This window comes from Prinia subflava, chromosome 2 (assembly GCF_021018805.1).
Source record: "Prinia subflava isolate CZ2003 ecotype Zambia chromosome 2, Cam_Psub_1.2, whole genome shotgun sequence".
NCBI classification, from domain to species: Eukaryota; Metazoa; Chordata; class Aves; order Passeriformes; family Cisticolidae; genus Prinia; species Prinia subflava.
Window position 1 is genome coordinate 91,874,697 of NC_086248.1, and position 144,179 is coordinate 92,018,875.

The 144,179-nt window shown below is 41.3% G+C and overlaps 4 protein-coding genes across 6 annotated transcripts; 2 read left to right on the plus strand and 2 right to left on the minus strand.

Moving 5' to 3' along the window:
- Positions 1–802: 802 nt before the first annotated feature.
- Positions 803–58,707, minus strand: HEATR5B (HEAT repeat containing 5B). 2 transcript variants are annotated; one of them, XM_063391010.1, is made up of 36 exons: positions 58,568–58,707; positions 55,739–55,907; positions 55,100–55,311; positions 53,506–53,614; positions 52,408–52,557; positions 51,742–51,913; positions 51,209–51,366; positions 49,998–50,247; positions 48,291–48,446; positions 46,637–46,887; positions 46,072–46,183; positions 44,727–44,879; positions 44,337–44,436; positions 43,851–43,960; positions 42,799–42,962; positions 40,552–40,727; positions 39,183–39,288; positions 37,623–37,813; positions 35,912–36,071; positions 33,033–33,222; positions 31,556–31,725; positions 29,112–29,256; positions 28,045–28,284; positions 25,986–26,237; positions 23,834–24,015; positions 22,668–22,736; positions 20,346–20,525; positions 19,434–19,671; positions 18,551–18,811; positions 17,480–17,607; positions 17,151–17,295; positions 12,413–12,682; positions 10,340–10,564; positions 8,257–8,408; positions 5,114–5,327; positions 803–3,510 (listed from the first exon to the last, which is right to left on the minus strand). In XM_063391010.1, exons 2-36 carry the CDS (start codon positions 55,862–55,864, stop codon positions 3,206–3,208), a joined length of 6,222 nt encoding a protein of 2,073 aa, XP_063247080.1. In that variant the 5' UTR covers positions 55,865–55,907; positions 58,568–58,707; the 3' UTR covers positions 803–3,205. The 2 variants fall into 2 exon arrangements, with proteins under 2 accessions (XP_063247080.1, XP_063247079.1); XM_063391009.1 differs by lacking the exon at positions 58,568–58,707 and adding an exon at positions 58,129–58,250.
- A 380-nt stretch (positions 58,708–59,087) lies between these two features.
- Positions 59,088–64,953, plus strand: GPATCH11 (G-patch domain containing 11). 2 transcript variants are annotated; one of them, XM_063391017.1, is made up of 9 exons: positions 59,088–59,268; positions 59,369–59,595; positions 60,431–60,472; positions 60,552–60,672; positions 61,404–61,494; positions 62,649–62,753; positions 63,546–63,627; positions 64,185–64,270; positions 64,818–64,953. In XM_063391017.1, exons 1-8 carry the CDS (start codon positions 59,222–59,224, stop codon positions 64,238–64,240), a joined length of 771 nt encoding a protein of 256 aa, XP_063247087.1. In that variant the 5' UTR covers positions 59,088–59,221; the 3' UTR covers positions 64,241–64,270; positions 64,818–64,953. The 2 variants fall into 2 exon arrangements, with proteins under 2 accessions (XP_063247087.1, XP_063247086.1); XM_063391016.1 differs by lacking the exon at positions 64,818–64,953 and adding an exon at positions 64,592–64,688.
- A 3,172-nt stretch (positions 64,954–68,125) lies between these two features.
- Positions 68,126–92,168, minus strand: INTS7 (integrator complex subunit 7). Its single transcript, XM_063391011.1, has 20 exons — positions 92,026–92,168; positions 91,748–91,877; positions 90,802–90,948; positions 88,170–88,307; positions 87,670–87,716; positions 86,980–87,179; positions 85,793–85,915; positions 83,135–83,252; positions 82,084–82,218; positions 81,398–81,495; positions 80,512–80,751; positions 79,687–79,824; positions 78,769–78,975; positions 74,951–75,145; positions 74,098–74,201; positions 73,645–73,713; positions 72,425–72,557; positions 71,115–71,213; positions 70,125–70,310; positions 68,126–69,241 (listed from the first exon to the last, which is right to left on the minus strand). Exons 1-20 carry the CDS (start codon positions 92,114–92,116, stop codon positions 68,954–68,956), a joined length of 2,886 nt encoding a protein of 961 aa, XP_063247081.1. The 5' UTR covers positions 92,117–92,168; the 3' UTR covers positions 68,126–68,953.
- Positions 92,169–92,312: 144 nt separating this feature from the next.
- Positions 92,313–114,957, plus strand: DTL (denticleless E3 ubiquitin protein ligase homolog). The gene is made up of 15 exons (XM_063391909.1): positions 92,313–92,407; positions 92,567–92,692; positions 93,525–93,623; positions 93,927–93,988; positions 94,074–94,194; positions 94,671–94,736; positions 96,428–96,543; positions 97,176–97,249; positions 98,211–98,314; positions 99,255–99,359; positions 101,740–101,852; positions 105,364–105,453; positions 107,223–107,361; positions 111,076–111,944; positions 113,421–114,957. The coding sequence occupies exons 1-15, from the start codon at positions 92,362–92,364 to the stop codon at positions 113,487–113,489; spliced, it is 2,199 nt and encodes a 732-aa protein (XP_063247979.1). The 5' UTR covers positions 92,313–92,361; the 3' UTR covers positions 113,490–114,957.
- Positions 114,958–144,179: the final 29,222 nt, after the last annotated feature.

Here is a 144,179-nt window from a genome sequence, read left to right on the forward strand (position 1 = left end):
AGCGCTCGGCCTCACACTGCCAAAATCTGGAAACGCTGCCCAAGGCTGCAGGTGTTTCTTGAACAACGTTTGCAGCTTTGGGAAAGAGAGCGACACATTTTTCAGGAATTGCCACACTGCCTGTGTCTCGAGGAAAGGGAGAACAGGAGGTGTGGGACTGAGGGCGGATGACACCGGCAGCACTGCCCGCTCCCCGGGGCGCCGAGGGGCGAAGCTCCCTGTCCACGCCGTGTGCGCCGCAGCAGCAGAGCCTTGCCGAGGCAGGCCAACGCGCCGCTCCGTGGGGCCGTGCCGAGGGCCAGGTGCCCGCACGGTGTCAAAGATGCTGTGTGCCACCAAGGCGGTGCCCTGGGGCTCCCCGGGCGCTGGGGACACCGCCCGCTTGAGGCATTTGCGGCCTTCGCCGTGCCCCGGGCGCACCAGGAGCGCCCCGCTGCCCTCTCCAGCAGCGGTTCCTGTTTCTTTGTGGCTGCTCCAAACCACAGCGGCCTCTTGGTAACCCTGTCCGCGGAGTCTGAGCTGGGGCTGCTGGCCGGTCTCTGCGGGAAAGGCCACTAAGGAGCACCAGGAGAGCAGCGGGGAACGGGAGCGAAAACATGGGACAGGGAGCGGGATCTGGGGGACCTCGGCAAGGAACCTGTGCAGAACAAGGGTCACCCAGAAAGGAAGGAAACAGAAGAGAGAGAGATGAAAGATGTGAAGGGGAAGCGGAGCAAACAGCTTCATTAAAAAGCACATTTAAAAGGCCATTGACAAAGAAAAAGATGAAAAGGACAGTGACAAACAACAAGCACTACGGCCATTTCAAGTTACTTCAGTTTTTTTAATCAAATGGAATTTGATGCCAAAATATTGTGTAAAACCACATGATTATAACTTTAGTATCAGGAGCAAGCAGAGAAGCAAACGAGGACTAAACTGGGGAAGGATGTATACAAACGAGAGTTGTGCATGTTGTAGACAGCCACACAAAATACAAAGAAAAACCTCTCCCTTCTCTATCCCTCTACCTCTATCTAGTGCCATTTTCTCTTCAGCTAACTTTCTCCTATTGTTCTACTGACTTCTTACACTTCCCGCCCCCCTTCTGAGTTTTCAGACATCTTGTCACCTAGAGTCTAACCAAACCTTAAAAGTGCCAAGATAAAACTTAAGGTACACAAAACACAATTATAGACAAAATCTTTCCATGCAGTCATTAATTCCTAGACTACCTGGTGGAGGGGAAGGAATCTGAAACAGGTTATAAACTTGTTTTCTGTTTTACTTGCAAAATATTTGTGTTGAATTTTGAACTGGAAGAGTTTCCTTAATACTTTCAAATGTTCAACTGGTTCAGAACTTGTAAGCAAAATAGATTTGTAATGCTGGAAAGACTTATTAGAAAGGGATGTATTTAAATCAATTTAATTCCCACTACCCATGGTAAGATGAAAAAACTAGTGAAGTTACTTTCCTTCTCATGTACAGCACATTTTTTTTACTTCTGCATATATCTTTACTCCTGTAGAACAATGGAAGAAGATTTGATTAGCATCTTTATGAAAAAAAAAGAGAAAGATTACACACCACTTGCTGTGTCCTCACTTTAGTAACAAAACATTCACTGTGAAATAAAAGCATTTCTGATTTTATGTTAAGTATTTTGCACACAGCCAACTTACCATAGGGCGAAAGAGCATTGTTCTTGACCATTTTGCATAGCTACTCAAAGGGATATTAGATAAGGTCTTAGAGGAAAATAGAAAGCCTAGAGGCAAGTATCTATGCAAAAATAGTGATCTACAAATATTTTAAGCAGATATTAGTCATATTCAATTCTATTTACTATCCCTTTGTTATATTTGAAGTTTGCATCTGAAATATGCAGTTTTTACAGAGTATACAGACAGTATACAGTTTCAGAGATGAAACTCAGCAGGCCTAGTGGAGACCTCTAGTTATGTTACTTCTTTCTATAAAGCAAAATGCATAGAAAGATCCCTATAAAAGCCCACAAATTCAACAGCTGTGTCAAAAAATTCATGTAGGTCAGTCTTGTATACACAAGAAAATACATGGTTCCACACTTCTGCCAACAGGAAGGGTGAGGCCTGGCAGCAGACAGACACTGGGAGTCCCTGGCTGTGCACTGCAAGGTTAGCACAGCACTTGAGCCCTAAGCCCCAAAATCTGCACATCAGCTATGAGGGGAGCCACAGGCTTCTGAGAAAAGCCTGGTACGGGAAGAAAAACTGGGGGAGCCTGGCTCTCACTTGTGTTCTGCCCCCTGAGTCAGTACAGTGCAAAGGGCTCCAGTACCTCTGCCTGCAAACTCGATCAAGGACTACAGGTATGATGTACCCAGAAACCAGAATCTAGCAGCAAGGTTAAATACCTCTGAGTCTGGACAAAGGGCAGAGCGCTGACTCATCACATACTCAACCAGCTGCTGGCAGAACAGGGAGACTGCAAACACAGAGCACTTCACAAGGGCCAAGAGCTACACCTACAAAAATGCAGATAGAAGGCAGTTCTCTTTATAAACTCAGTTTCCAGTGCGTTCTTTAAAATTTATATTCGAAGAGATAGGGGATTAGATTCTTTGCATCCTTTATTCATTTTCAAGCATGGAAACGGATTTGAAAGAGACACACACCACATAAATAAGGACAACTCATTAAGACAGCATGCTTGATCATTCTCCTTAAGAAAGGCTGAAAATTTTCAATTCTTTTGTTGGGGTTTTTTTTTCATGCAACCTGAAACAGTCTACAAAGTCCCTTACCCTACTATTTTTTTAAAAGCAAAAAATTCATACTTCTACACTAGAAATTCCCCATGGTAAGTACTTCATAACAGTTTTTCCTCTTCTCTCCATCCCCACAGTGTTAGTGTGTTGGCACAATGGCAGGATAACAATCACCAGATTTCAAAAATTACTGCAGGGTTTGAGATAGCTTTTAAAAATAAATAAAAGTATTTAGATACAGAATAATTTTTTTGTGGATAATTTATAACAGAAATTCATAAATATGATCACAATTTCCTAAAAATCTATACAAATACAAGTAACACCACTTCCCTTGTAATGCATGGATTTCAAGTAATTACATGAAGCTCCATTAGACAGCCTTTCACATACAAATTACACAAAATTAGACATGTATGCAGGGATAATGTAATGCTTCTGACTAGTTAATGGTCCAAAAATAATAAAAGTAATTCAAAAAAAGCTAGTTTTCAGTTTAATTGTCGGGGTGGAATGTACTGTGGGTGGTGGTTGCCTAGCAGCTGCTTTTGCTTTGCTGGCCTGACTTGCTCGGACTGCAGTTTCTAGATGTGTTTTCAATTCAGGAGCAGCTCCCATTACTGTCTTGAAAGCATGTGGGTAAAGTGGACCAATGTGCATTAGATTCTGAAGTGCAAACTCGTGAAGATCCTTAGATGCTGTAGATGCAGAAGCAAAGGCATTTTCATTCAGTAAATAGGAGATCAGAGTGGGAACGAGAAGGGCAAGCAACTGTACTCCTAAAAACGAAAGAAAAAAAAATGTAATTGCCATATCAGAGAATGAAACAAACAAACAAAATTATCAGTTACTAGACAGATAAGGGCAATATTGTTTTCAGAATTGACATTAGAAACTGTAATCAAAAAACTATCAAATTAAAACAACTGAAATGTAGATGGCTTCTTGTGCTTTGATCACTCCAATCTGTTTTACCAGGACTGGGTTCAAGATTTCTATTATTGTTCGTTACAGTCACGTTGATCCTGATACTTATTTTGAGATGCTTTTGCACCATCCGATTGCAGATCATTGATGAAAGATTGTAAGATGCAGAGTGCCCACCATATTAAAGGATTTCATGACACTTTTCAGGCAGACAGAAATGTTATTCAGTTGAATCTGAGTATCTGCTTCCCCAGCAAGCATAACTGAACTGATATCAGTATGCAAGTGTTCACAAAGAAGTCAGGGACAGCTATTTGCTGTTATTTATGTTGTATTGGTCTGGGAGATCCTAATCCAAAAACTAGCAGGGCAGCTATACTTCAGCTAGCATGATCTAGTAAGGCCACAGCCCAAAATGGCAAAGGGATCAATAGGGTTGACCTTGAGAATAAAAAAGGCAGCTAAGCTTAAGCAAAGAGGCAAATTTTTGTACCTTGATAGAATGTAAGTACAATTTTGAAATATGTAACCTGGTAATTATACACTTTAAGCTCAAAGAAATTAAAAATTAATGGTAACTCAGTTATCTAAATTGTTTTAAATTACCAGAGTATTATTTTCCCTTAAAGGTTCTGACAAATTCATACTCCTGGGGTGATTTGTCTACAGCTAGCAACAAATCAGATGTTCTGTTTCCTCATTTATTTGTTACTCTCATTTTCATTTTACATGTGTTTTAAACAACTGTTCCAGAAGCAGAATGAGGCTCAAGAAATTTAGTATTTTATCAAAAAAGAGAAACTCCAACAAGGAGTGTGTTGGGGGAAAAAAACCCCACAAAAACCAACCAAAAACACTGCAAAAAAAACCCCTACACAAAACCAACAGTAGTATTTTTACAAAGAACTTTTTCAGCATTTGAAGTCAAATGTCAAAGACAGTAAGTCTCCAGAATGTACATCATTTCAGTTGAAGAATAACTAACTCAAAGATAAACTATAAGTAATGTATTCTATCTTGTGAATCTTGCTTCATCTACAGTCAAGATACTCTGACCAGTACAGTTCCATTTTTTGCTCTCTTTAGATAAAACTTGTTGAGCTGATAGAAATAACCTGATAAAAGTCTACTAAAATAATTGAAGTTAACAATGAAAAAAAGTAAATTTAAGCAGTGTGAAATACAAATTTCCAAACAGAATAAAATATCTCTCGTTACTGCAGTTCATATTTAGATCTTCTTCCTGCAATCACAGAAATGCAAAGGCTGCAGCATATCATGCTGTATACACTATGCAAGTTCTTGTATACAGAAGTTCTGGCACTGGAATTACAAAAGCATGTTGCACACACAGTCCATTTGTGACTATGCTATTAAATTCCTAACTGCAACATTTCTGAAGTTCAACATTCTGTTTCAGCATTACTCATTTCTCTAGAAAACCTGTATACTTACTATTCTGCTCCTCACCAAGGGCAACCAATGTTTCAAGGACTTTAATTCCTTCCTGGACTGCTAAAAGCTCCAGATTGTTGTTTGGGCGGCTCCTTTCCACAGCTTTCAACTTCTCAACCATGATAGGGGCCAATGAATGAATATATGGAGTCGACAGGGCACGATTGGTGTGTTGGAACACAGAAAGCAGAAGCTGGTAACACTTGGCTTGAACCTAATCAAATCAAGATAAATACATTGTCCTCAAAGTTATTTGTTAACTCAGGGAATCTAATAAACTCTGTTATCTCTGACTCAAAAAAAGAAAAAAGACTACTAAATGGGAAGGAAACATACTAAATAAGAGGAATGCAGCAACACAGCCCATCTAATAAAGCAGTACTAGCCCAGTGTTCAATAAAAGGAAGGCAAATTAAAAAGGCACTAAGCAGCAGTAACAATATAAACTCCGAGAAAATATAAGGCATAGTTAATGTCATACAAGTCAGTCACATCAGTTCACAGTGAACTACATCTTTAAGTCTCAGAACTACCAGCTCTAACAGTAGCTTAATCTTCAATATGCTATTCCTATTCCACAAGGGCGACACAGCCCGTAAGAATGACTCAGAACAAAGAGATCTTATTGTTCTAACACAAGGCAAGGCTGTATCCAAAAGTGTCACACCTGTCCATCCTTGCATCTCATTCTCCATTTTGTGCTGGTAGTAGCCTAGGACTATGTGTGTAGCCATACTATGAGCTAATCACAGAATGCTCTCCTTCTTGTCCTTCTATTTTATTTTTTATCCTCCTCGCTCTCTGTGGAAAGCTGAGATTATTAAAGCCATGGTTTGGGAAAATGACTCACCGATGATCTTGTTCAGATGAAATTATGAATGCGTTTTATGGGGCATACAAAGATCTTCCTCCAAAATCCCACACAAATAACCCAGAATTTTTGAAAAGGTGAAGACAAATATGAGGATAAAACATTGCACATGTTTTCTAACCGCACTCAAGTCCTAACAGGATGAGTTATCAAGCACATGCTAAACAGAAATGTTCTAGAGGAAGTACTACTGCACAAAATGATCTGCGAGGAGATCCAGGGATTACTGGAAACATAGATATATAAACAGAAAGTATTGAATAAAAATCACAGATCATAAAAACTACTGGTAAGAAAATACGAGTTATGCAGCTCATATTACTGTTAATTCAATGGTACACAGCTGCAGAATTTCTATACAATATTTAAGGTCAGAAATAAGAACACTTCTCATATCATTTATAAGCTTTATAACAGAGCTCCACAGGAGAGCATTTTTCCTTAATGCCTTATTCACAATCATCTTTGACCTTTTCAAAGAATTTTACCTCTATCTCTCCATACTGTTACAAATAATTCTCTTCCTTTTCTGTCTTTCTTTAAACTTATTCCTTATTAGCTGTTAAAGATGATTAGATTAGCCTTTGAAATAAAGAATAAAAGTATTTTCTTTAAATGCAGCCGTATTTCAAAAGAGTTTTATGACTGCATCTGACAGCAGAATTTCATCCAAGCTTTTTTCCTTTGATCTGTGTAATATAAAACTTTGGACTATTGTGCATTCATAGAAGTCTACAAAAACTTCTGAAAGGTAAATCAGAGCTTCTTCAAAGCATAAGAGTCACACACTCATGCAAAACTTGCCCAATAGCCTTGAAACACTTGGGTCTCTCAACTGAGTTATCTTGTTGGAATAAAAGGGAATTGAGCTCATCAGACTTCTGGTTATTACTATGCATGATATTTGACCTTTTCATGTGGTAATAGTTTCAAAAATACTCCTGTATTTCTTTTAAGGCATCAGTAGTTTCTTTGCAAGTCTTCTTAATCAGTTCAACGTACTTAGTACAATCATGATCATGCTTTTATTACAAGCAGGTGTCTCATTACTGACTGCAACAAGGTGTATTTTACATTTAAAAAGCCAGAATGAACACACAACAAGTATTACAGAGTATATGCTCTGCACATCCCTGAGAAGGAAGTGGACACCATCTGGCTGCTGTCCAAACTTGCTCTGTGTGTTACAAAAATAGTGGTAAGTTCCAGCTGATGGGCAGCTTTCCAGCAGGGTAGTGGGCAACCACGTACTTCTCTCTCACTGCTCATGTGTTTATACAGAGTTGAGAGAGAGCACGACATCAAAGTTTTACTTAATACAACTGACATTTCCATTCACACAATAAAATTCTAAGTAGCTTTCCATCCAGAGTCAGGCTTCAGAATCAACTGAATTTTATGTTCATGCTGGAAAACACCTGCCCTGCTAGGGAGAATTATCAGTCTAAACTGGATTTTAAATGCCTCACTGTGACCCTAAACACATCCACATTTTTTGTGTGTTTTTCTTCTCAGCAATCTCTGCAGTGTTTCCTTGTGGAAATCTTGTAGATTTTTCTCCTTCGCTCCCATCTGCAGATCTGTGTACCCCTTCAAACTGATAAACACATGGCTGGAAAAGTTAAGCTTCACTAATCATATAGTGCATTAGCCTGCTTGAACCAAGTCAGTCTACAACTTTTTAACTTTCCTCTTCAATGACAAAATAATTCACAAAGCATTTCACAAAGGCAAGCCAAAGGGCAGAAGTGAAACCATGAGACAAACGAATCATGATCTGTAGATGTTCTGATGGTGCCACAAAATTATATTTTTGCTCACAAACTGAGTTTTGTATGAACATGCAAAATAAGCACAGGCTTTGCACAAACAAATATAAAATTGATCAGAAATGTGGGCTGCAATTTTATCTATGGAAAAAGGGTTAACTCTGTATTATAGAAGATCAACACTAATGTAAAAATGTCACCCCTCTACCATAACTAATCTTTTCATCTGATAAAACTTCATATACCAAAGACTGGTTTTGCCTTTTAAAAAGCTGAAGCCAAAAACCTGGCACAAGGCCATGAACATGTTATTTAGAAGTGCTAAGTTTGGGTTATTTTTCTCATGAGTTTCAATAATGCATTGTTGAAAATTCTAGTTAGCTTGACAGCAGTATCTGTCCCTGAAGTAAAGGCATCACAAAACATTCAGGAAATGCGTTAAATATATCACAATTAGTTTTTGCTGGCTGCATATCATTCAAATTCCTATAATATGATCTTACCCAAGGATCAGAAGAATTCAATGCACTTCTAAATCTGTTCATACATCCATTTTGTAAAGACTGCACTCCAATTATTTCAGTGCTTGCTGACCAGAGGAAGAGAGCAATAGCTGTAAGTATGCTTACTTCATCAAGAATAGGTTTAGAGGCTTCTGAAACACAAAACCAAACATGCTGTTAGCTTATTCCAAAAAGGCTTTAGCATTTATGTAGTAAAAGCCAGTGAACACACATAAACTCACAAAGAAGATATATATGTACTTGAAATTATTTGCAACTGGACATGCATTTACTTATTACAGTATCATTATTGACTGTGACTGACAAAAATCTGAGCAACTCTGTTCTAACAGTTGTTTTAATAAAGTAAGTCAATCTTTCTAAAACTTAAGTGTCAAGGAAAACATCATCACCCACACTTTCTCGGACCAAGCCATGCTTTTTGTTTTCAGTGTGGAAACAAGAGGAAAAAAAATTTTAGATCCTTTCCCCACTGAAGATCTACTTGACTTACTTTAAAATTATCTTCAGCTATACAGCAGAGTAAGAAATAGATATCCAGCATGGCAACAACTTTTACTTAGCATGAGGTTTCACAGAACAGACTAGGTGATCTGACAGCCAACTGTCACCAATAGGAACAGTCCTACTTTAACCTTTCCTGCTTTTTAAATAACCTGTATTTGCCATTGTCACAATTTTCTTTTCCTTGCATAAGCTCTGTCTTCACAGATCTCATTAATGAATTCACAACAGGAACAAAAATATGTACATTTATATATAAACTATTATAATATATATCAAAAGCACTGTTATGTTGGTTTGGTTGGCCACATTGGTTCTGCTCTCCCCTGAGAGGCACAAAGAAACAGCATATATAAAGTCAGCAAAAAAGAAAAACAGCATGACTGCCCTTTACAGATGTCAGCTAGTCACTCAACTGGCTTAGCCATGTGAAACCTCACTTCAAAAACCTACTCCAAGCATTTTCAGGGACAATTTTTCTTATATTATTTAAATTATTTTAAATTTACATTGTTTAAATTTCCTTGAATGATGAGGTTTGAAATTGAATGCAGTGGACCTTTCTTAGATTTTTGTGTGTCTTATGTATCACACTTCACAGAAGACTGGAAAGGAAAACATTCCTCTTGCAAGGAACCAAGAAAATTTTCTGAAGCCTGCAAAAAGGCCTCCAGCCAGTGATGTTTCTGGAAAGCGGGCCTGTGAAATCTCTACAGTAACTAAAGGCTGGAAAACAAGAGCTGATGTGACAAATCAAATTAGAAGTTTGGCTTGGTTAACACAAACCTAGTGATCCTCCCCCTCTGGACATTTCAGAAGCATTTGCAATTACCTCCTCACTCCCCATCTCTCACATGAGTAACTCCATTCAAGCCTCTCTTCACTCTCTCCAAATGGCTCCTTGGCAATGTAATGCTCTTCTCGCTGACTACCACTATGCAAATGGCAAATCTTTGTGCCTCTCTTTTGCTAACTATGCAGCTAAGGCTGAACATCTTTTTCACTTTTTGAAGGGCAAGGCAAAGCACGTCTGTGAACCGTAAGAGGTGGTCTGCAGTTCTCTGAAGAGACAGTAACCATTGTGCTGGTGAGTAACAGGGATTTTTTTGCCAGGATTTCTTTCTCACCAAAGAAAGCTTTTAACAGTGCTGTGAGTATCCTACTCCAGTATGAACCTTGCCACAAATATCTGTGGCTGTCTTCCCACTCATTCCCTTTAACACTGGCTGTCACTAAGACTAAATGACTTGCGCCAGCATAAAACCTGAGAGGCAGGGGCTGCCAGATGCATTGCGAAAGGGAAAACTTCTAACTGGAGGTTATGATCAACACTGTCAAAGAAAACAGACCAAACAAGGACAAATCTGAGGTGGGAACTCCTGAGATGTAACTACTTTGTTAAAGCCAATGCTGTGCTTCAATAAAATCTATTAAGCAACTGAGGAGTTTAGCTCGTTCAGGTCTTACATTACGTTATAGGCAAATACCATACTTGTCCTTTCATTACAGAAAATCCATTTTTCTTGAATTTTAACTCCTGCACTGGGAAACCACTTACCAGGCTGAGAATCTTCCAAGATAGATGCCAGAGTGCTGCGGATAAGACCTGTCCATTGTTTCTGAGTTTCATCAGTCTTGACTGTTGGAAGAGTAACAATAGTTTTTATCCCTTGAAGAGCTGCAGTGACTGGAGGTGGGACCTGATTATCTGCTGACTTTACTGCTGTTTCTTTCAATACCCTTGTTATCAGAAATAGGATAGTGGGTAAGACTGTCATACACCCTAAAAAAGGAAAAAAAAAAGATAAAAGAATTTCTGAAGTGCTGTAGATAACCTCTTTGTCTTTCCCAATATGGATGTGTGTGGTTGGAGACAAAGGAGATGAGATAAACTGCAATTCAGGTGACAAGTGATACGTGTCCTTCAACATGTTATCACCAAATTCATTCATCAGGACTACTGAAGTGTATCATAACACAAGTCATACAAGCCAACAATTGAAATGCTGCTGTCAGTTCAGAAATGATGATGTAGCTGTTAAAGCTTTCTCCTACATGGCATGTGATACATGGTATGTCATCCAATTGCTAAGTACCTTCAAAATGGATCTACATGTCACTAGGATCCTATAAACAGCAAAAATAAGAGTCTGGAAACAAGTATCCCAACTAAGTTACAGCCCTTTCCAAGTAAGATGGAGTGTGGTACAAGCCCCAGAAGCGAAACAAGGAAGCTGTTTGGGTGTCTCAAATCCTGGACAAAGGCTGTAGGACTTTCTGTAACACATGTTCACTTTGAGCCCCTACTGAAAGGACTGAAAGAAGAATGCTGTTGGGTTTAGGCATGCAAAATCAATCTATAGATCACTTCAGACACTTAACCCTAACTCTTTCCATATCTCTTCTATGCTTCATTTTCCCACATCTGTGGAAACACAGATCCTGCCATTTTTCTCCTTCTGGGAATGCCGTGAGAATAAATACACGGAGTAGAATAGTTATGACAGGAAGGGGCCGCTCTTTAAATTAACAGTGGTTTCTGAGCTACTTGCAGTGGCCACTTGCCAAGTACTGAGAGTAACACCCTCACTCCAGACAACACAGAAGTAACAGTTAATCTTTTTGCCCACCCTTTCTCATCACCCTGACCATAAAACAAAAAACAAACAAAAAACCCCAACAAAACCAAAACAAAAAACAAACAAAAAACCCCAACAAAACCAAAACAAAAAACCACAAAAAACAAAAACCAAATCCCCACCAACACAAAAAACCCCAACAAACCAGGAATCAAATAAAAACAGGGCATGACTCCAACTCAAAATCTCATGTTCCTTAAAGAAGTGCAAGACACAAATTCACAAATTTCTGTTTGAAGACAGGCCATGTTGTCTTTTGAGCATAACTTTGTCCAAATACATTATTTGTAGTGCACCTCATTAGGGGACTAACTTCAAAATGTCTTTATCTATATGACAGGGTGAAACTTCCCAAAGATTCTTAAGACAACAGTTAAGCAATTTTCTCTCCAAAAAGCCAAAGTCAAAGAGCACAGCTTCCCATGTAATTGTGTCCTTTACCCATGAACTTCACTCAGTGCAATTATCCCAGCTCACACACATCCTTTGTGACAGTCTTCCTGGGCAGAAGAAAGCTCCATTTAGTTTGTAATCACATTGGGAATGACTGACAGCCAACGGCTGCAAGCCCGAGTGTACTACAGATGAATTGTGCTGGTTTTCCCTCAGTAGGATTGTCTTTTCATACAGCTGCTGCTTTTCATGAACTTTTCAGGAATTTAATTATCTCCAAAATGTCTGTGTTGTTTAACAATGACTAAAATTGCCCAAAAGGTTTCAAAAGCATGAAAAAAGGGGGAAAAAACCCCAATAAAATCAGACTGGTGCAGAGCTAATTTCCTCAGAAAACCTGCAGCACACATGCAAACTAAAAATCAAAATTCCTTTATGTTGCTCACTGGAAAAGCCTGGATTTTTATTCAGTTAATCACCTAAATATACTTATTAAGAGATGACCCTTAAAGCATTCACAGCAATATATTTACAGTTTGTTTTGAACATCATATCCTCACTGTGCTAGCACTCACACATACTCTGTTGCAAAGCCTTACCTGCTGGAGAGCACAGGGAAGGCAGGTCAGACAGAATGTTAACGGTGGCAGCCACAAGACGAGCACTTTCCTCAGAGAGGTGGGATTTGGCAGCAACGTGACTCGGAGAATCTGACACTTTGGAACTCAGATGGGGCATGTGTCGTACCAGGATAAACATGAGCAATTCCATAGCTGCAAAGACTAGAGATTTTCCAGGCACAAGACCACCGCTCTCACCTCCCTCTCCTAAAGCTAGAGGGTTTTCTTTTTCCTCATTATCGTCTTCATCTGAAAAAGGAAAGAAATGTCTGAGGAGACAGCTAAGTCTCAATCAATGTAATCAAACATTACATGACACACTCTTCACAAAGAAGTTAAAAATCAAGAAGAAAAAGTTGCTTTACAGTAACAGGACAAACATGGCTCCTCTGTCAGACTAAATGCTTTGTTTTAGTTAGAATGCCTTAAAGGAGTTTCAAATGCCTTAGAAGTACTGTGATTGCAATAATGCTTACTAAAAATCATTCTGGAACTAGAAAACAAATGCAGTCTTGCACAAAATGAAACTACAGTTAATTATTTTGCTTCTCTTAAAACTGATCATAAAATCAACAGCAATCAATGCCAAATAAAGAGCCAGGATGATTTTTTTAAAAATTTAATAGCTATTAATTAAATATTCCACCCTGACAAAATCTTATTCTAGCCTAAATTGATTATGAAATAAGAGAACAGAAAAGCACTGTAGGATTCTGTCTGAGTTCATGATTTGAGTGTATTCAGTTCGAAAAGTCTCTCTTTTGATGGCAGCTTGGCCAGCTGCAGTCTTTCCTTCTCCCATTAAACAGCAACAGAGATTCAGTAACTCAAAGCTGGCCTGAACTACCCTATAGAGCTCCTATGAATTTAAATGATTGCTACTGTTATCACATTCATCAATCTGAAAAAAGCAGCTTACTGGGCTGACAGTAAACAATTCCATTAATTCATATGAAGAAACAGTGCCTGCATTTTCAGTTGTGCTGGTTCCTCAAGTTCCAGCAAAATCTTTTCCCTCTTTTTATGTGGAAAATGGGCAAAAGCTATCAGTTGGGGCTTTTTTATCAACAGTACATTGTGCCAGATTAAAATGGTAATTTTCCTTAATAAGAGAATATTCTCTGGGGTTTACTTCACTTCTTTCAGGTACTAGAAAACCTGGCAGACCTACCCAACCTAACCAGGTATCAATGAACTATTTGCCAGGTTGCCTCTTGGAAACTAATTTACCTAGCCAAAGATGGAAACAGTACATCTATTATGAGATTTTTAAAGAAATGGTAAAGGTATGACTGAACAGGGAGACTGCCTCTTAAAATGAAGAGGTCACTAGAAGTACCTCAGAAAGTAGCTCTCAGACTGCTGGTCAAGTTCTGAGTATCTCCAAGCACAGAGAAACCACATCCCTGCATACCTGTTCTACTGCTTCACCACTCCCACGGTGACTAATTTTTTCCTTGTATCCCATCTGGATTTCCACTGCTGCAGTTTATACCCATTGCCTCTTGTCCTTCCACCACATGCCTTTCAGAAGACTCTGGATTGGCATTGTCTTTTAATTCCCTCTAAGAAGGGGGATTGCTATTCTATCCCATATTAACCCTCTGTTCTGTAGATTAAATAAGTTCAGCTCTCTCAGCCTCTCCTCACAGGTTACACACTTCACCTCCCTAAGCAGCTTAGTGGACTTCCACTGAACTTCCTTCATGTTTGTCAACATCTGTCTTACTCAGAATGAGGAAGAAGGAAAACTAGACACTGCTCCAGATGCATCTTCATACTCGTGTCCTTAATCCATTGGTCATGCTCTTCTAACACAGCCCAATAACAGAGTTGCACAGGTTTCACACCAGAGATTCACACACACAAGTCCTCATCTGGCAAATCTGCTAACCAGTCTGTCCACCCACCAGCCTATACCAATGCACATTCCATCCCAAATGCAGGATCTGGCATTTGTCTTTGCAGAACTGCAGCAGGTTCTCAGACCTGTAGTTCAAAACTCCCCTGAAAGGCAGCAGCATCCTCCAGCACACCCATCACTTGCCCAGTTTGGTACCATCTACAGATTTGCTGAGGGTACATTCTCTCCTATCTGTCCTATCTGCTTAACAGCAGCAGGCCCAATACCAATCTCTAAAGAATTGCCAGTCAGACTTGAATCACTAAACTCCATTCAAGCATAGCAGCCCAACAAATTATTCTCCTACTTTTCAGTCCACATCACTCCAGATTGACAATGACATTACAGAGTACTGGTTCAAAAGCCTTGCAGAAGTCTAAGTAAACAATATCCACCACTCCACCTCCAAAGCCAGTTACTTCATCACAGAGGGTGATGAGACATTAATTGCCCTCAGTAAGTCTCTATTTCAAATCACATTCTTCTACTTCATGTACTAAGAAGTATCAAAGGAAATTTACTCAAAAACCTTTCAACAAGCACAGCAGGCTTACTGGCAAGTTCACTCAAACCCCACCTCATGCCTTAGTCAAAGTTAGTCACAGCATTTTTGCCATCCATTGGAAAGCTTTCTTGAGCACCACAGCTTTTCAAAGATGATTGCAACAAACTTAGCACATCATCAGGCAGCTCCCTCAGATGCACCCCATCTGGTGCCAGGGTATGGCTGGCTTTTTTGTGAGCAGTCCCTAACTGGATGCTCACCTGCTGCACCCAGCATTGCTCTCCCCTAGGCTTGCTCACTACACACAGGCACAGGAGGAGTAAGCAAAGAAGGTAACAGTGCCTTAGTTTGCCTCTATCATGTTTTGTCATTAGATCATTCAATCCATTCAGCAGCAGGTCCAAATTTCCTCTGCTGACAATGCATCTATAAAAGTAGTTCTTGGCACACTGGACGTTCATTTTCAGTCTCAGCTCCACCTAAACTGTGCTTTTCCAGTTCCTCTCCTCCATACCCACAAAGTCTTCAGCAGTCTTCCTTGGCAGTTTGTCCCCATTTCCAACATCCATAAATTTCCGTGTCACATTTGAGCTCAGTCAAAAGAACCTGTTTGGCCAAGTCAGCCTCCTGCCATGATCACTGTGAATGAGCTTTATTTTGTCACCAAAGATGAGATGATCCCTCTTTCCTTTGCCCTCCAGGAAAGCTTACCACAAGATCTCATCTACAAGCTCCTTGCACAAGCCAAAGTCTGCCAAGTCAGGCCAAAGCTTTTGCTCTGCTGCTCATTTTCTTTCTTTCCCTTGAAATTATGACCTCACTATCACACAGCTGGTACAGCCAGAACTACCATAAACTTTCATAACCATTTATTCTAAGTGCAGAGCAAACCCACTGAGTCCCACCTTTATTTGGACTGTCCAGCATCTGGACTGAAAAACTCTGTGCTTTGTACACTTCTGAGTGTGAGCCTCCAGTGGTGTCACCCTTCCAGCACATGACTGGATGGTAAAAGCCTCTCATGGGGCTCCCATAGCTTGACTGGAATGCTTCTTTGGGTTGGTTTAACATGGCTTCCTTCACCTCCCCTTCTTGAATAGGCAGCCTGTGTCTCCTGACTGGTATCACCCTTCCGTTCCTTTCAGTGTTATCAGTTCCCATCTGTCAAAGCAGGACAGCTGGCTCCTCTCTTCTCTCTTCCCTTCTCTTGCCAGATCTCCACAGTGTTCTCCAACTGGGTATCTGGAGATAGAGCCTTTTGTTGCTGGAAGTCACAGTATTGCAGCCACCACCTTCATGCAAGTGTCACCCTCCAGGGCCACATTCCAGCATAGCCTATGGCTGTCTCTCCTTCTGAGAAACATGGGACTTCAGCTCCTGCATGTGCGGGACCTCTGTGAAGAACATTTCATTCCTCCATTTACCTTTCCTGACACCACAGAGTCTTCTCACCTTCACAAGCATTTCCTTCATGTCTCATAGACGAGACCAGTGTCACTTCCTGCCCTGGCTGCACAGACAAGCCTCTGGAGCACAGGCACATCAGCATTTTCATCTGAATTTCAAACCTGGCCATTAGACCTGTGATGTAGCAGAGGTGATTGTCCCTCAGTCAGCAGGCTGTGTTGTTGTCTGTCAGTACCAGCATTCTGCTGACTGCAGCAGTCCTGTAGAGTCTTGAGCAGCACTCCTGGGCAGCATGAGCATGCCTTTCCATGCCAGCTGCCTTGCTCCTGTTGCACACCCTGTTCCCAGAACTCCTGGCAGCTGACACACCCCGAGTGCCCTGAATGTCAGTGAAGTAAGAACCCAGGTGCAAGTCTGCTCCCCTTCCTGGCAAGGTCTCCTGGGCAGGCAACTTTTCATACTGGTTTCAGGAGCAGTTCACTCATCCCGTGAATGGCAGTTGTGCCAGGGACACACCACTGTACCATGTACTGGTGCCTAAACCATTGAACTTCAGAAAACAGGTAAATGAGGTGCTAAAGAGGCAGTCTGTAGAGAAACATTAAGAAAACTGAGCAAGGTATTAATAAGGGGTGTGCTGGATATAACTTGCACCACTCTTACTCCAGAAAAATGAATGAAAATCATGACATGAAATGAGAATGATCAGAGGAAGAAAAAATACACCTTACAAGAGTTAAGAAATCAGCAGGTGTTTATGAACACAATCAAAATTATCTGTGGAATACACAGCATTCTCCTCCTCACTGTAACCATACTCTAATGCAACTGAGTTCCTTTCCCAATATGAAAACCTGTTGCTTATTTACTCTGCAAAGCAAGCCACGTTTTCAGAATCTTACTTAGCGTGTTCCTTTTTTCCTGCAAATAATCTTGAGCTGCTCTTACTATCTGCTGGACAACTCCTGTAACCAGTAGCTGGACTGAAGGAGGATCCCAGGTCAGGAGGAGTCGGTGAAGCACACTCAAGAGTTCAACACCAAGGAGCTGCAGTGAAACAAAATACATAGAAAGACATTAATTAGGACTAAACAATTCCTAATTGTTATGTCACTTGCTTATGATGAACAAATACTTTTCTCACACAAAAATAATTACAGCTCTTGTAATCATCATAGATGAAAGACCAAGACATAAAAAAGCTGATTGTTACAACATGCTCATACATTACCTGATCCTCTGCAATATGGATCCTGGCACAAGGGGAATCCAACAAAGTATGAAGGGCTTGTAAGCAAGATGTAACATGCTCTACGGGTTCTTCAGGTCTTGGGGAACACAGAAACTGTATACTAACACCTGAAAAGAGCAATAATTCAAAAGAACGTTCACATCATCATAAAATCAAGTTTTCTTTTTAAATCTTTTGTAAGTATAGCAGGTCCTCAACAACTTCAGAAAGTTAGCTGTTTTTCTCAATTCTTCCTCCTTTCAATTAAAAGAGATTCTTTGCAGAAGAATTGTATTTGCTTCCTCTTCTGCATCATGTTGTCCCCAGAATTTGGCAGGATAAATAATACACAGCGACAACCAACAATTTAAGATTACTGAACAGAAATCCATACTTTGTTCTAAAGATCTCTAAGTCAGATCTATGAATCCTTCAGTTGTAAACTGAGTTTCATTTTCTTGAACTCCTTTAAATGTAAAGACAAATGAAATGAAGTTAAGCTCCAAAAATCACGCAATGTTCATCTTATACATATGGCACTTAATTCTGGATTTAAATGTCTATCTCAGCAAACTGCTGGCATTCCTCAGAATAAGAGATTGCATCCACCACTTAAAGCTGTTAGGTAACAACAAAGGGAAACAGTGAATGCTACTCACAGATGAAAAAGTGATGCAAAAGCTACTCCATGTGACTTGCCAAATATCAGTCTCTACTAAGTAGTGTTTTTATAGGCGTGTGCATTTTAATTAACCTCACAGCTTTTGCATCTTTGAAGCATAACGTTTTGTATCATCTGCATTATACTGCAGTGTAGAACAGTTCCTACTCATTTTATTCAATTACATAAATCACAATAATCACACTGACAAATATTCCATCAAAGCTACAAAGAACACTGAAGGCAGAGAGGTAAGAGGGAGGATGAGACAGAGATTTTCCAAACTTTACTGCCCAGACATGTAATGAATTTTCGGCCTCATGGATTTCAAGGAAAGTATCTTTTCTCATTTTCATAGCATTTCATACCATTAATGTGTTGCTACTGAATTCCAAACTTGTAACTCTTACCCAAAATTAAATGCATTCGATCTTTGTTTATCTCTGGCAAAGATTTAGTGGTAGGTGGAGTTCCAGGCGTCTGGTTTAACATAATGGATGTAGCACGTTTCTGAGAATTGGGCACTGCTGCAGCAGTCTCTTCTGTTGATTCTGACACATTAAATCCTGTACTGTTCAGCCAAAGTGCCACTGCATGTAGTATGGGAGCCCAGGAGTTTCGATAATGCAGTCTGGCTGTGTCAATTGTTTCTGGAGTGTAAAATGCTCCTCCTGTTAAATTCACAAAGCAAAGGTAAATTCTGAAGTTCTCTGCAAGTAACAGGTAAAAAGCATGCACTCTAAATTCATTACTGTATTTAGTGTGTTTGATCACAAACCTAATCAGGTGTAATACTTGTTAGTGGCAGTACATTCCAATTCTCCCTGTGTAGTAGCAATATCAGTACCTCTCATGAGAAAGTGCACTGGCCTCAATAAAGCAGTAAGCAGAGAGCAAGAAAGGCAGGCACAGCCATCAGGTCTTCCAACATTTTTCATTTTTCACTCTTAATCCAGTAAAATACTGTAAAACAGTGCCTGCTCTAATCTCAGGGGCTATGTTTTTCATACAACCAACATCTTTTTGCATTTGATACCAAAGTATTAGAGGTGAAGTACTCTTAATTCTACAAAGACAGTTTTAATGATCTCAGTGATTTGAATAATGAGTATATTCATTGCAAATTGAAGGAAAAAGATTCAAAGTTAGAAAATATTGCCATTACATGCTCAGACGAAATCAATCACTTGCACAAAAAACATGCATGCCAAATAATTTATAGGATCCTTCTGAATGTCCAGCTACAGTTTTCTTTCTGTTTTGCAGAACGCAAAAGGACATTTCAGTGCATACCATCTGGTGGAAGCTGGGTAGCAAATTCAGCTGGTAAAGTTAAAAGAGCATAATCTTTCAGCGCAGCCAACCAGAGACGGCTCAGTGCAGGCAGTTCAGGTTGTACAAGAGTTATCAAACTGTCTGGTGGCAACTCATCCACGGTACCAAAATCATCCTCATCCTCCTCTGTGCTCTTTAAAACACGCTTTGGTTTGGTTTCTGCTTCTTTCTTAATTTTCATGGCAACAACATACACCTAGAGGTAAAACATGTCAAAGTATGTGCTGTGAGATTCTAAAAAGAAAGAAAAGCAGCAGCCTTTCCCACATGAATGTAACAGATTCCACACAGATAAAATTCACCAGAAAATTACTGGAAGAAAGAGATTTTCAACATAACTCCATTTTATTTAAAGTCTTTCTTTTATTTCTACCAGTACATATATATAATGCTTAGGTTCATAAATGGGAGTTTCCTAAAACAATCCAGCCACACACTTTCTTCCTAAAAATATCAATTATAAACACGTGACAGTGTTAACTAACTAGTTAAGTTTACTGATTAACTAACTGCAATATTTTCCCAGAGTATATTTTAAGGTTGTCTGATTTTTAGTTTTTTTTTTTTTTTCTTGTTTGTGGGGGTTTTTTTCCCACATTTAAAAGCAGTAAGATAGAAAGAAATTCAAAACCTGATAGGGTATGAGTGCATATTTTTATACAGGAAAGTGCAGCAAAACAAAAAACGATCAAGCCTCCCTGTAAATATGGCTCAACAGAATGGCAGAGAAAGATACTGAGTTTAAAACATCCCAGGAGCAGAACTGCAAGAGGTCAGGAGGAAGGCATGAACAGCCAGTATGAGGTGTGAGGCTGCTACCACACTGTAAAATGTTTCCAAACTTTTACAGATTTCCTGGTCACTGCTTACCTCAGCCCACGCTTTCAGCACCGCCAGTTTTTCCATAGTGGTGGCGCTCTCTCGGTAAAGCTGGCTAGAAGATCCCTTTCCTGCTTGCACTTTATCCAGGGAAGAGACAAGAAGGTTGTGAACTCGGCGGAGATCATTCAGGTCACTTACAACCCCACTTCCTATCCAAGCGCTACATACCTAGACAACAAAGTTCAGAATCATTCTAAACTAGCAAAAAAATCCAACAACCTTATAAAGGAAAAAACAAAATTAAATTAGTAAGAAAACCAAACCCAAAACAACTGCCAGGAAAACTTAGCCACTATCTTCCTGCTTAAGACAAATGAATCATGTTTTCTTTTTTTTTTCCTGCCAACCCATGAGAACAGAATTGCTCAGCTGAGTGGTTATAAAGGCTATATTTACAATGCATATTATAAGGGAACTTAAGAGATACAGAAAACATTTTAAAAATTTTACAATCCTCCATAATTTTATGGAAGTTATAACAATTTTTTTATTCCATTCCTACATGTCTGGTCAAATCATTCAGGTAATGAGTCACTGAATTCTTTATGAAGAATATACTGGACAGCAATCAACAAAAGTATATCTTTAAAACCCCTCACATCTCAAATCAATAGATAAGGCTCCATACTAGTGGGAAGCTTTCAAATTATTAATGTCAAGAAAACACCTAGAAATTATTTGAAAGACTGAGCTATGATTTGGAACCCACAGTTCTACACCTAGAACAATCTATCCATAACAGTGGACAGACAGTTGGGTGTCTTTCAACTTTTCATTTGAATTAAATGGATCCAAACAGGTACTTAAAATAACAAACATCACGCAGATGGGCTGCTCCTGACTATTGCTCCACACTGGCACTCATCCTCTGAAACACATTCCTGCCAGATATAATGCAGGCAATAGAAGAATACTGGGGCAGCTGCTTTTCTACAAAGAGAAAAAGGGACAAATTCTTTCAGAAGAGCTGCTCTCATTCTGGAGATTATTCTACAAGGATGAGGATCAGAAGCAAAAAAACTCACAAAACTCAAGCAGTTCAGGTTTTACAAACTCTTTTTTCAAGGCATTTTTGACCTATTTCCAATTTATTTATTTTGCTTTAGAGAACCAGTTTCATGAAATCCTTTGGGGAAGCAACTCTCTCATGACCTGGAATGATGGACATATCTAAAATAACTTAAACACAAACACTAGAAGTGTCCCAAACAGGTACAGGACAAAGCTGTTGAAAACTTCTCACAAAACTGTTATTCATTCACAGCCGGAATAAGACCAGCTTCAATCCTGCTGCTGAGCCAAGTTAACATCTGTTTCACTAATGACATAATACTATAGCAACATCCACCTCCTTCAGGGAAGCTCATTTCTGTCCATGTAACTTCTAGAGAGAGTTAAATATCCAAATCTAATCTCCAACCATTTGATCCTGCAAGTGCACACATCTGCTTTGAAATTAGTTGAGTAGAGAAGATTTTGACAACTTATAAGGAATGCTAAATGTTTTCACACAAACTGCCTCTTCATTCAAATGTGCAGAAACATTCTGTAAATCAGGATGAACACGTAGATGCCAAGTTATGCCATATTTGAGATATCCTTGCAAGTTTTGCTGAAAATTAAGAGTGTAAAAAACAACACAAAATCACATTCCTGATGACCCAAATTTACTAAACTCAACTCAGAAACACAGTTATTGTTTTAAAACTTATGTTTGCATAGCTAACAAAACTGCTGCTTTAAACCACAGTAGTTTCTTCAGCTGTGAACTACTACTACAGCCATGTTGCTGATAGTTGATTTAAATTGCAGTACACAAGATCTCACACAAGAAAACAATGCCACACACATGCCAAAAAAAAATCTTTTAGCAAATTTTCACTAATAAATTGTTACTATGATTGTAATGAGAATGCTCAGATCTTCTAAATTCTAAAATAGAGCATTAAACTGAAGTTTAGTGTTTAAATTATCAGTAATCCAAATATTTGATCAGACTGAAAGACAATAAATAAACTTCTACTGATCTGATTAAGCAAAGGGTTGTTTTCTTGTTTTATTCTTCCTCTTTCCTGCAGGATTGACATGAAGACATAGTTCCAGATATATTTTTTGATGTAGCTCCCTAAAAGGACTTCCACACATCTGAGGAACAAAAATTACTAGGAAACTCAAAAGATGTTGCAAAAATATCACAGCTTAAGCTTACAACACCTTCCAGCCATTTGATGCTATTTCTCTTCTGCATCTTTCCTCCAAAGAGAAGGAAAATGAGTTTTGCCTTTAGTATGTGAATGTTTTCCACTGTACCTGACAGGCCTTTGCAGTTATATCAGATGGTGTATCTTGGGAAAACGCTGGCCTCAGAGCAGCTCCCACCTGTCGATCAGAAGAAAAGTTAAAAATCCAACCACAAGAATAGGGACGCGTTGCTGTTTATCTCACCTTGTTTAAAGCTCAAGGGCAAGTACAGAACAAGCAAGACAAGACTGCCAAATTTGGCATTGTACTTACATCCCAAAATTATCCTTGCTGTCAAGCAAACATTTGCAATAGCATTCTTTAAACATCAACAACATAGTCTTAAAATACTTTTTTTCCTGCTTGCCCATCACCTTTTTAAGTCTCAACTACCTTTGTGAAATACATGGTATTATCTTCTCTCTGTTAATGAGTATCCTTTTTATCATTACAATGTTACAGGTGCAACTTCTGCTAACGATCAATAAGCCAATGACAATCTGATGTCCAAAGGAACAGTGAAATTAAATGCTTATGGTTGGATTGGAATCAAGTCTGCCTAGTGGCCAATACTGACTGAAAAATGCCTCTTAGGCAATTGCTGTAAGGCACTATTTTTCTGAACCAAAAGGAACCAAGCCCAAGAAACAATGGTTACAGCACTACAGAAGGAAGAAGAAAAAGGCAGGGAGTGAAAAGGATGAAAGCCTGCCGTTAAAAAGTATTTGGAAAGATCCTGAAGACAGAGTGAAAATAAAAGCAGTGAAAGAGTGAAGCCATGCAACAAAAAAAGCACAATATTATCCCCAAACAAACCTTTAATTGCCCACTTCCCAGTGATACACTTCTGTAGTTTTCATTTAAACAGAAGTACATTCATTAATTCCCAAGAACACAGATTTATTAAATTAAATCTAGAACTGAGTGAATGATATTTTCCAATTCTTAGTTCTACAAACTAATAGTCACTTTTGCCAAAAACTATATGTTCCTTACAATATTTGGCTTTCAAGCTACTGAAGTTTAATTTTATCAGCTACTAAGTTACAATAAATAGAACAAGATACAAAAATAAAATTTGAAGAGGTAAGGAAGAGAGTCTCTGTAGCACATTTTCACACAGAGAAAAATCTCCTCACAGCTTTTTTTTTTTGAAATTACAAAATGTTCTCAAAGTTAATACCGGCATATTGGCATAAATGCACAATCTCCTGAACTTATGAAGGAGCTCTCACATTTGCCTGATACTGCTCCAGTATCACATGGCCTGGGAACTCAGGCTCGGGAACAGATGCAAATTTCTTGATGATGTCCTCGAGAGCCTGGAGCCCCGCCATGCGCAGCTGGTTGCTGTGGTCAGTGGCAGCCATGAACGCCATGCGGATAAGGTCAGAGAGATGCAGCACTAGGAAGTCATCTTAGAACAAAACAGAAAGAACTATTTAGTAACTTGAAAGATTGCTGACATGATGAATACTTGTAACATTTTCCTCACTGACACGCATGACTTTTACCTATTTGCTGTCAGAGGGCCACATTTAATGCATGGAAGAAGCAGGAAAGAATGTAACTTAGCTTGCTTTCTTGTTTTCCACTTCCCCTCCCCCCCTCCAAGTGATTCTGTGATTCTTATTCCTAAGACAACCTTTAAAACTAAGCAGAAAATGTGTAAAATGAAGTATGCAAATGTGGCTAAGTTGCTTAGAATATATTAAAACATTTAGTAAAGTTAATTTGAATGAACCCCTCAACGTACAGAAAATCCTCAAGGCAATTCCTGCTCCTCCTTGCTTCCTGTGCTTACAGTGACCCCTGCTGAAGTCAAGCTTAAACACCTAAAACTGAGTATGCCTCTGGCTCTCCTCCCAAAAACCACATGTAAGGCTGTAAGCACGCAGACGAGAAAAATTTGTAGCTTGAATTCATAGCATTTCTGAAAGGATTACTCTTCTCTATGCATTCTTTTTATTTCTTCTCTTACTCTCAATTTGAAATTACCACATGCTGTAAAACTAACATGAAAATAAATTACTTAACAACATTTGCTGTGACTAATGAAACCCACAAATTGCCTAAGCTATTTTCAAGTCTCAAGGTAAAAAAGGAAAACGTTTTTGTGGCTGAATTATTTCAGAAGCATATCAGCAAAGAAAGACTGAAAATCACTTACAAACTACAGTGATAAAGTCTTCACTCACTTTTTCAGACCATCAGAGACAACAGTAAAATTTCAGTATTTTAGAAGCTGCATTTGGAGGGGGCAGAAATTTGCTGAGTTTCCCCTTTTACAATAATAGCAAACACACCAAAGTTCACTCTAAATAAATAGAGATAAAATTTTCCAGATGATGATATGCAATTCTCTGCAGGACCCTATAAGCAGCAGTTATTTCATTATTTCCTTTGTAATACTATGCCATGACAAAATAAACTTCCCTGAAATTGTTCCTTCCTAGTCTTCAGTGGCCTTGGCCTCAAATCAAGCCAAAAACCAGATTTTCACAGAAGCAATGCCCAGTGTGGATCCAGGCTGCACTAAAGCAACACAGGCAAAGATCTGGCACCTCTCCATATGATAGCAGACACTCTCAACAACACAGACACCAAAACCCATTAATGTCACACATTCTAGGGTGCTCACAATATTCATCCTTACATACACAAAGTCCTCAAGAGCACTACACAGGTGAACCCAAACAACCACAAACATGGACAGCCCAAGGACAGACACATTATCTGAAAAACATTTCTTCCCAAAAGTACTGTGCCATTTAGGACCTCTCGATTTTGATCCTCTAACTCATAAAACTATCTTTGGAACGTGATCTTAAAAACTACAAGTTATCACTCTCATGGATACCAAAAGAACAAACTTTATAAAGTCCATGTATTTTTATAACTCCCTCCCACACCCCCCTCTCTCTGCAACCAATGCCATAGCAATAATTACCTAGCGTGATCCTCTCTTTTTTTCTTTTCTAGCATCTCTTCAGATTGGAGATGCTAAAATAATCTCAAGTTTAATTCATTGCAGTCATTACGTTAAACTCTGAAAACACTCCCAGCATGTCCTTAGCTAGAAGTTTATTGCTTCTGTTTCAGAATGTAGAAAAACTTTGCATCTCTAAGGTGTTTTTTTTCCCCTAAGCAGATCAGTCTTTCAGAACTGATATGTTCCAGAAAACCTCATTCTTTGTGATCATGGTACTGTAACTACTGTGGTTATAAAGACACAATTTTATTGACTTGTGCTGGGCATTTCCTTTGGTTTTAAACATTTGAATGAAAGAATAAGTGCTTTTTTTGCTTGGTTGTGTAATCTTCAGCTGTAAAGAGGTGTCAACATTAAAATAAAAAATTAAGAACAAAACCAAAGCATGCAATTACTTTTTGGGTTCTTAAGTCTGGCAGAACGAGCCAGTGCCAGGTCGAAGTGTGCCTTGTTGGCATTCTCACACAGCATGATAACTCGGCACAGACAGTCGGCCGCGAACACTCGAGTGGCCCAGCGAGGGGCTACAGAAGGCTTGGACTTGTCCTCTTCACCCAAGGTGGTAAACATTGTGTCATCATCCATCTCATCCTTCTTCTCCAGCTCCTCATCCTTCCCTCCTCCCAAGGGAGCAGCAGTGCTCATGTCTATGACATGGAACAATGAAAAGGAAGAAAAACATGCCACTGTTAAAATCCACAGAGGGCAGTTAAGGGCATGAGTTCAAGTCTTTCCTTATACTAAGACTCAGATCAGACTAGTTCTTCTGTAGAAACATTTGACAAACATCCAAAAGCAAGAGCATATCACTAAAATAAATGGTTTTCACCTCTATTCTTGGTTAGATTACACTTTATTTGTCTTACGTGATATCAGATAAATTCCTATCACGTTGCTTCTCCACAGTTACCAACTACAGCTGAATCCTGTATCTAAATTTCCCAGCTTTGTAAAATATCCCATTAAATTGCCAATAAACAGGGTAAGGCTCAGAATTAAAAGAATTATCAAGTTCAGAATAAAAGAACCAGCTTAGCTGTGAACTATTCAGGTCCCATTTCAAGTGGAAGATAAAAAGCAAGTTAAACTGAAACAAAATTCCAAAGCTCCATGCCACGGGACCCTCATGCAGCCAAGCAGGCCACTGACAGCACCCACAAATGTGATTAACATTCAAAAATTCCTTTCTCTAGGTGTAGGTTTGAGACTTCATTTCAGAAAATAAAAATTATTTCAGGGATCACATAAAAAACCAAAAGCCGAGCACGGACCAAAAAATCCCTCACCAAACATGCATATTCCCTGTTGCTATTCAGAAATGAAAACATAAATCCTCAGTGACAAGGTCTAAATTAGCAAAATGCCAAAATACTGACAAAAGCTACTCCAGCAATAATCAGAGGAGAATTGAAGGAAACTATTGCAATGCATGCTTATTAGAAACTAAGGCATGCTTCTTAGTCTAAATTTAAGCAACTGAAGAGCCAAGACATTCAATAAAGAAAAAGGCCATGGCAAATCAAACACGGATGATGCCAATTCATAACAACAGCGTTTTGAGAAGGCATCCAGGAGCTCACGGGGCTGATTTGTAAATCTCTGCTTAAAAGCAAACCACATTTTGGTCATATGCCAGTTAGTTGGATCAAAGGAACTCAAAGTGAAGTTGCTGGCTTACAGTACACCTGAGAGAAATTTATTCCAATACAGTTTTCTCCAGGACATGTCACCTACTAATAAATAAATAAGGAATTGGACAACCATGTTAAAAACTTTAGGACCCATCCCACATGAAATAACAAAAGGGCATGCCAATTTAAAACTCAGGAAATGAGGTCTTTCTCACTGGGCAGATCTGTGCTAACTACATTGCATAAAGAAATTATTGGTAGCATTACTCGTTAGTAAATGTAAAGCTGGCAGCATCTAGAAACAGCTTCAGTATGAACTCACACCTGCCAATAAACAAGTATAAATGCAGGGGAAATGAGTATATTCTGCGTCATAACCATCCTACAAGCTGAAAAACAGGAGTAAGGTCTCAGAGGACAAAATCTGTGCAAGCAAATCTGCAAAGCTGAACAACAAACAAAAAAAATCATCACCATGGTAACCCATCATCACATCAGTAATTCACAGAACCTCATAAAATAAAGCTCAGAGTGTGTACAGGAGATTTCTCTCTGTACAATCCTGATGTATATGGGCTAAAATTCTTCTCCATTGGAAATCCTACTTCAAGCAGCTAACTTTTTACCTTTACAAGCAATATTCTAAAACTTAACATTGATAATTCCTTCTTTCTATGGCAGTTTCATTGCACTATAAGGAAGCTCTGCACACAATATAACCTCCATCTTAACTAGGATAAAAGACAAGCTCCAAACCAACATTGCCAGAAGATGCTAAGGCTAAGGACACATTGTCATTCTGTGAACACGACACAACACTTACCACTGGAAGCTGCAAGGACATCCTTACAAAGCATGAGCCAGTGAGAAAGGTTTTCCACTGCCAGAGATGAAAGCATGTGTCCCAGAGTATCGTGGATATCTGAGCACAATTTCCGATCAGTCTCCCGATCCAGCATTCCAAACAGGACGCCCTCCAGGCCTGTCTCTGTTATATTGACTCCCTGGTGCCGGCAATGAGCGTCTCGCCGAGAGCCAGCTCCTGGGGCAAAAGGATTCACATCTGCAAAGTGAGAAGGAGAAAGCTTTTCCACAATCAGGAACTCGGTTTTAAAATTCAGAACAACAGACTTGAATTGGACACTGCGTTCCTGTGTGTGTACAGTTCAATCAAAGATCACCAAGATATTACTGATCATTTTCTGCTTCAATGCCAGAAAGATTCTAATACAGCAATTAATTTCATCTGCAAGGCAAATAACACCTCCAAATACTAGTTAGAAAAGTAAAAAAAAACCTCTCTTCAAGGCACATAGCCCATGAATTTGTAACAAACTTAATAGTAATTGGACTCTCAAGAGTCTTCCCAGAGACAGACTTAACTGGCATCATTTGAGTAAGCTCACAATTCTACATTTGTGTGAAGACTGTGCTGATCAACACTGTTGAGCCTCCTATTTTCAAAATAAAATGATATATGTACGAATTAGACCAGCCAGCAAAGTCCACCTTGCAGATGTGATGCGAACAGAATATCACACAACCAGACATCTCGATCAAACAGCACACCATTAAGTCAATTTTCAAAATAAGAAGAGCTATAATACCACAAAAACTGTAAAATGCTTCCACTGTTTATATACTGTGTTCCTTACTTGACTGACAGCATTAATGAGAGAGAGAGAGGTTTAAGTCTGAATTTCACAAATAGCTAAATTATAAACAAAATTCCAGAGGTAAGCAGGTGTGTGGCCAGAAGTTAAGAGACAGTTAAGGGTTTTTATCACACAGGGTACAAGGGGTTTTTCCCCTCTTTCTGAAGGCAAAGCACACGCATGCACACGTGTGCATTCAACTGCTACAAAAAGGCCACATGAAAGAAACACGTACTGATGCCACTGCTCTCCTTGTCTCCAGCGTTTTTTGCTAGGCTCATGGCATATTCACACACTTCTGATGCCTCCCTCTGAGCGAGCTGGCGCAAACACGCAACCGCAGCCCGGCGCAGCAGCAGGTGAGAGCTGCACAAATGAACCTGGGAGACAAAACCATTACAGATGAGTGAACTGCTGCACCCCAGCATCAATAAATCAGTGCTGCTAAGGACTAAAAGCATTCTATTTTTCAGTTGTAAGCCCACGTGTGAACTGCTGGGAATCAAGTTCTGAAAGTTCAGAAGCACTTTTCATAAAATACAAATATGAAAACAAACCTGACATACACAGAGCTGACAGCTGTCACCTGGTTAAATAGATAAAAGCTTAAATATTGGAACTACTGTGCCAGTGTGATTTAAATTAATTACAGTTTCCAATTTGTTACACTCCAGTACTACCCTGCCTCATATTCTCTATAGCTGTAAATCACATCCTTTTAAACAAAAAGCCATTATCAGGTGCACCGCACATGACAGCTATCATAAAACTTGCATTTCACATTAGTAACAGAATCCACAGCATTAAATTCTTAAAAGTGCCTCTCGGTAAGATAGCATCAGATTTCTTTGCTAACCAACACTGGCCTCTAATTCCTTTGAATCACCTCAAGCACAAGCAAATATTTTCCTTACAGAAGAATTGTGTATGGTCTCTATTTTTCTGAGAGGAAGTAGCTGGAAAGAAAAGTGCATGTTTTTCCACAGTGGAAGAGGTGAAGAGTTCCCCTGAAGAAACTCTTAATTCTTTATTTACTGCAGGGTAATTTGGTTTTAATAAACTAAATATCCATTTGCTTTCTTGGTATTAGGTTATTATGGGGATGGAAAATGCTTCCCTAAATGAAAGGGTTCTACAGTTTATAAAGCATTTTAACAGTACATCTTTATTCCACATATGAATATACAAGAATTTAGTCCTAAAAAAACAGGCAGTCTTGAAAGAACTTTTAAATATCGCACTGAGGTTGTTTTCATGAACTAAAACATACAACATTTGGGAGGTTTATTAATGTAAAGGGTATTCCCTGTTTCAAGTTACAAAACAAATAACTACAAGTTATGAAGCCAATGCAGGAAGATGAAATAAAAATGAGAGTGTGAAACTGCATGATTTAATTTTGATACCTGGCATTAATTCCATTTTGAAGAGTTGGCTAATGGTGCAGACCTTGCCTACATACTGCCTATGCATTTGCAGTATGAAGAAATGCCCAAGACAACTCAGCAGAAATCCTAACAAACTTAGTGTAACTCAGAAGTAAGGAATATGAGAAAGGAAAACCAAGAATAGCTTTCATTTAGCAGAAGACCATAAACTAACAGGAGAAAAACAGTAGAAAACCATGGCAAAAGGTTTAAAAACACAACTAGTTATTCATGCATGAACTTCATTTCTGTAACATCACCCACAGGTATTTACAGAGTAAATGGCTGTAGGGATTTTCTGCCACGTTGTACATGGTATTCATACTAAAGAGCTTACCTACTTCTGGGTGTGTTGCACCCCTTTCATGCAAAATTTTGTGAAGGGACAAGTGACAAGATTGTGTAAACACACTGCACTCCCAGGAGTGCTTGGGGCAGGGTGGGGCTTGGATGTGCACTTGGCTGAGGAGACCCACCTAATCATGAGAGGATGCCCTAGGGAAAATCTGGATGGCAGACTCAGAAAAGGGTCCAATGTTTACCTAAGTAGGATTGCATTCCTTCAGGTAACATTGACTCATCAGTGCCACAAAGAATGGCATATACAATTCTGCAAAACATCTAACAGACATTAGAGAGAAGCTTTTCAAATTTCTCAGTATTGGACTACTGAACCCTCTAAAAATAACTTTTACAATAGTAATTATTTAAAAAAATCCCACCAACCTACACCAAAACTACACCCACACCACCTTTCCTCTAATACTCATACTTGGTATGTTTTGGGTTCAAGCTTTTGCCTTCCAGGCTGAAGCCAGGACTTGCTGACAGAACACCAATGAAAGAAGAAGGCAGCAGCAGCACAAGAATTTGTATGTCAGCCCCTAATATGCTGATAGTGGTAACATAAATTCAAAATCTGCTACTGTTCTCCAACTTCCTCACTTCCCTCTTTGCATGCAATTAGTTGGAGCAAACAGAGCATTTCAGCATCTTTTTTACTCACTCTTATTATTCATAAATACTTGCTATCTTACACTGTCAAGGGTAAAAGAGAATCAGCCCCTATGACTTCAGTTTGGACAGCATTCCGAAAATATGTAAAATGGCTTGGGGACTCCAGTGCTTTTGCAAATACAACTTGCTTATTAAATATGGCTATCCTTGACATCTTGCTAAATATTTCCTGTCCTCTGCTAAGCACATGTATAAAGCTTTGAGGATCAAAAGGGATGCAGCATTTGATACTCACACAAAGACTGGGAACCAGACTGGACAGGTTGACGTGCCGTGGTGCAAACATATGAAGCTGCTGAAGGCAGGATATGGCAGCAGCCTGAACAAGCGAGTCTGAATGGTCTTGTGTGATTGCACATCCCACCAGACAGGAAGAACGGATTGTTGAAATCGTAGCTCCGTTACCTAATGATGTAAGAGGATATCCTTAACACAGCAAAACTTCTCTGTCACAGCTGCAGACTTTAAACCTTCGAGAAGCAAGAATTATTAAAGCTTCGATATCACAAAAAATGTTCTCAGAGTAACATGAAACTTTTCTGATTTGCCATGCAAATTAGAAACACTACAGAGTGTTTCAGTATCTCTTTTTTACTCAGTAAAACAACGTGCTGTCCAAATGAAATTCTGGATTGATGATCTCCAGTCAGAAATATTGTGACACTATCTTCCCAGGTCATGAAACCAGTTATTATCTGAAGTTAGATTTTAAAAGTCTCTTTCATTCTATATACGTATAGCACCATTTCACATTGAGCCATTTCCTAAAATAAAGGTAACTCTTAAGCTCGTATCTATGCATGCTGGCAATTTTAGTTAGCTCCAATAGATGAGTCACACTGCTCTACTTGAACAAGCATTTTAAAAGAACAGCAGTTAATTTGAAGAACAATCCCATTCTGTATTTCAAGAATTAACATACATCAGGTTTATAAAAATACTTTGAATTACAGAAACATAACCTGCAGAAGACAGCTTACTTGTTATTTTAAAAGTTAATCATATTTCAGGTCAAAAGGTTAACACACAATACAGAAGTTCAATTAAACCATTTAGAACTATTTCATAATTAAAACCTTAAGTCTAGCTATTTAGAGCTAAAATTCCACTAGTTGTGCTCTGGCACTGCACCAAAGACCATCCTATAAATACTCCTAAAAGTCTCAGTTAGACAAAGTTACAAATCCATAGTTTTAACACCTGAGGCACGGAATTTCAGACACAGTATTTGGCATAACAAAATTTAAGTTTCTACAATACGGTACAGAGATCTAATGATATCAAGAATGAATGGAAATGAGTTATAGTTCACAGTACCATCAACTGTGTCAAACTTGAGCTCTCACCATCACTTTAAATAAAATAAACACATGTTAAAAAATGGAGGAAAAACTTTGTCTCGTGCCCCACAAAAATATACACAGCAAAATATGCAGTAAGGGTTTCATGGCTTACTACCATGCAACTTTACCATTAGCCAAGCACCATACATCACTGCATCTTCTTTACACAGATATCAAACTGCAGTCAAAAAAGCCCCAAGCAGTCACAAGGAGGATCAAAGTGAGGTTGTTTGCAGGACTGTAACCCAAACAGTCAACACCACCTGCCCCACCTGCAACTAGCAAAAACTAATATTCTTCCATTTAAGGTTACAATATCATCCTTATCCAAGGTAGAGGGTTTTTTTTCTCTCTTCAAGTTTCACTAACCTTGCAGCTCAGGCCCCACAGTGGTTATTATAGCTCCCAGGCACCTGCCCAAGCACTGGTGCACCTCTGTGTGTGACGGTGGCACTGTCAGGAGCAGGGTGAGGACGAGAGAGAGCGTTGGCTCCACGTACCCGCGGTACATCGGCCCGCTGGAATCCACGATCAAGGCAAGAGAATGGAGAGACCAGGTCTGCCAAAAACACAAAGGAATGCTTTTCATTATGCATTTAGGAAATTAAGCTGGGTTTTATGCAGTTGGAGCCTAGCTCTGTATTTCCATTCTTAAGCACGTCTAAGTCACTACTCTGACTCCAGAAGTGTTTCAGGACCTCAAGCCATCATCTGAGAGTTTAAATGTATCTAACATATCCTTTGGTTATCAGCAATTTGGGGGATAATGGAAATAAGGTGACAAAGAATTTGCAAAAAAATACACTTAAGCACTTCAAAGAAGAAAATAAAAGCACAAACAACACATCTACTTAAAACAAAAAGGACAAAACAAAACTGACTCAAGACAGGAGAAAGAGAGAATCATTCCACTCTAAAACTGGAGGCAGAGTCTGAAATGGGCAGCTTACAAAGCCCTTAGCAGAGATGGTCTTTTTTATTCCAGTAGGAACTGATTTTTGTGACAAGCTGAAAGGCTCACATGCATTTTTCTTATTTGCGGGTACCAGAGAAACAAAGATGTGTTGTTCAGTCAGTGTACTGGCTGAACTGACTGTGCTCCATGAGAGGAAAAAATGGAGAAAGATGGACCTATTTCAGTTGATGTGAGTAAACAACAAAAAGGGCAAAGTCATTTATTGTAATTTTCAAAGCAAGAAGCAGGCAAGAGGATGGTCCTTTTGGATACCGACGTCTCATTGGAAACAAATTCTACTGACAGACCTGAGAGCATTAGCTATCTCTCCATAACATCCTACTAAATGATCTTATTTCAGAATTTTCTCACATTAAATACATGACTAAGATAAAAGAGTTTTACTATTACAAAGCTAGACTCATAAGAATAAGCTGGAAAACCTGCCTTTAAAACTGCTATTTTTTAATCCTCTCTGATGCAACCCAAAACCCATTAGCACTAGCAATCACCTAACCACCTCTACAGTCCTAATCCTGTGGTAGCACATTATGGCTTATTCTTTCATTCCTGTAAACCTCCTTTATTCATACTTCCATACAATTTCTCTCTAACCACACTGATCCAGTGAGGGATGAGGTTTAAAAGCTTAGCTTCTCACAGTGGCTGGGTGCTGTATTCTCAAAGAAAAGTAACGTAGATATGCAGGTTCCGCCTGGACTTCCCCTTTATACTTCTTTTTTTTCACAAAACATTAACCTTTCCAGGTGCACAATTATATACCTCAAGTTACCCACTCATACTTGAAGTTGGTTACACATGCAAATTGCACTTTGTCTTTCCTTAAATAAACTAAGAAAATTAAAAAGAGACTTAAAATTGTATTTATAGATTTTTTTAACATTATCTCAAAAAAACATCTAGGGTTGTTTTCCCAAGTGATAAGCCTTGTTACTTTGATCTACTTTTATTGCTCTGAGGAAAAGAAATAAGAAGGTACTCAAGTACATTTCTATCAAGTTTACAGTAAATCAAGGTGTGAGTATGATTCTTTATAGCTACTGGGGGTTTCAGCTTCTCAGGCTGTAGCTATCAAGTGCCCCTACTCACGGGTGGCACACAATTTCCTGCTGCTGAAGCACAATAGTCACCATTCCAGACACTCATTTCCTTTCAGTAATTTATGAAAAGCATGACAAGAAGTTATCTATTATATTATGCAATTACAGCACAATCTTTGAAGAACAATAGTTATAGACAGGATACTCGCTTTTACTCAAAATAAGTTGGTTTTCTTTTCCTTCTCAAGCAATTATTTTGGTGCTTTGATACATTTCATTGCTTAAGGAAAAAAAATCAGGACTTTTTCCTCTAACATTCAACTTCTTACTGTAAAGACACATGTACTGGCCCATCCAGCCCTCTCTTCATTTTACAACAGCCACAAACAGAGGTGTAAAGGAAAGTAAAGACAGACCAGGACACTGATGCCTCATATGGCACTTGAGAGAGTAAAGACATTTTCTTCCAATTTTCCAGTATTTTCAATTTAAGAAGCATTCTGAACTGCACAGTGTCTATCCCCGTTCAGCATCTCCAAAAGCACCACTCTTTTAACAGCATGTTTAATTCCCTTTCTACTATACCAGCAAATTTTGGCAGTCAAGTTGTCCTCTCGTGTGACTTCACATATTTTTAGTTCACAGTAGATAGAAACCCCTCCCTGTCTTAGACTTGGCTCCTCCTGATTCCCCTTCTGTCCCCTAACTGCAATTCAGCTTGCAACAGATTTCTGTGTTCATTACAAAACCCTGCAAAGATGATGTCCTGTACGTGTATCATACACACAGGAATTACTTGGCAAAAGAAACTACTGCTTATCACCTCAGACTCCAATAAGTGATTCCATGTCAGTCATCAGCTAGCCATTAAAAGCTTCCTTTTAGGCAGCTAAGGCAATGCTAACATAACTTGCTTTAAAGGCAGTTTGGAATATGCCTACAGTGCATCACTGGCACAACTGAAAAGCAGACACATGTCCTTCTGAATTAACCTGACCACTTCCAGCTGCCTCTCTAAACAGCTATGAAGTTACATTTTAATTACACTACACCTTTGGGATTCTGTGCTCTGGGAGTTTATAAGAAAAGATTCACTTTCTTCATGCTCCCTGGCACATGCTACAGGTGTTACATGTGACAATGTTTACTAAAGAATATCTGAACAGGCAGTTGAATTTTTAATCTTCATCTTGGACATTTTAAGTAATTTGTAGTGATTGCTTTTTTTTTACCTGGACTTCAGGAGAGGTTCCATCCTGTGCCAAAGCCAAGAGAATACTGACACTAGTTTTCAAATGCTGTCCAGAACCTATTCCACCAACATACCGATGGAGACAGCCCAGAGCCAAGGAGTGGCCTGTTCTTGATACAACATCTCGAGCAGATTTTAACCTAGCAATGTTTAAATGTAAAGAAATCATGTCATTCAGGAAGTTTGTTACACAGAATCTCTAAAGTACCCTAACAGTGCAAAAGACTAATAAAAATTAGCTGGCCACTTTACACAATCTTGAGAAGCCTAAACAACAGTAAAAAATGTATTACTCTATATTGCTATCAATCCAGGTTACATATAAGACAAGAGGAAAAAAAAGGTATTTAATAATTATCTTCTTCTTTTTCTGACCAGAACTTCTTCTTTAGATGAAGAAGAATTCAGAGGGACATAGAAAAAGAATCTAAATTTTACAAGTGTTTCACAGCAGGCTAACTTAATAATCATTCCAAAACCACTGCAGTTAAAAGGAATCAAGAATAAAGAAATGACACCACACACTGAGACACGACAAAGAAATCCACAGCTACACCTTGCACTGCAAATTCAGTTTTTCATACAGGTGTTTTCTTCCACAGCTGCTTTTTATGACTTTTCCAATAGAGCCTTTTTGTTTTTTAAATAGAAAGCCTTTTATAATGAAACTAAAACAGAATGAGTACCATTTGATATGATCTAGTTGTATAAAGTTGCATGCATTGACTTATTGAGTATTTTCCACAATACTGCCTCTGAATGCATGTCACATACATCACTTGGCAATTAGAAGCCTTTTTGATGGGTGAGGAAGAGAGATAAAAGGGATTTCCTAATAAGAACAAAGAAAGATTTTTTTTCTCTAGTTGACTATACCAGAGACATGCATGCTCTTGGCCATCAGTGAACAACAAAGTAAATGCACTTTCAAATATAAAAAAATTACTTGACTCTCAACAGAATGACAACCATTAACAACTTAGAAGTTTATCTAGATAAGAAACTAAGGAAAGTCCCAGTAGTAGAAATTTAAGGAAAGATAGCAAGGGTGATGCACTTTATTACAAGATGAAAGGGTGACAAATTTAATTCCTCAGAGGTAAGAGAGCTGGACTGAGGCTATGTGCATGCACCTGGCCCAGCCAAAAACGTGGGCTGCAGCCCTGAGGCAGTTGCACTCTGATTCACAAATATGCTGATGCCTTAAATTTAAGCAAGAAATCGGGAAGCATACTGTCTTTTTGCTTCTACCAGACATCTTTCTAAAGACCCAAGATAAACAGCAGAATATGAAAAAAAACACAGGCCAATAAATCAGTTAAATCAATGTGTAAAGAAGATGTTTTAGTGAAACAGAACCTATTACATAATTCATATTACACACATACTTAATGTATGCTGCGCTTATCTATCTGAAACAGTTTAGTCACCTTCAGGTAACTCATCAAAAGCTGTTCACCAGTATCATTTCACATCCCGAGTGTTTTACAACTCAGCTTTTATTCCTCACATGAAAAGAATCCAAAAGAGAAGAATCTGTTTGAAGGTTTGTTAGATCTGTATAACCATAGGGATCAAGCATGAAAGGATAACAAATATGGTATTTAAAAGAGGAGTCTTCCAAACTACATTAAATTACAAACTACATTAAATTGTAATTTTATTTCATTTTCTGAATAAAATCAACTTACTTATCAAAACTGTACTGAGCCATTCTAGCAATGAAAGAGGCTTCTCCAACCACTTGAGCCATTCTGCCAAGAGCTTCACCTGCAGCACATCTCAAAATAGGGTTAGGATTATCAAGGGCACCCATTACAAGCGTCAAAGCAGATTTGCGGACTTCTTCTGGTCCTAATGTGCTTTTATTCTCAGCTAAACCCTACAGAAAATAAATTAAAAAAAAAAAAATAAGAACAATCCCAACATCCCAATGTAGGGGAGAAAAAGGAAATATATTTGAGACCATCCTGTGAAAACAATGCTCTTTTGTTTTTGTTTAAATTTGTGGTAGTTTAACCTAAAACACATGGGTTGAAAACATTTAAAACTCAAAATCAACATCCCGGGTCTCATGATGTTGGCCAGTACTCTACCTATTTCACACACAGAAAGATCTGTTGCACCAGTCTTTTTTATCAAATGCACTACCTACATGCATCCTAGTCCTACTAAATGTGATCTAGCTTTACACAGGACACCTCAGAAAAAAAATAAAATAAGTTTAAAAATCTAACGGCAAATTTCTAACAGGAAAACCATAGACCACTTACGTTTCTACAAAAATCCCTTAAATTGAAGACATTATAGATACGTGAAAGTATTTTTTTCCTTATAATTACATCCTTCCAAACATTTATAGAGCCTTTTCTGTGAACACTCTACAAAACACTAACACTAAACAGTGCTTCTGCAGTTTCTTTTATTCTGGGAGAAATAATTAAACACATGTAAAGTAAAAACACTGCATGTACTACAGAGCAAGAAGTCAAAGGCTCTACATTAGTTTGTAATTTTCTGAAGTCCTCATTTCAGCTCAATTTTGACAATTTTTTGATTTGGCATGGATAGGAGCTTCCAGAAATCTGCCTCATAATCTACATTTCAACTTGTAGCAATGTAGATCACATTTTTAAGAACAATGCAAAGAACTGAGGTGCTATTTTGCCAATTAACCAAAGACAGGGAGCTCCAGTAAAAGCTTAAACTGGGCCACCATTATTTGAGACTTGCTGTCTGACTTTCTGACTTGATAGCATCAGGTTGCATTTCCAAGTCTAGACAGAGAGCACACAGCAGTAGCTGCAGTCAGCAGGACTGGGCATAAGCACCTAGAATTCTGTGCAATAAGGCAACCAAAATGTAAACCCAAAGTTATCTGTGTATTCAATTGCACAAGCCACATCTGTGCAACACTCTGTGACTTGAGGGGTGTGCTGAGTATAAATGACAAAGTACTTAAATCCATGAGTCCACTGCAAATAAAACCACAGGACTGAAGATGAAAAGACAGTCTGTATTTTGAATGCTACAGAAGACTGACAACTGCAGAATGCTGACTACATGAGCGTCCTCTGTTCTCTGTATTGACACACAAAGACAAAAGCTCAAGCTAGTATCCAGAAAAAATTCAATTCTGGAATCTTCAACTTTTTAATTCTTGAGTAACTTTAGTAACATTCTTTTAACTGTACTTTGTACTGAACCAAACTGATGAACCTGAGCTTTCATTACACGTTTACAAGTCCTACCTTCAAGGCACTAAGAACAGCAGTAAAGATATTAAGCTGCACAGCTTGCTGGCGAACACCTTTAGCCTGCTTGACACATTCAGCAAAGTGATCCAACATCTGTAACCTAAACCAAAGGAAAGAACATAATTGAAGTGATAACCTTTCAAAATACAAGCTAAAGCACAGCTGGCAAAAACCACACAACAAAAGGGCCTTTTAAGTTCAGTAACAGAACTTATGCTTCAGGGGCTGCAGAAGGTATTCAATACAGGTAATAACAGCAGAGTTACTCTGAACATTCCTTTGCTGGTTCTTCTAGTTCATCCACATGTATTTATTATTCCTTTGAAGAAAACGCCACCAAGAGGAATTGAATCTGCAGGTGCATTTGGCTGTGAAACTAGAAAGCTATGGGGACCAGAGTGGAAAAATGCTCCCTTTCCACCATCTTTTAAACTAGTGTTACCCTTTGTATTTGTTTTTCTGTTTCTATTGTTTTTCACATATAAACTCCATTCTTGCCCCTACTCCTCCCCAGAAAACATTACTGGAACGAGGAACATTCTCTAGAAGATACCAAAAACAGGAGTGTAATGAATAATCTGCATTCTTAATTACTCAGCAGTTCCCAAGCTACATCTTTTCACAGTTAACAACAGATATAGACCAAGATGCATTACTGCAAGCTGGGGTCAAGTCTATCCTGCACTTACTACAAAATGAGCTTGACTGCTACAAAAAAACTGCTCCCCTAAGATTTGCACTGGAAGATGATTTTACTTTGAAATGTTTCTTAGAACTGCTTTCGCTCTGTGCTCAGGCACAAATTGCCTAAACTGAGTGACAAAATTAGTCCTGACAACTCATAACTCCGCAGAGGTAATGTGGAAGACAAAGGAAAATACGTTGAATTCCATTTCCTCCTTTTCATTGAGCATACAATTCCTTGCTGACTATAAATCAAATGGTCTTACTTGTGGAAGCCAAATGAAATTCAGTGGAGGCCTCTGCTGTTTTCAGGGCTGATTTAAAGCTAATCGCAATGGGTACTTTTGCAGGAAATTTTGCTTGCAGAGATATTACTACTGATAAATGCAGTATGAAAAAGAGAAGAATCTAGTCTCCATCTCTGAAGACTAATCTCCAAAAGAGATAAAACTGAGGAAATCACTTTTTTTCTGAAGTGACTACACATATTCTGGAATCCTGAGACACAATAGACCTCAAATACTAAACTCTGAATTTCGAGACAGTTGATACCTTAGTCAATTCTTATTTCAGGAAAACAATCAACCAAACAAGCAAACAAACCAGACAACCCCCAACATAACAGTACCCAGAGAAACAAGGCATTAGGTTCTGAAGTTGACCACTGATGTAAACTGACCTATGTTTGTAAGAGACATGAGGAAAAACGACACCAAAGAGAGCCACAGATGCATCAATGACAGACACTCCTAAAGGCAGGGGCCCAGGCACAGCTTCACCAGCGGGGATGCGCAGATAAATAGAGGAGGGATCGTGTTCCAGAGCACCGCTTCCAGACGCACTGTTGGGCTGAAGCTGCAAAATGCCACACAACATGAACACCTCTGAATATACCTCTGCACAGAACATTTGGAACTAGAGACAACCAAAACACATAGTCACTAGTTAAAACAGAATAGCTTACAAACACCTGAATACAAGTGCAGTAAATACAAGTGCAGTATCCCCACGTATACACATTAGTATTTACAGGGGCAGCTGAATTCAAAACCATTAACAGCTAGATAAATACACAAACTCACACTTCCGGTATTAAGAGATGAAAATTAAGAGAAAAGCAGATTAATTCTGGTACTAATGGTAGCTTCTGAATCCTTGACTATGAAGTGCCATTTCAGAAAGAAGGCTATTCATTCACTCTCTGAGTAGAGTAACAATACAGAGCATTAAGTTATCCCTTTGGGCTATAATAATGCCCTACACAGAACGAATTATAAACAGTACTAAAATTATTAACTCTCCTATCATCAAGAAAGTACTTCCTAACCATCATTCTTCCATGAAACACTATTAAACAATCACCTATTTTCGCTGAAGAAAATTCTATACTCCTATCAATTATTTAATCCTGAAACAAAATTGGAATCTAATAGGTCTGTTTTCTTCTTGGAAGGCCAGAAAACACAGCAAAGTTTGTTGACACCTCTATATCATTAAAAAATACAACATGACTAAGCACAAGAGAATCACAGAATGATAGAAAGTTAGGGGTTGGAATGGATACTAAAGATCATCTAGTCCCAATGCTCCCCTGCCACAGGCAGGGACATTTTCCACTAGAACAGGTTTTCAAACAAAGGTTTTCATCCAACCTGGCTTTGAACACTTGAAAGGGTTGGGGCATCCAAAACCTCCCACAGCAATCATTCCAGTATCTCACCACTCTCACAGTGAAAAATTTCTTCCTGATATCTAACCTAAATTCCCCTTTTCAATTTGTGCCTGTTACTCCTTGTCCTATCACCACAATTCCAGATGAAGAGTCCCCCTCCAGCTATCCTGTAGACTCCCATCAGACACTGGAAGGTGGCTTTGAGGTCTCAGTGCAACCTTCTCTTCTCCAGGATGAACAGCCCCAACTCTCTCAGCCCATCTTCGCAGGGGAGGTGCTGCAGTCCTCTTGTCAGCTTTGTGGCCCTCGTTTGGACTTGCTCCCAACAGTTCCACGTCCTTCTTTCTGTTGGGGGCCCAAGAGCAGAGGGGCAGAACCACCTCCTTTATCAAAAGCTTTTGATTGATGCAGCCCAGGATTCCATTGCCTTTCTGGGGTGTGAGCACCCACTGCCAGAGCCCTGTGACAGACTACAGACCTCCACTTACCCAGAGCATCACTGTTTTACAGGCAGAACGTGAGGAAAAAAAGGGGGCAGAAGGGAGAGAAAAAGCTTTGTGGGGTGAAGACTGCACTGGAAGTCTACTATGTCCTCCACAACAAACAAAGGAAGTTTGTAAAACTTTTTTGCTTTGACGTGCTGATCTTGGCTCAGAAACAGCTTCCCACACCCTTGGTATCAGTCTTGGCTTGTGGATCTGCTCCATCAAACCTTCTGAGAAACTCTCCCATGACTAGATGGCTGTTGCAGAAGAGGCATTTTCAGCCAACAGCATTGTGTCAACACTTTCAAATGAAATGTAAGATTTCTTACTACACCTATAAAACCAGTTAAATCTTGTTCTGCTATAACAGCATTTGCAATATTGATATTTTGACAGCAGTTTCATTACAAAACATGTTAAGTGGAACCTACTTTTCTCCTAGTTCAAAAAAATCTGTATGAGAACTTCTAGGCTAGGAAGACTGGTGGATGGGAAGAGATATTGAGTTAGGATTTTTTTAAAAAGAAATGAGGCTAGTTCACTAAGCACAACCCTATGAGCAGCATTATACAATTTATATTTCAGATATAAGTGTTTTTTAATCAAAACAGTATCCTGTAGATGGAAGCCCTTACATCTAACAAATAGATGAAATAAGACAGTGAAATAAGACTAAAAACAAGGTATGACGCTCCAGTTTTAGAAGGCTTCCCCACACACACAGCACACAGACAGGACAGATAATTCATTCTTCTAGCTTTTCTGTTACCTGATCTTCAATTGACTTATGATCTGTTTCCTGCAGCCAAGAGCCAAGCAGAACACTATCATCGTAATGACAAAGAGACCTTAGGAGTGATGTGGTTGTATTAGCAGAGTTGTCTGTCAAAGTAAATTCTGCTACCAGCTCTCGAAGAAGCGCATTAAATGATCCTAAAAAGACAGACATTATAAAGAATCATTGCTGCTTCTTAGCCAAAACATTTCAGCTAGTGATCACAAGTTATAAATATACCATTACTTCTGTTTTAGAGGTAGCTAACAGAGAAGTAAATCTGACAATACTAGAGTTGAGAGCAAGGCTTCAAATGGAACTGAAGACTCTCAATTCCCAAATCATGGGTAAGGTTGGAAACCACTGGAGGTCATCTAGTCCCACCTTCTGCTCAAGCAGGGTCCACCAGAGCACATCACTCAGAATAGCGTCCTGTTCTAAACAACAGACTGGGCCATCCTTGCAGGATGACAATCCAGATGTAGAAAAAACCCTGCTCATCTGCATGATCATGTAAACATAATAACTTAGAAAAAAACCCAAAGAAACTCAAAAAGTTAATCTGTCAGACCATGGGACAGTGCTTGGCAATTTACTAATAGCAGATCTGTGTAATAGATCAAATCAGGCTTAAAAAAGAAAACAACCAAACCAACCAAACAAAAAAACCCAAATGTAACCAAAACGAAACTTTCATTGTCATATTTGTTTTTCAGTACACTAAGAAATAAAGCTGTCTATCCTTCAAGTAGAAATTACTTTAAAAAAACCCCTTTATTTGATCTCAGACCATGATCTCCATACCTCTCAATCCTATAAAGGGGACCATAACTGCCATACTCCAAGTGTTACTCTATGAATGCTTTGCCATATTCATAGTCTGTAATTATACTCTCAAGATGACATACAGAAGATGAGGAATACAGTACAAAATTCTTGGAGATTCCTAGAATTGTATTTTGACTCTTACAGCTGCTTCAAAGATAAGCATCACAAGTACTAAGTAGAATTTTTACTTTACCAAAAACTGTTAAAAATTTAGGTACCTTCATATGTCTTCGGAGGCAATAAAGCCAATATATCATAAAGTCTTAAACGAACCATAGCTGCACTGGCTTTGAGATGAGCTCCATGGGCTTTAATTACTGATGGAATGCTAAAGAATTAAAAATGAAAAGGAGAAACTAGAAATGTTGCAGTTACAGAAAAGAGTATTTTCAGATTTCTTTTCACAGGATACAACTCTAGGCAAGGCAAGAAAACAGAGTTCAGAGAACTACTCTGAACAACATTACTCAATTAACAATACATTTTCAGAAGCAATTGTACAGGGAAAACTTTTATTAAAAACCCAACAAACCCACTGCCATAGATCAGTGACATGCACCTCCTCAGAAGTCCTATTTTAATTACAGGTGGGGCAGGGGAAAGGAGCAGACACCAAACCACAAAACCCAGCTCCAAATTAGTTCTAGTATTTCAAGACCAGGAAAAGAAAATAAGTGAATAAAGAGCAGAAACTGCCTACTTACTGCGACATCATTGTCATGGCACATTCTATGGGTGTCATCAATTTCCTGATCACATCCTCAGTAAGGAGCTCAGGGCAGTGAGCAACAAAGCTTCTCATAGCTAATAACAAAACAGCTTGAATTAAACTTTCACTGAAACAAACAAATACAAGACATAACAAGATACAAATTCTGGGAATATCAAACGAGCGACAATTAAAAATGTTTATTCAGAGACTGTTTGAACTGCTTATAAAATGGTATGTCGAAACCAGGACATACTGATGAAAATCTGACACATTTCACTCATCTTCAGAGAAAGAGGGCAAGTTACAGGAGTTCTCTCTACAATACTTGGAATCACGTTTTGGTTTACTGTGCAGGTATAACCACAAAGTCTGGATTTCTTACCACACAGAGCTCCAGCACGGCCTTCCAGTGTTACTTGCCAGGTGAAAGAATCTCCTCTTGCCTTCTCAGCTTCCAGTTCCTTCAGAGAACGTGGAAACACGTTTCGCCACAGCAGCAACATCTTAGGCAGATGATATCGGACAACAGAAGGACCTACGTAAAAAAATAAAGGGACAGCACAATAAAAATGTGTATTTAAGTGTGAAAAATCTGCTGTGAAGGCTTTTGCTCTTCAAACTATTTTTGTCTTATTTCACTTCTCTTCCCTTTTGCCCTACAATGAAAAACAAATTAAATTCTTTCTCATTCCTAGGTTGAAAGTGTGGCATGTAATTACTATACATCACATTTGCTTGTGGGTATGTGTCCTAAAATAGGAAACAGACTACCCCACCTACTGTCATGTCATACAGAACCATGGTCAACTGTCTTTTTACTATCTTTTTATTCGGACTTCTAATCTTTTTATATTAATTTTGAAGGCAGGTTCTTTAGCCTTCTCTAGCCTGTTCATAAAATAAATAGAAAAATAATTGATAGTTATTGATTATGTAAACTAGTTTAACAGTCAAGGTTTTTTTGAAACTCCCGAAAAAGATCCAGTGCAAGAACATTAAAAACAACCACAATAGGAATTCACTGTTAGAAAAACATGACAATAAACTGATGAAAGACAAAATTTAGAGAAACGAGATGAAACACAAATGGTATTTGATGAGAGATCAAAATACTGCAAAATGCATCAAAATTTTATGATATATTCCAGTATAAAAGAAACTCAAAAGAACAAAAGAAACAGAGAAGAACACCACTGCTGCAAAATTCAAGGGTATACTTACAACCTCTCAAAATGCAGCTTGTTATACTTCTGTAATGGCAGATACAAACATGACGCTGGCTTTTTTAAAAGAAAATGAAGGGCTTTTAAACTGACAATTCTACTCAGTGGTGTTGCTTATCTGGAGACACATATGCAACTTGTTGGAATGCTAACTAGGTTTCATTTACTGTCTGTTTCTTCTGCACCACTGTATTAAGGAAGGAAGTGTATGGGCACTTTTGCCCCTTCAGAGAATGACTTAAAGGCTGGTTTTCTAAAAACAGAACAGAATTTTATTCTTCAGGTATGATGCCTTCTACCATACTTCAGCTTAGATAAGCACTAATATTTCACTTCTCTCCAGCACAAGTTGCTGAAGTGCACTAGCACTCTGCTTCCCTTGTATAAATAGTCTTGTGCTGGATAATGAGCCTATTATGTGTAAAGCCCATTTGCCAGAGTGGATGATCAGAAGAGTTGGACAAGCTTTAAAATAAAAAGAAAAACCAAACCATTTTTACAAACCTAAAGTCATAAGTGCTCCAAGTAAAAGCCATCCAGCCTGAGTCCTCTGCAAGGAGAGCCTGCTGTTCTGCGCAGCAGTGCGCAGCAGATCCTCGGCAATACTGACCACCATCTGCACCAAGGGCAAAACACAGGGCTTAAAAACAGAAATGAAGCCACTGCTAGCTACCTCCACTTGTTCACTCTTACACACTAAAGATGTTCTCAAATCATTTGAATTGACCTTCCACAAAGAACCAATGCACATTACACTTCATGCTGATGATTAGTGTTTTTCATATGAGAACATGGCCAGTAATATTCTCTTCAGCAATTATTTCAGCAATTTTTTAGTATTTCAATTTCTCTTCAGCAAATTTGAAAGAGAAAGAGAGAAAAAGAGCTGTTAAATATTGCAACTGAGATTCTGAAAGCATGTGCTCTGGCCACTACTCTAGCCTAAGACACAAGCTCAATTTCAATAATGCTTTAACTCATTAGCATACCACCCATTTTGCAACGCTGTTACCAGAAGATAAATAGGCATCTTTTAGTACACTCACAGATGAAACACTCACTAGCTCACCTTTCCTTTGGCATGAGGAATGCCCAGAGGACACTGATGCACACCACCTAACAAAGCAGCCATTGCAAAACTGTAGCCACTAACTGCTTCAGGGGAGGTCTTCAGATTGTTGAGCCTCTCTGCACATCTGTCTAAAAAGGGAGTGAGCTGGAAGGGCAGCGCCACGGCCACACAGCGCAGGCACCAGGCCGCAGCCAGCCGAGCCGCCATGCTGGGATGAAGGAGAACCGAAGTTACCGTCTCCAAGAGACCTGCAGAAAGGAGAGTTCACAGTCCTTGCCTTAGGATGCACTCTTTAATATACATATGCTTTTTAATATACATAGCTAAGCAAACTGAATCAATACTAGACAGCCAATGTGAAAGTTAAGAAAGTCAGAATTCAAGTATTTGAATTTGTTGGCTTTGCCTTTTCCTTCTCAGGAAAGATGGTAGTTGTTACAAGCATTATGCTGCTCCCCATCAGGTTTTGTCAGCAAAGGTGCAGCTGTCAGAGCCACAGCACTGACTCCTACTACTTAAACACTGAAAAGAGGCAGCAGTGAGAGCAGGCACTGGATGAGACAATTCCCATAACACTTTACAGCTTGCCAATAACAGAGCAACAGTAACGCTGATCTGTGGGTTTGCCTCATCTTGTAGCCAAGCACATGCTGCTGATGTCACTGACTGCTGTATTCTGCTTTTGACATGGTGATGTCCCCTCTGCAGCAAGTTTACATCCTTCTACACTCTCCAAACTTCTGTGCCTACCTAATCCCACTTTCTAACTGCACCCTCCAATCTAATTTGTCTCCATACCAACACTTTCTTTAGTCGAAATCTTGGCAAACTTCTACTTCAAAGCCCCCACTGCTGCTTGTTTTCTCTGGAGCTAGTGAACAACTTCTACCTGCTGAGTTCATGGCAGCTAACAGAAATAATACTGAGATACAGGCCCCTCTGTTCTTATGAGACACAGCTGCCAGAAGGAATAAATATGAGCAGTCTTCCCTACTCCAAAGCTGGCATAAAATCAGTTTGGGAAGAATGTCATATGCAACAAGACAACAATCTATTATACAATGGAATGTCTTAAAGAAGTTCATACTTCCAGTGGAAAACACATAGGCATCAACAAACTCAAAAAATGTAAAGCTGCAGCACTACAGAATAAACGTGGATTCAGATACTGAAACAAACCAGAATTAAACCCCACACAAACCCTGGGAAACTTCAGCCAAAGAACTGCTTCTTTTACAGGGGCCTACGAACAGCTTCATCTCAACAAAATACTTTTGCCTCCCCACAGAAATTTGGTATTTAAAGGCAATAGTTCCCCAGGAGCAAATATTTCAGACCTTACATAGCAAAACAATGTATTTAAACCATTATTGTAAACAAACCAATACCAAAATTACCACTTCACTCACCCTTAGAAAGGGCTTCAGACAGACCCCAGTCAATAGCTGTTTAATACTCGGTCAAACTTGAACTAAAGTGAGAGTACTACACACAATGAGCTGGACAACTGTAGCTATCTGGAGTACTACAGGAAGTATCAATTTCATAGGTTTATTTCTTTCCTATTCATTTATTATTTAAATAGATTTAATGATATTTTATATTAATTGTTCAAATGCCTCACTTAATCTATTTCCATTTCTTTGCTTACCAATAGAGGGCTCTTGAATAAGAGGAGATGCAGTGGCATTCAGACTCTGGACCAGACTACCCAGCTCCTGGAGGGCACACACCATGACGTGCTGGCTTGCAGCTACATCAGCAGCTCCTGATTTATTCTCACTGTTAGCATCATTCACTACTGCTTCTGCAGAAAAGAAAACAAGAGTGTCTTGTTTCACTACCATCCGAATCCCACCTGAGCACTCACAGGACAGAAAGTGACAGATTCATTTTGACATCAATCCTACAGTAAAACAAAACCACAAGTCTGCTCATGGTGAGAACTAACAAAACAAACATATTCTGCAGGGAAAGAGTTCTACAGCTAACATAGTTAGCTAAAAAAACTTTGTCCACAGCCAAACACAGTTGTCTGAAGACTACAAAAAACAGATGCCCAGCAGCTGCTAAGGACAGCAGAGTACTAAGAGGTAGGACAAACAGTGTGACACAGTAAAAGCACTTATACAAAACATGGTGTACGTGTGTATCTATACACAGTAACAAAATATACAATCTTGACATATCTAGGTTCTGCATATAAATTTGCATGCATATATGTTCAGTGAAACTAAAGAAGAGACCCTTAGTAAATAATTAATCACAATTTCTATTCACCTCAGTGTACCCAGTTGAGTTTCTTAATCCCACAGTATGTTCTCCTACAAAATATCCCAGAAGGAGCAACTATCTCTTCAAAAAGGGACTTCATACCAGCTTAATGTCTGTGTGTCTACTACAGAAGAAATTTAGAGAATGGTCTGCTGTATATGAAGGGAAGCAATTATTACTAAGTAGAAAACTTTCCCATTTTTCATCACATTCATGAGAAATCCTTAAATAAATGAAAGTTCTTCAAACTATCCAAATACAAATATCCAAATGAATTTCCTGAACTTTGACAAGGTGGCAGGAGGAGTATTTTCTGCAACTGTTTCCTCTCAGAAACAGCATTTCAAAGGACTTGTTTTCCTGGAAGTAGTACTTAGAGTAATGAGAAACTGTTTAAAGTTCCATCCCTACCCCATCAAAAAATAGTTACAAGAACTTGCAAAAGTTTCTACATCAATTTCATTTCCATATGTTAAACATTGTTTCAAACTCAAATTAGATGGCAGGAGAAAAGAAAGATACATTTGGTTAATAAAGTGATGTGTATTTCCAATTTACTCCTTTCCATCTCCAGCTTGAGTTAATTCCTTTCATAAGAAACAGATGCCAAGAGAGTTTTGTTAGCCCTCTTAGTGATTCCATATTCTGCAAAGTTTTACAAAGGGATCATATTCTACAGATTACATCATTTTTGTCATAAAATCCCATTAATTAATTATTAGTATGGATATTAGCAGGGAAGACACAAGGACCTACAAGATCTTGACCTACAGGACTTTCAACACTGTTAGTAAAGAACTCTGCATGACTTCCAATACAACCTATCCCAAGACAGATGGCAAATGCGTATTTTCTTCCCCACTTCCATTCTAGGCTTTTGGCAATGCAATTGCTATCTGGGATAACAAGCCAGTGTCATACAAGAACTGAACCTTTGAACATTTGAAACAGACAGCAGATGGTCTTGAACACTTCCCATAAGAACAAAATTACTCCTCAAAGTAAAAGAAAGCTGAAAAATGGGTGCCTCAGTAAAATAACAGTAACTTTCAACTGGTCTTGAATGAAGAAAAATGGTTCTCACCCACTGCCTTCATTTGTTTACCGATGGCTTGACATATTTCTTTGGCAGCTGCAATCTGTGCTTTCTCCCCCAGCAAGCTGCCCACAGTTGCTCTCAGGATGAAGGAGACACATCTTCGAGAGTAAACAGCCTCCACGTGGGTCTGAGTTGCACGAGGGTGGGACACCAGATCAAGCACGTGGGACAGAAAGGTGGCGAAGTTGCGCTCCAGCCACTGCCCTCCCAAGGTGGTAACAAAGACAACGTAGGCCTGCAAATCCACAAGTCACACAGCAACCCCATCAAAACAGGAACAAAACACTGTGTGCACCTACAGCCAGACTCAAGCACAGGGCACAACAGCAACACCAGTCAGCAACAAGCAACTCCAACCTAATGAGGTTACTCAGCATGAACCAATTCAGTCTCTGCATCTTTGCTACTGAAACTCAACTTTCTTCAGTACCAACAGTAGCCCTTATATTGGGGTGCATAAAATACCCTTGGAAATTGACAGCAAAAAACCCAATTCATTGCTTTAAATGTGCCTCTTTCTAAAAAAGTTAAGAACACCATGTAGATAAAAGCAGCAAGATCAATGTGTTCCAGTTCACAATGAAAACCTGGCACATTCACCAAGTTCACCTGAAAAAGGCTGAGAAAAATAAAGGGTCTCACAAAATAACCTATGATCAAAGCATCTAGATTCTGGGAAGTTACTGCAGCATATTGAAATGTGAGAATATTGGGTGAGAATGTCTGAATTTGAAGAGATGCTGCCACCACCTTTCTCTTTCAGACAAGAGGAGTTTCCATATTCATCAGATTTCATCTACTTTAGAGAGATATATGGAAAAAAGAAATGTAGTTTAACTAATCTGAGCTGCAGCTGAGAAGGGAGCCATAAAGGGTAACAGAGCACCCTCTCTAAAAAGAAACTAAATTTTAAGAAGGAACTAAAGTCTTTAAACATACTGAGTTTTCAAATATTTTTGCAAGATAATCTCACCTAATATACACTGATCAAGTAAGTTTTCCTTAGCTCGTATTTTATTCTATTATTACTGCATATTGATAATAAAAGATAGGTGAATGATACCTCATGTACATCTCACAAAAGAGTCAAATCAGTAAATTAACTCATACAGAAATACAGAACGGAAACGTGTATTTTTCCTACTAAAAAGGTTACAATTATGTATAAATTTTACTTCATTAAAAAAATTACCAACCTGGGTAACACCAACTCGCACTTCCCTATTGACAGATCCTCCTACTTTTAACATCTCTCCACCACTCTTCAGGAACCCAGATCCCCCTCGCAGAAATCCTGTGGCCATGAGCTCCAAGACCTCCTCAAGTGTGGCTCTCTTCACATTTTGCCGCATCACTTTTTAAAAAGAAAAGTAATCATTTGTTCCCAAAGTTCCAATCAACACAAGCAATGATCTTGAAACCAGACCTATTAACTCAAAACTGTCCTGCAAAAACAAATCTACCCAATATTTCAGATAAAAATTTGCTTGCATGCTTAAAAAATAAGCCACTTCTCCCAAGTGATTTTTGATAGTTTGCTCTTTTCTTTGTATGACTGCAACAGAGATACTGCATTCTTTTTAGCTTATTGTTTGTAAAAACAAATAATCCACTCACAAGCTTCCATCTACCAGACCAATGATGTGTCATGCAGCACTGTCATGTAACCTTGTACCGAAGGTGCAACCACGTCTGCCAATGCAGACACGGGATCCGGAAGGGCTCGTACCTGTTGCTTGCTTTGGTATCAGTGCTGTGGCCATGACTGTCCCCAAAAGCTTTGACACTGCAACTCGCACACCATAGTTTGAGTTCTCCAGAGCTTTAAAGCACAGCGTTGCAACATTCTCCAGTTCAGCTGTCCACATAAACACTGCCTCATTCTGTAATTCCAGGAGACACTGTAGGAAAAATAGACTTGCTAAGCATCAGGAGATCATTCTTACATTTTATCTAAGTATCAGACTGCAATTGTCAGGTTTATTCAGAAAATATTTTGCTATGAAAATTTCAAGAATTAATTTACACACATTCTCCCATATGCCAACTATCTCAGCTGAGTTGAGTACACAATCTGAAGAGTCATAGAATAGTCTAATACATAAATTAAAAAACTAAAAGAAAGCTCAACACAAGAACCATGTTACCAAAAACCTCTGCCACTGAGGCTCACAGATAACATATTCTAGCTCATATTTTTTTATCAAGAGAGGAATACAGTACTACAGTACCTGTGAAATAAGTCAAATGTCTGAGCCTGCAGTGTAAACTAGTAAGGACTTACCTTGTCCAAATAATTATCCAAATTCCCTTCCTAAACAACAGGTCCCAGTTCCAGTTCAGGTACTCCCAGGCCCAGCACAGAAGTCTCTGTGGCTGCTGAGCAGACACCCACCTTGGCCACGGCACAGCGCACTGCCATGGCCCGGTCGGTCAGCAGGGAGCGCGCGTTCTTGTAAATGTCACGGTGACAGGAAGCTGCCGCTCCTCCCAGCCCGCTGAGGACCTTCTGCAGACTCATCAGGATTTCACTGCGGCCCTGGGACTGCACACACACAAACACATTGATGCAAATTGATGCAAAAATGCAGACACAGCAGTCACATCAAGAACCAGGTGCATGCTTTGGCGTTTGCCTGCTTCCATGCAGGATTGTTTTCGCAAACATTGAAACCAAAGGCATGTATAACTGGTATGTGGCTGATTTTAAATAGAAGCAAACACCATACACAGATTTTCTTACAGTCCCGCAGCTGTCACATATATAGAGCCCAGGCAACCCAATAAAGTGGCTCTAGGTAAAATGCCTCGGCACTGTCCCACTGTTTATCAACTGCAGACTTGGGGAAAAAAAGAAAAAGTGGCTGGTAAGACAGAACGAGAAGCCCAAGTAAGTTAGCAGCTTCATGCTATAGCTGCACACAGGCAGGTACTTACAGTCTGAGAGCACACACACACAAACAAATACATAAATAATCACACAGGTACAACAGTAGAGCTGAACAGAACAGCTGCCACCACAAGATCCACTATTCCACCTTGTTCCAACAGAGGTATTTGCATAAAATCAGACCCACTGACAGCCCAGGATACATTCTCTCAATACCATGATGTGCTCTCTCTTTCCAGGGCACAATGTATCCTGCCCACATACAGAGTAACAACTTCCCTACAAAATTTAAGTATTCGTTATTAATTTTTAACAACTGAATGTTTATTCAGAGTACATGGGCAAAAATCCTAACACAATAGTTAGAAATGACAGATAGTAATTTTTGAATTTTAATTACTGATGCCACTATTGAAGTAACTATTACAATATTCACATGATAAAGTCTAAACTCTCTGGAGGAGACTTGAAACTAGCTGGGCAAGTGATTTGCATCCTTCAATAAAGAAGGAAAACAATCTAGACAATTTGGCAAACGCCTCTGGAGGAAGCAGGTTTCAGTTTAAAATGGAATTAAGACCACATAAATCAACTAAAACTTACTTCTGCACTTTTCAGAGACTTTAACAGATTATTCACAGTTTCTGGAAAAGAACTACCCAGCATTCTGCCCATTTTTTCATAAAATGCTCCAACACATGCCACAGCAGCCCTATGAGAAAACAGAAAGAAAGAGTGCACATATTAATGTATCACCCAAATGAAAGCAAACAGTTAAATACAAAGGTATGTGCTAATCAACATCAATGAACAAAAACATATTTGCTAACAGTCCATGAAATAGTATATTTGTTTACCAAAAAAAAGGAACAGGAAAGTTACCAGCTTTTAGGAATACAAATGTACTTGAAAAGGTATTACTATAGGATCTACACAAAGAGTGAAAATTCTGGAGAAAACAAGATAGGCTGAAATCTCAGCAAGGGTTTTATGTCTCAATAAACTGCCTCTTTTCCGAGCATCTGCAAGAAAGGCCCTAGCCTGTAATATTTCCTGACAAATTTTTGTAGATAGTGAATCATGGGGTTTTTTCAAGACTAAGAACTTAAACTGAAGACATTTATTGCATAACAAAAGAAAATTTACAGACACGGTAAAATCTCTGGATCCATAAACAGTTATTTACATGTTTTTCTTGCTCTATCATTTGAGATTAGGAATATTTAGTTATCACCACATTGCAGTTATATATACAAACTGTCCCAGGACAGCCACAGAAGCAGCTCCTGAAAACATGCATGTTTTCACCATAAAGGAATGAGGCTTTGTTTAAAATCTGTAATTGATGGCTAAATAGGTTTTTAGAGAAGTTACATCACAATCTCATTACATCCCCTTAATGGGCATGTGTCCATTAAAAAACACTCCCCACTTATATAAGTTCCTCATACAGCTGCAAGAGCTAGAAATAAGAGGACAGTCTCTGCCCAAACAGTCACTATTTCAGATTTTATTGTCAAATCCTATTGTCATAACAACTGAAGGCAAGACCAAATTTGGGCTCACTAGACACCGTGAACATATGAAACAGAACATGGGGAAGTATCAAAAACAGTTTCAGTGGGAGTTGGTTGTGGCATTAACCAAATTCCTACCAATGGGACTGCTCCTATGGCTAAAGACAAACTGGATCATGCATCCATGCACACACACATCTACACGTAGAGGCTCTGCTTGAGAAACCTTGCAGCTTAGCTTGGCAGGGGAATAGAAAAAGCAACATTTGATGGGGAAAAAAGCTTGAGTTACAATTCTCTAGGCACAGACAACACTCTGGTTTGACAATGTGCAGGTTCCACCTTGAACAGGGTACCTGAGCACAATCTGCAGTAATTGCACTGGTGGAATGCCTTCATTAACTCTTATCCTCTCCATGCCATAAGCAGGTGAAGAGTCACAACATAGTACCTCACCTAGAGAAAATGATTTCACTTCCACATAGACATGTGTGTGTCACATTTGAGTCCTGCCCTGCCCAATCACAATCCAGTGCTTTTCTCTATCTATATCAAGCATATGTAACTCCAAACAAGCACACAAAATATAAGTAAAAAAACGTGCACATATATAGGCAGATTCTTCTGCAATATGCAGGATTACTTGGCTTTAAAATCACTCCCCTTTCCCCAAAACATACAGTTTGGTGGGCAGGTAGGCTGCAGTATCATCTTTGCTCTTGATGATGTCGTTACACTTGTCAAGTGTCTGAAAAACAGTGAACGTGTCTCCAATGCTGTAGAGAGCAGCAAGATTTTTTGCAAGCAGCTTCCGTGTGGGTGGCCCAGGGGAACTGCTGATGAGTCCTGTTAGCTGTTCCACAAGTTTCTTCTGTTTTTCCTTGACATCTGTCTGTTAGACCAAAAATAAATAAAGAAAAGGAGCTTAATCCTCTGTGTTGCTTCCAATACCCAGAAAAATCTACAAGAAATGGAAATAAACCTTATATCACTCCTGATTGTATGTAACTCAGCAAATGGCTTGTCTCAGAGAGATATGAGATACATTCAACAGCAGAGACAGATGATAAATGCTCAAAATTAACTGCTGTCCTATTTAATTTTTCCTTTTCAAAAATACTTACTAGCTGCCTACTGACTGCCTATAATTAAACACTTAAAATGTACAAATTAGCACAGAGACTCTTCAGGCTGAATCTGAAACCATACAGGTACCATCTGGCCATTACCTGTCAACTTTCTCTGGCATGAAATTAATACAAACGCTTTTTAAAAGAAAGTTTCTTTAGAAAGAAGGGGGGGGGAAGCCATTAAATTACCTTGTTGGCAGCTACCAGCACTTTATCCAAAAATCTCAACCATTCAAAGATAAAAACTGGTCTCTTTGCTTCTGTGATTTGAGCTAATGCTTCCTCGTTCAGTAACAAACTATGAGCCAGCTCCATAGTGGATTAAATTCCAATTTTATTGCAAATTCGTGTAGAAACTCTAAAATAAAAATGTAAATGTTAGTATAAAGTACAGTACATCAGTACAAAGCTTTGAAATTCAAATGAAAATATTCAGCTTGCTTAGACTTCTTAGCTAAACAGTCCCACCCAAAAGCCACTACATTTACATATTATTTGTAAATACATATTTACAAACTGAGTCCACTCATTAGTATTTTAGGGAACAGAGCTATTAATTGTTAAAAGAGCACCTACAGGCAATTTCAGGGTACGAACTCTCAGCCAAGAAAAATACACCAAAGTCCCTGTTTAAGGAAGGTAAAGGAATCATCTCACTGTCTCCACTTACATTAAAAAGGACTGTCACAAGTCAAGACTCTTGAGGACACTCCCAAAGCTGGGGCATGAATCTGGCCTGCTTGTCAACACCTTCAGCAGACGAGCTGAGAAGATGAACCTACCACAAGTCAGAATTTCCAGCCAACAAAAGTCTGAGAGAAGCAGTAACAGCAATAGGATTTAGCATCACTGACCTAAGATTTCCCTGATCCCTCTAGCCTTGCCTTAAGTGCTGGACAAGTGAAGCCCCTGAAATCCAGCAAGCCTCAGGGGTGACAGCCCAGAACACAAGACAGCAGCCAAACTACTGCAGGTGTCTCCAGCAGGCAAAATCCTGCAAATGGAACACTGCTCAATCCTGCTCCATCAATGGGGGCTGGCATCAAAGCACTACCAAAAGCACTGTGAGCAAACACTCTGCCAACTTCATCTGAGCAAACCACCAGAAAAAAGTGTAGCTATTCAAAGCAGAGCTCACAGAAGAAAAAAACCACAAAATTTACCTAAAATCACATCTAATCAACCAGCTCCAGCAAAAAGAAACCCCAAAAAGCAAGCAAGCAACCCAACCTCAAAACCTGAATACAGCGATGCTGAAACCAGGATCTCAGGCAAAACAGAGAAAGCAACACAACTACAGAGTATTATGTAAGGCATCAGATTTCAGCAGACATCATCTCTTTGACAGCTGCACTGCTCCACTTGTGCTCTCCAGAGCTCATAGCTGCTTCCTCATTCAGGGTCAAACTCAACAAATTCCTAAAGTCAAATGAACTGACTTGAAGTGATTTTTTTTTTAAACAGTCCCCACATGAGACACTAGTAAGGTGACATATTAATACTGTATATTTCTATACTGTATAATATATATCTAATACTGTATAATTCTAAGCCCACCTTAATGATTTGGTCCTGATGAAACTAAAGCATCACAATGTCTTTAATGTTAAGGTTCTTCCCTGCACTTTGCTATTTTTCGCTGCATACAGCTCCAGCAAAGGGGAAGAGCCACACGTGGAATGCACACAGCCCTCCCTAACTCCTCCAAAGACATTTTCTGTCGATTATTTTTTGTTTGTTTTTTCTTTACAGTTATAAAGAACTGAGAAAGCATTATCTGTCAATAACACAGACACATCACCTCAAAACACCTCTACAGGAGAGCAGAGAGAGACGCAATGAATGACGGCACCGGGATTCTTTGGATATCATCCCAGAGACCTGCACCGCTTGTGGCACCCACACAGCACATAAGCACCGTAAGTTCTGTAGGACAGCACAGCTCGCTGTTCCTTTTCCTCCCCACACAAAAGGTTTCATCTGCACCTGGCCACAAGAGTCACAGACACCTTTGGTACCTTCCCCACGCTCCCGTACAGCTCCATCTCAAATGTAGGAAACACAGGCTGAAAGCAACAAAACCTGCACATACAGGTTCGAGGCATCACGCACAAGAACTACACAAATACTAAGCTAACTGAGCAGCCAGTCTAACACAGAGCTACTTACATAGACAAAACCCAAAGCTCACTGACACTGGCCAAAGGGTTGCTCAAAAAAAAAACCAGTGAAAAGCCTAGCGAGTTCTACCGATACTGGTAAGGATCTTGCTGTGAATGCTACAAGAAAAAAAAATACACTGTGATCTCCCACAGGATGCAGAGCCAAAGCCCGTCAAAGTCAACCAGCAGCCAGTGAAGTACGCTGGAGCATTACACAGACATGAAAAGGTTCACACATACTAATATTCCTTTCTACACTCCAGCTGTTTTCCTATTACTAAACCAACTATTTGTATCTTCATCACGGGCGCGCTTCAGCGGAGTGAGAAAGCCGAGAAACAGGCAAGTTTAGGCCAAGTCACACTCTCCTGAAGGGCTCCGTCAGGTGAAAAGGTTTTCACGCCTGGCTCCCCTTACCTGTACCGGCTACTTCAGTAAGCTGTAGCAGCTCTCAAGGCATCACGCCCGGTTCTGAGTACCCCTCAGGAGGCACTGCCACGGTGCAGCGCCGGCCGCCAGGGCAGGATGCTCACTCGGGCAGTGAGGCTGAGGGGACGATGCCGAGGGAGCGGTGCCCGCTGCCTCCGAGCGCGCACAGGCGCACGCCGGCCCCGCACGCCGGCCCCGCACGCCGGCCCCGCACGCCGGCCCCGCACGCCGGCCCCGCACGCCGGCCCCGCACGCCGGCCCCGCACGCCGGCCCCGCACGCCGGCCCCGCACGCCGGCCCCGCACGCCGGCCCCGCACGCCGGCCCCGCACGCCGGCCCCGCACGCCGCCAGCGCCGAGGGCAGCGCGGAGCTGCCCCCGCTCCGCCGCAGCCCCCGGGCCGGGCCGGGCCGCTCACGGTCACTTACGCTCCTCCCGTGCGGCGGCCGCGTCCCGCCAGCTCGGGGCTGCACCAGGCGCGACACCGCGGCCCCGAGGGCCGGTCACGGTCACGGACAGGCGTGGGCGCTCAGCCTCGGCACCATCACCGGCGGGCTCGGCCGCTTCAGCCCTCGCCGTGCCCAGGTCCGGCGGGCGCGGAGGGGCTTTGGAGGGACACGAGCGGCGCTGCCCCAAGCCCGGCCCCGACGCAGCCCGGTAGCGCGGAGGCACCGCGGCCGCGCAGCAGGAAGCGGGAGAGGCGCAGGCGCCGCCGGGCGGGGGCGGCCCCGCGCAGGCGCCGCGGAGCGGCCGGGCCGGGTCGGGCTCGGTGGGTGCGCGGTTCCCGGGCAGGGTCGGGCTCGGTGGGTGCGCGGTTCCCGGGCCGCTCCCGGCGCTGTCCCTGCTCCTGGCCCTTGGCTGCAGCTCGCCGGGGCTCCCGGTGGTGGGCGGTAGCGGAGCCGGGAGGACGCGCAGTGGGCTCGGAGGCGGGCGCGGGTGCCCCCGGGCCGGCGGGTTCGGGTGTGCTCCTCCCTCGGCCCCGCCGTCCCCTCCTCGCAGGAGAGGCGCAGAGAAATCAAATGCTGGGTAACACGCACTGACGGCGTCCAGAGGCGAGGCGTCGGCGTAAAGGCGTGCTAAGCATGGAGGAAGATGAAGAGGAAGACTATATGTCTGATTTATTTATTAAGTAAGTGGGTAGTTCTTCGTTTTTCATCCCTCTTAAGTGATTGTAAACCTGTTAAAAAAAAAAAAAGAGCTTAATGTTTGCTGGAATTACTAACTCGCAGACAGGATGTAAGGCCAGGCTTGCCCATGGTGAGGAGGGTGAAGGAAGCTATTCAGAAAGAAGAAAAGCAAAAAGAAGCCAATGAGAAGAACAGGCAAAAAAGCATAAAAGAAGAAGAAAAAGAGAGACGTGATATGGTACTGAAAAGTGCATTGGGCAACGAGAACAAAGGCTTTGCTTTGCTCCAGAAGATGGGCTACAAGAGCGGCCAGGCCCTTGGCAAGAGTGGTAAGTTTGTCACTCTCTGGAAGCGTGTGTCTGTATTTAGCTATACCTTAATATTTTACAGACTGCAGCTGTCACTGCATTTGTTGACAGGTCAGTAAGTGCCTCTTGGAGAGCCATAGCATTACAGAACTGAAGGTGCTGTGACAGAACAAAATATGAGCTCAAATCCCTAAAATGGAAGCAAAAATCGTACAGACTATTGAGGGATGCAAGGGAAAAGCAGCACTTGCAGCTCAGTATACATGCATATCTACAGGAACTGCATTGATGTTTTGATGGTTTTGCAAAGCTAATAGTGTTCAAAAAAATCAGACGCTCTTGAAATTTATAGTTGGATCTTGAAAAAGAAACAGTGCACACTAGCCTATGAAGCCTTAATAGATGAAATAAAATCAGTAAAACAAGGAATCAATAACTGCTGTGCCAGTTCAGCATCTCTGGCAGGCAATCAAAATTAACTGGCCCAGACAGATTCTTTTTATTCTTCATCATTGTTGTGAGATTGCAGAATGAAGGTGCTCCAGAAGATGGTAACAAGGTGATGTCTTCATCACAGGCATGTTACACCTGTCATGGCAACACCTTTTCTTTCAGTTTGGTTCTGTCATGAAAAAACTACATAGGATTGCAGCAGACAAGCCAAAAAAGAGAGAGAGTTTCCAGTACAGCAGTGTTATTTGTAGTGCACTGGATGTATATTGACTGGGGAGTTTTCAAGTTCCAAGTAAAAAAATCACAATACTGACAAAAGCAGCTTCCCTACTTGAATATACTGCACAAATTACTGTTTGATAAAAACTTCGCTTTTTAAATTGACACATTTTTTCTCTCACAGGAGAAGGCATTGTTGAACCTATTCCTCTGAACATAAAAACAGGTTTGTGGCATTTTCTGATTTATTTAGTTGGATATCAGAGCTTCTCAATTGCTTACATTCATCTTTTGAACTGACATAGGTAGAAGTGGGCTTGGTCATGAGGAATTAAAGAAGCGAAAAGCTGAAGAAAAGCTGGAAAACTATAGACAAAAACTCCATATGAAAAAGCAAGCAAATGAACAAGCTGCAGATCAGTTCAGGTAAAGTCATACAACTGATATTCCAAGCAATCTCTAAATAGCAATTCTTTTTATGCTTGAAGTTTGGTTATTCTTTTAAACTGCTACTATTTTTGAATGAAAGGTGAGAGTCACAATAATTGTTGAGTAATTGTTCCTCAGTTCTAAAGCAAAAGTAAATGAACAGTGTAATGCTCAAAGCATGTACTGCATCATTTAGTTTTGTAATTGTTAATAATGTAAACAATATACATACTAATTTTTCTCAAGTCATATTTAGCTTTTTAAATTGGAGAAACATATATTTTGAACTATAAAATCCACAGATATTCCTGAGCAATGTTGGTACAATGGTTTTAAAAGTCAAGGTTTAAAGTCAGTCACATTTTTAAAGATTGTATTGGTTTGGTTTTCTCCTGATTTGCTTGTAATATATGGAGAAGAGAAGCTTAGGAAAGTCTGTATCTTTTGCAGATGTTTAGTGAACCACTTTTTTATGTCTTAGGAAAACGTAATGGAGAAACAGTGTAGTGTGATCAAAAAAAGGTATCTTGAAGGTGTAATTCCCAAAAAGTACAAGTGTGCTCCCACAGAAACAATGTCTGAATGACTTCTTAACGTGAATGTTGTTCAGGTCTGAGAAAATTAGCAGGAATAGAATTTTAGATTTTTGGGTTTTGTAAAGCTGTGGGCTGTAATGCATCTGCCACTGTGTGTCTGCCTGCTTACTCACCTCTGCTTGTTCTCAACAGAATAAGATTCAAAACCAAACAAGAGGAACGTAAGATGGAAGGGGACCTGCGAAAAAGCCAGAGGGCCTGCCAGCAATTAGATATGCAAAAAGTGAGACCTGTGGGCTTTTCAGGGGGGTTGGAAGGAAGACTTAGAGGTTAGAGATACATACTACAATGCAGTGATTCAGTTCTTGGAAGTTCTCTAAAACTGTGGGGTAACTAGCTTAAGTCTTGATGTTTGGCAGCACTTCAGTCCTCTTACAATATTTCAAAGTCTGTGTTTGTACCATTAAGATACAGTTGAAGGTGCACAGCAACCTCATGCTAACTTACATGAGGACCTGTGTTTTTGCCTCTGCGTTCTCGTGGTCACTTCTGAGCTGTTTGCACATCTTCCAGTAGCCAGTGTCAGGCCATCCTAAATATGGGATGGTGCTGTTTGCTTCAAGTGAGGGAGCAACACCATCACACGGTGATTGACATTGGGAATGGACTCTGGAAGTCATCTTCTTCAGCTTCCTCCTCAAGCAGAGTCACTTAAAGCAGGTTGTCCAGGAGAAGGCAGATCTTTAATATCTCCAAGAATGGGGATCATCATTGAGGGAATGAGCAGATTCACCCAAGTAACATTAAAAAAACAAACAAAAAACCACACACAAAATGAAGTACCTTCCACTTGCAAGGCATCATATGAGTAACAGCAGTGAACTACTATGAATTTTTGCCACTGGAAAACCTAAAGGTTTTTTTTTTTCCTCTTAACCAGGTAGAGGTTAATACCACCTCACAAATTCTGCTGAGATTGTTCAATAGTACTTAGTTTGCTTCCAGAGAAGTCAGCTGAATTAACCTTAGATCATCCTTGCTTACTTTTCTTCCTTTAATTTTACCTGAGGTGAATTAGGAAGCACCATGTGATGCCTTGATATAACAGCTTGGGGCAGCTTGTCTTCAAATGATAAACAAGGGTATCTGCTCACAGGCTTTGGGTGAGATTGTGTTGCTGTGTAGCCTTGCACATACCAAACATAGATGAAACAGAACTAGGTGTTAGCATTGGCATGCATTCCATTGTTTAAAAAAAGCGAATAATCCTTCTTGTGGAGTGCTGTACTTACCGACAGCTTTAGTAGTTCTTACAGGTTCTACTATACCTGCAAGTTTTAAAGGGTAACAGCTCACTTCCTAGAAATTAGTTTTATCCAGCCTCTTGCCAAAAAGCTACAAAGACATAACTTCCATTTTAATCCCTTGTTATTTAAGGATATTGATGTTCCCAAGGAGACTTGGTTTTGGATACAACCTGAAGAGGAAGACAAAAAGGATGAGGAAGACGAGGAAGATGAATACACAAGCTCAGACTTAAGTGTAAGCTCTTCAACTGAATTAATTGCTCAATTCAGAATTAAACTTAATACTCCTTGAAACAGTATGTATGTGAACATACACGTATAAAAGATGTATTGATATGTGTTTCCCACACTGTAGTAAAGAGCCTCTTTGCAATCCAGAGCAGTGACTTTTATAGCAGTTACATGATAAAATATAAAACATCAAACCACTGATTCATTGCTCATTTGTTTTGAGGCTGATCTTTGAAAAAAGTAGCCCAGAAACTAAATTCTAAACAGTTTTGTGCCTTAGCCGAGATATGCAAGATCACGGTTATTTGTTTTGAGTTTTAATTTTGGATGCCTCATCTCATATCTGAGGTTGAAGTTTAGAGTCACTAATTAATTCCTGAAAATGCTTCACAGATTACCTCACAATGGACATTGGAAATACATATTTTTAAGAACTGGATTGCACAGCTATTGTTAGCCTTATGTGTTTGATTGGCAGAGATTAGGTGTGAAAAAATTCACAAAAGATACCATATATATGAAATCAGGTAGCTAAGTGATATTTTTAGCTCTCTCTCTTCAGTGCAGGTTTCTTATCTGAAAAGAAGGATGAGCAAACAACAGCCATTAACTTTCCAGAGATCAAGAATTCCTGTGCACTATTCTACAAATGTGGAAACTTCCTATCTGACTAAGCTACAGCATTGTGTAGCTTTTCCACAGCCTTAGGTTAAACACTTCATTTAGCACACCAGTAGCTCAAAGTGGTTTGTGTCCTGTGAGCCCCAGGCCATCCCATACCTGTACCTATCTCTAGGTGGCAGAAAAGCTCCACATCCTGACGGCCTATTTGAGAGAGGAGCACTTCTACTGCATCTGGTGTGGAACAACCTATGAAGGTGAGAGTGAACCAAGCTTCTGCAGGTGCTTTGCTTCTGCAGCTGTAGAATTCCAGCTGTAGAACGCATCCTTTGTGTTTCTCTTACTGCAGCTTCCAAACCTACAGAGCACATTTACGTTCCAGGCAGCTGGTTTTGCACTAAGCTTGTACATATTGCTGTTGTGATTGTTAGCCAATTTTTAGGTTTATATGCAGAAAAACCAAAACCAACCAACCAAAACCCCACACACAGCAAAACACAGCCAACCATACCAACATTTATTTGAATTTATAATTTAATTAGTTTTGAGAAAACATAACTCAGATATTAAAACCAATACCATAAAAAGCTTCAAAAGCTGGCAGATGTTTCTGACCAATAAAACACCATCCAGTTTCACAGCACCAAAGAGAGTAGAATTTGTATTTGTTGCTTTGAAACAAATTTGACAGTTACTAACATGTAAACCTTGAATTCTATTTAATCTATTCTACATGGATTCTAGAAATATTTCTAGCAACCATTTCTTCCTTCCCTGAGCTGCAATTACTCACTTTTTTTTGCTTATCCTGTAGATTCTGAAGATTTATCTTCAAACTGTCCTGGAGACAGTGCAGCAGATCATGACTAAAGCCAGTCTAAAGGAAGGAGCCCTAGATAAGTATGTATCATTCATAGTATCTTTTCTCTTTTAAAAGGCTCAGACCTGTGCCATACTCAAGAATTCATACCAAAGTATGCAGAAGATGAGTTTAAGTTGACAAGTTAAATTTGTATTTTCTGCTTGATGCACAAATTAATAGGAATTCAAACTTAGTATTTGTAATTGAACTAACATAATTGAGAGGTAGGTTAAATCTTTCACATGTTTGTTTATGCACTGCCCAACTGGTAATAAAATTCAAGTATGAGTTAAAGCATAAGCATTGGCTAATCACTTTATTGCATAACGTGTTAAACAGAGGTTTTTCATTCTTTGCAGAGATGCCTACAGACCAGACTGGTTTTGCTTACTTTCTTAAACTTGGTGGGGAAAAAAAACCGCTTGTGAAAGATGACAGTGACATTACTTGAACCAATATTCTGTTGTATATAAAAGTGCATATTTTCCATAATTAAATAAAATTGGATCATGATGGTGGATTTTCATTTGTACATAAAAATATTTTCTAATTTCTATTAAATATTTATTTCCCTTTTATTTTTAGGGAATAACAGTTGCTACTGTAACTAGCCATTTATAAAAAGTTAATGCTGAAGTATACAAACACTATGCAGGGAAAATACATCAAAAATTGCTGGGACAAACTAACTAAACAGCAAGAAGGTAATGATGTTACATTGCTCTGTCCAGAGACTGTAAAGGAAATGCAGCCAAGATATCAATTGTCACATATCAATTTTCATGTTATGAATAGTTTCAAAGAATTGTTTAGGTTGGAATATACCTTCACAATCATCAAGTCCAGCTATATGTCAATTTTATCCCAACAGACTAAAGAGAAGAGAAAGCAGAAGTAGTATTTTGTCTGTAAGGATATATAATTTCTCACAGAGCTTGACCACTGCAAAGAAGTACAAATTAGTCTAGAGTAGTGAAATACTTTATGAATTCTAGTCAAGGATAAGGTTAGGAAAGCATAAAGCACGCCAATATTGCCCTGGGACAAATAATGAAACAAACAGGGAAACTCAAAGTACACAATTAACAGGGGCCCTAAATTAAAATTTAAATATATGCCTGGCAGCCTGATTCTACAAGAGCATTCATTACAGCATACAGAGTCAGACTGTATGTTCACACAGCAAAAAACTTTACCACACTTGTGATAAAGCTTTCTCCAGACTACAGCTGTCCTCTCATACAGTCACAGAGGGAACTTTAGGCAACTTGCTTTAATACTGAGACTAGGATTGAGAACATCCAATGCTGAGTTCATAGCACACATGTGATTACAGAGACACTAATACAGCGGGATAATTACCTGTTCTGGTGCCACGTATGATTTTGTTCCTCTGTCCTCAGAGTCTCAAATGCCACAGAAGTCACAAGACCAAAGTCACCTATTTTTGTTTTATCATCATGTGATACGAATATATTCTGAGGCTATTTTTGTACATATAAATAAAAATAAGAAAAAAAAATCACCAAATGACCATGGTTTATCATCAAGGATAATCAGCCACAGGCATGCTCCCCATAAAGTGTGATAATTGTTCAGAAAGTTGCGTTAAGAAACTGATGGTGTGGAATGAGAAATAAGTTAAATCAATTTTTAAAAACACAAACTGAATTTCAAGTAGTACATTCTGCAGTAACTGCACCTTTTTTCCACTAGCTGAGTCATAACTGTATCATGCTTTATTGCTCGTCAAATACATGTACATTTAACATTCTATATCCCAAAGTGCTTTTCACCCTTCAAGCCTAGCCAGCACTTAGGCAAAGCACTTGGTCTCACATGGAATTCCCCTCAAGTCAGAGCTTCTCCTAGGCACAAAAGAATCGTGTACTAAACCAAATGCAGAGTTAAGGCTTACTTCAGATATCTCAGAGTATCATTTTTATATTTCCCTTAAACTTCCCCTTTTTAAATTTGACAGTGGCCAGTTGGCAACTAAGCACCATGCAGTGGAATGGGAGGGAGGATCAAAAGTAAACTTGTAAACTGTGTTAAAAACAGTTTAGTAATTGAAACAAAAGTAAAATTCAATAATAATGGCAAATGATAATGGAAGGATTAAAAAAAATAAGAAGAAACAAGTGATGCACAATACAATTGCTCACCACCTGCTGCCTGATGCCAGATCCCCTCCCTGAGCCCAGATCAGCCCCTCTTCCATGTAAAAAAAATAGTCTTTGACTTAAAATAAACACTACCTAGTAGCAACCAAACTGTCAGTGTGTTATCAACATTATTATAAAATTTAATCCAAAATGCAGCACTGTACCACCTACTGCAAAGGAATTAACTGTATCCTAGCCAAAGCCAGAACACAAAGTCAAACAACTAAAAATAGAACTGTATATGCTTCAGTGAAGTTTCCCAAAGAAGATAAAAACATTCAGAAGTGTAGTTTCTTTAAAACAAAACCAAATAGCCTCACACTGTCTTTTACTCAAAGAGAGTAAAAGACCAGAAAGCCAGGAGATACTTCAATGTCAACAGGAAGAATCTTCATGTAGAGAATGCTCAGTGTAGTTGTCCTGTTCAAGTCTGACTATCTCCACACATATTTAATACAGTACCTATAGCTGGCTACAGTATTTAATGATTCTGTTCCTACCAGGCACAAATTACCTCAATCTCAGCTTGAACCTATCCTGCAACGTTGATTCTGGCCTCTGGAGATCTCAGATGGCCAAGCACCTAAGCTGACAGCAGATCAAAGAGGAGGGGAAATTTCCTCAATTCACATACATGTAGAAGAGTTAGCAGTGTACCTTGGTTCTGGGCAGGAGAGGGTTATTCTACACCACCTCCTATCATTTGCTAGGAATGGGAAAGGATTTGCTTCCAAGTCATGGGAGCATGGCATGATCAGGTAGGGCTCCACAGTGAACTTCTTGCACGTGAATCACTCTGTTTTTAGACTTCTGGTTTTAATGTTGTTACTGGTTTTGTTTGTTTGTTTTCTTCTCTCAACCCATGCTCTTTAGCTTTTTTGCTTCCAATTCTCCTCTGCAGCCTGCCACAGGGGAGGGGGCAGTGAGCGAGCAGCGTGTGGATTCAGTAGGAGCATTAAAGGTGAACACCACTCCTGAGCAGCCCCAGCCTTACTCCTACCCCAGCTAGTAGAGCATGAGACTCCTGATCTCAAGAGCAAGGGTCTGAGCCCCGTGTGGAGCATCAAATGCAGCCAGGGTGTGTAGGGGGTCAAGTGAGGCATTTGTGGGTTCACTGGAGCTGCCTGCTGTGAAGGGACTTCAGTGTCAGCTGCCAAGGTCTCTGGTGGGAATTAAGACTGCCAGAGAGGCTCCTGCATGCTCAAGCAGAGAAGTTAGCTTAACTCTAGGAATGCCATCACAGTAATGATTTTTTTCACAAAGTGAGTGATTTAAAACCCTTTAAACCAACACTATAGCTTCCATCCTGAAACCATGAAGGCTTTGTCCCTTATCTTTACATTTGCTGAGAAATTAATAAACACTTCTGCTTCAATAGGAGGGATTAACAAGCTCAAGTATGTAAGAACTGCCATCCTTCCTCCTCCTCACTCAAGTGAGGGTCCTGCTTTCCTGCAGAGTGAAATATAAGCAGAGACTGCTTATGAAGACCAGGTGAAGGTCATGTTATGTGATCTACTGCCTGTGAGTCTGGATACAGTTCAGCCTTTTATACCACAAAGGAAGTGTGAAAACTATGTATGAAGCAGTGTATTTCCAAGATTATTCTGGATCCATTTCTAGACTTGGCAAAATTCTATTTCAAGTTATCTTGTAAAATTAACAATTACGCTTGCAAGTTGGTCAAAGAATACATAAGTTTACAAAGTTTTGGTATAAAGGACTCCTTTTAAAAAACAAAGCTGTTAACTTGCAAGTTGTCATTTATTTTAATTTCCCTCTTAAAAGAGCACATTAAAAAACCCCAACAAAATGAAAGGCTTCAGTAACACAGATGGATGAAAATTTAAAAACAACACAGTAATATCTTCCAGATCATCTGAGAAACAATGATTATTCCCCCTTGTAAAACTCTGCCTCTTGTAGGACTCCCCAGACAGCAACCCCTCAACCAGTCTCCTCCCTCTGCAGGGACTGGGTATCACAAGTGAACTGCAGGTTTTTTTCTTTCAGCTGCATGCATTAAGTAGTGCTGATGAACTGTAACAACATACATCCACCAGCCAAAGACTGGAACTTGCTATTAAAATGTCAGAAAAAGAATCTCTGGATATTCCTGCCAATTCTTTCACATTAACAGATACACACTTAGTATTACACTCATTTCTGTAACCAGCCAAAATGAAGTGTTTCCCCAGTGTCTTGTAAGCCTGACATTAGAACCTATGTGTGCTTCAAAAAACATGTAAAGTTCCAGTCAACAAGCTCTTAGTATCCCCTGTTACTGCAGTTTGTGGAGCCTGCTGAAATGGGTTTGTAAACACAAGTTAGAGATCAGGTGGAAGTTCTTATAGGAATAGCACAACTCCAAATTCCAACAGCTGCCTCTGCTCAATCAAGTTCAAATTTACCCCAGCTAATTTCAAAAGCAACAAACTGGCATCTGAGACTTTCCAGGAGAAGGTTGTAATAAAAAGTCTTCAAAAAAATTTTTTTTAAAAAAGTGTCCAAGAAAAACTGCAGTACCAGCTGAGCAGGACGGAGTCACTTGTGGCATCAGAAGCGCGAGTACGCCGTTCTCTGCTGCTGCTGCTGGGACGGAGGCTGCCCCTGCTGCTGCTGCAGACGGACCTGCTGCGAGTACGGATCCTCCAGAGACTTAACAAAAATCGTTGTTTTAGGCCCAGTTTTCCAGACAATGCCATTTGAATCTATCACAGAGGACTCCACGGTGATGTTGTGGGTGCCAAGGATGACGAAGTTTAACAGGAACTGGGTGCTGAAGTAGTCGTTGTGCGGTTCCACCCTCTGCTCCATTTCATTGGTCATATTCTCAATGGGAATCTGAGAACACAGATGGAAGGTTAAAACACCATTTCACAGAAACCTGACAAAAATAAGTTTTCAGCTCTCCATCTGAAGGATAGAGGAGAAAAAAGGAAAAAGTCTGTCCTCAATTCTCCTAAACCAATACGTGTGCATACTTGAGACAACCTGACAAGCTGACAAGGTTCTACTTCTACCTGAGGTTCTACCTTTCCACAATGTGAGTCTAACATCACACACTTCCTACTCCTGTTCTTTTACAAGCCATTGATTTTCTCCTTTGCTCCTCAAAAAACCCCAAACAACAAACCAAACAAAAACCCAACCCCAAAACCCGCCTTTCACTAAGTATCATGTTAGCAGAACCTAAACCTCAGGCATGCAATCCTGCAATCCTTGATAAAAGTGTTGACTTAAATTTAATGTGTGTCTCTTCAGATGCTATTTGATTTGGACAGTCTATCCTCACAACTTCCACAAACAAAATAAAAGAACCTTAAAAATGACTATAAAAAAATTCTAGAGACTATGTGGTAGAGAATTATCTACTCCTGGTTTGGGGTTTTTTTTCCCCTGTGGAGTTTTGTATGATATATAACTGAGTTTTCCTCATCTCAGGCAGATTCCTAATGACTTGTTCTGAACATCACAAAGCCTCTTTGTTTGAAAGAAGAGCTGTTAAAAAAGGGTATTGACATACTGCAGACTTAAAAATCCCAGATCCCCTCCACACGTTACGCTTGGCTCTGGCCAGTGCTCAAATGTCAACTGGCAGGAGTGAAAGGATTAGAGAACCACCCATTCATCTCCTCCTGGACATTCTTCTACCCAGAGTCAAACAAAAGAACAGCAAAAACGGCAAAAAAGCTTAAGGCTCCTTCTGACTCTGTTCTATCCACACCTTATAGTCCTGTCCAGATTTGCTCTGCAGCACTGAAGAGACATTCAGACAGACGGATTGGATTTTACGGAAAAGGCCTGGTTTGGACCCGTGCTGAACCACTCCTTCCACCTTGAGGGCCAGCTGCTGGTTGTTCTGTACTGCTATAGGCTCTGCTGGGTTCCTTGGAGATGGGGATAGAGCAAGCTGGAACACAAGTAAGCAGATCAAAATGTAATTACAAGCATCCAGAAAAGCAAACAAAATTCAAGGATGAAACAGGACACCTTCTTAGAGAAAAATTTCCAAAGAGAGCTTGGGTAGGAAAATCAGCAAATGGAAACACAGACATTATCAGAGACTCACTATTATATTAATTAATAAACATCATCAGCAATACCAGATATTATCTTTGTATCAGTTTCATTTACTTCTACAAAACATGTGGAAAAAAATCTTCCACAGAATAGCCACAAGTATCTGAAGCTGAACAAACAAGCAGAATGCAGTAAGAGTAAATATTAAAAAACTAAAGGCTTTCACTTTTCCCAGAGAAAAGGAGCACTTGAATAAAACAAAAAACCCCACAACCATAGTCATATACAGTCATTCTCAGTCAGTGAGCTGATATATATGACCATTTTCTTCCAAGATATTGAACATTGCTTTCTAAAGGAAAAGGACAAAAAAACAATACAAATCTATAAAGCTGCCCTCCCAGGACCAGAATTATTTAGCTTTGCAGACTCAAAACCAACAAACATTCCAGCTACATTTTATCTTTAAGGCTTTGCAATCAAAGAAATGAATCCCACTTGCCTAAGTGACAGTCTAGTGGTTCAGAACAACCAGCCATACATATTGTTCAAGTTATTCCTAACAGATTAATCTAAATACTATTTGAGTTATGTATCTTCACTAAAAATGCTGAAGCTTTGTGCCTTCAGTAGGGCTTGTCTCATGAAAGGCTCTGTAAAGAGAAATCTGAGGTCCTATTTGAGCAGTACATACCTTAATACTCGTAGACTGCAGCTTTTGGAAAAAGTACCTTTGAAATGAAAGAGGCACCTTCAACAAGGCAATGACAGCATTGCACAGACAAGCTGTATGCTGCAAGAAACAAGAGCCAAAACAACTGAGAAAAAATATAACTCATGACACAGGAAAAAAGACATGTACTTGAGGTACTGAAACAGCAGGAACTTCCATTTTAAGTCCAAAAATATATTAATACAGTCAAAGAATTACAACCACTAAGGTGACAGTGACTACATTCAGCCTCTCTGTTTATGTTCTGCCCCTTATTGAAGGAGGTATTCTGCTCTGGAAAAAACAAGGAGGCCAAGCAAAAGAAAAATACAAATCTTTCTAGTCTTGGTGTTAGAGTCGGCAGAGCAGGATCTGCTTGAAACACTCATACACAAAAACTATAAAAAACAACTCCCCTCCAAGCAAAAAGAGTGGCATCTATCACAGCTTAATGCAATAATGAAGTTTTAAGCCTCTTTCTTTCCCTGCTACACCATGCCTCTGGCTCAGATGAACACAAGCAGTTCCACTGAAGTCACCAAGCTGCCTTGGTGTGGAGCCAGCCACAACTACGTTTACAGGGTTTACCTTTGCTGTGGTTTATATGATTTACTCTTTTATTGTATTTGGAATTGGTAAGGACTGTCGGAGTTAGAAACAGGACAAATAGATGCCAGCCATGACAAACAAAGGACCCCGCTCCCACAAAGGAGCACTTCAGCTTTATGATGTTCATGAGCAGTAAGAGACAAACCCACCAGCCCTGGCAAACAGGGCGTTATCAGCTCGCTGTTTGCACCCAGCACACTCCACACTGTGCTCTGATGACCTGCATTGATAAGAGAAATGCTGCACTCACAAAGCAGTGTTCACCAGCTCAGGGACCACAGCTAGGCTGCTGTGTGGGAGCAGCAGAATTCCTTCACAGCAACAACATAAACAAAGAGAATGTGTTTGAATGTGAGTGTGGTGAGGGGTCTGGCAGAGACCTGACAGCACCTTATCAGCATCTGCTTCCTTATCTTATCATCTCTTACCTTATCAGCATTTGCTGTGCTCTTAGGATGACAATTTTAAAAAGATTATTTCTAATCAGACCAGTAGGGTTACAGATGCCTTAGCAAAATAGTTCATGAAGTATTTTTAAACAAGTGTGGCTCTGTAGAGACCATTTGTGTCAGCAATGTTAAGCAACTGAGAATGCTTCCCAGTTTCTTGCCAACCACAGATATATGAGTTCTGGGGTTTTAGCCCCTTTCCCTACACAATATACATTTAAAACTGTTACTTGCCAAGTAAGACACAGGAGCATACTTCCTGTTGAGGGATTCCACTTCCTCTAGTACATGATTAAATACAGACATCATTCTTCTTTCATATTCGCTTTCAACATGAGCTGTTCCATTTGAGCTATATTCCTGGAAACTAAAAAAAAAAAAAAAATGAAACTTTTCATTATGTCTAACTTACCTTCCTCGTCATAACCTGGAAGGCACACTACCAAACTGATGTGACAAGACATTACAACACAGAATCCACTAAGAAATGTCTTTCAAAGTGTTTACTCTGCTTTTTAAATTATTGTTCTGCTATAACGCTTGCCCTTTACATTTAAATCTTTCTGAACTACCACTTGTTCACCACTTCTTGTCCCCAGTCTCTCAGCTGAAGCAGTGACAGGTCTAACAGACTCAGCATACTTACTTCCCCTGACTTCTACTTAACCCTGCAGTGTTTTAGGACAGTCATGAAAATCTCACAACACAAAGCAAGAATGCCAGTCAGAATTAAAACTAAAACTCAAAGTTTATAATCTCCTCCTTTGAATAGACACCCAGCTTCATACAAATTTGACTAATTCACTTTCTAAGCAATTAATTCATAATGAGTACTACTCAGTGACTTAGGATGTTCACTTTTATTACCAGCTATAAAATCACTGAGAGATTTTATCCAAAGTACTTTCCACTGAATCTCAGCCTGGCAGTTTTAAAGAGTGATTCAATTCATCAGTTCTTCAACGTTGTTTTCTAGTGGATTTAAGTTCACTGTTAGAAAAAAAGCCACAAGTGATGGCTTTACATTAAAAATTTGAACTAATTTAGTGCATGCATTTTCACAGCTTTGGAAATAGGATAGTTTGGAAGGAATACAACTTCTTTCCGTTGTATTTCACAACAGAAGGAAGCTAAGGTGCACTTACAAGTGCAAGCAACAGGTATGGGATCTAACACACAACGACACGAAGTAAGTGGCTAAAGGAGAGATTAAAAGTTCAAGTCTATATTTAAGGTAAGTCCAGTATAGAGCTCTCAGGAGCAAAATCAGTATGAAATGCAGAACCCAAAAGAGAGTCCCCAGTCTGCCAGGTACAGCACAGCAGCAAGAGATCCTCAAGAATATAATTAGAAAGGTCTACTGAGAAACTTTCTGAACATTCCTTGAATTCCTAGGTTTAAAGCTCCAAGGATTTATTAATAAGCAGGAGTATACAGTTAACTATCAAACCTACCTTGCAGATTCTGGATCCAAAATCAGAGCTTCTATTGCATGTGAAATCAACAGGCAGCTCTGCTGTTGTCTGATATTAATACTAAGGAGTTAAAAGTCTTTCAAAGTTGGTACCTAAAGCAAGAAATGCCATGTATTTAGTGGCACTTTTCCTTACTTCTGTGAAGTAATCCTACAGTCATTACTTATTTAGTGAACAAAGAGCAAGAACTGTGAAAATACCAAGTTATATGCTGCTCCAATTTTTGTGTCATAACTTGTTTATCAAGTAATTCCAAACAACAATATGGTAATGTTTATTTTCAAATAGGTTTTAAGCAATTGGCAGCTAATTTTTATATTATTAACTTTCAAAATTACTCTGTGGCAGTCTTCATAGAAAAGAGGATTCTTACGCTTCGTGCTGTCCACATGAGAAGGGAAGTAGACAAACTCCAGGATTTTTAAAGGATACAGTTCTACATTCCTTAGAGTTGCTGAGTCTGCATCAAAAGATGACTGATAGAGATCTCCATACCGTGTAGCCAAGTTCCGGAATTCCTCCATGGAGTGTTTCATCTGCAGAGACAATGTTACTAGGCAAAAGCACAAAGCAAAGCAAACAAAACCCCACACACCCAGAAAACCACTGCACTGCAACATACAACACTGAAGGAATAAGGTGGCATATTGGAGCAAAGTTTATGAAGTTCTTGCTTCTTCACTCAGATAAAGATTACCAAAGTGACAGACTGTTATGCACACATTAAACAGCTATTTTTCCTGCACCAACAAAATCTCCTTGGGTTAAAAACAAAGCAAAAAAAAAAACCTCCATCAACAACCTCCTCCATCCCCTACTGGTAAATCAAACTGCTCTGTCTTTCAACGACCACCCACCCACTGGTTCCTTCTCACAGGCTACATGGATTTAGAAGCAAACCTCCTTGGTGGACTGTGCAGTACCGGGGCAGTTGCCAGCTCTCAGCAAAAGGAGCTGCAGAATCATCCTCAGGAATATGTATTCTTCCCTGGTGTACTCAGGGTGCCTGAGGTGTTCCAAAGCAAGGTGTGAAAAGCCTTGCTGCAAGCTTGAGTGTACCAAGGGACTTGCTACGTGCATATCCCTGGAAGCTGTGTGCGTGACTGGAGGAGAAAACACACGTGCACACTCAGCTTCAAAACACAGCCTGCTACAGTTTTTTTTTCCAAAAAACTCATTTCACAGCTACTTTTCATTTCTTTTGTCAAATATGTTTGCTGAGAAGCAAAATTCCTACCAGAGTCAAAATCATAACTGCACAAGAGCGGAAGGGGGGAGCACATGCCTGGTTGGAGATGCGTCCACACCTCTGCAGATCATTTCCTGATGTCATTGCAATCGTTGTGGCAATAGCTGGGGGTGGACTTGTTTTCAGGCTGTTGCAGGTACAAATAAGTTGAGAAAAAGCTTGCAGAAGGTCAATCCTGAGTTTCACAAAACCACACTGAAAGCTCAGAGGATTAAGTGGCGTACTAGCAGCCTGAAACACAGCAATAGGATGTTGGCAAACTAGGTCAAAAGCAAAAATGATAAAATTACACTGCAGTGTCACTGAGCAGTCTCATCAGAAAACTGAATACTTAAGTTCAATTCTAAAAGCTGGGTTTTTTTAAACGACATTTAACAGGTTTGCCCAGCTTCAATCATACTAAATATACATGACATAGAAGTTACATAATTACTAAGGCATATTCCAAGCATGTCACCCTTGTATCAAATATGACTTAAGCTGTTAAAATACTATTTTCTCTTTTTCCAAGGCCAAGCCATTAGGCTTCAAATGACATTAGGCCAGAGAATCTTTACTCTAAGAAAAAGTACACTGAATTGGCAAACAAGAAACACAAGAATCCATTAAGAAATGTCTTTCAAACTGTTTACTCAGCCTTTCAAATTATTTTTCTCCACAACACTTAGCCTTTACATTTAAATCTTTCTGAACTACCACTTATTCACCACTTCTTGTTCCCACTCTCTCAGCTGAAGTAGTGATTTTCCGTGTCAGCCAGAAGAGAAGGAATTGGCTGAAGTTACCCACAGCAAGGGGAAGGCGTGATTTTTTTGGAACTGTGAAATGGATTTGTTTGGAACTGTGAGATGGATGGAAACATTATGAAGGCACTGAACCTTGCATTTCATGAAGGCAAGAGACACGGTCTAGTGGTAACTAAGAACAGTAAATAACAGAATTCCAGGAGGGTAGACAAGCTGCTATTGTTCAGAAAATACAGTTCTATGAAGCTTTGATCCCCAAGACCTTATCTGACTTGTAGAAGCATCTGTGACAGCTTAGGACACCTGGGAGGGGGTATACTGCAGTTTATAGATCCTAATTAAGTAATAGATCCTAATTAAGCCAAAATTCCACTACTTATTTTTCTTAAACTGTTGGATTTTGAAAAGAACAAGCCCTCTCCAGAAACCAAGCACTAAGACTTTCTCTTAGACTCATGCCTATCTTTCCCAGAGCTTCTTATTCCTCACCAGGTCACTTCTCAAAGCAATAAGTTATAATCTACCCCAAAACCTTACTAAGAACCATTTCTTTGCTGGCAGAACACCAGCTAACTGGTTACTCACAAAGCATCACATCATCTCACAACTGGCCCATTATTGACTAAAGTGAGGAAACACCAGCCCACTGTAACCACTTTAAACTACTGAACTAGATTTCAACTGAAAAATTAAGGCTATTTCATATTTAAACTACTAAGCTTCTCTTATCTATCACTTTGCTTTTCCTTCTCCAAGGGCACAAAAAATCCCTTTTGAAGTGGACTTGTTCTGTTTATTTTGCAAGGATGGTTTCAGAAAACCCTCTGAGGAAGAGGACTACACTGCACTGTAATTGCTCCACAGAGACCACATGCTTTTAAAGAGTGAAGTACTCATATCAGAAACCCCAGACATTTTTAGTAGCACAAATTGGACTTGATTCCTGTAATGGAAATACAAGCTTGTCTCATTAATACTACAATTTACCTTATCTGCCATGGGCAATAAGTGAGTTACAATTCTTTTTGAAAGTGACAAATATTTCTTTGGCTCGGCCAAGTTCTTCAAACACCACCACTTGCTACTGACATATTTGGAATTGGTGCTACTTAACCTATGGCTGTATAAGTGCTTTGTTCAAGTTTTGTATCTTCTCTAGATTACCAGCAGTGAAAAATAAACCCAATGTTTCCAATGAGACACATGATCTGTGCCAGAAAGAGCAGGACCCATTCAAAACCTTTGCTAACTCTACAACCAAGCAAGACAGTACCAACTCAGCAACACGGGAAGACAGATGGGGACTGTGGTCAATATGTTCCCTGACAAGTTCCTGTTCTCTCACAGGGAGAACCTCTTATCCATAAAGCAGAGGGACTTCCTTCCCTCAAGTGCATTAACTCCCATGAAAGAACACTCTGCAGTGCAAGGCAGAGTTTTATGCATATCAAGGAGGAATTGAGAAATTTCCCAACAAGGCACTGTCTGAATATTTCATCGTTGCTGAACTGGGCTGGCTGAACATCTGCAAGAGATTTCCTGACACTGTGTTTTCCAGCTACACAGTGGAGCAGCTACATGAGACTCATCATATGCACCACTGGTGTGTGGTACCAGCAGGGCTGAGTCATGCTCTGCACTGAAATAGCAGCAACGGGAAAGCTCAAGTCAGAGGGAAGAGAGCAAAAGCCTTCAGCAGCAAGGCTCTCACGTGTGTTTCATGGCACTTTGCTCCCCTTGGAGAGGCTGAGTTCCATAGACAAGCAGTGAGTGGCTCCTTTTACAGCTGATACACTCAAGCGTGGCTGGGAAGTTGTCCAGAGTGATGCAACAATTAGCAACAACCTGCAGTAAAACCCAATTCCCTCCCCTCTAACCTACAAAGGCTGTGCTTACTGCTCTGGACCACAATCATCCATAAGGAGGGCACTGTGCCCAGAAAAGCACTATGTCAACAGGAACTGAAATCAGCACAGGAGATGAAGACAGGAATCCTTCAACAGAAAAAGCACCCCAAACTCCAAGGAAGAGGTAATTAAATTACTGGATCACAGTATGACCTATTTAAACAAGTTATTTTCCTGCCTGTATTAAATATTAACATCTCATTAGATGAGGTCCTCCTCTCGATGTTAGAGAAATCTCCAAGGGTTGAATTAAAAGCCTTATTCACTCAGCCAACAGTTAAAGACAAACACTTCAGGAATGATGGGTCTTTCAGAGGACAAAGGTAGAAATTTATGTCCTTTCAGCTTATTCAGAGACATTTTATTAATAAATAGTAATAGCTGAATTTCATTAAACACTAGTGTCTGAACTGTCACGACCCTAACTGTCCAGCAACTAAAACAATAGAGCAGCTTCACTGAACAGGCATACAGAAAACTGTATGTAAAGATTTCTTCATGGAAACTAAAATATGAAAGTACTGTGTGAAGCTGGATCATCTTTGCTTAAGAAGCAACTTTACAGTAGGAACTTTAGGTCCCTAATCATCAATGCTTTTCTTTGTTTACATTCACAGACATCACACAGCTTCTTGGTATTTTTACCACTTCAGAGAAACAGAAAGTATTTGCATAAAAGCAGGTACCAGTTGGATTTGATGAAATTGAATTGTCTTCCCTCTTCTTACTAGCTTGCTGTTAGGATTCCATGAGATCACATTGTCAAATAGAGGACAACATGAACTCAGCAGGAGGGAGGGAGACAATTGAATCCTTCTCTATTTTTTGAGAAGACAGCAGCCAATTTAGGCCAATTCCCAGGCTTGACTATTACAACAGCTTTTATTCACCCAAAGCAAGGAGTGGAAAATTATAAGTACTGTAACTTTAATTAAACAAGATCTGTCACATTTCATATGATCTGATCAAGGCAGGAAATGAAGGGTGGAGGGAGAGAAAAAGCAAAGAGAAGTCTAGCTAATCACACTTGGCTGAGTTACAGGATCATTTCTCTTGAGACTCAGTGTGTTACAACTGAGATGCTTGCAGAGGAGAGTCTGGCAGACGCCAGGGGTATTTCAGAACTTTTCAGAGAGTTCAGAACAGAACCCAAGGAGCCCTGCTGCAGCAGCCAGAGACACCCCCAGAGCTGTGTGCTGACCGTCAGTGAGGCTATTCCTTTGTGGTAGGATTTTAAGGCTTCGGCAATGCAGGAGAGCGCAGAGCTGTAGTTGTCCTCCTGCAGGCCAGACAGGCACTGCTCTGCATGGGAGAACTCCTTCAGGCTGTTCAGCCAGAAGTAGAAGTGTTCTGAAGCCACCTGAGTCAGCAGGCTTTGGTACAGTTCTCTGGCCATGTCGTGGTTGCCCTGTAATGATAAGAATGTTTCTGAAAGGGAACCTGAAAGAAGGCTGGGGATTGCTACAAACCTTACACAAATAAGCAAACAAGAACATCTCCAGAACTATCCCAGCTCAAAAACAGAAATAGTGAAACTTTTTCCAATGATTTGGTTCTAGCAATCCTAATAATAAATAAAAGCACAAGTGCTTACTTTAAAGAAATACCAGCCTGTAAAAAGGTATAGTATTTATTTATCTTTTATTTAAGATAATTCAATAAGATGAGAAAAAACCAAATTTACCTCAGCATCTCCTACTGGAGTTTCTATGTAATTCAAACCCCAGCTGTGAATTTACTAAAGGGAAAAGGGGAACAGTATATTTTTCTTCCTTTCTTCACATTAAAGAGAACCATACATGACATTCTGAAGAGCAGCTAGACAATACAGGTTAGGTATGTGCTCAAGAAAGTGCCAGGACATCACTTACTTCCTTCTCAAATACTTCAAAAGGACAACTGAAAAAAACATTTTGATGGGATGAGTGTCCCAAATGATAAATATCTGAATGTGCATTCCAGGGAATCAAGAGAGAATCAGGACAGAAAGTGATTTTTATTTTTTTCCCCCATTCACTTCCTCCTCCCAAGTCCTACAATTTTCCTTATTCACTTCACAGAAATCCCTGTCATCCCTTCAATCACAGCAAACCGTTTTTCTCCAGGTATTTTCACTTACCATCCTGGAAGCCTGCCTGGCTATCCTGTAGGCTGTCCATCCATTGGAGGCATTCTCAAGCTGCTGTTTGATAACAGTTTTGACTTCTGTGGACAAAGCTTTCTGACTGGAAACAAATATCACTGTGGCAAGAGAAACCTAGTGGAGAGTGGAGGAGTGAGGAAGCAAGTTATATTTCAGTAACTAAAGAGAAGAAAAAAAAAAGCCCTTTCTGTTTTACTTTGGGCTGAAAACTATGTAAAAGACTACATATATATATATTTTAACTACAAAACTTCTCAGTCATATATCTTTTAAATAGTTACAGCAATCCAAGTATTTCTTGTAGATAAAAGTAACTTTCATTTAAAGAATCTCTACCCTGCCTTTTAGCTGAAATATTTCAAATGCTCCAAATAAATTAACAGACAGCTTGTAAAATCTTTTTTTAAAATTCAAATTCTTTTCCAAGTAGATGTGATGAAAGCATTTTTCTCCCTTACAGTGTATCAAGTCATTTGCCTCAGAGCATCCTATATAAATGGAGGTAGCTGCCATTTGGCCTTTAACCACTACTTTAGAGATACCCCAGTAATTTCAATAGCCAGGTTTGCTTAAGCAGTGCCATCTGCTGGAAAATCTAATAGAATGCACTGCATAGTACAGCTCCATCTGGGAGGTATTTCTACACTGAACATAGGGTGTTAAAAGTTAAAACAAAATTGAAAATAGTGGCTACAGACTGGCACATCAACCTGGACACATAACAAATGTCTTAGCTGCCTTTTAAAATCCAATCCATCCACAATTGTTTATACAGACTTTATCCACCAAGGGAGGTCTTACCAAGAGCTCCTGCTTTTTATCTGTGGCCGACTGTCCAATTAATTTGTAGAGGTCCATCAGGTCTCCCAGCATGCCATCTGCCAGGACAGGCAGCTGCATGGCAATGGCTGCCAGGCAGTGGCACATGAGGATCCTGGCACTGTCCTGGGCACTGTGCAGCTGTGCCAGCAGCGACTCCACCACGGACTGGCTCAGGTGAGGGCGGCACTTCACCAGCTTCACCATGCACGTCAGCGTGATCTGCAACCCACACAGGCCACACGTGCAATCAGCACAAGGTCTTGTAAACCAAAAAAGCCAGGCATGCAAGCTGCAAGCAGGACTGCAGAAATACAGATCTGGTATTTGCAGAACTATGCACTCTACAAAAGATGAGATTTTTCTAAGAGCCCAAGCCTTTGTCCCCAAGCTAGCAGCACAAAAAACACACCACAAATTCAAGAAACATTAGAAGTCTCTCACACCACCAGCCTTTAAGGTAAGTAACTAGAAAAACTACTGATTGCTTCTGAAATGGGAAAATAAGAATAATCATTTATAAGAATGTGGTGATAATGTACGTTGCATCTTCATCTCCAAAAAGCAAGTTCTCTCCAATGTTCTCTTTATCCTCCAGAGGCACCTCCATCCAATGTTCATGTTTTATTACAGCTGTTCCTGTGAGAGGAATGCTCCCTGCCAACTGCAACAATCCTCTTATCCTATGGCTGAGAGGAATTCTTTCTCTACTGCTCTGAACTCTGATCATGGACAAACCAGAAAAATCTTCTTTTCCCTCCAGTCTGTTATGCTTCCATCCAGAAAGGATCTGGTGCACACCACCCTCTCTGTTATACAAGCTGTTTATAAATTACAATTGTGAAGGGGAAGACAACAGTAATGTCACCTTTAAGGTTGCCTGAGCTCCTGGGCTGTCATCTTGACTACAGAGAACAAGAAGAGCTTCTAAGCCAAAAACTGCATCTTGCTCCAAAGGCAGAAGATCTACAAAAAGAAAAAGAGTTAGTTTGTTTTCTCTTCTGTTCTCTGACCACAGCTGGTGTAATGCTTGCACTGCTGTTGCAGTCATGACAGTTAAGAATCTTTCTAACACTTCTACTTTGCCTTTACTTTGATGAGAAACAATTCTGCCATTCCATGTCTCGGGTAACTATGCAGCAGCCACACTGACACTTGCAAAGCACACATAAATCTTGGGACTAAGACTTCTAAATGCCCTGTTCTTATTTTGCAAGAGACTTTGTGCAAAGGGCTTTCAAAGGTTGACCAACAATTCACCAGTCTTACCTTTCAAAGGTAAAACAAGCATTCATTTAGCACGAGTTCTACTGGGTGCAGTAATTTTCTCTGAATGAGACAAAGATGGAACCTTCCCAACCATTGATAAACCCAAGATGGAACCTTCCCAACCATACAGAGTATTCCCTGCTAGATCAGAGTCCCCGTTCTCCCTAACCAGCAGGAGGGATCAGACACATTTACAGCCAGCTGCACAGACAGGATGAGTTGACACATGTTAAGTGCATGAGCCTGCCTGCAAAGAGCCACTTCAGTGCCCTTGCTCTCCCTCACCTTTCTCCTGGCAAGAGGCTGATATGTTGGTCAGAATCCTCACTCCATGAGCTGCAATGCCACGGTTATTATGGTAACAGCACTCCTGTGCCAGCTTCACCAAATCAAATGACCTTGCAGTTGTAGCTGCTGCTCCTGAATAGAAGCAAGGCAAATGGAACATAAAACTGCACAGCCCATAAATACACCACAGATCTTTAACTACATTTCTGCAAAACAATTATATTGATTTAGGGTTTTTTCTTATGTTTAAGCAATAAGATAAAAATATTTTTCTCTCTTCAGACAAAACCAGAGACTATCTCATTCATGAACACTTCACAAGTTAGACACATGAGAAAGAACACTTGGACCTAAAGGTTGATGTTTCAGGACTCAGATATTATGTCTGATTAAAAAAAGCTGGTGAGTTTATTAATTATTAAGCCATGCCAGAATGACTGAAGAGGATGTACTATTTTTTTTTTCATGTCTGCAGCCCATATCTTTGAGCTCATAACACTCATTAGGGCAGTCTGGTTTCAAGAAGAAAAAAAGAAGAGTGTGATCATAATTTTGAGAACAAGATACCTTGAATCACTTTTAAATGTCTACTCTTTTTCTACAATTTCTCCAGAATACTGTCACAAAGCAGACAGGTTCACCTGGTACTGCTGTAGGTCGAGCCCACAAGGGTGGAAGAGTAACATGCCAGCCCACTCTTACACCTTGAAGCCTCCCTGCTACTCAAAAATTATGCAAATCCATGGTTTCAAAGCACCTTAAGGAGAATGCAGGTCAGCCATTTGAGAGGCAATCTATTTCTTCACAAAATGAAGAAAACTTGAAGACCCAAAGGCAAAACCCCTTTTCATACACCACAGTACCAACAAAACCATTGTTAATCATGAGTATACAGTTTTAAGTGTACATACGATGAACACAGTCTGACTCTCAGTGTTCTGAAGTTCAAAGATAGTTTTAGAAAATGCTACAAAGTGTTGAGATTAAACTGATCAGCAGCAGAAAACCAAGCTATTAAAATGCCAAAGGTCTAATCCAGTTTTCTTACCTGGAGCACTGCTGAAGTACTGTTTAATGGCAATGGTCCCTGATAACGTGGAAAGAACAGTTAACATGCCCATTTTCAAGCTGTCATAAGGAGTGTTGAGAGCAGATTCACAGAGTGCCTAAAAATCAGCAGGAAAAAAAATACAGAGGTAAGAAGTCCCATGAGCTATCTGTATGAAAAATTTAGTTGCACTTCTCTGAGAAGTTTTAAGAATCAAGATTTTCCCACAGAAAATACTGTACTAAAATCAATAGTCAAGTCCTCAAGCATCTGGTTTAGAGGACTGAGGATGTGGCAGAAAAGTGACAGTGGGTCCTATATGCTAGGAAACATCAATTATAAGTCATTCATTAATTAAAAATCAGTGGCAAAAATATTATCTGGTCTCATTGATCCAATACTATACAAGATTTTAAAACAGTTTCAAGTCATACTGATTATTTTGCATTGTAACAGTCTGCAATGTTTTACATAAATATACACCTCTGAAGAGAAGGTTGCAAGTGTTATTTCCTTTAGCAATATTGGTGTCCAACAGGAGTTTAAGGTTCTTGATAAATAAATTAAGGTGTATTTAATGTCTTAACTCATTTGTAGTAGAACTTCTGTCTTACATTTGTGCCTTTTGCCAGATGTTACCACAGGCCTTATTGCATTTAGGTTTGAGTAACTCTTAAAATGCACATTGTTCTCAATTCCTTATGCCAACATTGCCCACAATTGAGTCATTCAGTGATTTTGGATGCTTTTTTAGTCAACAAGAGGGACAGTACTATGAGACATAAATAGAAAATATCAGTATATTCTGCTTTAGAGAGCAAAAACTGAATGACAAAGAGCCAGTAACAGAATAAGGAGAAACAACACAATTAGTTCCATAGAACATAAAAAACCCCATGGTGTTCTCATCAGGTATATGTATTGTGCAAGGGTTAAATTCTAAACAGACTTGCGATTTGTATCAATTAGTATTTTTGCTAATCCACTGAATAGAACGGCATCAACAGACAGAGGAAGATCTAATGATTGGGGTAGATCATGAGTCTCGATGTCTCCCAAGACACTGATGTTTTACTCCAGGGCTATCAGATCAGCTCTCAGGGCTTTTCTGAATCAGTAACTGTGAAGACTGCCAGGAGCACAGAGGAATTAGCAGGATGGACTGCTCCAGGCAGCTTCTGAAGCTGATGTCTAGAAAGCAGTGAAGCCTCCACAGTACAAAGACCAAACTTCCTAACTGAGCTACACAGGACAGACTTAAAATGCTGAAGAAACTGATCAATTTACCAATGTCTGCTGGTAAAAAGGCACAAGAGGCAGGCCTTGCCACGGGAAAAGAGGCTCTGTTCCAGTCCCAGTTGTATAAACATGACTAGGGAGAACAACTTCCCAACTCAAAATGCCAACTTTTGATTTCAGAAGTCAGAAAAACTCCTATTATTTCTGTATGCCATGCAGCAAGCAGCAGTAAGCTTCAGACAATTAGTTTTGTTTTAACCTAGTCACTGGCTTAGCTCTGACATCAGTGGAGCTTTTTCCCTATGCATTTCAACCATCAGGACACCCACTTTACTTCAAAACACTACATGGCAATGAAAGCCAAGTTATCAATGTCTCTCGCTTGTACTGAGATAACTACCAATGAAATATAATGAGATAGAGCAGCATTTTCCCTGCAAAAAAATCCATAAATTTCTAATTCCTTAGAAGTCCTAAAAGGAAATAAACTTCTGGAGTTAACCCATTATGAGGAATAAAGCAGTTCACTAAAGCAAAAAGCTCTGCACACTCCAAATCATCATCTCCAAGCCTGGGGACAAAGCAGAACATCTTTTATTTCTCACACGATTGTTAATGAAAATGTGCTTGGTTTTCCCCCCAGCTGCCTTATGCTCCAACAGCACAGAACCAAAGTAGCTTCCAAAAGTAACAAAAGCAAAGAAAAAATGACCCAGGAAAAAGTAGAGCTGTAACCCTGTGCCATTAAGTTCTTGACATATTTACTTTCCCATTAATGTAAACTGAAGTTATTTTCCATGGTCACTTCTAGAAGAAAAAGGGAAAGGAGAAAAAAAAATGCAACTATGACTGAAAGAAGGCAGCAGTAATATCTACAATATAATGCTAGTTTCCCCAGACAGCACAGGTGCACTATAAACACCTTCCCATTGATCCAACAGGATTCACAAGGCTAGTATTGAAAAAAAAAACCATTAGTTCTAAGAAATGAAATTCCATTTCTCAAAAATTCCATTTGTCCCTTCAAGTACACCTCGCTGGACGACATGTTTTGACAAATCCCAGAGGCTCTGTTTGCACCAGAGCATTGGTGTGCACTCAGTGTGGTAACATCAGTGTGAGCATTCAGCTCTCCTGTCACATGGAAAAGCTGCTTCCTCAAAGTACAAAGGCCTCCTACAAGGCACAAGCCTTCCCTCAGTAATGATGCTTCAGCTTTGATCCTTGAGGGTCAGCTTATTTAGCTGAAGACATTCTATGAACTGCTCATTAATACTTGGCTAGTCTGCTTGGCAGAGTAACCTAACTTAAGGGTATGGAGATGCATGTTACTCCTTTCTTTAGCCCCAAAATTTGGAAAGAATTCTACAATTCCTTGGGAATTTTCATCATGAACTTCAGCTTAAAAAACATATAGACCTGAATATTTTCTCTGCTCCATGTATGTGGTGTCTTGTTGGCCAACAACTTCAAATCCTGGATTGCAAGCCTCTTCACAGCCTTCCTGGGGTCATTTTTCAAGTACTGCAACAAAAGTTGAATCTGCAAGAAAATAAATTCATTGTTTGAGAGTGATGCTACTGCTATAAAGAAGTATTTTCAAAAGCACTCAGGAAGAAATGTTGAGCACACTGAGCCAAAACTAACTTGAAAAAGCATGAACATGCCAGCTATGGTTTTAGTCTCCATCCCCACCCTGGCTACATCAGTTTTATGCAGAACTGGCTGTTGTGCTGCAGAAATACAGCCTAAATCTCCATGTTTTCTGCCATTAAAAAAATAAAAGCAGCACATAAGTGTTCTAATGTTGTTTCATTAGACTTGGATTTGTACCATCAGAAGCATCATCTGAAATACAGAAATGAGCCACAGCAGAGTTTCAGCCAGATCAATGCTATTATCTAACAGTCACAGACACCAGCCTTGCACAGCTGTACAGGGCTGAAAGAAAGCAAACAGATTTTCATTACTCCTTTACAAGGATTCGCTGGATGAGTCTCAAGTGTCACTGTGTTCAGACCTGCTCTATAAAGCACATCCACAAAGCTCATTATCAGAGCATAAAAAGCATTGTAGTCTTCCATCACTGCTTTCCCATTACTTGGTTTATAGTCCTGAATTTAAGGGACTGAAATTCCTCAAAGTTCTCCAAGAAATACACTTTAAATGCATCTGATGCTACTGAAATATTCATGTGTTTGTATGAAAGAGAGGCAAAGGGCACACCCATAACCCAAGACAATATACAGAAGTGCAAAGTGAAGCCTGGCTTCCACAGGCAAGTTGAAGTATTTTCAGAAAAAGTCAGGTGTTTATTTTTCTGCATGCCAATCTGTCCTTGTTGATTTGAATCCCTGATTTAGAAAAAGGCACGTTATCAACTGTAAAAAAGGTAGAGTGTGTTGATACAGTCACCTGGAAATGGAGCCAGAAAGGGCAAAAAATATAAAGGCAGCAGCAGTTTTCAGGGTACTCTTCCTCAACAGCACACAGGAGCAGCCAATGCAGACAGCCACCACAGTTTATTTTGATCAGCAGGCAGAATCTGAGTGTTTTTAAAATGCATTTTGTACTTCAAGAGGAAGGCATGCCTTAGGAAGAGTTACCTGCTTGGGAATGTCAACCAGAGAGGAGGCAGCAAGCAGAGTAAAGGTGTGCAGGGTGACAATGACCATCTTGGTGGAGGGGTAGGATGTCACCAGCTGCTGCAGCAGCTGCCGGGAGCTGGAGGCCAAGCTGGCATCGTGGTGCATGTGCTGCAGAATAGGGATCAGCTTCAGCTTCAAGTCCACAGGGGTGGCCAAACCTGCAGGAAGGAAAGAAACACAGCCAGAGTTAGTCCTTGGGCTGGCTTTTTTTGGCAGTTCTGAGGCAAATCTCTGAAAGGAGATTGTGCGAACACCTGTAGTGGCTTCAGATAACTCCTGTTCTAGCCAGGTGTGAAATGACAGCACTATCAGGCACTTTCATGGTTGTTTGAGAAGGCTGCTCCCTAAATTAACTGTTTGAGAAAGCTGCTCCTGACAAATTAACTCCTCTGAAGCAACCTATGAGAGTCTGTGCAAGTCTATTCATCACACTATAGACAGGCTTTTATTCTGTACCAAACAGGTGCTTCGAAAACTTAAATTTAAGGAGTATTTAAGATAACCAGACAGATTGTTGGTCAGCTAATTTAAAAACTGGAATAATCTAAGGGCAACAGGATTCTGATATCCAATATGTAAACATGAATAATAAAGAATTTTCAGAGAAATTAAAGCTTTTCCTCTTTATCATTCAACATACACACCTACCTTGAATCATCTCGCTGATTTTATTACATATTCCAACAGCAAAATCCCTGTGGAGAAAAAAAAGTACCAGGTGAAATAAAAAATAAGTTTAGCAATTAAAAATTTAAAAAAATTGACTTAACTATGAAACACTGTTTTAACAACTAATTGTTACACAAGAGAGTGCCTGGCAAAACCTAAGTCTTTTCAGAACCCCTGCACACAGGCATGACCAAACGAGAAAATGAAAGCTTTCAAAAACTGAGAAGCAGCACTTCATTTTGCTAATGTAATTTCTGTAAAATAATTCATGATTAAAGCTGCTATTCCAGTTCTCAATCTTATATTTGAGCTTTTGATTTCAGAAAAAAAAATCTGCTGAACTTGTATTCAGATTTCCTTACATCATTATTGCACGTAATTGTTTTGCTATAAAGGACAGAAAATAGTAAAGTTTGTCAATGTTAATGGAGTTTCCATTCTCTGTAATAGGAAAAAGTGAAAAAAAATATAGCTCTTACTTAGACTGTGCAGAAAAGTTGGCAGCAGCAAATATAGCAGCTTCAACTTCCACGTTATCATGGGAATCCAAACTCTGGCGAATACTGTGATGTGCATTCTTCCTTTCTGGAATGATAGATGCCATGCTGCCCAACATCCTACAGAAATAGATCACAGCAAAATCAGGAAGAACGTGAAGAAATTATGAAACCAAATTAAAATGTAAAAAGACTGGTTAAAAGGCTACATTTATATAAATATGTGTTCTTTCATGACTGTTACAGAAATAAACAAATGCTAAAAATAAGCATGTAATTAAATGTAACAGATTTTGTTGTGTGGGTTGTGTCAGTGGTTTGATAAAAATTTAATTACATTTTGATACCTTTTAGCTTGAAATTGGCACAGTGAGAAACTTAGCAAAAACTCTTTTAAAATTAAGAGTTCACTATGGTGTGATTTATTCCCAACATCTTTCACTGATGTAAGATAAGGTTATTAGTGAAAAAAGTGCAACACTTTTTGTGTAACTACTAGAAAAGTAGCAAATCAACCTATACTTTGCCAAAAATATTTCAAAGATATCTTTCAGGCATATTTAGCATAATCCAATTAAAAGAAGAATGTAGTACTTATACTGATGGTAAGTTTAGTTCTGTGGAAATATTTACACAGTCCTCTAGCAATAAAACTCCACAAAGTTTTGTTTAAGCAGATCCTTCTTTCAACATGTTCTTCGTTATTGACACTATTCAAGGAGAAAAAAAAAAGTAAACAGAAGATTTAAAACTGAAACTGCTGTACCAACAGCAATTTTAACATTTTATTTGATGTATCCTGTGAATCTATTACTTAGTAATTCAAGTATTTTTGCAAACTGAGAGGATTCCTGGAAATTGTAGCAGGCTGTGAAGATTACCTCAATGCCAGTCAACAACTGCAATCTTATATTAGAACACTTAAAAGGAACTACAAAAAACCACGCAGACATAATTGTATTTACAGATTTCTGAGACACCAGAAAGCATGATCTCAAATGAAATATCAAAAGAAAAAAGAAATGGATATATGACCTTATCAATCAAAGCCCTATTAATGCCTCCCATTTCCCAGTAGTGAAATCAGTAACAGTTCTAGACACAAAAAGAATACAAAGAGAAAAAGACAAGTGCTCTCTTCACACTTGAATTCACCTGCACAGGGGCTGGAAGATGCAGTTAAGAGGATTATGTTGGATAGCATTAGAGACACAGACACCAAACCAGTGTCAGGGACATGAAAGATTAATTTTGTTTTCCCACTTGATTCCCATAAGCTCACAGCAACCAGTAATATAACAGCATTTCCTTAGAAGTTATTGATCAGAGATCAATAGCAGTTCTAACTAGGACAAGGCTGAATGAAAAATAGGTTCAAGCATAGCAAGGTTCCGGTAAGTTTTGGTTACAAGTTAACAAAAACTACTTTAACACAAAAGGAAGCACTTTCACTTGGTCTAAAAGTATCCTAGGCACAATATGATACCTGGCATATAGCTACTGGCTGGGTTATGCATGCAACAGATGCAGCTCTCTTCTCTGGAATACACAAAATTTCAAACTGCAAATTCTGCTTTGCCTGGGACCATCCACAAAATTCTCACCATCATAAGTGCTTAATAACCTTGTTCTTGTTATCACCAATCCTTATCATTCACACCTTTTAAAGACAGATGTCTTTGCTTTTAACTCTATAAGCCATGTATAAAAAGCCTCCTTTATTTCACTCATAGAATCACAGAGTGGCCTGGGTTGGAAGGGACCTTAAAGACCATCCAGTTCCAAACCCCCTGCCATGGGCAGGGACACCTTCCACTAGACCACGCTGTTCAAAGCCCCATCCAACCTGGACTTGAGCACTTTAATGGATGAGGCATCCATAACTTCTCTGGGCAACCTGTTCCAGTGCTTTACCACACTCATAACAAAGATTTTTTTCCCCCCAATATCTTATCTAACCTACTCCCTTTCAGTTTGAATCCATTCCCCCTTGTCCTGTCTCTACAGACTCTTGTAAAAAGTCCCTCTACATCGTTCCTGCAGGATCCTTTCAGGTATTGGAAGGCCACATTTAGGTCACCCTGTACCCTTCTCTTCTCCAGGCTGAGCAATCCCAATTCTCCCAGCATTTCCTCACAGGAGAGGGCTCCATCCCTTTCACAATCTCGGTTGCCTTCTCTGGACTCCCTCCTGCAGGTCCATGTCCTTCCTGTGCTGAGAACCCCAGAGCTGGACACAGCACTGCAGGAGGGGTCTCACCAGAGGGAGCAGAGAGGCTGAATCCCCTTCCTTGGCCTGCTGCCCAGGCTCCTTTTGGTGCAGCCCAGGACATGTTTGGCTTTCTGGGCTGCCAGTGGCTGGGTCATGTCCACGTTTTCACCCATCAGCACCCCCAGGGTCTTCTGGGCAGGGCTGCTCTTGGTCTGTTCATCCCCCAGCCTCAATCGATACCAGGGGCTGCCCTGGCCCAGATGGGCACATTGACCTTGCACTTGGTCTTGTGATTCCAGATGAGCACACTGAGAGCTACCAACAAGTTTGAAGTAAATCAGAATCATTCACCAGATCTGAAGTAAACCAGCATCACTCATGCCATACAAAATGCCATACGTACCGGAGTGTGATAGCTCGAGCAACCGGATCATTGCTGTGGATGACTGAGAAAACTCTCTTGACAAATTCATCCACATTTAGGATCTTCTCTAAGTGCTTCTCACTCTGCTGAGTCACTTTCAGCACACACAGCCTCAGGAAGTTGTTCCTGTTAGAAAATACACACATTTCTTTGTCAGCTAACTTGTAACAAAAATTCAAGGACTTTAAATAATAAAATTATTTAACTACAACTTTTGGGACCAAATTAAAACAATGAAATGTCTATGCTTTAGAAACATTTGATATAGTAGGAAAGAAACTATTAATATATTATTGCTTTATTTTTTAGTTCAGGTAGTGTCAAACTAAAGCCCAGTTCCAGGGAAGTGAACCTGTTGACGTCAGTGAGGAGAACTGTAGGCAAATGCCTGTTTAGTGCACACATAGGGATCCAAATCTGTTGGAAAAACACATCCAAGACTAAGACAGAGAAGTCTAACTACCACTGTCAAGTGCTGTGCAAATTTATTTTCCTTCCTGAAGACAAGCGCAAAGATTCCACAACATCAACATACACTTCTGTAAGCTTTTACAAAGCAGCTTTGATTCCATTATATACATCACTTAGACAGCAGGCACTTGGAAAAGCTCTGCTTCGAGCTTTGTTAGAGATTAAATTTGCACATGCCATTATTCATCCCTTTATGAATTATGATTTGAATGTGTTTATGGAGCAAAACTTACCCCAGTGAACTTAAACCAGTCAGGGAGAGAATCCTCAAATCAGGATAGATAGAAAGGGACTGTATCGTTATCACTCAGTTACTTAAGCCCACTGAAGAAGTTTCAATCAAGCTGCAGGCTGGGTACCCAGCGGTGCTGTCAGGCAAGCACGGCATCCCAGACTCAGAGCAGCGGTACTGCCAGGCACGGAGCGTTCCCGGGACCAGACCGACAGCACTCACCCCACTCTGAACACATCGGCTAGCTTCAGGAACGCCGAGTTGATGAGAATGGGGAACGGGTATTTCTGGAAGAGCCTCGGAAAACGAACGACGGCTTCGCACTGCTCCCCGAGCTTCCCAGACCTGAGGCCTAAAGGAGACAGCAGGAATTACCGCAGGTACCTCCAGCCCCGGGTCCTTCCTCCGCCCCCCGCCGCGGATAAAACCCTACCGTACCAAGCCCCCACCCCGGCCCCGCTGCCCAGGACGGCGACAGCTCCGAGCCCGCGCGGGCTCACCTTTGTCCAGCTCCATGAGGGCGGAGTTGGCGTCCAGCTCCTGCTCGCCATAGCCCGCGTCCGCCAGGAAGGACTTGGCGCTGGCCGCCATTGCTGCCGCTCGCCACCGCCCCGCGCACGCGCGGCCGCGCTCCTGACCCCGCCCGCGCGGCGCGGCCGCGGGAACCGGCGGAGGGTGCGGCCCGAAGGGCCCCGCCCCCCGCGCACCGCCCAATCAGAGGAGGCGGGCGCGGCGCGGCGCGCTCCCCGCTGGCCAATGAGGGCGCGCGGCGCGCTTGGCGGGCCGGTCGTTTGGCGGGAGCTGGCGCGCTGTGCTCCGACTGTGTCCCTGTGGCCATGCTGTGCCGAGCGCTGCTCCGCCGCGCCGCCGCCGCGCCCGCCCGTGAGTACCGCGCCTTGCCCCGAGTACCGCGCCTTCACCCTCCGGCACCGCGCCTCCCTGCACGCTCCCCCGTCCCCATCCATCCCCGGCCGCCCCGCGGCTCCTGGCGCCCAAGCCTGTGGTGTCTGAGGCGCTTACGATCCGTCTTTCCCATTATAGGTCGGTCCTCAGCGCTTCCCCTGCAGCACCTCTTGGAGAGCTACCAGTGCAGCCAAGAAGATGACCACCTGTCTTACGGGGAAACTGGAATGCCGGTCCCTCCTTTCGGCTGCACCTTTTCTACAGGTAAAGTCACCTCCTGAAAGTCTTTTTGTGGGGCCAGGGGATGGGCTCTGTTCCGAGCAGTTTCTTGTTTTAAAGTGAGCTGGTAGCAGTGTGCTTGCTCCTACACGTGATAAACGTTGGAGCGTGGTGCACCGAGATATACTGATGGAATGTATCGCCTCAAAGAAGCAACTGCAAAACATTTGTTTTAATGCCTCTTTGTTTCGTCTGTGTCTGTTTCAAGGTATGTCTTCTTGGTGACAGTGTGAGGCTACATAGGTGAAAAACTGGGCTTTGCTCAAAATATATAAAAGTTCTAATAGGGTGGAGAACAATAGGTGGAAATCAGAGGTGGATGGATGCCACCAGACAGTTACACACAACATTTCCCCATGATGGGGGAAAGGAGTAAGCAACGAAGCTCCTGGATCTTTAGGGCAAAACTTTTTCATTCATTGTACTCTAGTATTAGCATGAGATTTTACATTTCCTTGGCTTCCTGGTTTTCCAAGTCAGATTGTGGAAAATGCTAGAGACTGTAGATAATACGTACTCTAGATACAAAAAACTGTAACTAGAAAACTATTATAGCTGGGGAAAGAGGCATTATCTCAAAAGTTGCTCCTGGAGCCATTTGATTGCCCATGTATAGTCATTCCGGGATGGAACATCTAAAAAAAGTGCTTGCCAATATTTCTGTATTTTAACACTTAGGTTGCTATGTAAATGCTGTTTATTTCACAGCTTTATGTTTGTTGCATTCCCTATTTAAAGGATCTGTGGCTTTTCATAAAGAGCACAGATGTGATTATGTATTAGCTATATAATATAATACGTTTCAATTTCTTTTCAGCCCCAAATTTGGAGCATGTCCTGGCAGTTGCAAATGAAGAAGGGTTTGTTAGACTGTATGACACTGAAGCACAGACCACCAGCAAGCTCATCTTTAAAGGTAAATGTTGTGTAGAAAGTGATCTTCATGTGATGTGACAAGTATGGGATTTGCTGGAATCAAAGAGAGCTTTTTGCAAGGACTTTATTCCTTCCACATACTTTGCTGAGTCTTCTTTACAAAGCCACAGCATGAATGTGCCCTTAAAACAGCAGTACTAGATGAATTGTTCTGTGTTGTCTTTCATGCCTGTTGCAATCTGTTGACAAGATTTCTGATTTCAGTGTCTGATGTCATTTAGTCTTCTGCAAAATACCATGCTGCAATGCACTGAACTAATCTTGGCTTTTGTTTTCTTGTTAGAATGGCAGGCTCACTCAAATGCTGTATTTGACCTTGCCTGGGTGCCAGGGGAACACAGGATCGTAAGTAGTCTTTTGGCATTTTTTTTTAATGCTTTGGCAACTGTGTACAGAAAATGACTAAAACTTTTTCTTTTTCCCTCTGAAGGTCACTGCTTCAGGAGATCAGACTGCCAAGGTGTGGGATGTGAGAGCTGGCGAGCTTCTTGGCATATGCAAAGGTCACCAGTGTAGCCTCAAGTCAGTTGCTTTTTCTAGATTTGAGAAAGGTAAATGCTGATATTCCCTGTTGTCTGGTTTTTTCCTTCTTTCCCCCTGACAAAGTACTTAAAGGGCTAAAAAAGGGCTTTGGAAACTGACAGGTACAAATAGCACAGGCCTGAGCAGTGACCCAGCCAGGAAAGCAAAACTGTCTTGCTGGATCTTGATGGTGTCCTGATGCTAAAATCTGCACATTTCTGATTCTGGGCAAAGATAAGATGGGATATCTGCCTCTGTACCCAAGTGTGTGTATATGCTGGTTTCCATGACCTGGTTTCTCTAGTGGGAGTAAGAAAAGAATAGTAAAGAGTAAGAGAACAAGTCAAAAAGTGTGGCAAAACACTGGCCTGAGTTTTATATTTCCAGGACTGGCATCCCAAGTGTTGGGACAGAAAAGCCAGAGGTACATTGATGGCACTGTACTGTATTCAGTTAATTAAATTAATGCTTTTGGAAGCTAATAACACTTTTTTTTTTCTCTCAGCTGTTTTCTGTACTGGAGGGAGAGATGGAAACATCATGGTTTGGGATACCAGGTGCAACAAGAAAGGTAAATAAACTCTCAGAAGTTTAAAAAAACTTGGTATCTCATGTAAAAGGATTGCTCAGATGGACTTGTTGGACTGACACTTTTGGTTACAATATAGGCAGCAGAGGATTCTCAGATAACTGTTCTGCTTTAGGTACTGTAAGAGGATGGAATAGGTATCTCTGCTGTGTATAATACATTCTCCACTTTGCAGCAGTCCCAGATTGTAGGAATTCCAAGCCCAGAAAATTCACAAAATCTTGCGCTTGGAAGCCCAAATACAAAAAAAGAGCACAGGGTTCAACCTGAGACCTTGGAAAAAGCTTCCAAGTTTAGAGACCATAAGTAAAAATGTGAGTTTATAGTTTAGATAGAAACACATTAAGCTAAGCAGTGGAAAGTTTTAGAGTTTAAGATATAGAAGTAGTTATAAAGGTAATATAAAGTTTTAAGGTGTAGTACTGTAAGTTTTTGTGTCATTGGATGACTGGTCAAGAGAGTCTGCACTGCAGCAGAGATGTACAAAACAAATTAGTTAGGGATTGGTGTGAAAATAAAAACATTCTTTGTGGCAGTGGTTTAACGGCTGATTAACTTTTAAAAGACCTTGTAACTTGTGATCTTGTGACCACTGACTGTGAACTTTCAGTGTATGGTGAAGACGTTCTCACCCTTTGGTGCGACTACAACAATAAATAATGTTTTAAAACGTCTTGAAGTAGTCATGTCTCTTCCAAAGTCCCAACACCAGATTTGCATCATCAAACCACAGGCTGGTTTGATAATTCCCTGCTTGTAGGTGAGGAGGTTGTATAGAATGCATCCGTGTTAGGGCAGTGCAAAAGCAGATGAGATGGGAGAGATTGCTTAGGTCAGAACTGCCCAGAGGAGTGAAAAAAGCAGGAAAGGCTCCTGCCAGAGTAGGAATGAAAGCAGAAAGTGTAGAAAAAAGAGCTTATGAGTAGAAATGAAGGCAGAAAGTGTAGAAAAAAGAGCTTATGAGTGCTGGTACCAACTGAATATATTGTGGGAACACCTACTACAAATACGGTGTGAGCTCATTCTGCTCCTCTTTCTATTTCCTGGAGCTGTTCCTTCTCCAGCTCCTTCCCCTTACGCCTTTTCCCAGTTCCCTGCTCTGCCACAGCAGTTTCTTTGCCTGAATATGTCTCTTCCATCTGACCCAGGTTCCCTGGCTTTTCAAACAGGCAAGTGAAGGAAAAGACTGACTCCACGTGACTGAAGTGGAAGGTGTAGGAAAAAAAAAAAGTAGAAAAGTTGCATTCCTCTAGTAAGGTAGTACATTTCATGAAGTAACAGACAAAAGGCTAAACAGAAAATGATAAAATAGAGTGGAAAAGCACTGGAAATCTTCCACTGAGTGTAGTTCTGTTTGGGATAAGGTGGGTTGAATGCTCCAGACCAGCAGGCATGTGAAAAACAGACCAAGGGGTAACAATTTCCAAAGTCAGCCTGCCTAGATTAGTTTGAGTTTTGTTGCCCATGCTACACTGACCTCTGTAGTTTTTTTGCACTGTGTCCTTCTTGCTGGTTTTGTATGTAAGTAATTTTTGTTTTCATAGTACAGTAATGATTTTAAAGGTTAACTTAAGCCACCTTTTAGGACCAACCCCAAGCTGATGCCTGTTTTATGAAAGTGATAGCAAAATTACATGCAAACTACTAATTGAGATGTCTTTGATTTCCTTCAGATGGCTTTTACAGGCAAGTGAATCAAATCAGTGGGGCACACAATGTGGTTGACAAGCAGACTCCTTCCAAACTGAAGAAGAAGAGGCAGAACCTGAGAGGACTTGCTCCCCTGGTGGTGGGTATCTGGGCAGCAAACAAAATACCTCTTCTGGGGACAGTGTTATTCACAGAATTCTCCCTAAGTAAATATAGTGAGAAATATGTGGCTTGTATGTGGTAAATGCTTCCATTTATCTTTGCAGAGATAGGTTTTTTTGTCATGGTCATTTGCTATGGCTAATTTTAGACATTGTTTAGTTGCCTAACAACGTATGTGGCATAAAAGCCAACTTTGGGCAAATGCTTTGTGAAAATACCTCTCTCTTCTTTTCCCAGAGAGGAAAGAAGTGGCCAGCATTCCCCTTTTGAGGGGGGAGATATGGAGAGTTGTAAATTTTTTCTGTCTTTTTTTCACCCCCCGTAGACCTGATCATTTTTAATATCTTAAACCTTGTGATGAAGGCAGCTCTCTTATCTGTGACCTGAAAGGTGTAATCTCAAATTGCTGCCCAAACACTTATTTCTCAATGGCAATTTCACTGCTGGGAGTGTTCAAAGGATGTTGTGTCCTAAATGAATTTGGTGTTTCTAGGTTCTCCTGCCCGGCTAGGAGGAAGTTTTGCCTGCATTCACATGGCCTTGAACCAAGCCAGCAGCATTTTGCCGACCTTAAAAGAAAATAAAATTCTATTTTCTTCTCTGTTTAAGGATTTCCAGCAGAGTGTTACTGTGGTGCTGCTTCAGGACGAGCATACTCTTATCTCTGCAGGAGCTGTTGATGGGTAAGGAGGGAGCATGCCTGTTTTCCTGTCTATTCTGTGTGCTCAGTGGCATAAAAAGATTGGGAGATTTTCTCTTTAAGGTCACTCAGTGGCCAACAAGGCCAGAGCTACTGCTAGGTGGAATCAACAGCTATGCTGTCAGCTTGCATTGGCTTTACTTCCTTACTGGAGATTGCAGTACAGGACAAACTCTGGTATGTGGTAAATGCTCATTTTAGTGTCTTAGCTATGGGGCAGAATGAGAGCAATTCTTCTTTCTCTCTCTCTCTCTCTCTCTCTCTCTCTCTAGTCTCATGGACCTATGAGACCACACATAGACAGTCTATTGTTAAATTGTTAGACAGCCTTTTTGGATGTGAGTGGGTGGTCAGGCCTGGATATGTGTAGGAGTGCTTGAGAAAATGTTGCTTTGAGTTACAAAAAATGCATTCTCTTAGGTGCCAGATCCCTTGCAGCATCTTGGAGCTTGAGCAAACTTTCTTATTGGTTAGCGTGGAAATGACCCTCTTGGACTCGATTCCCAGCAGCTTCCATGTGGTCAGAGCCTTTCTGAGGCAGATAGGATTGACTCTCCTGCCTATGGTTCATGACAGAAACTTGCTCCCAAAGAGCAAGTAAAAAAATTGGAAGATTTAATTTTTAAAACTACAAACTAAAACTACTTGTCAGAAGTATAAAGGCATCCATGTATTTCCTTTCACTAGCTGAAGGAAGTTGGCTTCCAGTCTCTTGTTCCGTCTTGTGTTAGCTACAGAAGGCAGTGCTGTCTCCTCACCCATGGCCAGCAGAGCAATTGTTTGGCTTTCAGCATGGCTCTGCTCTGCTCCTGCTCAGCTGTTGTCTCCTTAGCACTGGATACTCCTCAGTCATGAAAAACCTGACTTCCTGTGCTCTTAAAAGGTTTTATCAGCATGGAAAGGGAGATTTGGAAGCTGAAGACACTCATGCTTTTCTATTCCAGTGTGATCAAAGTGTGGGACCTGCGCAGGAACTACGCCGCCTTCCGTCAGGACCCGCTGCCCGTCAGGTCTTTCTGCTACCCTGGAACCAGCACTCGCAAGCTTGGTGAGGCACTGGATGTGGGATTGTTAGAGGGCAGAGTGAATTTAAGAAGTAATGTCAGTGACATTTCTTATCCTTGTAGCCAACTGTTGATCAGACTGGCAAGCTCTGCAGGGTATTTTGATTGCCAATACCAAATTTTCAAGTTGGAGAGTGAACAGGCCTGACTCTTATATCATGGCACCAATGATAAAAACTTGCAGAAGCTTCAGCAGTGCATTTTCATAAACAGAGCTGATGAACAGTAGAGCTCTTGATGAGGAATTCAGCTAGACATTTTGATACATGAGTAAAATTGAGATTGAACTTTCTTTGCATTGTATCTTGCAAAAACAACAGACTGGACTGGGTTATTATATTGTCACCTCTTGAAACTGTTATCAAAAACGACAGCACGCTTGTTCATGCTCCTCTGTCTTCTTTGTACCTTTAATGCCTTACAATGCTCTAGTGCAACACAGTATTTCCTGATGATTTGTCTGATCAACATGGTAATGGTCAGTGTCAGTCCCAGGAACATGGGGGAAATCCTCAGGGAGGTAGCTGTAAAATAATTTGCCTGCAGGGAAAGATTTTTCTTGAACCTGAATCACTAGCAAATCAGAGAGTGGCTTGTTCCATCAAAGCATGAAGGTTTCTCTATTTTTGATCTCTGCTTCAACAATTGGTTGTTCCTGTTATCTATTTGAAAATATCTAATAAATCACTTGTCTATTCTGAACGTTCAATTCCTTCCTGAACACCACCCTGAATCTTCATGAGCAAATGTAGATGTTATTCTAGAAACATTTCTTCAGCAAGTGCTCTGTCAAACATAGAAGCTTCACCATGACAATCTCACACGTTACAGATCCTTTCCAAATTCCCTTCTGTGGGCATTTCATTGAGAATGTCTCTTTTCCAATTTTTTTTTCTGATGAGGAACTTCTCTCTTTCTCTGTAGGATATTCTAGCCTGGTTTTGGATTCCACTGGTGCTAATCTGTTTGCAAACTGCACTGATGACAGTATCTACATGTTCAATATGACAAGTTTAAGGACCACTCCAGGTAAGCATGGTATCTGTGGAAATACCTGCAAGAAGAATAGATGTTACAGGGCTAGAAAGGCAAGTTTGTCCCTCTGACACAGAGAGACAGGGACCGGGTTCAACACTTGAAGGAAATGTATTCCATGCTCTTATCTCTAAAGCTGTGCAGGAGAGATCCACATTTTGTGTTAAGCCATCCACATAAAATTAATAGCAGACATTGGTTCACCCAGACAGAGACCAATGGTAGTTTGTGTGCTAGCTCTACTTATCCAGTGAGGAATGGCTACTGTCCAGCCTGAAGCAAGTTTGAATCTTCTGCTTACTAGCAGTCACTGATTTGTCAGTCTTTTAGATAGGAATCCACTGAAAGTGATCACCTGATAACTTCAGATCTTTTAAGGTGTCTTTGTAATTTCTGGAAGGAAGGATCCCCAGCATATTGAGGTGCTTCAGCCTTTCAGATTCCTTCAGCTCTGCATCTGTGACCTTTACAAGCACAAGACGGCCCTGAGCCTTTGGTGCACGAAACTGCTTTGCCATAGGCCAGTGGCAAAACTTGTTAGATGCATTCCAGCCAGACACATCACTTATTTTCCACTGCCTTTTCTCAGTCTCTCAGTTGCCTGACATTAAATGAACAATGTGTCCTTCTGTCTGCTCTCAGGAAGGCAGTCTGGTGGGTGGGAATGCTTCCAGAGAGGAGAAGTGCTGTGAGTAGTAAACGTTAACAGCTCAGTTATTGAGGTGAACCCCGGATGCCACGGCTGGCTGCTCTGTGGGAGGGCCTGTCCCCTCACAGGAGCCGGCTCTGCCAGCGCGCCCCTCGGCCTCCTCACGGAGCCCTTTCCAGGCGGGCAGTGCTCCCTCAGCCTCCTCACGGAGCCCTTTCCAGGCGGGCAGTGCTCCCTCAGCCTCCTCACGGAGCCCTTTCCAGGCGGGCAGTGCTCCCTCAGCCTCCTCACGGAGCCCTTGCCAGGCGGGCAGTGCTCCCTCAGCCTCCTCACGGAGCCCTTGCCAGGCGGGCAGTGCTCCCTCAGCCTCCTCACGGAGCCCTTGCCAGGCGGGCAGTGCTCCCTCAGCCTCCTCACGGAGCCCTTGCCAGGCGGGCAGTGCTCCCTCAGCCTCCTCACGGAGCCCTTGCCAGGCGGGCAGTGCTCCCTCAGCCTCCTCACGGAGCCCTTGCCAGGCGGGCAGTGCTCCCTCAGCCTCCTCACGGAGCCCTTGCCAGGCGGGCAGTGCTCCCTCAGCCTCCTCACGGAGCCCTTGCCAGGCGGGCAGTGCTCCCTCAGCCTCCTCACGGAGCCCTTGCCAGGCGGGCAGTGCTCCCTCAGCCTCCTCACAGAGCCCTTGCCTCTGAGCAGCCCAGGCGGGCAGTGCTCCCTCAGCCTCCTCACGGAGCCCTTGTCTCTGTGAGGGCAGTCCCCGTGGCTCCGGCTGGATGGAGCTCCTGCAGCTCCCGCAGAGGGCAGCGCCTGCCCGCCCTTGTGCCGCCCTCACCGCGGCTGCAGCTGCTCTTACCAGCACTGAGGCGGCCTTGGCTTGCCGGGAAATCCTGCTGTGACAGCCCTTGCTGCCTGCTTTAGGAAGGGATTCGCTGTCCGGTGGCCACTGCACCGGGAGAGCTGCGGGCAAAAAAATCAAAGGGTATTTTGGGGTCTTGCAACACTTCAGAGGCCACCGAAGGCAGCCACATGTCCTCTTGGTCTGTGGGATGTTTCCTTTGCGAGAGCCGCTGCTAAAACAGGGCTGGAGGAGAGGGTGCCAGCCCAGCCTGGGGCTGCCCTGGGAACCTCGAGCTTTGTGCCCCATGAGAGGACAGGACACTGCGGCCAGCCACTCCTGGGCCACACTGGGCTCTCCTCCGGCTGAAGGCCGCTGTGGTAGGGGCATGTCAGCCATATGTCAAGGCTTCAGAAAACACTACTAAGAGCATGACTGACAAAATGCAAGTTTTATTGACAAAGCTGCTGGCAGCAGGAGGAAGGAGCAGCTGGTGCCTTTATTGCCACCTGTGTGGAAGAAGGCTCTGGCTGTGGGACTGCCCTTGTCGATGGAACAGGAGTGGTGATGGCAGCTGAGGGAGGAAGGGACAGGGAACCTGAACCGTAGTGGAGCACCCCAGGTGAGGGCTGAGCCTGCTTGTGATATGGGTCAAGCTAGAGCTTTAATGAAACTGCCATTGGTTTGTTTGGGAAGCCTGAAGGGCTTCAGCTGAATAATAAAAACTTCCTGCTGCCAGAGCCCCAGAGCAAGGGAGCAGTGCAACCACTTTCTCCAAAGGATATGTGGCTAGGCAGGAAAAGCCTGTAAGATCAGCCCTCCTTGCACAGCTGACTGCAGGGCTATGCATTGAGTGGGGCTTTTACTTATTTTTTAAATTTATTTTCTCTTCACAGTGGCTGTTTTCAGTGGACACCAGAATTCAACTTTCTACATCAAATCCAGCACCAGCCCAGATGACCAGTTCCTGGTCAGTGGCTCGAGTGACTGCAATGCCTACATCTGGAAGGTGAGGCAATGGGGGGAGACCAAGCATGCAGCCTGGAGCTGCTTCTGCTTTTCATGTTCACACAGAACACTCCTTGCTTCCCAATCCTACCCAAATCAGTGTGGGGCTAGCTCCTGGCGTGTTGTGCCTGCAGTGTGTATGTTGCTGTCAAGGCTTCGTGTAATTGTTTAATGTAAAACAGAGCTAACCTCCTGCCATCAGTACATTTCTCATCACTGCTGCTTATTGCAAATTGCTGTTCTTAATCTGGTTTTAATGGGCATTAAAATCCTCTTTCAGTCCTGTTGATTCAGGCAGCTATGACAAGTAGACAGACAGTTCTTGGTTCATATTTAGCAATGGAGCACATTAGCAGAAACCTAAATGTTTAATTGTGTTAAAGGCCACTCTTTCCCTCCACCTCTCCCTTGTCCAGCTCCTGCTTCAGACACAGCTTTTTCTCATGCTTAATTTCCAGTAGTTAAAGCCTTTGTATTATAGCAAGGGCTCAGCCAGGGCCTTCAGCAAAATTCCAAAGCACTGTCTGACAGCTGAGGGGCTTTGTCACTTAACATCTTGCAGTGACATGCAGGAAATGCAAATGTCACCAAGACAGTAGCAGGCACCTCAGAGTAAAGCATGCTTCAAGTTCTGTTCATCAAGTTCCTCATATGGGAGCAGAGTAGGCTTCCTGAAGTAGAATAGACCACAGGTGGCTGCCTATTTCAGATTTGGGATAATTTTTAGGGAATGATTACTTGTGTATCTGTTTCACAACAAGTTTAAAAGTAAAACACAAACCTCTCAGAGGAGAGGGTCAGCCTGCTGAGGTTGTGGTTTGAGCACGTAGCCCCTTTAATTTGGAGGACACTTGGAAGCCGCTGGGTTGCTGACTCAGTGAAGGCAGGAGTGTGGTAGCAGGACTGTTGTGCCATGTGGAATTTTAACCTTCCTCGTGTTCTGTGCAAATTCAGCAAAAATGCCTTTGCAAACTTGAGGTGCACATTCTACATTCATGTGTTCTGATGCTTTCTTGGAACACAGACTGGGACTCAGCTGAGAGTATTCAAGGATGTCATTATATCTAAAATTTAAGCATTTGAGCACATTTAAAATGCATTCATGTACAGAAGGCTTCTGTTGCTATCACATATGAGTGACAGATCGTATTCCATATTTATAAAATAAATCATCAGGTGATTACTTTTATTTTAATACCACAGTCATACTAGAAAGTGAGAGTTCCAATTCATTTGTCCCTTTCAAGATCTATCCTATTGAGAGGCTTCTTAATTTAAATATTGACAGATTTGACTCTGAAACATGTATCTTTTCATGGCTTGAGGACTTACTATGCTGTGAAAAAACATGGTTAGATATTGCACGAGTAGTTATTAGGTAATGTTGTAATGGCCTTAATGAAGAGCTCTGTCTGTATCTAGAGGAATAAAATGCAGAGGAAGACCTTTTCCACTTAGATAATTTCTTAGAGAAACTTTTGCAGCAGTGCTAAGTTTGTGTTTGGATGAGAAACACTGGATAGAAGTTATGGCTGACAAGGATGCTGTTTCAGTCTGTTTTCATATATAAGTCACTTCCAGGCAATGAACACTTCCTTTATTGTGTTTGGTTTGTTTTTTTTTTAATTAGAAGTTCATCAATTAGTGAACTCTCACTCTTGAACAACCATAAGATTATACAAGCTGAAAAGCAGAGAGGTATTTCTCCATGAAGATGGTACCTTCCTGGTAATAACAAAATACCCTTTGTAGACTTGTGCTTGCATTGTTCTTTCAATGCTTTGATGTGGATCACTCCTAGGAAACCATATCAAGATGTGCTTTGGTGTGTCCCAGCCCGGAATGGACGTGCTTCTGTGTCATATGGTGCATAAACCATAGACACCATTTTATGCTGCATCTTGAAAATGGATGTAACAGCTGTTTCCAGGGAGGACAGTAACTAAAAAAAAGTCTCATTTCCTAGGTTTCTCTTTTTAACCTTTCCACAATAGGCCTCACTTCCCCTACAATATCCTGTCAATTCAGGCACAAAAAGCAGCCTGTGCTGTGGCTAATCCTGACTTAACCTGCACAGACTGGCTGACAGCCTTCTGCCAAACACAGTGGACACAGCCATAACTCTGCACTCTTCTTCACTTCACAGTAACAAAAATTGGGCATAGTTGATTTCATTTACACTACTATAGTGTAAAATCACCCTGTCCTAGAAGGAGTAATTCCCTTCCCCTGCTTTTCTTCAGCAGTCAGTGGCTACTGGACCACTGTTTTGGCTGCTATGAGTGTATAATAGTAAAACTGCTGTTAACTGTAAGTGAAGGTGTTCTCTGCACCAAGATGTCCTGTTTATTCCCTAAATAGGGATTTCGTTTCCATGGCATTGCATGTTTTGGCAGTGAAGGGAATGCTCTGACCAAGGCATTTAGTGGATATTTAGTCAAGTGATTGCCTCTATCATGCCAGGGGTTAAAATGAGTCCTGTTAAAATAAACCTGTTTGTATCAAAACAGCTTAAGTTCTAAAGCTGCAGTTCTGCGGGCTGTTGTAGATGATCTACAAAAGAAAAATATTTGTAAATCAGAAGCCTTCTCCAAAGTCTTGAATTTTCCTTTAAAACCTATATGTAATGTCTACTCCTTTTCCCAGACAGTACAGGATCTGTTCATTCTCTTAGTCATTTATGCAAATCTCCTTGATAAATCTTCCTTCTAATGTCACATCAGTGATGGTGACTCACAGCTCCAGAATGGATTGCCTGCTGAAAGCAAACAAAACTTGGATAGAATCTGTGTGTGTTCTTGTGTGTGTGTTTTCTTCTGTGGGCCACTTAATGCTGGCTTCAGCTCTGTCTGTCACTTACAGGAGCTGGAGTCAAAGATAAGCAGCAATACTGTAGAGCAGGAGAAAGATTTTTATGAAGAGTGTGAGAGAAATTGAGATCAGTTGAATGAATATGAGTGATTTAGAGAGCTTTCCTATATGTTCTTTAGAGGGTCTGAGGTCCAGCTGATTGGTTGGAGAAGGAGCAGGCACTTGGCAGTTGCAGAAATGCCAGTTCTGAAGCCAGTGAAGGTTCATCTATGGAATTTTGTTGGCAGTAGTTTCATTTTTTTAATAAAGCATTGACCTGCGATTGGGACATTGGTAAAATGGCAACAGAATATATTTGCCTAACCTCATTCAACATATGAGCCTCCCAACATTTAAGCATCTTACCTAGAGCAGGTAGAGGTACATAAAATGCCTGTGTCATGCTTTGGGCTGTCAACTCTGGAAGCAGAATTCCTGTGTGTAGCAGGAATTGAAGGAGTGTTTCCAGGAACTGCTGCTTAGGACTTCCTCAGTTGTTGCCTCACGATGACAGGCTGAGAGTACTGGATTTATGCATTTCATACAGGAAAGATGGGAAGTATCCACATGCTTCACAGGTGGGATATGGGGTTTTTCTTGGAGATGTATATCAGGCTATGTGCCTTCTGACTGTTTGCTTGGTTTTTTTGTGGAATTTCAAGGTTTCTGAGCCCAGCCTTCCTCCACGGATACTCGCTGGTCACTCTCAGGAAGTTACCTCCATTGCTTGGTGTCCTTCAGACTTCACTAAGGTTTGTCTTCTGCAAAGTGGGCTTTACTGTGAAACAATAGATGTGATGGGACGACATCTGCTTTTCAAAATGGCAGCAGCATTTGTTGTTTTGGCAGGAAATTTTTAGTCAATCTGTTCTAAAGTGTTAATTTAGGGGACGGTAATCCAAGCTTGTCATATTAGCACAATTATCAGAACCATTTTATTATTTTCAGATAATTTAGGCTAATTGAGAAGTCCTAAGAAATTGCAAGTCAGTTAAGACCTCTCCTGATGACAGCTTGATACTACCTATAGAGGCAAGACAATGAAATAATTTAATCAGGGCTTTCATAAGCCAAAGGCTTGTTTTGTTGTTTCATACTCACATCTTCCTTTCCCTCTGACCATTGATACATCTACCAGTCTTGCACAGAGTGGCAAGAAGTTTTGAGTGCCCTTTAAAAAACATGGACTCTTTCTATTGTGACCTCTTTTCAAAATCTAACCTGTTTTTATGACAAAAAGAGCCTCCAGTGAAACTGAGTCAGTACTTGTGCACCAGGTATCACTAAAAGGAAAACAACCAAAGTAGGAAGTTGGTTCAAATGTTTGGCCTAGCTCAAAACTAGAAATAACCCTGAAAAATCCTGAACAGTGTCCTAATGATAGCCAGAGTTTCTTGCACCCCACAATGTTAAAGAAGTCAGCTTCTTTCCCTAGCTTGCGTTGCAGCACCAGGGCTTCACAAAACCATTACAGTGTAGGAGGGTGGGAGTCCTGCAGGGAAACATCAGGAATTGTTCTAGTTGTGTGAGATGCACAGTATGAGAACTGGCATTTCAGATGAAATCTGTGATACAGAGGTAGCCCAGCATCCTGGTCATGATGTGTTGGAGATGCAGACCAATTCAGCCTTTAAAATTGTTACTGACACAGGGAAGAAACAATCAGCCATTGTTCAGATCCCAAAGCGTGAGGAAAAGTGGAAAATACGGAGCTAAGACAGGTCAGGAAGCTGCTTGGTGTGATTTAAGAAGCAAGGTTGCTTTCAGGAGGGACAGCATTGGTGTGACAAAGGCTGGAGTAGAGACACTTTCCCCATTCAGATTGCTAGGAACTCTCACCACAGCATTTCCTTTTTCTTTCTACCGATTCCCTGTGGAGTCACCAGCTAATCTGCCTAAAGATAGCCATAAAATGTGGGCTAGATGGGTGCTGCTCCTTTGGTCGGGATTCTGGAGATCTTTTTGGAGCACGTGATGCTGCGGCCAGGCTCTAGAGCTGTGTTCCTGCTGGAGTTGAGTTCTCTGCCAGACATCTGACTCTGCAGAGATAGCAAAGCTCATGCAACAACCATCCAATGTCACCTTCTCGGTGTGCTGCAAATGTTTATCCCCAAGCAGATGTCCTCAGCAACCGAGGCAGATTAAGATGCAGGTGCAAAAAGGATCGTGGCTACTTTTGTCTACTGAGGGGTTGAAATCTCAAAATGTGCCATGACCTGAGCAGACCAGTGTCTCTTACACAACCACGCAAAGCAATTGGTTGGTGGTGACTGGGATTTCTATAGCAAAAAGACATGGATGCAGCACCCTTGCCTGCTTCAAAACAAGCCCTGCTGCCTGGTGCAGCACTGAACCAGAGGTGGGTTATTTTCGCTATGTAATGGTCAGTCTTGTACCCCTTCAGCCAAGCTTCACCATCATTCATATTGGTGTGGTGTGTTGGACGTAGCTGTTGCAGTTCACTCAGCCAGTGATCCATAGGATGTGCCCTGGTTACTCTAACACACGAATTTGTGCTTAGATTGCCACATGCTCTGATGACAACACTGTGAGGATTTGGCGCTTACAACGTCGTCCTGAGGAAGAGAAATCAGTGTCCAGAAAAGCCAACTTGGTGGGCTGGGTCACTCAGAAGAAACCACAAGAGCAACGTGGAGCAGGTAAGGCCCCTGAGCTATCTTGCTCTGCAACACAGCTGCTGAATTTTGTCTGTTCTCTGTACCAACAAGTCTTTGGCTTGTCTTATTAGCCTTCTGAGCTTCTTCTCATATTAGGCAATGACTCATATAGCCATACAAGCACTTCCACTTGTAAATACTTCTGCCATCAACAGGACAAGCTGCCTGAAGTGGCCTACAAGTATGGCAAAGTCTGTATGGCCAGACTGCAAAGCAAATAATTCATTGACACAGCTTGTTGGGCAGCCAGATCTTCAGTGAGTTTCAGCAGAGTTTGATAGTTGAACAGCCAAAGGAGATGCCACTGTAGCAGCAAGTCACTTTTTTTTTTTCTCCTATCAAATACTATCTGAGAGCAGTAAGATCATATGCCTTTCCAAGAGTTTAGTAGTTTACCCAGCAAAGAGCTGACAGCACATATAGAGCCTTGGAACTCTGACCTGTTTGCTTCTGCCCATAGTTGAACTGTGCACAGATTTATTCCTCAGGTACAATTATCATTATTGTCTCTCTTTCTCTAGCTTCAGTCAGAGGTACTGACCATTTACAGCCAAATGAAATGCTGTGTAGTGAAAGTACTTCAAACAAGCATGTGGACAATTGTGATGATTGTCATGTCCCAGAATAAATCATCTATTCATGTGTTAAGTCTAGTGAGCAAATGCAGTACCTTTCTACGACACCTGGGCACTCACACAAGTTATGCAGCATGCTCTGAGCTAGCAAGCAGATGTGGGCTCTGCAGAGAAGAGAGTCACTAAGCAGGTAGTACCCTAGACCAGAAGAAAGGAACCTTGATCATTAAATTACTTTGATTTGTCTGTAACCTGCAGTAGAGTAGGTGAAATGAGAAGTGACCTCCCCCCAGACTGAAGTAAGATGAGCTTCTCTATAGAGTAGCTCTGAAACTAAGAACACAATAGCTTCCCAGCAGCTGCTGCTGTGACTTCCTGCATTCCACCTATCTTTTCAAGCCACCCTCCAAATTAATTTTGTCTTGGCTAAGACACAGAAAGGCTGAAGGTCTCCAAATCCCACTAATGGGATAACAATATCTCTAACCTTTCGCCAGTGAGTAACAAGTCTAGCAGGAAGTTTGCAGGACAATAGGAGGGAGAGTGCCAGGTCCACTCCATAGCTGGTAATTGTTTTGTGTGTGCACACACTCTTCCTCAGAGAGAGCTCAAAAATACCTGTGTGTCCTAGTTTCAGAAAAATAGAAGTAAGCGTAGGTTTAGACCAAAAACGTGAGATATAAAGTATCTTTTACACTAAAACTTTACAAATTGGGTTTGGCAATAATACCACAAAAAAATGACTTATTTCTCCTTGCTCTTGCTGCATTAAAGTAACACAGGAGGGAAGAGGAAGTGCACAGACACTGCAAACACAACAGCAGGCTTCCTGCTGACCTTGGCTCTTGAACACAAAACATGCTGTTAGAATATAGGAGTTATCTGCAGAGACTAATTCAGAGCTGGCAAGCAGAGGACTATTCCAGACCTGCTGGGATGAATCTAGGTAGTTCCCCACCCATTTCTGACGAAAAAATTATGAGATTGAGGTTGTGTATTGATTGTTGACCTATATCATCAAGTGTAGCAACCAGAGTTTCCTTTTCTTTGGCAATTACTTTTGTGGTTTCCTTAAGTTGTACTACTTTCTCTGTGGTTTTGTGTAACCAAATTTCTGGAGCAGGCCTGGGCATGGACAATTTGTGATTCTGAAATCTGGAGATTGATAATACAACTCTAGAAGATTTATGGCAGAGAAGGAAGGAAACATCCAAAGTAACCTGCTTTGGTGTGATGCAGGTTGACTGCAGGTATTTGCAATATTGTACCATGTGCAGTGGCAGCATAAATGGAAACAGCTTGAAACTGGCTTGGTAGAAGCCTGAATACTCCGTGCAGTCTTAGAAAAATAAGCCTGATCTTCATATTCTTTATCTCAAATTTGTGTTTGCTTCTTGCCATGACACTCATCCTGCTCCCAGGATAACTCTTTCCATTATCCAGTGTGTCCACAGCATAACTTTCAGACTGGTTTGGGATTCAAAGTGCTCCTACCCAACTAGTCATGCAATATTTCTGCTGAATGAATTTGTAATGGTCATTATGGATCAAGAGTTGCTGAGCTTGCTACTTTCTTCCCCTCTAGGAGCTTAGATTTTTGAGTGCAACTAATTTCCCAGCTGAGTTATTATTGTCTTGTAAGTGCTCATTAAACCAAAGATTAGGAGAAGAAATCTTGGCAGTTATGTTCTCATAGCCCAGACTCAAGCAAGTCTTTATGAAGTAGCATATTTTATCAGGAAAGGAGTCTTTAACTCTGCTTTTTGTGTTCAAGTTTTTGTAGTGGGATCCTATTCAGTTTTGTTCGGATGCAGCAGTACTTGTATTTTCGATAGCAGTTAGATAATACAGTTAAAGGACCAGTAGAGGCTTAGTGTGGTGTATACCCAGGCCTGTAGGTGCTCACTCAACATGCTGTGTGTGAGACAGCCCAGCATTGTAAAGAAAATGGCAGGTTATTCACACTAGACTTCTCATTGCTCTAATAAGGTGCTTTAAAGTGCAGTGCTAGTGCTGAGAGTGGGGAGTTTGGATTAAACCCCTGGTATACACAAAAATTTTTGTGCCCTTGTGTTCAGCAAGGGAAGTGTAACTTAAGGCACCACCTGTTTAATTGTATCTCCATGAGTTAGGTGAATGAGAAAGTAGGCATCTTACAAAGCTACTAATGTGTTTCCTGTGGGAGGGGGTTAGAAATAAAAACATTTGAAAAAATGAAAATAACCCCCTCTAATATTGCTACATACCCAGATCTTTGCTAGGTATGAGTCCCACTGTTGTTGGTGAGGTCCTTAGGCCCCTGCCTATGACTGGTGTTTTCTGGGTGTTCAAAACTTCTCTTTTACAAGCAGGAGCATTTATATCTTGGCTAGTGAGCTCAAAAACCATTGTAAAATACCTGTTTGGGAATCATTTGCTGAGAGATTTTACTTCCTTTGGAAATTAAGTCCTTGTTCAGGAAGTGAAGAATTTCTCAAACTTCCCTGGGTGTGGTAAATAACCCATTCTAATACAGCACTGCAGAAAGTCCTCCAGCAAAAAGACAAGAGAATGAAAGCGTGTCCTTCACTAAAAAAAACTCTTTAAAATATGCAGTCAGTAACACCTGACTAGGAGCATTATTCATGTGGCAGGGCATCACAGTGTGAGGCTTCCTTGGTATTGTAATTAGCCTTGGGACCTGTTTGCAGTGCCTTTGTCCCTCAGCTCGGTTATGCAGCTGCTAAAGATGCAGGGCAGGTGGGGACCAGCCTTTTTGCCAGGCAGTTGTCTGGAATAGCAAAATGCAAAGCTCCATCAAGGCTAGATAGACTTGGAAGATTCAAGATTTGTTCTGGCCGTAGCTCATGTAAGAGCGTTCATTAGCAAAGGGATGGATGTCAGACATTACACAGATGTACTGCATTGTGCTTTAGCAGTGTGATGCAGGATTTTATAATGGATTCGTATCAGATAAACCAAAATCAGAGGGTTTTATACAACATCTTCGTTCAAAAGGGTGTATCTGACGCACGGGGTCAGCACTGATTCATCTCCTGGTTGCAAGGGGTGTTTTTAAAAAGACTGTCCTCAATTTGCTGCTCTGTGTTCCTCACCAGACTACTTCTTTCTCCTCTCTCAGGGCCAGCAGCCAGCCCACGGGGCGCTCCTGCCGAGGCCCTGGCAGCGGGCAGCGCGCGCACCTCCTCCCCGCGGCCCGCCGCCTGTGCTCCCGCCCACTCCGGAGACCTCCCGCTGTCCACCAGCACTCCCACAGTGCCTCCCAAAACCCCCACCGCCGCCTCCACCCCGGCCAAACCGCCCGGAGCCAGTCCCTGTGCCTCCCCCAAGCTCATCCCCGCCTCCAAAATGTCCATCAAACACTGGGTTACGAGGACTCCCGGCTCTTCTCCTCCACAAGTGGAGAAAAAGGCTCCTTCTCCCAGAAAAGCCCTGGCAGAAGTCATCCAAGTCACCCAGGGTCTCCTGGAAGCTGCTTGCCCTCCTCAAGTCCCACACTCACAGTTTGAAAAGCGTGCCAAAAGAAGGCTTGACTGCAGCAAGGAGGCTGATGCTGGGAAGAAGTGTCTGCAGGCCTGTAGCTGTGTGACTGAGCTGGACCATGCAGCTAAGAAATCCAAGCTGAATTTATGTCACTTGGTTCCAGACCAAAAAGCTTCTGATGAGGACTCTCTCAGCCTGGCTGACTTGTGTAAAGACCATGAAGGCTCCAGCCACAGCCCAAAAGAGCCTTCCCTTTCTGGAGGCCGTATTAATCCATTAGGCATTCAAACTTCCCCCCATCTTTTCAGATCTCCACGTGGGAAAGACACTGAGGTAGTAGATAAAGAGAACAGCTCTCCTGAAAGAAAAAATTGGTTGTCTGCTCTGGGAGAGAAGCTACGGACTGGCAGACCTGGCAGCCAGAGCACGTCACACAGCCCCCTATCACCCTGCAGCCCTGGTGCCAAGAGACAAGAGTCTGCGGCAGTGGCCACTTCGCCGAAAACTGTAAGTAGGGCAGCCAACAACATTGTCATGAAATAAGTTATCCCTAGCTGCCACTCTCCCCTTGTTTGTTCTCTCCTGCTCAGACAAAGAATTATCTGATCCCTTTGACTATGGACAAAAGGGATGATTTCTGGCCTAATAAGCCAGATACATGAATGCCGTTATCTGCTAATCCCCTCCACACAGGAACTAAATTTTTATGATGTGTCCTTCATTTTCAAGGGACTTAAGGCACACTGGAGCTCAGAGAGCCTTGCAGCTCCCAGCTGGAGGTTTGAAGGATGTAGCTGTCTTCTTAAATACAGCTCTACTCTGAGAGGCACAATAATGCCAACAGCTTTCCTGGCAGAGCTCCTGTTCATGTGTTCACCAGCACATCTGCCTGTTTATGTTACTGGAAAGCCACTTAACCATTGGAAGAAAGCTAAATTCTCTTGCAGCTCAGGTGGCAAAAGAATTTGTTACCTGTGTTAAAACTATAAAGGCATTAAATAATGCCTTCAGATCCTTCAATGGAAAACTAGAAGAAAACAAGAAATGTTTTCTTCTAGTGCAAGAGTGAGAGGGCATCATCCTACTTTTGGTGTACAGCCTGGTACAGAGCTCATCCCAGGATCTGAAATTAAAGTCAAGCTTATAAAGCAGCTAAAAATGTTGGCATGAGGCTTAATTAGGGAATTACATTTTTTATAACAAACCAAACTTGACTTGTCTCTGAAACTGGATCCCCAAATCCTCCAGTGTCTTTGACTGAGTCTTATTTGAGGTGATTTGGTGAATTTTCAGTCATCAGATTTTAGTTGTACTCTTGAATATCTGGTGCTAAAAGTTGCTGCCATCACTGAGGCTTATCTCATTTCTTACGTGATTTCATCCCTTCCAACACTTCTATCAGATACAACCTGGGTAAACCACCAGTCCTGAAGTTATTCATAGCAGCTGGACACTTGATGTTGTGGTTGTACAAAGAAATCTTGGTTATAGGAAACCTATAACTACCTGTGACTCCTTGTGGTTTGTGCTCTACATGTTTAAACACAAGACAGAGAGATTTGTTCTCGAGTGAGATTACTGTGGAACAATTACCTTTCCTGCCCAGTGTGCTCTGGTTCTGATTTTGGGATGCTCCTGTGTTGTTCTCACAGCCTGAGGAGATGCTAGGAATACCCAACAGCATTCACTGAATTTGCTGTATCTTGGAAATTTGCAGCTCTCTTATCTGCTGTAGGGAAGCTGGAGCTGGAGTGTGTTTCTCGTGGCAGTAGGACAGCCCTAGGATTTAGACAGTGTTGCCCGTAGATTGTAAGCCTCTTATCTGTGAGACAGATTGCAGTAAAGAACCTTTCATGTACTCTCCTAGCTGGGAAACCCAGCAAACTGGAGCAATAACGGAGGGGAGACTTTGAGATTCCTGCAGCAGAAGAGCTGTTAACCCAAGGGTGTTTCACGTTGGTTTTGGTTTTATTTTCTTGCTAGGCTGCAGCCCCTTCAGTTTCCATGAGGAAGATCTGCACATACTTCCACAGAAAGCCCCAGAGTGACTGACACAGCGTGCGGCGGTTGCACCTGAAGGATGTTGACACTGAGGGATCAAGACCAGGCTTAACAGTGCCAACAACGATGCACCAGGATTACACAATCATTTGCCAGACCTTCATAGACTTGAGGTTTTAGTCTTCCTGTTTTTAAAGCTTTTAGCAGTTGAAGTGAGCTGAATGTGTCAAATCTACAGAATACTTACTCATGGTCTCTTTCTGACTTAGGGTATGTATTTTTTTATAAACAAAGGATTTTTTACATGGCAACTGTTCTAGTCCAAAGACAGCCACACCTCTGCTATGTATTGTTGACAGGCACATACAGTTTGTCAGTTTATGTTACTAATCTGCTGTTCAAAGTGCCTCTGCTCAAGAGTAGTGTGTCAATCATTACACCCTCCTGAAAAGTAAGTGTGGAATGTGGAATGTGTGTACAGAAATTTACTGGAGGTACATCTGAGCCTCTTCACACTGAATGGCATTTCTACAGTTATTCCTCTAGTACTGCAATGACTGCCTGCTTCCAGCAGGGAAGTTAACAATGTGTTAATTAAATCTAAAAACCTTTTAAATAGCCCACGTCCATCTGATGATGAGTGGTGTAAGAGATGAAGTATAATCAAGTACGTAATGCCTGTTCTCTCCTTGCCATCCCCTTTCTTCTCCCACCTTGGAAACTACTGTATTTATCTACTTAGCTGCCTCTTCAACCATCAGCACTGCAGCTCTTAAGACCAAAAGTTTAACACTTTTCTGAAATAAAATACTGGCAAGGTGTGTTTGAAGAATTATTTGGATCTGTCCTAAATAGGCATCCCGTAACAGCCCATTGCCAGTCAGCTCTTGCAGGTTCAGCCTGTAGCAAAGGCATTAGTAACTGCTTATAACATACCTACATAACAGTTTTATAATACAGTAGTTACAAAATAATACCATGTAAATTGTGGGAGAGACAACTGACATTTTAGAAAGCACTTGAGAGCATTTACATATTAATATTAAATTCTTTGCCACTGTAAGTTGTCCCTGATGCTGATAGAACAAGGTCACTGAAAGGAGATCGCTGTCCTGCTGTCCAATGACACTAATTCTTCAGCCATGCTTTCCTCAGGATCTTCTAGTAGAAATGGGATCTTCTAGTAGAAAAGGATCTCCTAGTAGAAGATCCCTATCTTAGTATGTTGGAGCATTACTCTCTTTTGTGGTGTAATAGTGACCATGAACTTCAAAACCAATCAAATCCTTTAAATCCCTATTGAGTGTTTCCACTGCAGAAGAACTGAGGTATGTGAAGGGGATATGATCCCCCTAACTTATGTTTTCTATCTTAAATTTGAACACCTACTTTACAGTAACATTGGAATGGTAGCTGGAAAGGATTAGAAGGAAATGTGCTGGTTTGTATTTCATGTGGTAGATTGTATTTTACAAGGAAATAAATTACTTGAGAGAAAATTACTTTTGTGAAAGGTCTGTTACAGCTACAAAGCAAAAGGAAATGTGTAGTGTGCTTTTTTTTGAAAAAGAACAGGAGTTACTATAATGTTGCATCTTCTAGCATTAGCTCTTGGGTACAAATAGGGGCCAGGACAACTTTCTCTTGTCTGCTGAATTACAGGCTATCATCCTATGAATGGTTCAGGCATATTTTTATAGTTCTTATTAAAAAAATGGATTTTTAAAAAGTGACTATCTGAATAGATCTAGTGTCCTAGACAAAACAGGAATATAAAAAATGCTAGTTTAATTTTAACCTACTTCTGGACATTGAAGTAGATGGAAGTAGTAGAAACATAACCTAAAATAAGTAGGTTTAGGATTTAATTCTGTCTTAATTTCAATTATTATAGCAACTTTGTGGGGTACAGCCTGCCTTGCTTCAACAAGATTCTCATGCAGGATTCTTCCATGCAGTTTATAAAAAAACATTGCAGAGTAAAGAGATATGAACCCTATTGGAGTACATGAGAGTCATCAGACACTTCAACAGTAGGATTGCGTGTTTCTTCACTCTTCCATGGTATTTTTCTCCTCCAGAAATGTTCTGCAGCCAAACCATTAAGTCCTGTATCTTGTAAATGTCTACCTAGAGATGATATACACTAATGGCTTACCACTTGGATGAATAATGTTCTGTGGGCATGTGAGATTTTCTTCTTTCAGACGATACTTATTTTGTGGAATAACTTGTTTTATGGACCACCAGGCTTTTTTTTTTCATCTGGTGAAGCTGGTGTTAATCAGGTTTAGAGTCTAGGAGAATTAACTGAAACACTTTTCTATGTCCAATTGCCTTGACCTTACTGTGATAAAATCAAAATTGCAAAAGCACAGAAAAATTGCTGATACAAAGTGTATGTCGGGTGGTTCAAGGTAACCAGTGCTGTCTTTACCTGAGAAGCTTGATAAAATAAGCATTCAGAGAACTGCTTTCAGTTGTTTCAGGCCAGCAAGCTATACCTCCAAATTTTCTTTCCTTCTAAAGGATTGTCTTGGTTTGGAAAGGCAGCTATCTCTCAGGGAAAACTGGAGTTTCCCTTGGAACGGAGAATGTAAAAACCCCCTCCCTCCAAATTATTACAATTTTGCAATTAGGAACTTTCAGGCAAAAATATGGGAATAGGAATAACAGTTGTTTACTAGGAATATTTAAAAAAATACAAATGCAGTAGTACAAAAAACCAAACAAGCAAACGAAGTCCTAAAAACCCCTGACAGAATCAGAGATACAACCTGACACCCTGTTGTCATTGTGTTGCAAGCAGTCCAAATAAGTCTTCCTGGAGTAACAGATGTTCTGTGAAGTAGAGATGATCTCCTAGAAAAAAAAAAAAAAGGGTCCGGTGCTGGCAAGATGGGTCCAGTCTTCCTCCAAGAATTCAGTGGAAAACCAGCTGATCTGGGAGTCCCCATTTTATCTGGGTAGGGAATGGTTGACTCCTCCCACTGGGTGGAGCATCTCCCAATGGAATGAGGTGATGTTATCAGTCATGTGAGAGGCCTTAAATGGCCCATTCACAGGTGATGTCCCTCAGAGGAGGATGGGTGGAGGAAGAGATAAGGAGGCCCTGCCTTATCTGGTGTTATCAGGTGTCCCATTAACAGAAGGCATCCACCCTCCTTCCCCCCTAGAGTTACAAGAGATAAAGAACAGTATCTCCAAACCGACTTCAACAGATGAAAATAAAATACACATTTTTGGTTACATTTTTCAACCCAAGACAAGGATTTACAGAAACTCTGACCTCCATGTTTTATAATCAAATTAAGCCTTTTAAGGTATTATTCCCAAATCCTATATATGTATGTAAATCTCACCTTAAGTATCTTACGGGTTTTTCCTGGCAGGTGATAGTGATTCCTGGTGTCTTGTCTCTGTCCTCAGTGTTTACCCTCTGACTGCCAAGTGGGATTTGGGACTGACCACAGCAGTCTCTGATGGTGCTATACCCAGCAGTTGCTGGTGCTGCTCTGTTGGAAGTTGTGCCTCTCCCTGCTCAGCTCCGAGCAGCCAACCAGTTTGGATTTAGGACAACTTGACAGCGACTGGGGCTAACCCTGCTGGGCAAAACTGAGCAGGCACTGCCAGGATCTGTACAGATGCACGGTCAGGAGGCCTGGGCAAGCATTTCTGCTGGGAACAATGCTCACTTAAAGCGTCCCTTGGGGAAGCTAACAGCCAGGAAAACCTAAAATGTAATTGCCTCAGTTCCCTGCCTCAGCAGATCATTATAGGCCAAAACCAAGGAGGGGACAGACGTGAGCGTGTGGGGACAACATTGCCACCAAGGGGACTGTGCCGTCAAACTACCTCTTCATGTGTAGAGTTGGCTTCTAGTAGAGTTCAACTTCTTGTTGGTCCGGGTGTGCTTGAGTCTTCCTCTGGCATGGTTGTTTCTGCAGCCACTGGATATGGCTGAAATCTCCAGTATGGTCCATCTTACCTTGGAGTGTCCACCTTGTAAGCTGACAACTGAGGTAACAGAAAAATGCACCATTGCGGCATTGAGAAATGTTCTAGTTGCTCTCTGCATGTGGTATATAATTTTTAAGAAGTTTTAGATGCTTTTCAGCCAGGGATTTGCCAAAAGCTTTTGGTAGCTGGGTATTCTAGGGTTTATGTGTAACTCTTTTTAAGAGGCTCCTCAAGGTCAGTTACTAAAAGTTTTTCATCACAAATATTTATTTGCCAGTAAATGGGAAACAGTGTTCATCTTCAGGTCCACTACAATCAAGTTTCATTCTTTCCCTCCTGAAGCTGACCTGAACAGTTTTCCAAGTGGGAATTATCACTCTGTTTCTCTGCACAGAACTCAGAACCCAATGGTTCACATTTTTGCCTCTCTCTGATTTATGTAGGGCCCAGACTACAATAAATAAAATACATTGTGCTACTATACAGGGTCCGTGTGTTGTCCTTCAGAGAACAGCTTTACCCATAACAAGCTGTTCTTCATCTGCACATCACAGAATGCTAAATACAATGCAAAGCATGGGTGGGGGGAAAGCAAATGTGAAAGAGTCCATATGTAGTTTCTTTTTAAATTACTTAAACATTTCATGTCAATTGTTTTATAGAATAATGTATAGTTAATATGAGGACAGCATGAACCCAGAAAGGAAAACAAAACTGCAGTCAAAGATAACCTTTACATTTTAAGCCTCAGTCCAAATTACATATTTTTCTAATCAGAATAACTAACTTTCCATCTTAATTTGCGCATTATGGAAAAATTCCAGGGACTAAATGTTCATCAGGAAGACACATTACTCCAGTGTTGTGCAGCTAGACAAAGGCTCAAAGATCAGAAAGCATTATGTATAATGAAGTCTGAATACCCCATCCTAATTTTTCAATGTAGTATTTTTAACTCTGCTGAATCTACAGCAGTTCTTATTTTTGAAGTTGTTCAATCTTGATTTAAATGCTTTGCATGATTACAGGTCCATTACAGTTGTACATAAATTATTCTAAAGTTGAGATACTGTGAAAAGACTGACTTTTTGAGTTTGTTTAGCTTTGTCTTTTGCCTGTTGCCTCAGGTTACTCATATTTTAGTCTGGGTTAAACATATTTGTACCACATTAGATCTTTTATCCGATTTGTAGAAAGCCCAAACATGAGACAACCACCTTTTGTTCCCATCTTTCATGAGTTACAGAGATTCTACATACAAAATTCAAAAAAGCCAAGGCTGTGCTTCATTCCTTCACATTAAAGAGCCACAGCAGCAGCTCCACTTACATTAAAACCAAAGCCACTCTGTGTCTTTACTTCACTTAGATGTACGATTTACTTCTTTTGTCTGAAGAATGACTGAATCCTTAGGCAAAGTATCTTCAACCACCCACTTCTGTGCCATCCCTGGATTTTTTTTTTGTTTGGGTCATAAATTATGTAAGTCTCTGGTTGCCTCATAAGTGTGCTCTCATGTTGTATTGTGTGTGGCAGAGGAGGAGATGGGCACAAACCCAAGCAGCAAAGACACGGCTGACCTAGGAGAGCTCATCATTCTTACATCCACTTGCCTATAACCGTGACAAAACTGTTTTGGTTGGGGTTTTATCCCTCTAGCTGCAACATCATGACGATAAAAATACCATTTATTCTCCTATTCCTCTTCTTGCAAAAGGTGTTAAGTATCCAAAAACCAGACTAATAATAGTCCATGTGACTGTAAAGCCAGCTCCAGCAACAGCAAGGTAGGCTGTGTTGACAGGAGTTTAGCAGATATTGTCAGAGTGTATTACTGAATTATTCAGTGTCAGTGTTATTTCTGTTCTGATTTTCATGGATTCACTGACAGAGGAAGTGACAGTTTGTACACTGAGATCAAGAGATCCCTTGGATTCCTGAAAACAACCTGTGATTGACATAACTGCAATGAGTTCTTATTTGCTTGAATGGACTGGTTTGCTCCAGGTAGTTGACAGCAAGGCGATTATGTGAAAATTGGAAGTGTTACATCATAAGGAATTGGTTGTTTGTACACATCCAGTTGTTTGAAGAAGCAGGACTGGAGGAGTAATAAAGAGAAAGCTGATGTTTGCACAAGTTAGTGGGGGAAAACAATCACCCTAAGTGAAAGAACAAAGTACATTGCATAAGACAGGCAACTGATGGGAGAAACCAATATTCATCCAGTTGTTACATGCTTAGAAGAAAGAGTAGGGCTTGGGAGGCCCATGCTGCGCCTTTGGATCAGACTGACATCTCTGTACTCCTGTTTATTTCTTCTGTGCAGTGGGACAGTCGTCCACGCTTAAGAGAGGGTGTGAATTTGAAGGCTGCTCCTGTTCTTTCTCTTTGTGGACTCTCTTCTTCCACCTGTTCTGACTTAACCCTATCAGCTCCTGAAGAGAACTCAGTTTTGAGTATTGAGATTAATCGGAATAAGGTTTTCTGGTTTCAGAATAGGCCTGGTTTTGCACTGGGTTGTTCAGAAACAGCTATTCTGAGAAAACAGCTCTTCAAACAGCCCTACAGTAGCTCCACCACGTAGGCGAAACTTCAAGACAGTCATACGAGACTGCTGGGGGAGTGGTATAGCATAAAAGCAAGGATACTCTCAAGCATGAAGGCAGCAGGAAAAAAAAATTCTCCATAAAAATTAATTTCTTCATTTCCTTATCTCAGCACCTCCAGCCACAGCAGATAGAAAGTGTGACACAGAGAATGGCTCTGGTTTTGAGTCACACAGCCTATGGTTTGGCTGCCGATGAGCTTCTGCCCATCCGAGGCTGAAGGGTCCCCTGGTGCTGCCCCTGCTTCCTGGCGGCAGAGCCCTCCTCACCCCTCTGCCGAGTGAGCAACAATTCCAGTGGCTCGTGGATTGTACAAAGCTGTGCTGCTCTCCTTTCCCGCCCCGTACTGCCCCGCTGCAGTCGGGGATATTCCCGTGGTGGCCACGATCCCGGCCCCGGAGGGTGAGTGAGGCTGTGCTGCATCCCTGCACCTCCACCGCTCCACTCATCACCTCCCATCCCTTCTGCCCCTGCTGCTGCCCCAGAGGGCCCGAACAGGTCCCCTCCTGTGCTCACACAGCTGAAGTGCTCAAGAAAGCGTGTTCTGGCCGTGCTTTTATCGTGTTCTGGCCGTGCTTTTATCGTGTTCTGGCGTGCTTTTCTCGGCTCGCTGTGCACCCAGCAGGGACACCACCTTGGGCCACCCTTACCACAGGGCGTGCGTGCAGCCTCCCTTTTCATTTTCTCCCTGGGAGGCGGAGAAGAGCGAGTTTTAAATACAATGCTGCCAGTTCCGTGCTGCTAAGCAGAGCCTCTCTGACTGCAGATGCAGCTGGAGCTCCTGGCTTAGTCCTGGCACAAGCAAAGACAAAAGGTCCTCGTTGCTCTTATGCAAAGAGACAATTTCTGTGGCAGCTGAGGGCAGCATTAGTATTCATGCCTTGGCTGCTCTGGCAGCAAGGCGGCTAACTTGATATTAACTGTGGCACAATGACTGGGGTTTATGGGCTGTTTCTTAATATATAGCACAGGGAGCCAAGCAAATGTCTCTTTATCCTGTTTTCCTTGGGGTACCTGCTCTCCTACCTGCTCCAACAATGGCCTTGGGTTTGGTTGTTTTTTTGGTTTTTTTTTTTTGCAATGGTGGTGGTTTTTTAAGAGCCACAGGCAGGTTCCCTACTTGGCTCATTTATTGTTGTGTTGTAATTTTGTGTTGGTTTATTTTCCAGCTGACCAAAGTTCCTCCTAAACTCAAGACATCTGTGTTTACAAATATTTTATTGTGTAATATACTAAAGCTTTTTTCCCAGCATTTGAACTGGACCACAGATTTGCTGCTGAGACATTTCCACATTGTATGCATTAGAAACGTGTTACCCTGAATGACTAATGGAAATTATTTCTGCTCCAGGAAGCAAGATGATGCTGAGTGAAAGAGAGAAGAGGGTTTATATGGAAACAAGAGTATATTTCCCTTTGCTTGGGCCTGCTGAAATGCCCTCTCCCCTGCCCTCTCATCGTGTATCTCACCACAGCACAAGGGTGTGCCAGAACATGTTCCCACAACCTTTCAACCCATTCCGCACAGCCTGCAACTTTCCTGGCTATTTTTGTGTACTCCACTCAATGATTAAGTGCCCAGGACTGTGATAATACATCCTTTCAGCACTGGCAACCAACAAAATGCAGCCTCAGCTGCTCACAAACAGCTTTTCCAGTTCTTCTTCCTTAAAAAAAATGGATTATCAATAGATTATCCTGATCATAAGGGTGTAAACTTGGAGACGTGTTCTTCCTGGCAAAAACTTCAGCTCTTAGTTAATCAAGGATTATTCTTGTTGACAATAGGGGTTCTGCATTTAACTGAAGCCCCTTGCAGGCTACATTTGCCTGCTATAAACAAAGTGTCTCATCTGCAGCTGAAGATTAACCACGTCTGGGCCAGAACAGGGCAGCTATTCAATTTTACAAAGCTGTAGCACACAGTGGTTTCCTGAACTCCTCTGGTTGTATAGTGGTATTTTAGCTTTGCTTCAGCTTCTCAGCCTGTTTGCCAAACAGGCTATAATCCTGCTTTATGATTTATTTATATGATTTATTCTTGGTAGAAAAGCCCCTTCCCTCTCTGACATCTGACAGTTTTTCCATTGCCCAGCCACACTCGGGTGCTGTGAGCTCCCACACCCACAGCAAGATTAATTCAATCTCATATTGACCAGGTGAAAGGGTTACCATCAATTCACGGTGGTTCATTATTCTTGTCAACACCAAAACAGAATCTTGTGGTCTGGGTCGGGGTGGGCAGTGATGCCATCCCAAAAACCATTTCAATTGCTCCTTCAGTATCAGCTGACAGAGAGAGACCAAGGCACAACACATCCATTGCAGCTGACTGACAGCTTGCTGGCAGCCCACAACCCAAATCACGCCTGCTTCACATTAGACCCTGGTGAGCTAATACAAATAAAACAACAAAATGGGAGTTCTATCAGTGAACAAAGTAGGGGAGAATCAGCCACTGCAATGTGGGCAGAACGTGGCAGAATCAGAAATCGGAGCTTCTGGTTCCCACCTTCCCACTCCCCTTCAGAAGTGCTTGAATCCTCATTGCCTGAGCTTCCAGACAGGCTCTGCAGCAGTGTTTGAAAGCAGGAGTTTGTCTTCCAAGGACCTTTGGCACAGTGAACATTTCAACATTAAAGCCTGACTCACTGAGCAGAGCAGGGGTTAAATGTAGGGAACCACGCTGAGGGTCTGTCCCTGCACATACCTGCAGAGACAGGTGGTTTTTTGATGCCAAGGTCACCTGCTGGGATCAGGGGCAGAAGAAGAAAGCATTCCCTTGATGGGCTGTCTCTGACTCTGCAAGACATATCTGAGTCCCCCATGGCAGCCAGAGGAAAGTCTCCATCCAGAGGCAGAAAAGGAGGCTGTTTTGGGACCTGCCAGGCACGGCCAGTAGGAGTTATGCAGGCAAAGGGCCAGACTCCCACAGATATAAATCACTCAGGCTCCACTGACATCACAGCTCTGCTCGTTCACATTAAGGGAAGGTGCTGCTCACTGTATTTCAGGTGTTAGATTCTAATTTATACTCACTCTCTAACCCACTACAAGGTAAATCACATTCATTGGCAGGCTCTTGGCTGAAGAGGGTGGTGCATTGTACCTCTGGTTTCATTCTAAAAAGTAAGAGCAAAACCTTAACTTAGCCCTTCCAAACTACGGTATGAAAATGCATGCCAAAACTGTGCTGTAAAAATATTTGGAATGTTAAAAATAGATTGGCATTTGAATAGCTGTTGAAAGGGGAAGCAGTCCCAACTAAACCTGGCATGACCAAAGCTGTTTATTTTCCCTACACCTATTTCCAAACAGGTTCAGCACAGGGGGAGATCATTTCCTCACAGGGTCTTTGTACCCCAGTACCACTGGTGGCAGTTCCCAGTGTAACTGGAGCTGGTTTCCCACTGCTGTCACCTGCCTTCCTGGCCCGGCATCCAGCCTGGGCATTGTCGTCATCAAAGTGGAAACTTTTTCACCACAGGAAGCCATGAAGGTTGAGTTAATGAGAACAAAAATCTCACTTAGGGAAAGACTAGCACCTTCAGATTTTAGCCTCTGAAACACTTCTATGCTATTTTAAAGGCAGAACCTACAGATTTATCAAATCATCAGACAGATAAATGCATACAAACATTGTCTGCTTTCTCAGTGCCCTGCTTGCACGTTGCTCATTTTTCACATTGAAGTCATGCTGTGCTAAATCAAACATTCATATGGAAGTCTCTGCAGCATCCTATTCATGGCAAAATAATGACACCTTAGAAGCATATTTTTCCAGCTCAGCCCTTCAGTACCAATGTATTTTTACACAATCAATATTCAGCTTTAATTATTAGAGACCTACAGAACTTCTTATGAATCTTCTGAAGGGCCAGAGCATGGGGCAAGTGGAAGGGCTGTACTATGGAGAGGGGAACTGCTACCAAGAGGAGTGACAAAGTCAAAGTTTTATGAAGCCAATGGATAGACAGAAAAACAGTAGATAAATAATCACATATTATTCTTGTCCAATTCAAGCTTCAAACCATCATTAGCGAGGAAGTGCTGCCAGCAGAATTATGAATGTCTTCTGTGATATTTTACATGACCATATTTGTGTGTGTTTCTAAACAAAATCTCCTCTGCAGCACACTGCAACAGTCAGCTTCACACTTTTTCAGGGCAAAAAGCTTCACCTTTGTTCTTTCTTGCCAGTATGCCTCACTTAAATTGTGCCTGGGTTTTTGATGACTGCCTGGGGTGGTTTCTCTGTGTGCTAGAAGAATAATTTCAAAAGGCTTATTTGTTCTAAAGTGCACCAGAGGAATGTGGGGAAGTGCACTGGCAAGGGAAAAGATAAACAGAGCAAACAAAAAGAGCAGTTTAATCTTGCTCAGCTGTATCTCAGCTGCAATTCTACTTTCTCTGGGCAGCTTTGACACAATCATGATGCAAGCAGATGGCAAGGAAGTGAAATTTGCAGTAGCACCCAGCCCCACCTTGAAACAAGACTGAAACACCCACAGAAAAGGAAAGCCTTGCTTACCAAGCCATAATACACAACAAAATTTTGCTCTCAAAATTTTGGTAGTCTCTTACACTGCTGTATCTATAGTGTATAGCAGGAAGCTATCAACTGCATTATCACAGATAATGGTTTTTGCTTAGCAAGCCTGCAGATGAGTCATTAGAGCCACCAGCACAAGCTCTGTGTGCTGCTTCATGCCAGGCACACCCTGAGGAGCCAGGGCAAGCAGGGTGCCAGACCACTGGGGATGCCCACAGGACAAGAGGCTGGAGCTGAACTCTGTTCTTGCCAGCAGCAAGTTCTCTGCAGGTTGTTTGACATTTTTCTCTTTGTTTCTCCTCCTTTGTAAAGCTATTCCTCTCTATTTCATCTGATGCTGTTGGCATCTCCCACTGCAAAGCGCTTTAAAATCACTGCATGGAGGGACATCCATGGAGATGCACTTCACAGCTCCAGGGTAACTGGTGAAATGAGGAGAAAGCACTGCTCCCCCCAGATCCAGAGAGCTAATGTAATTACAGGCTTTCTGGCTCACAGCTGGGGAAGCAAAAAAGAAAAAAAGCTTCATGGTGAACTCTCCTTTCTGGCATCTCAGTGTGGATGAGGGTGGGAAAACCCAGGAAAGGATCACTGATCACTATAGTAAGGCTGTGAAATAATATTTAAATCAACATCCTAAAGCAATAAATAGGGGTTTGTTTCACAGGATGATTTTTTATGGTGGTGTTTTTATTCTACTGGTTCAGTTTTGCTGAAGCCTCTAGAAAAAGTCATATGGTCCAAATGAATAAGTACTTAATCAGTAAAAAACCCTCTGATTCTTTGGATGTTGTTGCAGTGCTGCCAAAAGCAGGCTTGGGCCAGGGAATCCCTCTCCACAGCCCTTGTCCACAGCAAGCCCTGTCCCAATGTTCCCAGGAGGCTGCCTGGCTCCAGCAGGGTCCCTGGGGCTGCCCTGCTGTGCCTGCCCCTTGGGCTTGGCTTCAAGTCTCACTGCTATTTACCAAACCCTTGGACCAAAGCAGGTTTCCTTCCTCCACTGTGATGGCTTGGAAAAACATGGACTTATTTCAGAGTAAGCCCCAAGAGGTGAATGATTTGGGGTGCGTCACAGCTGATTAACAAAAACCCTCAGTAAGAATAAGCCTCCCCTTTGAGCTACTTTGAAATAACCTTTAGCACAAATGTCTCTCCAGGCTCAGAACAGCTGAATGCAAAGCAGACAGGTGCCAAGAGCTCAAAGAGTTTTCCCCTGCACTCTTATACTTCCTCTCTATCTTTTTGCCATGATGCATTTGCATTTAACAGTAACAAATGGAGAAAAATTGCACCTTGTGGGAAGTTTAGCACTGTTCACATGATCTGATTTCTTTTTTTAGCAGGATGCTTCCTGTATGCTCAGGGAGGTCAGCCACTGTTTCTGGTAAAGGACATTCCCAGAAGAGAAGGGAGTGCAGGATGGGCAGTTTCTGTATAAGTAGCTAAGTAGCCCCTGACAGCACAGGAGATTCAAAGGGAAGAATTTTGTTATTCATGCAGAAATCCCCCTCCCTTCAGGCCTCCTGAGACGCTGGCAGGGTGAGCACAGCATCTCTTGTTGCAAACCCGTGCCTCAGAGATGCAGCTGCTGAGTTCAAGCGTGAGGGTGAGAAGAAGGTCGCAGCCACCGTGCCCTGACACCTCCAGCTGCAGAGGGAGGCACTCGGGCCAGCTCTCCTCCCCTCTGCCTGGAGGCAAAGCTGTGGCACTGCCCTCCTGCACCCAGGGAGAGGGAAGAGAAACCCCGGGGAGCACCAGCACCCAAGGTCCTGCACAGCCCCGTGGGTTCAGCATTTGTGTTCAGCATCCCCAGATTCAGGTGGGAGAGCAGAGGACACCTCTCCTCCCTGCATCTCCCAGCACCACTGGGGTCATTTGCCTCCTCAGTGCCCAGGATGTGGCTGGAGACCTCTTGCCCACGGTGCTGGCAGAGGCTGTGGTCATTCTTTCCATGTGATAAATATGGTAACAGAGTTTGCACAAGGTCAGAGCTGGGAATAAATTCCATTGCTCAAATAGGAGAGAGCTAAGTTTCCCTCACTTGCCCCTGTTCCAGCTCTGTGTCAACGCTGTTTGTTAAGGGTGACCCATTACAGGTGACCTATAGGCTGCCCTGGAAACCAAATTCACTTTTTATCTCTCCTGCAAGCTGGCAAAAGCTCTCGGTAGAGGCAGTGACCGAGCACTCTGGACATGTTTGCTCCCAGCTGGGCTGGTGGTGCTTGCACAGGCTGCTACTCTGGGCACTCACACAGCACAAGGCCAGGCACAGCACGCCAGGGAGCTAAGGATCTCTGCTGTGCCCTCTGCCACGGACACAAATGAGGTGGCAGAGTGCTGATCTTGGCTGCCTTTACTGCATCCAGAGGTCACTCACTTGTCACTGGCACTGCCCTCCCAGCCTGGCATCTTCCCACTGCCATTGGGCAGCCCCAGAGGCACACGCCCTGTTCCCAAAAGGCTCAAGTGGGAAAATCCCCTTCGTGCAGCTGGATGGTGAAAATATGCTCAATCACTTGCCAAAACCTAGCAGTTGGAGGCTGTGCTAATAGATGCATAAAGAGACAGAATTATTAACAGTTGAAAATAAATAAATAAATAGATAAATAGATGTGTATGTATCTGACACTTGAACAGCCCTGAGCACTCACCCTTGTAACTTACAAGAGGGAGTAAAAGGACACCAAATGTTCCATGTATGGTGTGTATGAAATATGGCAATTGTATACTGAAGATCATTGATCTCTCCTACTTATTTTTTCCCAGATCACATAGAAGGGACTTATTTTGGAATACCTGAAATATGTGAGTGTTGTCCGAGTTAATAAATTATGGGCAAATCAACTGTCCATATGCATAACAACTGTTTGGTGAACAAGAGAGAGGAAAAAATTCTCATCTGAACACAGCTGATGGTTTTTACAAGGTTTTGAGTAGGTGGTTGCCTAACAAATACACATTTTATTTGAATTGTGGATGTGACTCACATCTGTGCACCAGTGTTTGAGATCTGCTCAGATTCACCCTGCAGTTGAGGTTAAATTAGTATTTATACACATTTATCTCTGGTTGAACAGCCAAGAGTCATTTCAGGTAATGATGTTTGGAATAGTGGGGAATACACCGGGGAATAATAAAACAGCATTCTGAGCTATCACACAATAGATCATATTGGATGGTGTGAATTCAAAATTTTAAAACTGTACCAAGTGAAGGTGCTTCATCCTCATGCTGGTTTGGATACTCAAGAAAACCATTCTCTGGTTTTGCTATCAAGAAACTGGACTAAGTGAAACTCAGGTCACTCCTTCCTAAACCATTCCTGTTCATTAATTCAATCTTGAGAATTTAGAGGAAGATGTCTTTTTTATGCTTTGATATATGGATGGAGAGGGAAAATGTGTCTTAGGATGGCAGGTGGTGTAATTTACATGAGGAAACTCTAACACTGAAAACTGCTCTCTCAAATCTGATAGTTCTCCACTTTACAAACATAGAGCTACTGTAGTCTCAGTTTGCAGAAGTTTTAAGACTTCAGAAAAACAAAGCAAATTACAGTCATTTCCAGATCTCCTACCACACATTACTAAAATTGTAATTGTCATCCATATGTGCACTACAACCAAAGCTAATTCCTGTCCTAAGGAATTATCAGATCTAGTTGACTGATGAAAGTATAATCTATTACAGGTAAGCCACTTCCATATTTTAGAAGTATCTAATTAGCCTTGAAAAGATGCTTGCAGAATCTGCTGGTATTTATATTGTATTTATAGAGATACAACTTCTCTAACTGTTTTAGGAGAGAATATGTATGCCCAGGACACATCAGCAATGCTTGCTAAGAGGTTTGCACTGTGTTCCTCCAATCTCTCTCTAGGGGCCCATCTGAAATCTGTACACTGTTTATTTTCATTTTAGGCCTCCTCAGTGACCATCAGTTGTTCTCTGACAGCACACTTGAGAGCCTCCTCGCTGGAGCTGTCTCTACTCAGAGGCGGAGGGAGATCCTTTTGGGTGGTGCCGGGTGAAAAGCATCACACAGGTCTGTAAATGAGGCCAGCAGGGCCCGCATCTGATCAAGGCAGCCTGAGGGGAGAGCCTGAAGCTATCTTGGGAGAGCATAAACAAAGTTATCTCCACAAGGAGTAAACAGATCCACTTCTTGGCAGGGAAGAAGGGTGGGAATTACATCTGAATTAACTTTCTCTGCTTGCATTGCAGAAGATTGAATGTGTTTGTTGAATTAATTTAAAGAGACATCCGGATGTTTACAAATATCTTCCTTCTGTTTTCTATTCTAAATACATTCTCCTTTGAAATACTGAGCCTTAAGCCAAATGCTTAAGTCCTTAATAAGAATTTTGACTAAGTAATAAAATGACTTCAGGTTTGGGCCATGGGTAAAAACAAATCTTCTTCCTGTGACAGAGAAAAATAATCTATTGATTATTTTTTAGAAGTATCTAAATGGTCACATTTAGACACAATAAATCATCTTATAAATCCCTGACCACTGATCTTTCAAATGCTTTGTAGTTTGAAACAGATACACTGCATGCTTTAGAAAGTCCTGAATTATGCACTTTTTCCAACCCAAGTATGCAAAACTCTCATGTGATTAATACTTGTTTTTAAGGCAAAGCCTTGAGAGGGAGTGAGATTAGCTGGCCTATAGCGTGATGGTTCTCTCCTGGACAGATGTGCTGGGAAAGCAAAGGGCACTTCTGACACATCTGTCCAGAGGCAGCAGCAGTCTGGCTCTCCTCTCTGGCTGGTGGCACCAAAATATTCCTGTTGCATCCCTGACATCAATAAGTCATCCTCTCCCTCATGACGTGTTAGGTGATATTATTGTGTTTACATAAAGCATAATCAATGCTGCTGACTCAAACAATTCCCACTCTGGTGTAGCAGAGGATGTTCCACAGTCACCAGGGCCTGGCCCACACACATCATAGGAAGTTAAATACCAGTAAAACAGAGCACTACATTGCAACTTCTGTCCATGACTGCTCTCAGGGCATTATCTTCTCTCCTGTTTTATTTCTGAGACCTCTGCAGTGGGGAGTTTTTTTCTCCTCCTGGATACTGTATACCTACACAAATACAAGTGACAAGCAGAGATTTCAGCAGGAAAAAAAATAAATCCTGGATAATCTGAATTCGATTACTTTACTGAAGGTGATATTCCTTTCCCAAATTGCTTTAGTATCTCTGAACTGTACCAAAATTGCTTCTCCTGCGTGGCTGAGGTAGAACATTAATATTTCCTAAAGGTTATGGAGTGAAATGCATCCTCAGGATGAGTCCAGGAATCTTCTGGATAGCTTTGTGTTTGTCACCCCAGTGCTGCATCACCTGGCCAGGAGTGTGTGTGCTCTTTCAGGCACACCTATGAACTGATGGGAGATAGAAACAGGACAACAAACTGGGACTGGCCAAGTCTCAAGCAATATACTTCCCTCACCTAGATACTTGGACAGGTGTTATCAAGGAAAGCTATAGAACATTTCAAGTCTAAAATCTAGTCATTTTTCACAGTACTGAAAGAAAAGACAGATTAGGGCATATTTCCTTAAACTAGGCTTGGATCAGTAAACTTGATATATTCTGAAGGATGAATTTTTACAGATCAGTACCTCCCATCCATAAATTAGCCCATTGTCTCAATACAAGATATCTGTATCTAGCAAGTGATAGAATTTTAGTAACAAGGCATTTCTCTGACCAGCACAGACAACCTGGTTTTTAAACAAAACTAAAAGAATTTTTTTTCAAGTGCACTGAAGGAAAAAAAAAAAAAAAAAAAGGTGGGCAGCTGTATTTGTGCAAAATCCTGCTTCCCCTCCCTGTATTTTGTAGAGGAACAAAGCTCTTATCTTGGATGTTTAAATTCCACAAACCCAACAACAATGGAGTGCTCATCCCCCTGACGTCTGAATTTCCTGTGTGGCTCAAACGCCTCCTAAGTGAGATATCCTTTATCACATGCCAGCCACTTTTGAAGTTGCAAGAAATCCCTGTAAGATGGTGGGACACTGCTGAAATCTGTTCTAACCTCCACCCAAGGCAAGCTGAGAGAGGTACGAGTGGGCTGGCTACACCTCCCCACGTGAGGTGCAGCACTTTGCATCTTCTGCAGCCACCAGGGCCCCTGCAGTGAACTGAAGCCTAACTCTGTTGCATCAGGCAAAAAGCCTGATAAAGCCTTTAAAAAGCACTGAAATAAAGTGTGCATCATGTTTATTCCTGTGCTGGTGACCACAGCTTTATGCAAGAGTGTAAGGAAGGAAGTGAAGAAAGTGGGTTGTGCTCACTCACATCAACAACTTTTCTGGAGCTCCTCAAGTTGGTGAGAAGAGGATCTCAAATGTGCTGAGAGGTAAACAAAGCTCTGGGTGTATCAAGGATATCGAGGGCAGTATTAATCACATCTCAAGGTCTCTCTTTGTCTTTCCAGTTCAGACCCTATGTGCAAACATCAGACATATAAACAAATAAAACATGTTACATATCAGTGCCATGACTGTGCTTCCAGAGGGGATGAAGCAGGATAGGACTTTGCCAAGTAGCTGCCCCGAGTTATGTTTGTTTTATGAGCCAGCTTTAGCTGCACACAATTTTCACTGGCCTGAGACCTACCTACTGCACACCTCAGCTAAATTAATTGCTTGTCCTTACCAGCCACATAGTTTGCAGTTCTGTTTCTCCTGACCTCAGACACATTTATTGTCAAAAGTTGATGCACAAACGGCATTTTCTTCAGCAGTGTGTATGCTCCTTGAAAGGAAGGTAGTTTGTCGATTTTTCTACAGAAAATTTCTAATGATACCTGTTTTTCCACAGTAAGAGAATACCTCTCTTTTCAGCCTTTACACACACTCTTATGGCTCTGAAATAGGTGCTCCTTCAACAGACCCTGCACAGCTGGATCCCAGGTCTGGGCAAATGCTTCCCTTTCCACAGAGAGATTTAATTTCATCCTAAAATCTAATCAGGCACTGGCCTACAATTAAACATCCAAGCCTCTGTCCTCAGAAGTTTTCACCTTGTGTTGCAATACCCACTCTTCCTCACTGCCACCAGTGCTAGTCCCAGGACGATGCCTGCCACCTTCCTGGTGGTCCCAGAGTAGAAGAAAGAAATGGAACAAGGATTGTGAGGGTCCCCCCTGCACTGGGTGCATTTCAGCTGTTCTCATTTTAAGTTCAAAGCCTTCTACATGGCAGCTGATTGGGAGACTTTCCAAAATCTACAGGAGGCTGGGAAGGAATCCAGCATCACAAAGAGTATCCTGACAGAAACAGAAGAACTGGCAAATAAGCATATGTGAAACGTACCCCTTTTTGTCACAACCAGAGGCACTGTTTTCCCAACAAACACCCCATCCATCTGGAAAAGAACAGCCACTACCTGTCTCTGTGGATATGATCCTTGCTGCCCAGCCAAAGGGAGTTTTAAACAAGCAATCCCTCTACCCTATACACTACCCTCTTCTTACCCTGTTATCTTTACAGTGTTGCTACCCTTTTGTAACAGGTAATATTTTTCTGAGATCCTAGACCTACCAAATGATAGCAGTGTCATGCAAATGGGTTCATTTGCAGAGATAAGAATTCATCACAAGCACTGTTTTACAGGACTGAGCCTTCATCTTTTTACTTGAACTCTGCTACAATTTCTCTCCTGCCAAATCCCTTTCTGTCTAGAGCCTGCTCTTACATTCAGACTCCATTTCCTGTGGCTTTGGTTTGGCTGGAGTTTATACTCTCTTTTTCTTCTTAATCCCTCAACTTTCTTTTGCTGTATTTTATTTTTGCTTCTCAAGCTCCTAATAGTGTTTCGGTAATCAGCCTTCTTCTGCACAGCTTCTGAAAAGGCAACACTGCAGGTCTGTCTCAGAGCATTAGTTTGCAAGCACTAGAGGAGGCAGAGAAAAACCCTCTGTGTCTAAATCCTGCTATTTAAACTGCTATAATGGACGGTGCTCGCAGAAAGTCCTTTAAATATTTTTTTTAAGGGTATCTCAAATGTCATACACGCTGCAGGCACAGACTTTTTAAGTCAAGGATTTACACTGACATCGGCGTCTCCTCAATTTTCTTCACAAAGCTGTGTGCACAACTCTTTCCTGGTGTGCCCATGCCTTTCTCCAGCGGCTGCAATAACACCAGAAGTAATTCAGAGGAGCGAGCAGGAGGCTCCTGCTTTGTGTACATCAGTGAAAAGCCCAAGGACAGAGCGAGCCCGGGCTTCTGGCAGCGCAGCACAGGATAATGAGACAGCCCTGGTTACACATCCCTCGGTGCGGGAATGGCATACTTGCCTGGTGAGCTGGCACGTAATAAAGCTTGCATGCTTCCAGGTCCATTATGAAGAGGCTTGTGAAGAGCCTCTCCTCCCACAGGAATGCTGCAGTGCACATGGAAATGAGCCTGTGGTCACCCAGCATTTCGCAGGTATCCAGCTGCGCGCTCAGCAGACACGGAGCACGCAAAGCTGTGCCAGCCTCCCAGGCAGAATCCAAATATTCCTGCTTAGAGAAGCAAGATCTTTTCAGTTGGAGCAAAGACAAGGCCCATTTGCTTTTAGCACTGTTTGAACCACAGAAAAAAAGCACCATTCCTCATTCTCTTCAAAGAAAAGATGGTTGCACCTATTTCTCCAGGCCCCCAAGGACGTTTTGTCTCCATCTAAAATCCTCAAGATTACTTCACAAGTTTCTTAGCCAATATCTCATTGATTACTGTTGCTATAACTCCTCCTAAACAAGTAAAATATTTCAACTGTTTCAGAGAAATGTCCCTTCTCTGCACTGATGTGTGTAGAAATGCCTCTCATAACTTCTGAATCTGGCTTTTCTTCCCAAGAGCAGAGGCATGACAATCCTTTGCTATTCCTCTCCCTGGTGTTTAGAATCATGCTTCTGCCTTTGGCAAAGGATGAGGGAGGGTCAGAATCTTCCCCCATACAGTATTTGAGACAGGTTATTACTGTTAATATTACTAATTGTTTTAGGACATATTTTTACTGCCTTACAATATTTATTGTGAATGCTACTACTCCCTTCTAGCTACTACCTACTCCCTTCAGGCATACTTCCTTCGAAGCAGCACGTACAGGGAAAATGCCTCAAAACTCAGGAGCTGCTAGGGTTTAGAATCCATGTGATAACAATTAGTATTTCCTTCAGGAACTTTGTGTTTCTGAGATACTCTTAACATTGGACTCTTGCATCTCCCAGACACTCCAAACTCCCAGGGGATCTAGGGAAGTTGCAGTCCAGCCAAGTCCACTTATTCCCACAGCTCGCTTTCCACACCTCATTAAAAAAGTGATTCAGGATCTCTCTTCAAAGCTTCAGCAACCCTGCACATTAAAAAAGAAACCCTTCAGAAACAAACCAGCATATGCTCTTAAGCACATATGGTACTCTCAGTGGGATTATATGGCAATAAGGAAATATTTTTTGGGTAAAACACCGAAACAAAAAGACATTTTTAAAAAGCAATGCAACACAAATGAGGCCAGCAGCTCCACATGGCTCCAAACAACATTCCAAGGTCTTCAAGGATTCATCTATGCTTACCAGTTCTGCTACTTTAATTATGCTAACACAGAGCAGCATAATGCCCTTCTGGCACAGTGGCAAGTATACTGGTACAGTTTAGTCCAGTTACACACATTGAGAATGCTTACTTTTTTAAAACTTCGTGTGCAGAGTGCAGATTTTACTGGCTATATGTATATCTATCTCTCTATCTCAAAAGAAAAATCCTTCTTAATAAAACCTCTGTGTCAATTAGGTGTAAGTCCCAACTGTATTCACCTTTACTTGAACTTGCTTATTTCTCTATCAGTTTTTCTGGGGTTTTCTTTGGAGATCTTTTTATCACAACCCCCTTTGCCTTCCCTGCTGCACTTTTCTGTGTGCTGCTGCAGTAGCAGCTGCCAAACATCTTCCCAGGTTTGATTCTAGGCTTGACTTCTTCCTCCCAGTCCATTTGCAACACTTTTGGATCAAACCTACATGTATAATCATCTGAATTCCACTTTTCCTGACAACATTCACTTTCTCTTCTTTCCTGTGGGCTGGGTTAACAAACCAGCTGGAGCAGAAGGCCAGCACGAGCCCGGTTATTCCAGCAGGACAGGTGGATGTGAAGCAATACTGTTACCTGCTTATTCCTGCATTTTCATACAGAAAGGTAGGGAATGAATACAATTTGAGAGAGCTAGTTTTCTTCTTCCCATCAGACTGCCTCACCAGCCTATTTTCATTGCAAAGTGGTTTCCCCAAGTGCAGATCTTGTTTTTCCCCATGGAGGTTCTCTCTGAGGCTCTTGCACATTCAGATTTATCAGACATTTGAATCAGAAATTAACAGCCACCCCACAAATCTGGCTGAGGTACCTACATGTGTACATCTATCTTCCATGCTTCTCTGGCAACAGTGACATAATTACTGCTGACAGCAGGAGATCACCCCTGGAGTAACTCCTCCATGCCTCCTGAAGGCAGTCAGCATCCCCTCAAGCCCCTGTGCACGCATCTACTTGTCCTCCTCTGAGGCAGTCACAAGCTGGAGGCAAAAAGGGAGAGAATCTTCCCTCTGAAACAAAGACAGTCACCATCTCTGAACACAACTTCATGCCACAGCTGGCACTGGCCATTTGAGGAGAATTCTGAGAGCCCAGGCTCATCTGTTATAAATTAGTATGGAGAACTGTCTGTCTGTGTTAACCACAGCCTGACTGTCCAGGGAGAAGTCCTGCAACTCTTTGGACATGTAAACATATGGATGATGTCTCTGCTGGTTGCGTCACTTGCAGAAGCAGTTGTATTTTCAAAAGGGAAGCATGAAAAGGACATTGGAGAGCCTGCATGTCACTGATGTCCTCCTTGCAGAAGGGGTAGGTACCAGGCTGCTGTAAAACATCACTCAGGGCACTAATCTGCATCTCCAGACAGGAAAACGCACTTTTGCCTGAAACACTTGCAAGATTTTCTCTCTGAGAGCTGGGGAAGCAAAGGGCCACACAGTGCTCAATATGGGTGTTTGATCTCTGATTACTTCATGTCAGTCATTTAAACCACCTAGGGGAAAAACAAGGAAAGGACCTAACTGATGTGACTATTAAATAAAATTAAAAAAGGAGCCAAGGTTCAAAATGTGATTTCCTTCATATTTACTCCAGTTGAGTGAGAGCAGACACACTGCAAAACACAGCGCTGGGAGTAGGAAACTGAAGCCCTGTATTGGCTCAAACATCAGCCTGAATCCTGCGGTGACCCAGATCACAAAGATTAAAAGCAACACAATCCCCGAACTAATGAAGTAGGTAAGTGGATAGGACTTAAAGACGGTGTGATACTTGGGTTTGTGTGCATTCTGCAGTAAAGAGGAACTCTTTGGATAACTGATGAATTTATTTGTTCCCCTTTTCTCAGCCTCTCTGGAACCAGCACTCACAGTCTCAGTGAGTCTTGATCCTGCCAAAAATTCTGAGAGGGAGGGATGCTAAATATCAGAAATGTAGTAGTACAGAAATGGCTTAACTTTCTCCAATCAGTGGCTTTTTGTTTGTGTTTTTTTTTTTTTACACTGTAAGCTGTTTAACTGGGGCAGGGACAACTTATTTTTACGGATTTGCCTATGGAATTCAAACCACAGCTCTTATATTTCAATGGAGCACTCGTATGTGCTTCCATAAAAGAGGAAAAGTGAAAAATCCTACAGGGATGTGCACTGAGAAAGTCTAATGGTTACTGAAAAGGGCAGTAATCCAAGGATAAGTGACATCTAGTACAGCTCTGTGGGAGTGACAGAGACAGCAAATAAGGCACTAACAGCACTTGTTAGCAAAGGAGCAATTACAGCACCAGCAGCTGTGGGTGAACGTGAAATCTCTGTGGAAAGGCTGTGCCTGCACCACACTTCTTTGACAGTGAAAGCAAACGTGACACTGAACTCCCCTATTGTTGCACGAAGAAGGAGGATGGCACAAGCAAGTCAGAGATTGCTGTGGGTCACTTCAAGCTGCAGACAGCCCCAAAATATACCACACTCCCTAAACCTGTGTCCAGGCAAGCAGCAGTGGTCCAGGCTTGTGGCAATGGTGTTCGAGGCACTCAGACACCGCAACAGCGGCTGCCACGGCTGTGCTCAGGCTCAGGGAGGGTTTCACAGGGAGCTGCCACTGCCAAGCCCTTGTTCCATTTTATGTGAGTGGGACCAGGCTGCAAAGGATGTGATGCAGTGAGAGAGAATCCATGTCAAAATTAGAGGCCGTAAAGGACCGGAAAAGTGGAACTTTTCCCCTCCACTTTTGTTTAGGAAGAGACAAAGCACAGGAAACAATGCATCACAGCGGAGCTATCTAACCCTTGGGAGACAAGATGGCAATTTGGAAGCACTTTTGTGCACAAGTTCTGGCACCTCTGAGCTCCATGAGCACAGCAGGTGCAGGGCTGGGGGTCCACCCAGGCACAGGGGCACTGGAAGGCCTTGGGCTATGGCTTTGTAGCTGGATATCCCTGTATGACAGTCTCCATCTCCTCTAAATCTCCTTGTGGACTAATTACTTGGGAGATCCCTCTAAACACTGCAGGAAAGTACCTCATCCTAGGCATTAATATGGCTGCCAGCCCTGTGCATACAGCTGTTTTGTCATCAAGGAGTGAAGACTGCAATTAGTTGCTCATCTTTCAAGCCCTTATTTTGAAGAAGGTAACACTCCCAGTTACAAGCAAAATGATTAAGACACCAGAAGCTGCAGAGCTGATGAGTAAATAATAACCATATGACTCATTTCCTAACTCAGAGATGCCTGGAAACTGAAATTAGCAAGTCACAGAGCAAGAGGCTTCATCTTTGAAGGGTTTCATCTTGTCTTTTTATTGTGCATAAAAACAGAAAAGTCTGCAGTGTCCAGGCCTTGTGACAGTGTGGAGGAACCAAGACAGTTTATGGAGGAACCTGCAGTTTGTTATAAAGGCTGTGCCTTACAGTGCTTAAACCCACACCTTAGAGCACAGTGGATGGCCAGGGGTCTGCAGTGCACCCTCCTGAGCTGCTGGCACCATGGGGCTCTCTGTTCTTGGGCTCCTCTTACTTTCCCAGCTGCAGGTCACCAGTGGTTTGGGCTGTAATTTATGGAAATAGTCAGATGGATCAGGACGGACCTTAAACCCAAATTTCTTTGCTGCAAGAAAGCTGAGCTTTAAAGGGTAATTAGAATCTGAATTAGAAGAAACCACCAAGTGAGAGAACTCTGCTTATGTTCATGAGTGAAGGTCGCTGGTCTCTACCAGCTGCTGACACCAGCCTGCTTTTCTTTGCAAATATGTCAGTTCACAAATGGGCCTCAAGGATTTAGGAACTAAATCCAACACACTTTGCAAATCTTGTGTATCCTCTAAGATGCAAAAAACCCTAATTTTGAGGTTGAGTAGTACATAAGTGCTATATACAGTTCATGTTCATCTCTGAGCAGGAAAAAATACATTAGAATATTTAATATACTTTGGCATTCTAGAGGAAAACCTTACCTTGCTCGTACCCACAGAAATTTGTTACAAGAGAAAATACATGGTACAGAAACAATTCATCTCACCTTGAAAACTTGCAGTCTGGATTTGGGAGGTTAAGAGATAAAATGTTGAAGCAGGTAAGAAAACAATTTCATCTGAATATATTTGAACGTCCAACAGAATGTCATTGTAGTCCCAAGTCACCCAAATAAATGACTGCTCAGAAATGAGACTCAGAGGACATTATTCAGAGTTTCAAATTAAGGAATATAAAAAATGGAGAGAGCCTACATTATTCATAAAGGCTAGGCCAGTGAAAGACCCAAAGAACCTGAGCTTTCAGAAGCTTCAACCAGTGATGATCCTTTGTGCAAAGCCATTGGACCCCATAAGTCACTCAGCTGCAATGAACTTCAACATGCACGGCAGAGAAGCCCAGATAAAAAGAGTAAATATTTAAGTATACAAAAAACCAATAACAGATCTGAGCAGTAGAAGATTACTTCCAAATCTATGAATCAGTTCCTTCATTCTTATGTTCACATAGTGCTCACTTGTTCTCAAGAGTTCATGAAAAATAACATCCTTTCAAATTTGAGGAGAACAAACTGTACCAAAACCATAACCAAAACAGACGGTTTACCTAAAATTTCAGCAGTTATCAAGTGTGTTATTTTGAGTTAATACAATTATTAACAAGAGCTTTGCAAACATTTTAGATATTCTGGTAGTTCAAAACAGGCATGATATGAACTTGTCTGTATTTGCAGCAGAAACAAAGACATATCAAGGTCCTCAAGGTTCTGTTTGCCTCTCTGATTGTGCTCTGGAGCTGCTCACCTGCCCCTCCAGCCTCACAAATGGGCTGAGGTTGCCTCAGGAGTCCCAGCACGAGCAGAAATGGGAGGCCTCCCATCCCCATGCCTTCCCCCCAGCTTCAGAACTGAGACCTATTTTTTATCTTGAAACATTTTCCCAATGGCCATCCCCCATTGGTCCTTCCACAGACTGTATTCCCAATCCATGACTTAGCTGCCCTTCAAACATTTTTCAGTTATCATCTCTCAAACCTAGGAAGGAAGTAGCAGCAAGAAAACCACAGTTTTTACTTCAAATTTGGCATCAGCCAAAACCCCAGACCACATCTTTCTCTGATATATTGTCTTTTTCTTTGCCTTCATCTGACCATGGCTCTAGCAGGCTTGTCATATGTGTGCCCATTTGTCCTACCTGTATTGCATCTTTCCTAGATTTCTGCTGAAATTCCTGGTTTGCACTAGCATAACTGTGCATACGCAGCCTGCACAATGCAAGCAAATTAGCTTTTCGTCCAAGGTGACACAGTTACCTTTCTCCCTCTCTTTTTACTGCCTCTTTCAGAGGTGGAAACTTTATCTCAGTTTCACTCCAAAAGTTAGCTGAGTGTCTTAAACATCAATGCCTCATCAGCCCCATACTCAGAGTGTGCAAGAAAGCAACTTCAGCACATCTGTCAACCGCATCTCCACTGACTGTAGAGGGAGCATAGAGCCCTAATTCAGGCACCTTTTGTGCCCAGATTAGTTTATATGAATCCATCTGAAACACCTAAGTTATTTAATAATTATAGTATTTCTGTGGGCTTATCCAGCGCCCAGGAGGATGGGTCTGCAGCTATTCTGGAATACAGATAAAAATAACAGTGTGCAGAAAGTTGCATGGGTCGTGCAGAAGGGTGGAGTCTCAAACCCTTGTAGGAAAATTGCCCTGGGCAAGGGGTGCTTGGGTGGGTTCTGCATCTCCGAGCCCCACCATCAGGTGCAGGCTTCATGGAAAACAAATATACCAGCTCTTTAAAAGGGATGGCTTTGGATCCTAAATTTTCCTACCTGAGCAAGCAAGGTAGGAGCACTTGTTCTCCACACCCCATTACCAATCGTGAGAGCATGTCAATATTCAACATGATGGAGTCTTTTCACCACAATGGGTAGGAGCAGTACCTTCACCTGCATTTCTGGGCCCTGGAATCACATCTGCTTTTTTTCTGTACAGTAAGACAGCCTGTACAGCCCAAGGATTTTGTCTTGTTTTTTTAAAACCTGCTTGCAGCCACGAGGTGTTGAAATTCACACTTCTTTTCAGCTGCCAAAGCAATGCTCTGGGATGACAGATCACAGAAGTGAGGCCAGCTGATTATCAGAGAGATATATATCATGAAATGAAATAAATGACAAAGAAAAATTTGCCACTCTAAAAGCACATAAAAACAGTGCAAAGCAGTAGCAAAAGCAAACAAAAAAGCAAGAAAAAAAAGTGCAAGGGCTCACATCACTGTTTCAAGCCACAAAAATACTCAAATAAGGGCAGCAGTATTCAGTGGAAACTACACAACAGCACTATAGACCAGCTGCTTTATTCTTCTCTTATAAAAGTGGATCTAATATTAAATGGATCTAATATTGCAGCTCCTTGTTAGAACATGAAGAACTAATGCTGGCTGCACACTCTGAATCACAGTGGGTGTCTATCTGCATTTAAATTTACTGGACTTTGAAGAAATTGACCTAATAGCTAAAAATACAGTCTAGTTCCCAGTTGTAAAATTCCATTTCTGCCCATCCTAACAGTTCACAGACAGTGATGGTTTGCTGTGAAGGTACCAGTCCCTTCCCTTTCCAAAATAGATGTGGTGCAAGCTCTGATTGGCGTGGACAGACATTCAAGCAGACAGTTCTCTGAGCTACCAGTTCTTAACTTCTGCATTGCCTGAACACGATGACAGGAATCTAGAAATTAATTACCTTGCAATTTTCCTTCCTTAAAATTATTTTGTAAGACTGACTTCTGTCTCCTGTTGTAAGACTGTGGGAACGTTCCTACTGCCTGTGTTTGGTCCTGAATGGCAGTGGCAGTAGCAAGCACTGAAAGATGTTATCTTCTTGCTGCCCACAGAGATAAAGCAAGAAAAATAAAAAAAGGGTGGATTTTAACAGCAGAATTACCACATATATCATGGCTTCTCTAAACGATATAAACTTTCCCACACTGGAAGTCTGATCTAACAGAAATATCATCCAAAGATAAACTGATAAGTGGCTCTATCTAGTTTTGCACAGGCAGCTAATACCATGCAGCCAAAGATGATTAGACTGAAGAATTTCCTATAACACATGTAGATGAACTCCTTACAATACAAAATTGAGGGGTTTGTCATGCATAAAACCAAATTCAAGCATTCACATCCACAAGTCAAGCATGGAAAATTATAATGATTCTCATGTAGTCATGTCACTGCATCATTTAGAAACTTCACCAAATACTGCTAATCTTGCACCACATTTGGCAATTCAGACAGTGGAAATAAAGCAACTCCATAAAGTAGGGGTTTCCCTGGTATCCAGCACACATATCTTCTGAAATGAGTTGCATTTGTTTAAAATAACCAGCAGGTCTGACTTAAGAGCACACACTCTTTGAAAGTGAAACAAGTTTTCTCACAGGAGTACTGCCTCATAACTTGTGCAAAAGCTGAAATTCCATTTAGCTGGCAACTTCATCTCGACAAGAAATAAGTACAAATATATTTGCAAAGTTTTTTTGTCCATGAAAACAAAAAAATCCCTCCTAGCTCATTAAAAACAAATCATGCTAGACAAGACTTCTGCAAAACTTATGGTGGTAGTAAAATTATGTTCATTATAAACTGAACACTGATAAAGTGTCAGAGGCATTAGTAACAAGTGAAAGAGCTGCAGAGGCAAATTTGAAAAATCAATTTGTTCACTGATAGACTAAATTAACTATGTAAACAGAAGAGCAAGTTTTGTAAGCCTATTTTCCAAACAATACTATATTATTCCCCTACATCATGCATTGTTTTTGTCTCATTTTCTCTGTTCTCAGACCAGGAGCAGCACTATAGCAAAACAGCCAAATTGTGACCCCCATTGGTAAAGCCCTTTCAATTTGAAAATCATGTCCCTATCCTGTCTTGGAGTAGAGGGTCACTGTGCTCCACAGAGGGGGTGGCCCAATCTGGGAGAAAGCTGAGAGTCAGGATATTATTAGTGCTGAAGGCCATTATCTCTTGGGAACACAGTAAGGATCAGCCACAGACTAATGTCCATTCCTGGCCCTCGAGGAAGAGTTTAGGGAGTAGACAAGGAGGGTTTCAGATGCAGCAGAGCTGGATCTGCCTCATCTGTGACCCTGGAGCTGGCAGGGACCCATGGGGACAGACCCTGTGCAGGCTGAGGGACAGGTCATCTTTCCCTGCTTTCTCAAGGCAGTGGGACTCAGGCAATCACACTGCCTGTTGTCCTGCCCCTTAGATGTACCCCTATGACAAATCCTGGCTCTGCTGGCCACGTTTAACCACAGAAGGGCAGCGGTGTGAAAGATAAAAGCAACTTCTGTGTGTCACGCAAATCTGCACGTGGGTTGTGCTGGGGACACCACAGCAGCTGCTCCAGCACGAGGGGATCTCTGAGAGAGCTCTGCAGCCCTGGCTTTGTGTCTGGTCAATGAGCAGAGCCCAGAGCCAGCCTGGCACCGCCTGTGTCCTGCCCTCAGGGGCACTGGGGCTCCAGGGAGGTCACAGGGAGTCCCCTCCCTTCCCACAGCAATCTGTGGTTTGTGAGGTGCTGCAGGACCCTGGGCACCGACCACAGGAAATCCCCTAGCTCCACTAGCACCTCTAGTTCAGCTTGCACAGCTTGTTGTTCCCTTCTTTGTATTCATCTGCAGAAGAGAAATCCCAGTTAAAGGTCACAGCAACACAGATAAGTTTGCAAAAAAGTGTTGTCAAGAAGCCAATATTTTAATGTCTGATAGTTCTAAGTGCAACATAGCATGGAAATGCAACACTATTCTAATGTAATTTCTGATGTTCACATAATCTGGACATTACCATTCTGAGACACATTTTAAAAAAGAATTCTACTGCCTTACTATTATTTGGAATTTTATCTTGAACTAGATCTTTAGGCCTGTAACTCACATGAAACAATGGTGAAAACAAATGAACTTCAACAGTTTTCCAAGTGTTTTCTCTTGTGGAGATGAACATGCATCTTTGGAAACCACTAATACCTAACACTGAAGGGAGGCCAGTAAGGGAAATCTGATAAGCACACCAGTGTGCAGTCAGTTGACAGCAACATTTTCTAACTTCGAAAGCATCATAAAAATGTGTATTTCCTTGCCTTCTCTGTACCCACCAGTATCTTCTGGAGAGAGCTACCCTAATCTCCTGGAAAACATCACACTCTGGTTATGGTACCAACCAGAGTAGGATGTGGTCTGTGCCCTTGGGAAAGCCCAGAATCACCAACTGGATTGGATGAGGAAGAAGGAAACAGAAAACTTCTGATTTTGGACCCATGAGGACCCATTAGCATGCTGCTTCTTTTAACCATTTCCTAACTAGAACTGGTAATGTACAATTTACTTTCTGTAGAAGGAGAAATATGAACCGGTGTTAAATGTTCAATTCTGTTAATTTACAAGGGAGGAAAAACATCCTGTGTCCTTGAAAGTAAAAGGAATCAAGCACCAGAAGAGGCAGGCTTTGCTTACAATTCAAATCCCCTTTTTAGCTAGCAATGTGGCCAAAGGTTCTCTTTTTAAATTATTTTTAACACCACCAGACTACTGGTGCTTCTGTGGCTGCAGTGATCCCTTTCTTACTGCCCTGTCTCAGTTTCTGTTTTTCCTGCCCTCCCCAGAACAATAAACATTTATCAAATTGAACTCAGTGAATCTCTTTACCTGCATATGCTTGCACACTCAAAAGTAGCTCCTACCATTTTGGTTACCTGGTCCATGAAAGGTCCCTTTTCTCACCAGTTTATTAACATTTACCTAACTATATTAAAACTATTTACTCCTCAAAATGGCTAATTAATGTTCAGATGTAGCCAAATGATAGCAGCATGCAATCTTGATTAAAGACACCCAGCAAGACATGGCCTATCACATGGAATTTCATACGTGGTGTGCAGAGCTAAAAGCAACAGTAAATCACACAGCACCACAGTTCCTACAGTGACAGAGTGTTTGCAGGTAAAAGAGTTCAGTCACCAGTGAAAGCAGCAAATGTGAGAA

Excerpts from the sequence above, each read along its gene's own strand:
- INTS7 (XM_063391011.1), bottom strand. The coding sequence starts at position 92,116 with ATGGCGGCCAGCGCCAAGTCCTTCCTGGCGGACGCGGGCTATGGCGAG. Across the intron at positions 90,949-91,747 it reads GCCGATGTGTTCAGAGTGGG|GAACAACTTCCTGAGGCTGT; the intron begins GTGAGTGCTGTC and ends ATTTTCTAACAG. Across the intron at positions 80,752-81,397 it reads GAGCTCAGGCAACCTTAAAG|ATCACGCTGACGTGCATGGT; the intron begins GTGACATTACTG and ends TGTGGGTTGCAG.
- DTL (XM_063391909.1), top strand. The coding sequence starts at position 92,362 with ATGCTGTGCCGAGCGCTGCTCCGCCGCGCCGCCGCCGCGCCCGCCC. Across the intron at positions 93,624-93,926 it reads CAGCAAGCTCATCTTTAAAG|AATGGCAGGCTCACTCAAAT; the intron begins GTAAATGTTGTG and ends TTTTCTTGTTAG. Across the intron at positions 94,737-96,427 it reads TACCAGGTGCAACAAGAAAG|ATGGCTTTTACAGGCAAGTG; the intron begins GTAAATAAACTC and ends GATTTCCTTCAG.
- HEATR5B (XM_063391010.1), bottom strand. The coding sequence starts at position 55,864 with ATGGAGCTGGCTCATAGTTTGTTACTGAACGAGGAAGCATTAGCTCAA. Across the intron at positions 53,615-55,099 it reads GCCTACCTGCCCACCAAACT|GGCTGCTGTGGCATGTGTTG; the intron begins GTATGTTTTGGG and ends GTTTTCTCATAG. Across the intron at positions 17,608-18,550 it reads TCGAATGCATTTAATTTTGG|GTGTTAGTATACAGTTTCTG; the intron begins GTAAGAGTTACA and ends TGCTCTTTTCAG.
- GPATCH11 (XM_063391017.1), top strand. The coding sequence starts at position 59,222 with ATGGAGGAAGATGAAGAGGAAGACTATATGTCTGATTTATTTATTAA. Across the intron at positions 59,596-60,430 it reads CCAGGCCCTTGGCAAGAGTG|GAGAAGGCATTGTTGAACCT; the intron begins GTAAGTTTGTCA and ends TTTCTCTCACAG. Across the intron at positions 60,473-60,551 it reads TCCTCTGAACATAAAAACAG|GTAGAAGTGGGCTTGGTCAT; the intron begins GTTTGTGGCATT and ends GAACTGACATAG.